At 44.5% G+C, this 118,350-nt stretch overlaps 4 protein-coding genes and 1 non-coding gene across 5 annotated transcripts; 2 read left to right on the top strand and 3 right to left on the bottom strand.

Moving 5' to 3' along the window:
• Positions 1 to 723: 723 nt before the first annotated feature.
• LOC123729261 (G-protein coupled receptor 4) lies at positions 724 to 11,641 on the bottom strand. Its single transcript, XM_045703555.1, has 2 exons — positions 10,535 to 11,641; positions 724 to 2,772 (listed from the first exon to the last, which is right to left on the bottom strand). The coding sequence occupies exon 2, from the start codon at positions 2,741 to 2,743 to the stop codon at positions 1,739 to 1,741; it is 1,005 nt and encodes a 334-aa protein (XP_045559511.1). The 5' UTR covers positions 2,744 to 2,772; positions 10,535 to 11,641; the 3' UTR covers positions 724 to 1,738.
• A 12,471-nt stretch (positions 11,642 to 24,112) lies between these two features.
• On the bottom strand, positions 24,113 to 76,843 carry LOC123729260 (serine/threonine-protein kinase D2). Its single transcript, XM_045703554.1, has 18 exons — positions 75,940 to 76,843; positions 41,194 to 41,332; positions 39,806 to 39,937; positions 39,082 to 39,383; positions 38,772 to 38,955; positions 38,567 to 38,638; positions 36,102 to 36,264; positions 35,906 to 36,017; positions 34,002 to 34,079; positions 33,208 to 33,529; positions 32,809 to 32,861; positions 32,608 to 32,680; positions 32,403 to 32,509; positions 31,598 to 31,759; positions 26,483 to 26,581; positions 26,008 to 26,275; positions 25,791 to 25,876; positions 24,113 to 25,588 (listed from the first exon to the last, which is right to left on the bottom strand). Exons 1-18 carry the CDS (start codon positions 76,264 to 76,266, stop codon positions 25,367 to 25,369), a joined length of 2,901 nt encoding a protein of 966 aa, XP_045559510.1. The 5' UTR covers positions 76,267 to 76,843; the 3' UTR covers positions 24,113 to 25,366.
• A 2,155-nt stretch (positions 76,844 to 78,998) lies between these two features.
• LOC123729258 (striatin-4) lies at positions 78,999 to 111,628 on the bottom strand. Its single transcript, XM_045703552.1, has 18 exons — positions 111,110 to 111,628; positions 101,213 to 101,316; positions 100,152 to 100,222; positions 99,324 to 99,402; positions 97,255 to 97,449; positions 96,764 to 96,947; positions 96,511 to 96,667; positions 95,677 to 95,772; positions 93,743 to 93,861; positions 88,362 to 88,537; positions 88,026 to 88,073; positions 87,768 to 87,889; positions 86,884 to 87,051; positions 86,650 to 86,790; positions 84,807 to 84,905; positions 84,553 to 84,639; positions 84,080 to 84,287; positions 78,999 to 83,957 (listed from the first exon to the last, which is right to left on the bottom strand). The coding sequence occupies exons 1-17, from the start codon at positions 111,398 to 111,400 to the stop codon at positions 84,118 to 84,120; spliced, it is 2,307 nt and encodes a 768-aa protein (XP_045559508.1). The 5' UTR covers positions 111,401 to 111,628; the 3' UTR covers positions 78,999 to 83,957; positions 84,080 to 84,117.
• Positions 106,656 to 106,731, top strand: trnav-uac (transfer RNA valine (anticodon UAC)). The gene has a single exon. It is a non-coding gene; the product is annotated as a tRNA-Val (tRNA).
• A 25-nt stretch (positions 111,629 to 111,653) lies between the features above and the next one.
• LOC123729259 (fukutin-related protein-like) lies at positions 111,654 to 115,784 on the top strand. The gene is given in 3 exon segments (XM_045703553.1): positions 111,654 to 111,745; positions 112,511 to 112,824; positions 112,827 to 115,784. Coding segments are annotated over 2 exon segments (1,599 nt in total). The 5' UTR covers positions 111,654 to 111,745; positions 112,511 to 112,662; the 3' UTR covers positions 114,264 to 115,784.
• The last annotated feature ends 2,566 nt before the right edge of the window (positions 115,785 to 118,350 follow it).

Here is a 118,350-nt window from a genome sequence, read left to right as displayed (position 1 = left end):
TCTCTATATCTCTCCCTTCCACCTATCTGTCTTTATCCCTCACATTTAAACACCACTCAAGTCGTCCCTTCACACACAGAAGGATTATCAGAGAGAGACAGCCACGTGTGGGACTCGCAACCCAAACTCCAAAGAAAACGCCCATCCCTCTCTCTAACTGCAGCAACAAAGATATGACATCGCCGTTTAAATTATTGGCGTGTGGGGCCATCTGTGTTAGCAGCTGTAGATTACGGACTGCGTGTCCGTTTTAATTGCGGCTCCGTTTGCTGTATTTTGTAGTATGTTAGCTGTCAGTGAGGCGGATTGGAGCCGTGCTCTCCGTGAGCCACAGCGTCTCCAGAGTTTTCTGTTTAGCTTTTCTCATCAGCACCAGAGCGCTCTTATCCAGACCGTAAGGACCGTAGGGACCAGCACTAGGATGGGAACCATGAGCCCTACAAATACCCTACCCTACCGCCAACCTGGGAACAGAGGGACTATGTCCCATCCCCACAGCCACATCACACTCCTTCATTAAAGCGGGGGCCTACAGTGATCTCTCATGTTCAAAACACAAGTTAAAAAGATGTACTAACTCAGTTGATGAGGAAGTTCATTATTTTCCAGTACTGTATCTTTGTTCTCTTTTCATATTTGACCTTGAGGGACTGAGAGAGGAACTGATTTAACCCATAATGGAATTGTCTGTGTAAACATAAGAAAAACATATGCAAATTTGGGTAGCTTCCTTTTTTGTTTATTGGATGAACATTGTCAACATGTCTTCAATGTCCAGTACTGTATTTTCTGTGATTTCAACACCAGCATTGTTTATTACATAGATTTTGTTTAGGATAAATATGAAATTGAACAATGTTCTCATTTATGTCGGTCCACATAACAGGCAAATTAGAATATAAAGGTTCATTTGTAAACCAAGCATATATCAATAAAAATCTGTGGCAGACCTGAAGAGATACAAGGGCCCTTCAAGCGGAACGACCCTGTAACATAAAGCCAGAACAGACAGCCTTTGAAAGGCTTTTCCATACCAATGAGGACAGGCATTAATTGAAAGCTCCAATTAAAAGAACATGATGCATATGAATGAATATCCATCCTCATCACCAAGCAGGATATTAGAAAAACTACACAAAGGCTGCAGTCCTTTTCTTTGAACATTTTAAGGACAACCTGATTGACTGATTGTCCATGAAAGTGGGTTGATATGAAAGAACATGTTATTGAAGTCACACAGACAAACATGCTGTCCTTTTTACAATGTGCACGGAAGGGATTTACTGCAATAGATGAAGGGCATAAATACAACAGACACACTCACAGTTACATGTAATCTGATTACAAAAAAACTGTAACTGTAAAAAATTACGTTACCATCAAAAATATTGTAATCAGATTACAGATATTTTGGAAAACTAGATGATTACTTCTTAGATTACTTTTCAATTCAGAAAGGATGTTGTTTTCTCAATGGTATTCAATTCAGTATTGAAAAAGCATCAGTTTGTTCCACCTGAGCGAGTCAGGGATCACTATGATGCCACACCAAATGCGTTTGATGGATCCTTTTTGTCTTCTTCTAATGCCTCTTAAAGGGAAAGTAATCCAAAAGTAACAGTTTGGGTAATTGAAAAGTAACGTTACTGATTACAGTTTTGGACAGGTAACTAGTAACTGTAATTGATTACATTTAGAAAGTAACCTACCCAACCCTGCACACAAACACTGTATGTAATCAGATCATGCTTGTATGTGTCTTCCATGTTACTGCGATGACGGAACTGTCTTTCTCCCTTTGACTCTTTCTGTTCCCACAGCAGCACAGTCTCATGTCCTCCCTCACCCCGTTACTGACCAGCACATACAGCACTGGGTCCACCACACTGTTCAGGCTGGACAGGGCCAGCGTGCACAAGAAGGGGAAGTGCATGATCTCCTCAAACTCACAGTACCTCTGTTCGTCCATATAGTAGTAGGCCAGGGAACGGGTCAGCAGGAGGAGATGGTAGGGGGCGAAGCACACAGAGAAGATCCCCATCACCCCGAAGGAGAGCAGCCGTACCTTCCTCTTAACCTGCTCCCCCAGCCCCTTGCTCTGCTTCACCTGGCCCAGGATCCTCCAGTAACAGAGCCCCAGCACCAGCAGGGGCAGCAGGAAGCCGATGCCCACCCGCAGCAGGTTGAACAGGGCCACGGGCTTTGGCATAGGGTAGGTCTCGTAGCAGCGGTCCAGCTTGTCGTCGTGGGCGTCCTGCAGGTTGTCCTTGAACAGCACCAGGCTGTGTGCGGACATGACAGCCGCACACAGAACCAGACACAGCACCCAGGCGTAGCATATGCTGCGGAAGGCCTTGGTCCTCAGGGGGTAGGTGATGGCCAGGTAGCGGTCCACAGAGATGCAGCACAGCAGGTAGATGCTAAGGTACATGTTGGAGTAGTAGAAGAAGCCAGCCACGCTGCAGGAGAGGCTGCCCAGGCTCCAGTGGTGGTCCCGGTGGTAGTAGTTGATCCAGAGAGGCATGGTGAGGATATAGAGTATGTCAGACAGGGACAGGTTGAGCAGGAATACCCCAAGGACGTTCTGGCTGCGGACCTGCTGGACAATTGGGCCAAGGGTCAAGAGGTTAAAGGCCAAGCCCAGGATAAAGGCCAGTATGTAGATGCCCATCAGGAAGTCACTGATAGGGCTTTGAGAGATTGTCACGCAAGTAAAGTTTGTTTTATCCATCTGTTTCTCCATCTTTGTTCAGGTCCAAACTGGAGTAGTTCCTGAAAAGACAAACAAGGATATTTTGTATGTAATTCGTGTAAAATAAAATACAGTTTGAATCGCTTGTGATGTATGAACCCTGATCAGAAAAGCTTGATTATCACGTCTATGCATTTTTTCCCCCTTTATTTAATCAGGAAAGTCATATTTAGTCTCTTTTACAAGGCCATGACTCATGAATGAGACAGACTAGTCTCTCTTTCCTTGAACTTCCTATAGTCTAATTCATCAGAAAGTTACTCACATAGGGCTCTATTCAATCCACGTCGCGGAAGTTCAAATTTATAGCGTGATTGGAATTTAAAGGGGCTCCCGAGTGGCGCAGTGGTCTAAGACACTACATCTCAGAATAAGAAGCATCACTGCAGTACCTGGTTAAAAAATCCAGGCTACATCACATCCGGCTGTGATTGGGAGTCCCATAGGGATGGTTATCTAAGCATACCTCTTTACATGTTCAATTTTAATGAGGTTGACATTCTGACTGTTGTAAATCTCACATCTCAATATACTGCACTAACATGCCTAGGATTTTACATCCAAATTACCACACAGTACATGGAATGATAATACACGTCATCAATACAGGCATATATCATGGCATCATAATTAATACACAAATAACATATTATCATAAGGTGACAGATTACATTTAAACAAAGTATTTTTCTACATATCTAAGCATACCTCCTGACTGGTGGTTCTTTTTTTTTAAGAAACAAAACATTATTTTCTGCTTCTCTGCTAAAATCTGGGTAAAATATAGAAAGGTTTAGCGGAGACCGCATTCGAGGTAAACGCTGCATATGTCGGGTCATTTGGAAATTACATTACATTTTATATTGCGGAATCTGTAACGCTTCAGCTTTACAAATTCAATAGAGCCCATAAAGTATGCCATAGAGACAAATGAAAATAAACCCACAATACTATATAACATATCCATTGAACACAGTTGAACTCATCCCTCAAAATATGACACCCGCTTACTCACAATCATGTTAAAAAATCCCAGCATCCAGCTCATCATACTTTTCTCCAACCCCATTTCGTTAACAAAATCATTAATGTGTCAAAAAGACACTTTTGACTATCCACTCTAACACAGTCAAAACTGTAACATACTAGTTTAGCTTCATAATGGGTCTCTGAGGTTTACTAAAAGTCTGACAGATATCTAAACTAGATGCCCTCAATCTCACACAAATTATCATGGAACCTAACAGGTACAACCCTAAATCAGTAAACACGGGCACCCTCATAGATATCATCGTGACCAACCTGCCCTCTAAATACACATCTGCAGTCTTCAACCAGGATCTCAGCAATCACTGCCTCATTGCCTGAGTCCGTAATGGGTCCGCGGTCAAACGACCACCCCTCATCACTGTCAAACGCTCCCTAAAACACTTCAGCGAGCAGGTCTTTCTAATCGACCTGACCCGGGTATCCTCGAAGGATATAGACCTCATTCCGTCAGTAGAGGATGCCTTGTTATTCTTTAAAAGTGCTTTCCTCACCATCTTAAATAAGCATGCCCCATTAAAAAAAATGTATAACCAGGAACAGATATAGCGCTTGGTTCACTCCAGACCTGACTGCCCTTGACCAGCACAAAAACATCCTGTGGCGTACTGCATAAGCATCAAATAGCCCCCGCGATATGCAACTTTTAAGGGAAGTTTGGAGCCAATATACACAGGCAGTTAGGAAAGCAAAGGCTAGCTTTTTCAAACAGAAATTTGCATCCTGTAGCACAAGCTCAAAATAGTTATGGGACACTGTAAAGTCCATGGAGAATAAGAGCACCTCCTCCCAGCTGCCCACTGCACTGAGGCTAGGAAACACTGTCACCACTGTTAAATCCGCGATAATTGAGAATTTCAATAAGCATTTTTCTATGGCTGGCCATGCTTTCCAACTGGCTACCCCTACCCCGGTCAACAGCTCTGCACCCCCCACAGCAACTTGCCCAAGCCTCCCCCATTTCTCCTTCACCCAAATCCTGATAGCTGATGTTCTGAAAGAGCTGCAAAATCTGGAACCCTACAAATCAGCTGGGCTAGACAATCTGGACCCTCTCTTTCTAAAATTATCCGCCGCAATTGTTGCAACCCCTATTACTAGCCTGTTCAACCTCTCTTTTGTGTCGTCTGAGATCCCCAAAGATTGGAAAGCTGCTGCGGTCATCCCCCAATTCGAAGGGGGAGACACTCTAGATCCAAACTGTTACAGACCTTTATCTATCCTACCCTGCCTTTCCAAGGTCTTCGAAAGCCAAGTTAACAAACAGATCACCAACCATTTAGAATCCCACTGTACCTTCTCCGCTATGCAATCTGGTTTCCGAGCTGGTCATGGGTGCACCTCAGCCATGCTCAAGGTCCTAAACAATATCATAACCGCCATCAATAAAAGACAATACTGTGCAGCCGTATTCATCGACCTGGCCAAGGGTTTGAACTCTGTCAATCACCGCATTCTTATCGGCAGACTCAACAGCCTTGGTTTCTCAAATGACTGCCTCGCCTGGTTCACCAACTTCTTCTCAGACAGAGTTCAGTGTGTCAAATCGGAGGGCCTGATGTTCGTACCTCTGGCAGTCTCTATGGGGGTGCCACATGGTTCAATTGTCGGGCCGACTCTCTTCTCTGTATACATCAATAATGTCGCTCTTGCTGCTGGTGATTCTCTGATCCACCTCTACGCAGACGACACCATTCTGTATACTTCTGACCCTTCTTTGGACACCGTTAACAAACCTCCAGACGAGCTTCAATGCCATACAACACTCCTTCCGTGGCCTCCAACTGCACATAAATGCAAGTAAAACTAAATGCATGCTCTTCAACCGATCGTTGCCAGCACCTGCCCGCCTGTCTAGCATCACTACTCTGGATGGTTCTGACTTAGAATATGTGGACAACTACAAATACCTAGGTGTCTGGTTAGACTGTAAACTCTCCTTCCAGACTCACATTAATCATCTCCAATCCAAAATTAAATCTAGAATCAGCTTCCTATTTCACAAACAAAGCATCCTTCACTCATGCTGCCAAACACACCCTCGTAAAACTGACTATCCTACCGATCCTTGACTTCGGCAATGTCATTTACAAAATAGCCTCCAACACTACTCAGCAAATTGGATGCAGTCTATCACAGTGCCGTCCGTTTTGTCACCAAAGCCCCATATACTACCCACCACTGCGACTTGTATGCTCTCATTGGCTGGCCCTCGCTTCATATTCATCGCCAAACCCACTGGCTCCAGGTCATCTATAAGTCTTTGCTAGGTAAAGCCCCACCTTATATCAGCTCACAGGTCACCATAGCCGCACCCACCCATAGCACGCACTCAAGCAGGTATATTTCACTGGTCACCCCCAAAGCCAACTCCTACTTTGGCCGCCTTTCCTTCCAGTTCTCTGCTGCCAATGACTGGAACGAATTGCAAAAATCACTGAAGCTGGAGATTCATATCTCCCTCACTAACTTTAAGCATCAGCTGTCATAGAAGCTTACAGATCATTGCACCTGTACATAGCCCATCTGTAAATAGCCCACCCAACTACCCCATCCCCATATTGTTATTATTATTTTTTTTTGCTCCTTTGCACCCCAGTATCTCTACTTGCACATTCATCTTCTGCACATCCATCACTCCAGTGTTTAATTGCTAAATTGTAATTATTTCGCCACTATGGCCTATTTATTGCCTTACCTCCCTAATCTTACTTAATTTGCACACACTGTATATAGACTTTTCTATTGTGTTATTGACTGTACGTTGGTTTATTCCATGTGTAACTCTGTGATGTTTGTGTCGCACTGCTTTGCTTTATCTTGGCCAGGCCGCAGTTGTAAATGAGAACTTGTTCTCAACTGGCCTACCTGGTTAAATAAAGGTGAAATAAAAATATAAAAAAATAAGAAATATCGATTTGAGCCTTATTTCAGCGCAACTCGCTAACTCCAAATTGCCTATGAAACTACAGTATCTCCCCACTTTTACCCCTTTTGTGTGAAAAGTTTCACCAATTTCAGGCTTTGTGACTCATCTTTTCCGATCCCCCTCAGTGTACGATAGCAGTTACTGTCATGGGGTTCAGGACCTTATGACTGGACAAAAATGTGTCATGGAAATATTGGCTCCCACCTCCTAACGGGTTTATATTACCTTATGTTAATGCCGCTGCCCAGTAATTGCATCTAAATTTGCCATGGATATTGCTCTGCATGATTTCAAACTGGCTGACTATCTGCTACAGCACAGGTTGTGATTAGTGGGAGAGCATTTGCACTTCCTTGTGACGTCCGATGTGCCAGAGCCACACTCTGTGATTGGATGAACTAGATATTTGGAGGCAATAAGACTGACAGCAGGACAGTTCGTAGGTTTAATACTTGTTTAAATCCTTTACTTTAATGTAAGGACGGACATACAGTAGTTTTATAGAGTTCATATGGGTTGTTGTGATAATAGCAGGAAGAAATCTGTCCTGCGGCTGTAACTTGGTGATGACATTCGGACTGGTACTACACACTGATAATCAGATCTAAGTGTCTGTCCTAGCTTGCTCCTGAAATAGACAGGCAAGTCTATCACATGAAACAGACATCATCATTAAAATCTAAATCCCAATTAGACTCGGTAGCATGGTAGCAACAATGTGATGGATATCTATGTTCCTTTCAATACCACATACACCAACATGTTTTTAGATTATTAGTAGCACAATCACATAATTACCTTTTCAGCTTTCTAGTGGAGTAATACAAAGTATAATTGTTTTGCTGTTGATGGCACTAAAAGGTGTTGATTGGTATTGAGGAGTAGTTTGGTTCGAGCTCAAATTGGAGAAAGAATTAGTTATGAAAGATAAGACAGGAAATCATTCAATTTTTATTTATGAGGCTGAGTAGATGATGTTGCTATGTTCCATCCACCTCCTACTCAGGCTTTGTTGTTGTCAGTGTGCAGAAACAGAAGACCCTTAATGGTATAAGTGGATGAGAGGGAGGAAGTTTGATTTCTCATCCAGCTTCACAAATTGAGATGCCATTTGGAAGTAGAGCAGAGTGTGTGTGTGTTGTGCGATTGGGTGCCAGGCAATGTACAGATGTATGATCTTAATTTGATCCAGTTTGCTAAAGCAGGAAAATAATCCTGCAGCAACAGAAAATGTGACTTATAATGCGGATTTTAATTAATGGACATGGAAGTGGAAATTCCAAACTTCAGAAGCCATCTTAAACCTCAAATACACTACAAGTTGTGCATTTCCTGCATTTCAAAAAAGTTATACTGTTACAGGGTGATCAAATTAAGATCCTAAACGCTAGGGAAAACATGGTGCTATCTAGAAATAAAAGAGTTGTTCGGCTGGCCTCATAGGAGAACCCTTTTTGGTTCCAGGTAGAACACTTTTAGTTACAGCTAGAACCACCTTTAGGGGTCCATGTAGAATCCTTTCCACAGAGGGTTCTATTTGGATCCCAAAGGGGTTCTAGCTGGAACCAAAAAGGGTTCTCCTATTGGGACAGCCAAATAACCCTTTTTGGAACCTTTTTTTCTAAGTGTACACGTGTAAGTATGGGTGTGTTGGTGTGCATTTGTGGGTGTGGGTGTGGGTAGGCCTATGGGTGTATGTAGCACAGCATGTGTTACGGAAGTTGGCAGTCTCACTAAATTGGCATGAAATGTCATGTGATGTAAAGGTACTCTACAGTATAGAATTAGAATGTTTATCTAGCCTGATAAAGCACTCAATCCTATTCCCTGGTTTAATCCTCGTGGTATTGATCCTAAAAGGTAATTCTATGGATGATCCACAGATGTGTCATTAATCTAAGTTCTCACCATGTGGATGACTGAGACATAACATGCAAATTAAAAGAGCCTACCTGACCAATGGTCCATGAGGTGAGATTAGCCGTTCATTACGTACCCGCTAAGACTGAGCATTGACTATGTGATGTTTTCATTTTTACCACGGTAGTCTAAACGCTCATGAATAGGGCAACCTGAGAACTGTATTTTGGTTTGCTGAAAGACTACTAAGGTACTAGTACAGTTGGTCCTGCCCCCCCCCCCACTGGGGGCACGTTTTGTTTTTTGCCCCACCACTACACAGCTATTTCAAAAAACAAACTCATCATCAAGCTTTGATTAGTTGAATCAACTGTGTAGTGCTAGGGGGGAAATATAAACCCAGAGGGGGGCCCCAGGACCAAGTTTGGAAAACCCTGTACTAGAGCACTGACTAGTCAGACCATTTGGCCCACAGTAATAATCACTGTGGAATCTATAAACATCTTTTAGTTTCAGAGACATTGGTGGGATAATCATTGCGTTGTTGAACATTTTGCCAGCAGTTTGAGGTGCGAGTAACTCTGGTATTCCCCTCGTAGTGACAAGGATCACTAATGTTCCGTTGACTCCTAAAAATACATTCATATCGCAGACACATAGTGCATGATACTGTGACACTGTGACCGCTGTGCGTGTCTTCTTGATACTTGCGCTTTTGTGGTTACCCTTCACTCGAACACAGTTCAATTTCCTCTTTCTTTAGAAAAAAAATGCTTGCATAATGCCTGTCCAAACTTGTACATTCCGGTACATTACTGAAGAACACTGGAGGTCTACTTTCTCAGGCAAGCTTTGGTTATGTCTCAAGTTTGACCTGGAGAATGCACTTTTTTTTTTAAAGCTATCTAACCTGTCTCATTAATAAAGCTTTGTGAATATTAGTGTAGTAGGCAACCCTTCATAAGGAGTCTGCAACTTTACATGTTACCTGCCTTGCGTTCTCTCCCACAGGAATCTCTGTCTACTGTATGTCAGATTTAAACACCATCTTGGATAACTCCCTGATATTGTGGGTGTACTTCCCTCCTTGTATTGTCCGTATTCTCTTAACGTCAAATGAACCTTGCTTAGCACCTAGAAGAGTACATTTGACTGACACTACATGTAATATCTACCCACTGAAGCCATCCTTCCTAGCCCTCTAAAGATGCTTCTAATGTGGATTTCACTTAATTACATCTATCCAGCAGTATGCTAACGTTCTCTTAACCAAACACACAAGCGTGAACTCTCAGACATCCAGTGACAGCTAAAAGTAAGCTCTCCCAGGTTACAGTCAGTCTTGTGTCCCAACGGTCTCAAAGCATAACTCGTTTACAACTTTAGAAAAATGTCCTCTTCTTTCTCAATCAGCAGACTGTTCTCCTCCACATTTCCACAGTTCTCAGAATCCACCCTCTGTTTCGCCCTTTAAGCACCTGTGGGAGCAATTTGCTCCCTTCGAACATTGAACCAGTCACTGGCTACATTCTCAGACCTCTTTAGTCTAATCATTTAGCAAGGCTGACACACTGCTACAGGCTAGTCATCCTTCTTTTTACCACTGTCATCCTGGGGCCAGAGCAACAGGGAAAGGGGGGGAAGGGAGTTATTTTAGGACCAAATTAAAATTAAACTTGTCAGCGCAATCTTTAGGTAGAATATTTAAAAAGCGCGCACCTGCATCTGTGAGGTGATTTGAACTGAGACCTAAAGGACTCTCCGATCAACTTGAGAGGATATTTGCATGTCTTACCTTCTGAAACCTACAGTGATACTCTGTGTACTAACTTTTAGTGAATGTCTTAACTCCATCGGAGAGGAAAATGTTGACAAAAGCTTTACCATTCTTTCAGCTACACTTTTAATCACTTCTGAGTCCTGACCACCGTTTTAGAAGTCCTTACCTGTCAGTTGTGGGCTTGTTGTTGACAATGGTTCCCCAAAGTGGGTCAAGAACTTCTGTCTCCTTCCATAACCCTCATGCACAGGAGATTTCCATTCAGTCAGCCTGAGGGGAGGATTCAGAACATTTGAGGTACCGCCAGACCATTAGAGTCCCACATGATGACAGGAAGAAAGCTGCGACCACTCCAGTTAGAAACACTCTGATGAGAGAAGACAAACGATAGGCTGATGTTTTCAACCCAGTACACGTCCTCTGTGATGGGAAATGCCAACCATTAGCAGTCAGTCCACTCACTGAAGTCAAGATGTCAGACAGACAGCCATGCATGAGCGAGACGGAGAGAGAATAAGTCAGACACGAGAGGAAAAGAGAAGAGGGATGTTTAGGGCTGGAGGGTGGGAGTTTTCTTCAGAATACACGTGCATCTTAAAAGTAATGACTTTAGGGTGGGGGGGGTGGGGGGTGGGGGGGTAGAGACTCAGCTAGACCCCTGTCACACACTAACTCCCTGGCACCTCCAGATAGATTGTTCAAACTGAAACGTTCAACTTGACTGGCAGTCAGGCTGACCACAATGGTAGTTTCCTCCACAAGAGATCACAAAGAAACTAACAAGAGACAAAGAGAGCTAAAAGCAGCAGCAGATACTCCAGACATACAGGCATTGTGAGTCAGTAATACAATGGAAGATGACGATCTTGAGATCTGTCTAACGGGCTTTTCCTGTGACGTAGAGGTCCAATACAACACGTCAACTGGAGTGAAAACATCAGTGAAAATGCCGAAATGATTCAACACGGGTCAGGTCGTCCCTAACGTCATCTCTGTACAAGTAGTGAACCACATCTGGGGATCACATGACTTGGACAGCATCTGCCTATTCATACAGGAGGGAGATATGTTTATCACAGTCAACGTTTGTCTGGGAATGGGATGCGAATATCCTGTATAAACCGACTCTCCCTACACTCTGTGTAAACATTTATCATTCAGTATTTGAATTTTGTCTTGTAATACTCTCTCACCATGCATGTGAGGTTCAATGAGTCACAGCTGTGACAACATGATTTTATAAAAATGAACGTTGCTGTAGGGAGATGTACAGTACAGGAATGCATGAAGGGACAGTGCATTTGGAAAGTATTCAGACCCTTTCTATTTTCCACATTTTGTTACATTACAGCCTTATTCTAAAATGTATTTGATGAATTGTTTTGCTCATCAATCTACCCACAGTTATTTTATTTTTATTTAACAATGTCCCATAATAATAACACGAACAGAGGTTTTTGGACATTTTTGCAAATGTATAAAAAAAAAAATATTAAAAAATAATACCTTATTTACGTAAGTATTCAAACCGTTTTGCTATGAGACTCTAAATTGAGATCAGGTGCATCCTGTTTCCATTCATCATCCTTGAGATGTTTCTACAACTTGATTGGAGTCCACTTGTGGTAAATCTAATTGATTGGATATGATTTGGAAAGACACATACCTGTCTGTATAAGGTCCCACAGTTGACAGTGCATGTCAGAGCAAAAACCAAGCCATGAGGTCGGAGGAATTGTCCGTAGAGCTCCGAGACAGGATTGTGTTGAGGCACAGATCTGGGGAAGGGTACCAAAACATGTCTGCAGCATTGAAGGTCCCCAAGAACACAGTGATCATTCTTAAATGGAAGAAGTTTGGAACCACCAACACTCTTCCTAGAGCTGGCCACCTGGCCAAACTGAGCAATCGGGGGAGAAGGGCCTTGGTTAGGTGGGTGGCCAAGAACCCGATGTTCACTCTGACAGTGCTTCAGAGTTCCTCTGTGGAGATGGGAGAACCATCCAGAACGACAACCATCTCTGCAGAACTCCACCAATCAGGCCTTTATGGTAGAGTGGCCAGACGGAAGACACTCCTCAGTAAAAGACCGCTCGCTTGGAGTTTGCAAAAAGGCACCTAAAGAACTCTCAGACCATGACAAACAAGATTCTCTGGTCTGATGAAACCAAGATTGAACTCTTTGGCCTAAATGCCAAGTGTCACATCTGGAGGAAACCTGGCACCATCCCTACGGTGAAGCATGCTGGTGGCAGCATCATGCTGTGGCGATGTTTTTTAGCGGCAGGGACTGGGAGACTAGTCAGGATCGAGGGAAAGATGAACGGAACAAAGTACAGAGAGATCCTAGATGAAAACCTGCTCCAGAGTGCTCAGGACCTCAGACTGGGGAGAAGGTTCACCTTCCAACAGTACAATGACCCTAAGCACACAGACAAGACAACACAGGAGTGTCTTTGGGACAAGTCTCTGAATGTCCTTGAGTGGCCCAGCCAGAGCCCGGACTTGAACACAATCGAACATCTCTGGAGAGACCTGAAAATAGCTGTGCAGCAACACTCCCCATCCAACCTGACAGGACTTGAGAGGATCTGTAGAGAAGAATGGGAGAAACTCCCCGAATACAGGTGTGTCAAGCTTGTAGTGTCATACCCAAGAAGATTTGAGGCTGCAAACGCTGCCAAAGGTGCTTCAACAAAGTACTGAGTAAAGGGTCTGAATACTGTGATATTTCAATTTTTTTGTAATAAATTCACTAACTTTTCTAAAAACCTGTTTTTGCTTTGTCATTATTGGGTCTTGTGTGTAGATTGAAGAGGGATTTTTTTTCATCCATTTTAGAATAAGTCTGTAACGTAACAAAATGTGGAAAAAGTCAAGGGGTCTGCTTACTTTCCGAATGCACTGTATGTGGGTAAGTGAGCAGATATAAATGTCAGTGGTGATACGTTTCAGAGAATAGAAGTTGGAGTTGGAGAGAAAAGGAAAATCTGTCCTGAAGTGAGGATGTGTTGTGCTCAACAGGGAGATGAAGAGATGAAGTGAGAGAGACAGAGCCCCCTCTACGGGGTGGCAAAGCCAGGCATGGTATGGAGTCACCAGACAGAATTTGTGCCCCCTCTGTTTTGTTTCCCCATAAAGATAATGAATGGTATATGAATTACAATGCCTGGTTTTACCAATGTAGCATTGTTGGGCCTGCCCGTAGCGCAGACCGGGTCAGAGGCTGTGCCGTGTGCTTTCGTGATCTGAGGAGGGGGGAGGGAGGGCGGGATGTAATAATGTAATATTTAGTAGTTAAAATCCCTAAATGCATTGTGATTGGGCACCTAGCCATGCAATGTCATACGATACCGTCTTCATCACCTTCATTTAGGAATCTAATTGGATCCCACACAGGTCTCTCAAAAAGAGAGAAAAAAGTTGTTCACTTTTCCAGACAGCTACAGCTAATAATAGGCTAGCTAGTAGCTACTAGCTTCATTAAGTTCAGGAAGCGGCGAGCTGAATATTTATAGCTGGCTAATCAGCATGGATATCCGAAAATGGCTAGGCACTGCCAAAAGCAAAAAGAAACGGAGAACCACCATGTCGAGAGCGATGCCAAGCTCACTGAGCAGCCCGCTGGGCCTACCACCGAGATTGAGGAGCCTAGCAGCAAATGTAATACCCGCCCATCCCCCACACTGCCAGGGCTTAGCACCAACACCACGAGGGTAACATCACAACAAGCACCTGCACCTCCATTACCCCAGCCACTAGTAACTAGCTCCTGAGGACTTGTTGGATCTAACCAAAACTGAACCAGTGAAAGCGGAGTTTATTGGTTCTTGCAAAACGAAATCGCCACCACAGCCAGCAACAACAAATAGACCCCAATCAGTGGTCTTCAAAGATACGGCTGGCCTTTGTCAGCAATGCAGACTTGACTGTTGCCCCTGAAACATGGATGTGGATTAACAGTTGGGACATCTACAGCAATGTGTAAAATTCCTTCTCCACTCTTAAGGGCTTACTCAGTGAACACAGACGCAGCATGTTACATCAACGAAAAGCCTAGCTGGTCCAGCTGGCATATGAACGGGAGCTGACAAGTACATTTCGGCAGGAAGGAGAATGGAATCTAACATTTCTCATGAGGTTCAACACAGCATGGAGGAGGCTGCAACTCATCTAAATGGTAAGCTACAACCTTTATGGCCCTGGCTACCGTGTCTGAATGATTCATTCGTTGGTTTTCCCTCATGTAACCCTACTTGTTGTTAGGCTCATTTTTTTATTTAATGTATAGTTTAGGCCTTTGCTTTTTACTTCAATTCATCTTTTAGATTTATCTGTGATTCATAATGTCATTCCTTGCTTTTGCGGGTCTAATTGCTATTGATATATACACCGTTTTGCGTTATTTGACGGGTATAAGGACAATGTCCAATGTAGCTTATTGGTTGTGCTCTGAGGTGAGCTGCCAGCACATCTAACATTATCCTTTCATCGAGCTGACTGGCTGTAGCCTTCTGTACACGGTCCTGAAGGATGTTTACTGTGTGTGCTGGTTTTAATGAGCGCATCTTGGTCTACCAGTCTTCGTGGGGCTTCTCTTCGATGTCTTGTGTTTTCTTGTGTGCAAAATGACAAGACAGTTGTTGTGTAAATGGCTGCATTTCAGATAGGCCTCCATTTTTTTGTACATTTTGTATGTAGGACCCATACCGTGTGTAGCCTACTAAAACAAGTAGGCAAACTTTCACTGGGTTCTTATTCATTTGCATTACAGTTATTGTGTGATAGTATTGACCACTTTTACAATAGCCTATGATAACAATATAGCCTACATTCTCACCCCTCCCTGCTCTCTTGCTATGCCGTTTGTGTTTGTGTGTGTGTGTGTTTGTTGCGCTAAGAATGGGAATTTACTCATATTCACGGCAGATTCAAATGAGATACTACCATGTAGAACATTTTACATCAGCTATGACTGTAGGACATTTTACATCAGCTATGACTGTGGAACATTTTACATCAGCTATGACTGTGGAACATTTTACATCAGCTATGACTGTAGGACATTTTACATCAGCTATGACTGTAGGACATTTTACATCAGCTATGACTGTGGAACATTTTACATCAGCTATGACTGTAGGACATTTTACATCAGCTATGACTGTGGAACATTTTACATCAGCTATGACTGTAGAACATTTTACATCAGCTATGACTGTGGAACATTTTACATCAGCTATGACTGTGGAACATTTTACATCAGCTATGACTGTGGAACATTTTACATCAGCTATGACTGTAGGACATTTTACATCAGCTATGACTGTAGGACATTTTACATCAGCTATGACTGTAGGACATTTTACATCAGCTATGACTGTGGAACATTTTACATCAGCTATGACTGTAGAACATTTTACATCAGCTATGACAGTAGAACATTTTACATCAGCTATGACTGTGGAACATTTTACATCAGCTATGACTGTGGAACATTTTACATCAGCTATGACTGTGGAACATTTTACATCAGCTATGACTGTAGAACATTTTACATCAGCTATGACTGTAGAACATTTTACATCAGCTATAACTGTAGAACATTTTACATCAGCTATGACTGTAGAACATTTTACATCAGCTATGACTGTAGAACATTTTACATCAGCTATGACTGTAGAACATTTTACATCAGCTAGGACTGTAGAACATTTTACATCAGCTATGACTGTAGAACAAGCACTTACTTTGATTGAGTTTGCTTTCCTGAAAATATTGTGCACCTGGAGAAGTGGCGGCTTGGTTCCGATCATTGCAAAGTGTCTCGAATTCGACAGAAATATAGCCTATACTTCTAATGATTAAAGTCCAAGCTATGAAGCCTGTAAGAATATTTTAGGAACTAGTGGTGCTCATCCTGTTGAGCTGATCAATCTGTGCATGTTGGTAGCCTAGTGGTTAGAGCGTTGGGCCATCAACCAAAAGGTTGCTAGATTGAATCCCCGAGTAAGGCAGTTAACCCACTGTTCCTAGGCCGTCATTGTAAATATGAATTTGTTATTTAACTGACTTGCCTAGTTAAATAATATATATATATTTTTTAAAGCCACAAATGATGTGTGGGCCTACTGCATCTACAGCTGCATTTCGGATACACATGTCCTATTGGGGCACATATCCTTCTTGCAACCTAGTCTCTCTTTAAGAATGTACTATATGTACAAATTAAGACTGGTTTGCTTTCTTGTGTTATTCTATTAAATGACGGTTGTTGATGTCCACGGCTACATTTCAGATACATTTTTGTATCTTGTGTTATTAACCTTGTGTTATTAGGGCTGTAACGCAATACTAGTTATGCCCCCTCAGGTATGTCATCCTGGAGCCATGCCTGGAGAGCGAGAGAGAGAGAGAGAGAGAGAGAGAGGGAGAAAGAGAGAGGGGAAAAGGTGAGCGAGAGGGAAAATATTTCAATTTACATTTTTCTGCGGACAACATGTCTCCTTGACCCACCTCTGCTCTCCTCCCTGAATTCAGTTAGCTCCTGCTGCCTGTGTCTGCCAAAACTCTGCACTGCATCATACAGTAGTTATGGTGATGCCTGTCTCCTGTAACATTCTGTAACAGTTAGCATCAAGGTCATCTGTACTTAGCAAGTAGGAACATTTCATTTGGGTAGAAATGTCATGAAAAACATTGGTGACGATCTTACTCTACTCTGAGTGCACAACTGTGAGTGTATATGTCCGTCCATGCCTTTTGATGTTTTGAGATATTATAAATACGATGTGAATGTATTACTAAGGCCTAGATTGAATCAGATGACGTGTTAAAGTGTGATAGCTGACACCAACATAGGGCATATTCTGGCTGTGTAGGAGGTGGAATTGTGTTGGAGCACTCAATTCCGTGAGCAGCTGCTCTTGCATCATTTTCATGAAGCCACACCTGCCTCACTCATATTTGAAGTTCAGAAGTGTAGACTACATAGAAATAATGACTCTCAAATTGAAAAATCATTCAACTAAATAATGAGGGTTTCATTCATCTTAATGGAGGTGTAGATTACATCTCACATCTCAGCTTTAACTTGTTTACAAGGCTGCATGGGATTTCTGTTAATGTGACTCTGTGCAGCCAATGGCAATGTCTGCTTTAGGAGCCACTTGTAGATTTGACATCTCTAATATAGTTCTACCTCTTACACCGCCAAAACAACGCTATGCGATTGTCAGCTAAAGCGAATCTAATTGAATAGAGCTCTTAATACATTGTAGCCCAGAGGAGAAACTGATATCTCAGGGATTCTTGAAAGACGGGACGAGAGAGAGAGGTACACTACCATTCAATAGTTTTGGGTCACTTAGAAATGTTCTTGTTTTTGAAAGAAAAGCAAACATTTTTGTCCATTAAAATAACATCAAATTGACCAGAAATATTGTGTAGACATTGTTAATGTTGTAAATGACTATTGTAGCTGGAAACGGCTGATTCTGAATGGAATATCTACATAGGCGTACAGAGGCACATTATCAGCAACCATCACTCCTGTGTTCCAATGGCACGTTGAGTTAGCTAATCCATATTTATAATTTTAAAGGCTAATTGATCATTAGAAACCACTTTTGCAATTATGTTAGCACAGCTGAAAACTGTTGTCCTGATTAAAGAAGCAATAAAACTGTACTTCTTTAGACTAGTTGAGTATCTGGAGCATCAGCATTTGTGGGTTCGATTACAGGCTCAAAATGGCCAGAAACAAAGACCTTTCTTCTGAAACTCGTCAGTCTATCCTTGTTCTGAGAAATGAAGGCTATTCCATGCGAGAAATTGCCAAGAAACTGAAAATCTCGTACAACGCTGTGTACTACTCCCTTCACAGAACAGCGCAAACTGGCTCTAACCAGAATGGAAAGAGTGGGAGGCCCCGGTCTACAACTGAGCAAGAGGATAAGTACATTAGAGTGTCTAGTTTGAGAAACAGACGCCTCACAAGTCCTTAACTGGCAGCTTCATGAAATAGTACCCACAAAACACCAATCTCAACGTCAACGGTGAAGAGGCAACTCTGGGATGCTGACCTTCTAGGCAGAGTTGGAAAGAAAAAGCCATATCTCAGACTGGCCAATAAGAAGAAAAGATTAAGATGGGTTAAAGATCACAGACACTGGACAGAGGAACTCTGCCTAGAAGTCCAGTATCCCGGAGTCACCTCTTCACGGTTGACGTTGAGACTGGTGTTTTGATGGTACTGTTTAATGAAGCTGCCAGAAAAATGTCGCCCATACAAAAGGGGAAACTAACAAAGAGTCACTGACAACAACCAAAATGAAACGTGGGGTTTTAGGAGGGGCGTCCACTGAAAGTTGACTAGCCACAACACTTTTTTGGAGAGTTTGAAGGTAGGATCATTTTCTCTGGGTATAAAGCTGACATGGAAATGATATTGAAAATATTTTGAAAAATCCAAAAGCCCCCTAATAAAATCCCCCTAAATGTTTAAGGTCAAATAATGTAACCAAATACAAAAATGTCAACTATAAAAAAAAGTTTCCCTGCAGGACAAGGAATGTCCCAACTTTCAAGAATCCCTGCTCTACAGTTACCAATAGTGTCAACTTTGCCAATTACATCTGCAGCAAATTCAGGAAGTTGTTGTCACGGATGTCGTAGGGTAGAGACCAAGACGCAGCGGGAAAATGTACACTCATCTTTTTTTATTTGGTGAAGAAGGAAAACACAAACGTATACAATACAAAACGAACTTGACAGTCTTGTCAGGCAAACAGCTAAACAAGAACAATCTCCCACAAAATCCCATGAAAAACAAACTCCTAATTATAGGACCCTCAATCAGAGGGAACAATAACCAGCTGCCTCCAATTGAAGGTCCAACCCCAATTAACAAAACATAGAAATACAAAAAACTAGATAGAACATAGAAAATATACTAACATAGAACAATGACTAACAAACCCCGGACTAATAAATCAAATACCCCTCTACCTAAACACATACACAAAACACACCCTGAACCACATAAAACAAACACCCCCTGCCACGTCCTGACCAAACTACAATAACAAATAACTCCTATACAGGTCAGGACGTGACAGTTGTGCAAAATATGATTTTGGACAAGATGTCTCTACCGTGTAATCTAGGTTGATAACAGGGCATTGTGTGTTTTCTGTCTGAACACATTTAAGACTGAATAGACCAATCACTGACATTCATCACCACTAGTCTAATGGCCATCTAATTTCCCTGAATGGTTAAAAAAGTGAACTTACACATGTTTATAATCTTCTCTAAATCTAACACATCACCTTTTTAGTGCCTGGAAACAGCTACTGGTCACAGATACACATAGGGGCACAGAATTCACCATGGCACCATCATGCTACTTATGATTCTAGCCACATCACCCTGGCTGACAGTCCGCAGAGCAGCTGGTGCCAAGTCGAGTCCTGTGTTAGCTAACCAGGGACTGTTTTTCTGATGACTGCAGCTGTCCAATCACAGCTGTATGGTAAACAAGCCCTCAGCTTGGAGGACAGACAGCTCTGCTATGATTACACATACTTCAGCTTCACATATCTTTACGCAGTTTGTTCATCTCACTCTCACTTTTTTTTTGAATCTGTATTTATTTTTTGCAGATAAATGGTTGATGAATCATGATGCATTTAACCTCCAGCGTGACACTATTTATCTTTTGTAAAGTGTAGTTGGTATTTTAGAGCAAAACAACTTGTCACGTGTATCCATGTTATACTCTATTTTGTGTCCATATTTTGTTTGAGCTGGAAAAATATGGTAATGGAGGGGTCATTTATTCTTACACATTATTTGTGCTTAGTACAGTAACTTAAGCTGAAGTCTTTCCATTATAATTTCCACTTGCTTTGCCAAAATACTTGTCAACAACATACATTTAACATTTGTTATGAAGTCTTAAATCAATATGGCTGTACGTTCCTTGGGTCAAAACAGGGATATATAAACACATTATTATAAACTTTGTAGGATAAGATGCATGGATGCACAGAGGTGAGCGCTGGCCTGGTCTGTTTCTGAGATACAGTATATGTGAGAGGCTAGAATCTCTATGGGATTACTTATAAGAGCCGGACTAGAATATTCCCGGCAAGAGGAAGCCACGGCAAATCAATAGAATGGCCTTTATGCATTAAGTGGAACTTCAGCCCCTTACATTTTCCTTTCACTAACATGAATATTTATTTGGTTTTCATGTCAGTTTGGTTATATCTGTTGTTCCATGGTTGAATGTCACAATGACATCCAGCACTGTACTTTTTTGAATAAAATAGTTTGTGTAGGTGTGTCTGTGCTTGTGTCCGTGTGTGTGTTTCCGTCTGTCTGTGTGTGTGCGTGTGATGACTCCTAACTCATGACCATGTTTGGCGTTGTACCGAGACGAAACTGAGCTAGTCTAAAATGTATACTGTAGGCCTATTGTCTGTTGCCATGGCAGCTAAAGGTCTAGGCAGAGTCCTATCATTGAAATACCCCCTTCCATAACTTGACTGTGAAGGGACCATCTTTCTGGATCACGTCGCATAATTTAACAAGTATGGGTTTCATACCTGGGTTAAAATACTATTTAGTGTATTTAAATTACTTTCAAAGACATTTTGGTTTATTTATATATTGTTTTTATTGAAAAGACAGTTGAATATTGGAATGTATTTGGAAATTCACTTGGAAAGTATTTGAAAATACTGAAATACCCTCACTCAAATACACTCCCATTCATTTAACCCTGGTATTTGAAAATAGGATTTGAAATAAGTATTAAAATACACTTTGAAATTGTAGGCTTTTCATAGGAAATTATTTAACAGATAGATCTTTCAAATACTTCCAATAGAAGTAGTTGATTATTTGAAAATACTCAAATACACAGAAAATACATATTTAAATAACAAATACCGAAGTATTTGAACTCATGTTTGATGGGTTTATTGCTGCCACCAATAAGTTCAGAGTGTGATGTCCTTTTTACCTGCTGTGTGAGATGGCCACTTACCAACCAGTAGGAGTAACAAGTGTCCCTGTGTCAGACCCAGCAGGCTAGTGAAGAACTCTCACCATCCAGTTTGGTCCTGTGTAGCTAAGTCGGTCGAGCATGGGGGCTCGCAACGTCAAGAGTCATGGTTTCAATTCCTGCTGGGTCCACCATATGCAAATGTGAAATAAGCATCTGCTAAATGGCATATATATAGCAGGTACTTTCCTTCACAGCTGGCCACAAGGCTCTCATAATATGCCTGTGTAGAATAATGCAAAAAGCTGGCTTTGTATCCTGACAAGTGGCACAGGTGTCAAACTAATTTCATGGAGGGACGAGTGTCTGCGGTTTTCTCTCCTCCATTGTACATGATTGATCAATTCAGGTCACTGATTAGTTAGGAAATCCCCTTACCTGGTTGTCGAGGTCTAAATTGGACACAAACTGAAAGAAAATGAGGATCAACAGACACTCGGCCCAGCATGGAATGAGTTTTACACCACCCCCTTCTAAACCATGAGAATTGAATGGAAGGGGGTTGGAAGCCATGTCTATCTGAAGCCCCAGTTCTCTCCCACCTGTCCATCTGTAGTATGGCATTTACACTCGTTATCTAGGAGAGCTGATTGACAGGCTGTGAAAAGGCCTTGGAAGCAGGACCCCCCAAAATGGGATGAAGATGTATTAAGTAGGCAGATATTGGCCTGTCAATCAGAAGGGGAGAAAACATCTTACGAGCAAAATCTCATCCATACATGTTGATTATTAAGCATTGTCGACGCGCTCTCTCTCTCTCTTTCTCTGTATTTCTCTCTCTCAATCTGTCATTCAATCCACATACTGTATATGTTGCAGTGTGATGGAAACTCTGAGCAGATAATGTCTGATGAGCGCTGCTGATGCATGTCACGAAAATGTACGCGCTAAGGACACAATTTGATATAGATATGAGTGGTATGCATAACCATCATTATTCACCCCTATAATTCTCCCTAGTCTTCCATATTTCCCCCTAATCTTCCATGTCAATGTTCAAGAGGCAACGCGCTGAATAAATGACACAGAGGAAAAAATGGTATGTCAAGGTTTGTACTGATGTTACATATAAATGCTGGGATCTTCAATAGGTTTACATTCTCCAACAATACATCGATTACACTGCATAAAGATATGGTTATACGTGTACATAATAGTCCTTCATAACTATGCTTTTCTTCTAGACAAATCTACTTCACATGGACATGCAACTTGTTGACATGTTAGGTTCATAGTCAGTAATCAATATCATAGCCCTCCTCCCACACTTTAACATTGACTCCAGAGATAGGCAGTTTGTTGTCTTTCTACTGTATCTAAAAGAGCAATAGCATTTTCCCCACTGTCCATTGGTGTTTAATGGTGTCCATGACAAACTATTCAGAAAACGTCCACATTGCCTTCATTATAACAGTGTATGTCTACAGGTCTAGGACCCCCTCGAACCACCATGGCTTGTGAATTAGCACTTCCGTTGATGAGCAGTCTCTAGTCTTCTCTAATAAGTCATCATCAATAATGGCGTTGCACCAACCAGGACAGTACAGTGCATTTTTCCTATTTTGTTGCATTACAACCTGTAATTGAAATGTATTTTTATTTGAATTTCATGTAATGGACAAACACAAAATAGTCCAAATTGGTGAAGTGAAAAAACAAAAAAACGGAAAAGCTGTGTGTGCATACGTATTCAACCCCTTTACTATGAAGCCCCTAAATAAGATCTGGTGCCACCAATTACCTTCAGAAGTCACATAATTAGATAAATAAAGTCCACCTGTGTGCAATCTAAGTGGCACATGATCTGTCACATGATCTCAGTATATATACGCCTGTTCTGAAAGGCCCCAGAGTCTGCAACACCACTAAGCAAGGGGCACCACCAAGCAAGCGGCACCATGAAGACCAAGGAGCTCTCCAAACAGGTCAGGGACAAAGTTGTGGAGAAGTACAGATCAGGGTTGGGTTATAAAATAATATCAGACATTTTGAACATCCCATAGAGCACCATTAAATCCATTATTAAAAATTGGAAGAATATGGCACCACAACAAACCTGCCAAGAGAGGGCCACCCACAAAAAGTCAGGGACCGGGCAAGAAGGGCATTAATCAGAGGCAACAAAGAAACCAAAGATAACTCTGAAGGAGCTGCAAAGCTGCACAGCGGCGATTGGAGTATCTGTCCATAGAACCACTTTAAGTCATACACTCCACAGAGCTGGGCTTTACGGAAGAGTGGCCAGAAAAAAAAGCCATTGCTTAAAGAAAAAAATAAGCAAACACGTTTGGTGTTTGCCAAAAGGCATATGGGAGAAGGTACTCTGGGCAGATGAGACTAAAATGTAGCTTTTTGACCATCATGGAAAACGCTATGTCTGGCGCAAACCCAACACCTCATCACCCCGAGAACACCATCCCCACAGTGAAGCATGGTGGTGGCAGCATCATGCTGTGGGGATGTTTTTCATCGGCAGGGACTGGGAAACTGGTCAGAATTGAAGGAATGATGGATAGTGCTAAATACAGGGAAATTCTTGAGGGAAACCTGTTTCAGTCTTCCAGAGATTTGAGACTGGGACGGAGGTTCACCTTCCAGCAGGACAATGACCCTAAGCATACTGCTAAAGCAACACTCAAGTGGTTTAAGGGGAAACACTTAAATGTCTTGGAATGGCCTAGTCAAAGCCCAGACCTCAATCCAATTGAGAATCTGTGGTATAACTTAAAGATTGCTGTACACCAGCGGAACCCATCCAACTTGAAGGAGCTGGAGCAGTTTTGCCTTGAAGAATGGGCAAAAATCCCAGCGGCTAGATATGCCAAGCTTATAGAGACATACTCCAAGAGACTTGCAGCTGTAATTGCTGCAAAAGGTCGCTCTACAAAGTATTGACTTTGGGTGGGGTGAATAGTTATCCATGCTCAAGTTCAGTTTCTTTGTCTTATTTCTTGTTTCACAATAAAAAAAATATTTTGCATCTTCAAAGTGGTAGGCATGTTGTGTAAATCAAATGATACAACAAAAAAAAAAAATGTTTTAATTCCAGGTTGTAAGGCAACAAAATAGGAAAAATGCCAAGGGGTGTGAATACTTTCGCAAGCCATTGTATCAGATGACAGTTTTAAAGGGGCAATCTTCGATTGCTACATCCATTTCTGGCTTTGTTTACTTTGCTGTCATTTGAACTGCAGATTTCCTCTGAGACCATGACAACCCACAAGCACTGGTCTGCTGCCTACAGTTATAAGCCCTTAATCTACCACTCACAGGCACTAAATGACTGGTCTGCAGCAAACAGATCTGACAGCACATGCAGGGCGATTCCACTCATCACATTCAATGAAAATAAAAAGGAACGGTTCATAAGGATTTGTTTATGGGTGGGTGTAAGTTATGCATAAGTGGATCGATCGAGTCTTTAATGTTTTTTGTCTGTCTCTCTCCCTCTCCATCCCCATCTCTCTCTCTCGCTCGCACCCAAACTGACCTTTGCCATACTGCAGCTTAGACTGAATGAGCACACTGCAGCAATGATATTCTACACATCCCCTGACCATTGGATACAGTATGTCGTTGTGGGATACAGAAGAGCAGTCTGTTAAACTCAAAGATTTCTAGGGTTGAAGAGCTGAGCTTGACTGATGAGAGAGTGGTCAAGGATGGGGTCTGGAGATTGGACAGGCTAGGGCCGGAGTGGGACACCATTAGTAGACGGACAGGGGCGGGATCATGTCTATAGAAGGCGCCGTTCTACAGCTAAACCTCCCAGCCTCACCCTCCCCACTCTCCAGACCTCCATCCATCCATCCAGCCAGCCCCTCTGTCTCTCCACTCGCTCCCCACACTCCCCTCCTCTTCCCTGGGTCAGTCTTGAGTCCCTTGGGCCCTCGTGGGTCCTGGTTCTGCTGGTTCTCCAGGTTCTCAGAGTATGCTGACCCTCTCGGTGAGCCCCTGCATGTCTGCATCCTCCCCGGCCTCATCGTCGGAGCCGGGCGCAGGCAGAGGGGGCACCAGGTGGGCCGGGTAGGGGAGCGTGTGTTCGCGGGCAAACATCTGCCAGCGGCAGTCGTCGCTCTCATGGGTGATGTAGCGCTCACCCAGCTTGGTCTCCAGCTCCCTCAGATCCAACCACGTCTGGTAGTCCTGGAGAGGAGGAAGGGAGGGAGGGAGGGAGGATAGAGATGAGGGGGAAGAAGATAAAAGCATAGAAGGAGGGAAGTGGAAGAGACAAGAGGTTTGAGGACGGAGAGAAACATGAGAAATAAGTAAGTTAGGGGGTCTCTTGTGTCTCCACTGTAGGTAATGGACTTCTGTATAGCCGCCATGCTTCTGTTGACTAGCGTACCTGTAGATAGGAGTGACTGAGGCTCTTGTCCACGCTGTAGCGTTTCCTCATCTTCACCTGGAGCAGGTTGTTGATCAGGTCAGTGGCTGAAGAGAAACACAGGCACACCGGTGAGAACAGTACGTGTATGCCATAATAATCTGTATATTTGGATATACTTACCCATGCACAAGACACTTGCATTTGCCATGCATGAGTGCAAGTGTGTGTGTCTTACCATCAGGTGAGATCTGTTTCCAGGGGTTGGGTGGGTACATGAAGGCAGCGTTGTGGATCTGGTCGTTGATGTCCTCGTCCTCGTTGAAGGGGAACGTTCCACTGAGGCTGACGTACATGATGACTCCTACAGACCACATGTCCAGGGAGCGGTTATAGCCCTGGTTGAGGAGCACCTCTGGGGCCAGGTAGGCTGGGGTGCCCACCACCGAACGCCTGAACGACTTCTCACCAATGATACGGGCAAAGCCAAAGTCACACAGCTTCACCTGGAGAGAGAGAGAGAGACGAGTGAGAGAGAGTAAATAAGAAGAAGAAGAAATACTGCGTGAATCGCTACTTTGGAGTAGAATAAAGTCAGGGTGAATTTGTATAATATGCATTAAGGTGCATTACATGGAGTAAAGGGCTGCCTACATTTTATTGGATGTGTAGAGTCATGGTGTGTGTGATAGTGTGATTACAGGTGTGTGTACCTGGGGGAAGGGCTCGGCAGAGGCCAGCAGGACATTCTCAGGCTTCAGATCACAATGGACAATGTTCTTAAAGTGCAGGTTCCTCAGAGCCGCCAGAATCTACACACACAAACAAAACCGGATTTGGCTTTGACTTTTTGGGTTGTAAGAAGAAACTAAAACACACAGAGAGTGAGAATACATCTAGAGAATACACCTAGAACGTATGTGTTATATAGTGAGTGATCTGTGGAGTAAGCAACACGAAACGGTAACCAGCAAAACCTCAAGCGAATATGAACATTGCGGCTTAAATGCATGTAAAGCCTGACAATATTCCAGAAATGCATGGCTGTGATATCTAGTCTACAGGGTGGCTAAACTGGTTACAAATTTGGCTTCTTAAATGACTCTTTACGTATTGATCGGTAGTTAGGTTTCCATCCAATTGGCACAGATTTGAATGCGAATATTCTAAAATCGGCATTTTCCCTACCAGAGACGTGTTTCCATCAAATTGACTTGTTGCAGATAAAAGGGTGTCTGTGATGACGCAGTACACATACAAATACATTTTGTGGTTAAATTCCCATGTACTGAATAAAAAATACAAGGTAGAAAATACAAGTTAAATGTGTTTCCATCCCATTTTCAACTCTACTGAAGGTTTTCTCAGTAAAATGTTGCCTTATATAGCGAGTGTGTCCTCTCTGGTATTGGCACATGCACTCTAGCCAACAGCGCTATCTGCTGTTGGCTAGAGAACACGTACACTGAGTATCTCAAACATTAGGAACACCTTCCTAATATTGAGTTGCCAAAGTGGCCAAACTAATTTGATCTTATTCGGGCAATGGGCACAGCCATCTTTGACTTTGACTATTTGTGTTTTATAGTGAATGCATTCTGGGATTAGGGAGTTTTCACTTGTCAAACATAAACAAACATGGCTGTCATCATAAAGAATTTATCTGCTGTTAGATGACACGTATCGCTTTTCTAACCAATATCACATTTCTCCCTTGTGCTCACCAGAGATGTGGTACATTGTAAACAAGTCTAGCTATTAGGTCGCTAACTTGTGTTTAGTTTTTTTGTCAGCGCAACCTGTTATTTAGACTGGTTTATGGATTGAGTTTGGCTGCGGATGTGTTCTGTGTGATGCTTGGATGATGAAGTTCACATTTATCTTTTACAATGAAATATGAAATTGAGGAATAGAGTTGTGAAGACCTTAATTTTCCATCAGTACAAAACATTGTTTAGAAATGTTTGTTGCATCATACATTCTGTTGCTACTGTTCCAATCACATATTTGTGATCGTACGCTGCAGGGACCACTCAACAATGATCACAAATATGAACGTGAAAAACCCAGCAGCATTGCATTTCTCCACACAAACCGGGTGCGCCTGGCACCTACTACCATACCCCGTTCAAAGGCACTTAAATATTTTGTCTTTCCCATTCACCCTCTGAATGGCACACATACACAATCCATGTCTCAGTTGTCTCAAGGCTCAAAAATCCTTCTTTAACCTGTCTCCTCCCCTTCATCTACACTGATTGAAGTGGATTTAACAAGTGACATCAATTGACTTGATCATAGCTTTCACCTGGATTCACCTGGTCAGTCTATCTCATGGAAAGAGCAGGTGTTCTTAATGTTTTGTATACTCAGTGTATTGCCTACATAATGAGATTATTATGGACAAAAGAGCAAGATTTTTAGATTTTTTTCAAACGGCAGCAAAGCATCGATTATCTTGTGACCAGAATAAGAAAAATTCACATAGAAATGTGAGATCTGTCATTCTCATTGCAAGCAAGTCGATCTGTTCTATGTGTGATATTTCTATGCTTCCCGTTCTTAAGTTTCGTTTTTTTTGCATCTTTTACTTTCAGTTTTGTACACGAGCTTCAAACAGCTGAAAATACTATATTTTTGGTTATGGAAAATATATTTCACAGCGGTTTAGATGGAACAATGATTCTCCTTCACGTTTTGTCACATAAACTGAATTTAGGCAAACTATTAGAATTTTTGCAACCAGGAAATGGATTTCTGAATAGGGCATCTTTAACATTCGGTCATAAAGAACACATGTTCAACTTCATAAAAAAAATGTTTTCCCATCTCAAGAGGTAAAAGAAATAACTACAATAAGTCATTTTTGTATTTTATTAATTAAATAATAGATCTCGGACACTTTATTTTCTTATAGTTTAGCAGTTTTTGTTCTGTTTTGTTTTTATCGATTCAAACTAAATCTATACATCGTACAACTCCACAATATGTCAAAGTGTAGGTCTAGGGTTTGTGCTTCCAAGGAGTGGTATTATACGGCTCTACAGCGGATGGTTAACGGTGTTGCGGTGCGTTTGTAGCCAAGGGGGAAGTGGGGATTTACCACATCTGGGGAAAATCACTTGAACGCACTCCAACAGGTAATTACGAGTTTCATGCGTGAGTTCCAAATATTTCTAACGGTCGCCCCAGCGTGAGTTTTTTTATGCACGTGATGTTAGGACGTTCTCTCCATTCCAGAATGTGACACTGCCTGCACGCGCCATTTGTATCAATAAATCACTATCAGAAAATGTTTTGTGTGGCATTATTGATATATTTACTATTTTATTCACGTTTTTCAATTACCGGTGATAAATCATGCATTCCGATTTTTGCATAAATTGTAATGGGCACATAGTATGTGTGTAAAATAATGTTTTGGAAGGTTGTACTGATTATGATAAGCTAAGCTAATTCCAGCTATGTGTATGGAGCCATGTTTGTTGACATACAATGCATTCTGGGTTTCACTTGATCGTCTGTCGGACCAAAGATGCTATAACAAAATGAGGTGAGTAAGGGTTCACTCATTTTCTGAGAACTTCAGGAAGTGAATGTGGGATGGGAACGATGGTAGACGACACACCCCTTCAACATGCATACTATAAACAGACCAAACTATACTTGTCTTCTCTTATTATCTTTGGTTTCTGTGAGGTAAAAAAGCATGGCTGCACGCTGAAACTAATTGTCGGATTACTTTCGATTTCTAGAAAGTGTTTTACTCAATTATTTTGATCAACAGTGAGCTCACCCGTGATGTGATTAATTATACATAGTAATTGCTATTAGCTAATTCATAGTGTAATTTATGTCAGCCGAGAGTTAGAAAATATGACCGCTTGTGTTGCGTCAATCTTTCCTCAGCGCTAGGACAAATGTAGCCTACATTTTCCCGGTTAGGATGTTTGTGTTATGCTATAGATACTTAAGTGAATATCTGAACATTGCATCCAAAAATAAACTGCTCACATTCTGGACATAACTTTGTAAGGACTGTATTTGTGTAAATAGTTTCTGAAAAAAAGTGTGGCCAGCTCTCGTTCTAAATGAGTGTTCAAATCACACGGGGTGTGATCATACGCTCCAGGGATGTGTGATGGTACGTGTGAAAGGGTTCAATCAGCTATGAATCCCATTGTGACAAGGGGAATGGAAGCGTGTTATGTGCAACAGGGAGGGGCAATTACTGTAAATGCAAGAGTAAAAAAAAATGTAATTGTTCAAACATTTCTAGCCCGTCTATGAATGGGTAACAAGGTTTACGTTTTATGCTCGACCCGCTCAGTTTTTCACCACAAAACAGCAGAAAATGGACCGAGTAGAACCAGATCAGCTGCTATCATTTACATTTTACATTTTAGTCATTTAGCAGATGCTCTTATCCAGAGCGACTTACAGTAGTGAATGCATACATTTCATGCATTTCTTTGTACTGGCCCCCTGTGGGAATCGAACCCACAACCCTGGCATTGCACACACCATGCTCTACCAACTGAGCCACATTTGAAGCTATCATACTATGACTTTAACTATTAGATGTTCAATGTTTCTTTTGAAATAAATATTTAAAAAAGGAATAGTTTCATCATATTAAAACCAGAGTATGGTTCCCGTAACAGGGTAAACCTTAAAAGGAGGGACATATGTAAACAAATCATTAATCACATTAAATAAAGAATAATATTCAGAAATAACTTAACACAATAACTAAGGCTTTACAAAAAACAAGTTTCCATCCACAGTTGTTATGCGAGTAAAGTCATACCGTATTAAAAAAAACATCACGACAGCTGCAATGGAAACAGGAAGTTTTGGTACAATTTTATAAATGGCGACAGATCATTTGTTTGTTCAACATGGTGGGAACTTTTTGTGTCTGTAAAATGAATTATGCGAGAAATGGCGGTGGAAACCCCTTTATGCTTAAATACTGACATAATAACCATCATATCGAAGTCACACCATGATATGGTGTGTGATCCTCCCACTACGACTGGGGTAACCATGCAGTTTACAGATGAAATAAGTTACGATGAACTTCACAGGGAGGTGAAAGTGCTCGGTGATGAGTTTAACGCTCCTTTCCAATAAATATCGAGGGTCTTATTCTGGTGACATGATGATCGATGCTTGACTACTGTTTGACAAATAAAAATGGCCTCGCTCTTACCCATAACAATCTCATCATGTAGACTAGCCTACCTGCACAGGCTCCCCGCAATGTATCTGGGAGCTGTTGGCTATTGAACGCATGTACCAAGACCAGAGTAGGCACATTTGTTTTGTCACAACAGTTTTTTGTGACAAAACTTTCCGTAGAGTTAAAAATGCAATGGAAACACATTGAACTTTAGATAAAAAAATATATAAAAATAAACATTTTGTTTGCACTACGTCATCACACACTGATTTTTATCCGCAACAAGTCAGTTTGGTGGAACCACCGGTGGGAAAATGTTTTCTTTATGCAGATTTTTTAAATATTCGCATGAAAATCTGTCGCCAATTGGATGGAAACCTAGCTAATGACGGTGAAAACCTGGAGTCTTTCGGGGGGTTAAAATCTTCAATCTTCAGGGGACTTCATTTCATATAACAGGCATTTACAAATTCAATATTAGTGCATAATTGTTACTTAACTTATCAAAAGGCACTCATTTCGTGGAACATTACAATTGGACAACTGTAAATATTTCACATGTATCCTAAAAAGATTATTAAAAATGCATTTTAATTAAATGTATTTTTTTCCCATATGGGAGCACACACACACACACACTGACCTGTGTGATGAGGAACTTGGTGAGCCTCTCTGGGAGCCTGCCTTTCTCACTGGACAGGATCATCTCCAACATGTCTCCATGGAGCTTCTCCATCACCACAAACACCTTCTCTGGAGTATCAAACATACACTCCAGGTTCACTATGCCCAGGTGACGTAGACTCTGGGAGATGGCGAGGGGGAGAAGGAAGAGGGAGAGAGGGGTGGGGTGAGCGAGAGAGAGGGGAAAGCGTGGGGAAAATGAGAAAAAGAGCGAGAGACAGTGAGAGAGACAGATAAGAAGAAAGAGAACGGGCAGAAGAAGAGGGGGAAGTGACACACAGGGAGGGAGAGAAAGAAACAGAGAGGTAGAGCGGAGGGGATGGAAGAGTGAGAGAGATTTAGAATGAGTATCAGTTAGTTAGAGTATAGTGTGAAGGCAGTGTTTACTTGTCACTTGACCTTTATCTAACTACACCCCATAGAGATGATAACCATCCTGCAAAACCTGCCAATGTAATTGAATGCAGTTGGCATGACAACCCCATGATGTAAAAATGGACCCTCCTGGCCGGTACAGACGTTGGATCTTAATTTGATCACTCTTTCGTTGCTGATAACGTGTAGTGTATTCGAGGTTTGAATGCCAAATGGCACCCCATTCCCTACATATTGCACTACTTTTTACCAGGGTAAGAATACGGTGCCATTTGGGATGCAACCCTTGGGTGGCAGCAGTAAGTCACCAGCCACAATTAGCTGATGAACTAGACTTGTAGTGGGAGACCTGTTGAAAATGTGTATCTGCATCTCCCCCTGGTGGTCACCTGCAGTATGGCCACCTCGTTCCTCAACTGGCTCTCCTGCTTGGTGGGGAAGCGCAGCTTGTCAATCACCTTCACCGCCACGTCGCGCCCCGTCTTCCTGTGCTTCCCTGGTGGCGGGGGGGGGGAAGAGAGGAAATTACAGGAGTCTGATTAACTGAGACTCAACGACTCAAAACAGAGAGTGTAGACGATTAGGGATACTCACCCCCATACACCACTCCAAACTGGCCAGAACCGAGGATTTCATCTGCAAATATCTGGTACACCATACCAATGTCCTGGAGGAGAAATTGATAAAAAAAAAATCATCATCATCATCATCATCAGTACAAAGTCCTGGGTAATGATTGTGAATGGGTATAATGTACGATCGTGTATTACGACCGTGTGTCAAGAGACGACTCACCACATTCTCCTGGATCACACTGTTGGACACTGAGATGCTGACTGAAGCCTGTCCTGCGGATCAAAGTAAAAAATGCTAACCATCCAGACTAACATATACAGGACTTCCACCTGAGCTTATGTGGGGTCACTACAGAGAGAGCGCGGGTGTGTGTGTGCACAAAGAGCTCTGGAAACAAGCTTCTGAGTTCCTCGAGCTATGGACTGCATACCACTCAGAAGCCTTTCACTGTAAATCTCCCACAACCCCCCCCCCCAGCCTAAATCCAGACTAAGAGCAGGACGGAGATCAGATCCAGACCCCATGATTCTGTTCTTCAGATGGCTAACGTTAGAACTAAGACACTTGGGAAGTTTCGCTAAATGAACATTATTATTGTAAGGTTATATTATATCTTACTGTGAGGAGTGTGTCCCTCTACCGGCGGTGCATCCTGGAAGATGACTGGCATGAGGGCCTGGCGAATGGCGCCCTCCCACGCCTTGGCAACCTCCCGCCCCACGCCGCTATTGGGCACCACGTTGCTGGGGGAGGGGGGTGTGGGGGGGGAGGCCTGGAGGGTGGTGGGGGGCAGGGTGGGGACATGGATGTTGGGGTCCTCTCCTACAAAGTAGCGCATGGTGCTCATGACAAGCTCGAAGCAGTGGGGGCTGGTGCCCGGAGGAACCAGGGTGTAGTCACCTGCGGGGCGCACCTCCAGAATCTCAGACAGAGGGATCTCCTACAGGACAGGGGGAAGGACGTGAGGCCAGGGGATGTACGCAATCAATCATGTGAAGACAATCGCAATCAAGATTTTTTTTTAAATGTTATGTTGTTGTTTTTTTACTTTGAAAATGTGGAATAGGTTGTGTAGATCAATAGGATTTTTTTTCCAATCCCTTTTTAGATTACATTTTAAGGCAGAAAAATGTGAATACTCCGCAAGGGGTTTGTAGACTTTCACTAGGCACTGTATATAAGGTGATTGAAATACCCAGGTCAATGTATGTGAGACCGTCTACATCTGTATCGCTTTCTCCTCTGGGTTTTAGGCTGGGTATCCATATAAGCACTTTGTGACCACTACCGATGTAAAAAAGGGCTCTATAAAATAAAGTTGACTGATTGATTGACTGAGACCCGACTCATATAGTACCTGTGAACTTTATTGGTTTGCTAATCTAGTTGAGTGGAACTGGAGAATACAGTACCTTATAGTACTTGTTGGTGGTGTTGTTCTGGAACAAGATGATGCACTTGCAGTCCAGACGCCAGTAGTGCCGCTTTCTCTGTGGGGGTGCCGGAGGAGTAGGAGGGTCAGGGGGGTAAAGGGTTCAGGGGTCAACCAAGGTTCACTGAGGGGGTCAAAGGTTAAGCTGTGGTCCAGGAAGAGTGGACAAGGAAAAGGATGAGGAGGGCCAGCTGAGGGGTGGAGGTGAGGGAGAAACGAAAGGGAACGGTAGGAAGAGAGAAGGGGAAAAGAGACAGTAACAGTGTTAGAAAAGCAGGACAGGTTAGCTTTGAGAAGGCAGAAAGTGTCTCAGGTCGGAGTTCAGGTAAACAGCAACACTTTCTAAGAGGAAGGAGAGAGAGAAGAAGAAAAAAAAAGAGACTGCAGATGGGAATTCAACACACGTCTTTCGAGTGCTTTAGTGCGGCAGAGAGCAGGTATACACTATATATCACACTGAGCCGGAGATACACAAACACACTTTCACACAGATGAAAAAGGGAGAGTATTAACGGCGAGGGGAGGTCAAAGTTATAGAGGTAAGAGAAACTCCGACAGAAAACATTGTGAAGGAGAGACGGAGGATTGGAGAGGTAGAGGAGAATGATAAACAGTGTGTCAATGTCATGGAGAACAAAGGTGGAGGAGAAAGCTTCTCTGAAAGTTTTAGAAAGTAATTCATAAAGAAAGAGTGGAAACACTATTGTAAGGGTACCTAATAAACCCTTTATAAGGCCTTTATATGTGTTCACCATGTATTAATCATTACTACAACATGTATTATTACATGAATAAACCATTTACTAATCATTGGTTAAGTCTTTTTGCAGTCCCCAATCTAAAGTGAGCACTATTTGTGCTTTTAAGTCTTTTTTTGAGTGACCAGCGTAATTTGTCACAACAAGATGGGCATGCGATTGGCTAGCTGACTAAACTCAACTCAACGATTGGAATTATGTGGCGACTAGTGTGGGCGGACTGGAGCTCTGACGTCACATAAAATGTTGTTGTTTTAAAAAAAAAATGTAAATGACTGATTTTAGCACCCTTGGAATAGCCCCCAATTACACAGAATTATGTTGTGTGTAATTGTGGGCTATTCCTTGGGAGCTGAAATCAGTCATTTTTGGATAAAAACGTCATTTTATGTGAAGTCGGAGCTCCAGTCCACCCACACTAGTCGCCGCACAATTCCAGCGTAAATCGTTGAGTTTAAATCGGCTATCCATTGGTAGACATTCCAGCAGTACCTGGTAAAAGAAGAAGCACACAAAACAGGATGTGTAAGGAAATATATATAAATGTTAATTAGGTACCCTTAAAATAGAGTAGAATAAAACATTTAAAAATAAAGTTTTAGAAAAGGAATAGAAAAAAAGTAGCATTTGGTGTGGTAGAAAGTTTTAAAAAAGAGAGAGAGAGAGAGAGAGAGAGAGAGAGAGAGAGAGATAATATAATTTGGTGTGGTAGAGAAAATGTATCTGAAAGTTTAAAAAAAGAGAGAGAGAGAGAGAGAGAGAGAGAGAGAGAGAGAGAGAGAGAGAGAGAATATAATCTGGTGTGGTAGAGAAAATGTATCTGAAGGTTTAAAAAAAGAGAGAGAGAGAGAGAGAGAGAGAGAGAGAGAGAATATAATCTGGTGTGGTAGAGAAAATGTATCTGAAGGTTTAAAAAAAGAGAGAGAGAGAGAGAGAGAGAGAGAGAGAGAGAGAGAGAGAGAGAGAGAATATAATCTGGTGTGGTAGAGAAAATGTATCTGAAAGTTTAAAAAAAAGGAGAGAGAGAGAGAGAGAGAGAGAGAGAGAGAGAGAGAGAGAGAATAGTGTGTGGTAGAGAAAATGTCTCACATTGTCAGTCAGTAAGTCAGTCAGTCAGTAGTATTACCAGTGTGTCCTTGTTGCTGTAGTGCACCACCCAGCCCTCTTTGATGGACGTGCTGGAGCGACGGGTGGTCTGCCTCATAGACTGAACCACCCTCATCAACGGGATGTTAGCGCTGAGGAACAGAGGGACAGTGTTAGGTGGTAGGTAGGTGGGTGTGTGCGTGTGTGTGTTATTGTGCGTGTGCGTACGTGTTTACCTCTGGTCCCCGCTGACCCCATCCTGGCTGCTCTCAGGGGAGAAAGAACCAGGGATGCTGCAGGCCTCGTCTGAATCGTCCATCAGAGAAGACTTGTCTGAGTCGGCATACTCACTACTGTAGTCCATAGGCACCTCGTGGTCCACACTGGGACTCAACATGTCTGGAGGATAGAGAAGGACAGAGCTAGCCACACATGACTACAAATAGATCTAGAGAATAGACAGAAAAAACAGGGTAACACCACCTTCCATTACAAAGCCCCACTATACCAGTATGTAAGTAGGCAGTACTCACCACTTTGTTGACTGATAAAATAAATAAAATGCGCCAAGTAAGTACTATATAATATTAGTGCTCCATATAAGTGCTAATATTGTATATAATATTGGGGGGCTATGGATGTGGGAACGCAGACCCACAAGCCACTGCCGCCCCTCATGATGAGTTTAATTTTTTTGTGGCCCCCACCCCTCATCAAAGATGCCCATCCCTGCTGTAGACAACGTCCTCTCAAGTGCGACTGGACAAATCATGACACAACATGACACAACATGACACAACATGACACAACCTGATAAAACATGACACAACCCGATAAAACATGACACAACATGACACAACCCGATAAAACATGACACAACATCACACAACCTGATAAAACATGACACAACATGACACAACATGACACAACCTGAAAAAACATGACACAACATGACACAACCTGATAAAACATGACACAACCCGATAAAACATGACACAACATGACACAACCCGATAAAACATGACACAACATGATACAGCCTGATAAAACATGACACAACATGACACAACCTGATAAAACATGACACAACATGATACAGCCTGATAAAACATGACACAACATGACACAACCCGATAAAACCTGACACAACATGACACAACTCAATAAAACATGACACAACATGACACAACTCAATAAAACATGACACAACATGACACAACATGACACAACCCGATAAAACATGACACAACATGACACAACATGATACAACCCGATAAAACATGACACAACATGACACAACATGATACAACCCGATAAAACATGACACAACATGATACAACTCGATAAAACATGACACAACCCAATAAAACATGACACAACATGATACAACCCGATAAAACATGACACAACATGACACAAACTGATAAAACATGACACAACATGACACAACACGATAAAACATGACACAACCCGATAAAACCTGACACAACATGATACAACCCGATAAAACCTGACACAACATGATATACCCTGATAAAACATGACACAAACCAATAAAACATGACACAACATGATACAACCCGATAAAACATGACACAACATGATACAACCTGATAAAACAGGACACAACATGATACACCCTGATAAAACATGACACAACATGATACAACTCGATAAAACATGACACAAACCAATAAAACATGACACAACATGATACAACCCGATAAAACATGACACAACATGATACACCCTGATAAAACAGGACACATGATACAACCTGATAAAACATGACACAACCCGATAAAACATGACACAACCCGATAAAACATGACACAACCCGATAAAACATGACACAACATGATACAACCCAATAAAACATGACACAACATGACACAACCTGATAAAACATGACACAACCCGATAAAACATGACACAACATGATACAACCCAATAAAACATGACACAACATGACACAACCTGATAAAACATGACACAACCCGATAAAACATGACACAACATGATACAACCCAATAAAACATGACACAACATGACACAACCCGATAAAACATGATACAACCCGATAAAACATGACACAACATGATACAACCCGATAAAACATGACACAACATGATACAACCCGATAAAACATGACACAACATGATACAACCTGATAAAACATGACACAACCCGATAAAACATGACACAACATGACACAACACGATAAAACATGACACAACATGATACAGCCTGATAAAACATGATACAACTCGATAAAACATGACACAACATGACACAACATGATACAACCCGATAAAACATGACACAACATGACACAACATGATACAACATGACACAGCCTGATAAAACATGACACAACATGACACAACACGATAAAACATGACACAACATGATACAGCCTGATAAAACATGATACAACTCGATAAAACATGACACAACATGACACAACATGATACAACCCGATAAAACATGACACAACATGACACAACATGATACAACATGACACAGCCTGATAAAACATGACACAACATGACACAACATGATACAACATGACACAACATGACACAACATGATACAACATGACACAGCCTGATAAAACATGACACAACATGACACAACATGATACAACATGATACAACATGACACAACATGACACAACAAAGACGTGTTTTGTCAGCTTTACCTCCTATGGTCTCCCCCAGGCAGTCATTGGGAACCTTGTACGCACAGCGCTTGTGGCAGTTGAACTTGCAGTCTAAGACACAACGCGAACAATCAACGGCATTGTTAGACAGTTTATCTTCTTCCAATATGCACTCCAAATACATTATTCCCCTCTTGATAAACCCCTGGGGGTTCCCCAGGTTGAACTTTCACCCCATACTAACCTTTGCATTGCAGCCCTTGTCTGAAGAGGCCCCGGAGCAGTCTCTTGCAGTACTGGCACACGGTGGGGCGCGTGTAGGAGTGCACGGCAAACGTGTGTGGCACCTTCACTTTGCTCATCAGGATCTTGTCCAGGTGCACCGGCCGGCCCGTGTAGAACCGCCGCGCCTCGCTGGGGGTCCGCGGCTGGAAGGGGACGTGAGGAGACCAAGAAACTAGAATTATACGGATCTATCGATGGTATTTCTACCTATGTAAATCAGAGCGTTGGCTTTCCATAAATATATTCCTGAATATATTGAATTGGCTCACCATGTAAGTGTTAGCGCGGACCATGGGTCTAGTGATGGAGGTGCTGGTGGACAGGCCCAGGGATGCTGACGCGGTACAGGTAGAGTTCGGGAGCGTCTGGGTGGTGTGAGAGCGGATCAGGCTGGCATCTTCCATGCAGGTGCTGACTGAGCTGGTCCCCACGCTGCTCAGGGACTCGCTGGTGGACAGACGCAGCGACTGGCTACTGGTCAGAGACGTGGTGGACAGGCGCCGCTTGCGAGCGCCGCTGCAGTTGTTGGGGATGCTGAAGGCACATCGCTTGTGGTAGTTCAGTCCACAGCCTGCAGGGGGGGAGGGGGCAGAGAGAGAGAAGGAGAGAGAGGCAGAGAGAGAGAGAGAGAGAGAGAGAGAGAAAGAAAAGAGACAGATATATATATATATATATATATATATATCGAGAGAGAGAGAGAGAGAGAGAGAGGGGTGAGACGGATATATATATATAGAGAGAGGCAGTGTGATAGAGAGAAAGGATGGGGGAGGAGGTGGGGAGATGAGCTCACACACAAAGGGGAAATGACTTTGCTGATAGATACTACATTGAGAACAAAATACTGAGATGTGGTTTTCCCACCTAGCTATCTTGAGATGAATGCCCTAACTGTAAGTCGCGTAATGTAAATATAAACCCATGTCCTTCTTCAGACAAAGTTCTTATCAGGCAGGCAGAACAGCCCCCCCCTCCCGCTCCTCTCTCTCATACCATCACATTTGAGGCCCTGTCTGACCAATCCAAACAGCATCTCTCCGCAGTGGTCACAGAAGGCCGGGGATCGGTACGAGTGGACGTTCAGGGCATGAGGCCGGATCTGGAAATCCTCAAAGGTGGCTGCAGCTGCAGACAGACAACACCCAGAGAAACACAACATTCAGTCTGGGCATCAACCTGGGTATCAACCTGTCAAACACATTAGGAATGATACACTCTCCGTGAATATGCTTTATACTTCAGCATTTTGGAGTTGAGATCAAATGTTTCATATGAGGCAACATTACAGAATGTCAACTTTTATTTGAGGGTATTTTCATACATATTTTGTATCTAGTCCCCATTTGCAGGAGCCATCAGTATTTGGACAAATGCACTTATAGTGTAGTCAAACACTTCAAAAGTAGTCAAAAGTTTAGTATTTGGTCCTATATTCCCTGCACACAATGATTACATGAAGCGTGTGACTCTGCAAATGGATGCATTTCCAGTTTGTTTTGGTTGTGTTTACGATTATGTTTGGCCCAAATCCAAAATGCTGGCGTATAGAGCCAAATTGTCCAAACACATATGGTGTTGAGTGCATGGTGTTATGCATGTTTCCTGTGGCCCTACTTAGCGTTCCTTAACATAAGGATACAAGGGATAGGAACAGAGATGGTTCAGAGAAATAAGAGGACGAGAGGATCAGAGAAAAAAAAGAGGCGGGGAGCAGGAAGACGAGGATGGGTGGATGAAAGGATGAGTAAGGGAGAAGGGGGATGGGTGGATGAAAGGATGAGTAAGGGAGAAGGGGGATGGGGGGATGAAAGGATGAGTAAGGGAGAAGGGGGATGGGTGGATGAAAGGATGAGTAAGGGAGAAGGGGGATGGGTGGATGAAAGGATGAGTAAGGGAGACGAGGATGGGTGGATGAAAGGATGAGTAAGGGAGAAGGGGGATGGGTGGATAAAAGGATGAGTAAGGGAGAAGGGGGATGGGTGGATAAAAGGATGAGTAAGGGAGAAGGGGGATGGGTGGATGAAAGGATGAGTAAGGGAGAAGGGGGATGGGTGGATAAAAGGATGAGTAAGGGAGAAGGGGGATGGGTGGATGAAAGGATGAGTAAGGGAGAAGGGGGATGGGTGGATGAAAGGATGAGTAAGGGAGACGAGGATGGGTGGATGAAAGGATGAGTAAGGGAGAAGGGGGATGGGCGGATGAAAGGATGAGTAAGGGAGAAGGGGGATGGGCGGATGAAAGGATGAGTAAGGGAGAAGGGGGATGGGCGGATGAAAGGATGAGTAAGGGAGAAGGGGGATGGGTGGATGAAAGGATGAGTAAGGGAGAAGAGGACGGGCAGATGAAAAGAGAGCAGAAATGGATGAGAGACTGCTACCCACCAGAGAGAACCACCTCCACCAGGTCTCCCTCCTGGATGTCCTGGGTAGCCTTGACCAGCTGCAGGATGTTGTTGGTGCCTGTGTCATGTTTAAATAGCAGGATCTTGTCATAGATGCCATAGAAGCCACACTCTGGGAACTACAACAGACAGACAGACAGAATAGATTAATACCTCATTCATATCTTTTTTAAATAATTTCACCATCTCTAAAACCAAGGTAATCTTGGAGACACTGCTGTATCATCCTAACACATATGAGAGTGAGAAGAAACATATCATGTGTAGTCTATGGAATTGCTATATGGTGTCACCCAAGTTGTTAAATAAATGCTGACAAAACAGATTTTTTTTGCATAGTGACAGGCTGCAGGTGTTCCCCCAGTGGAAAACTCTACTCACTTAGTGAAGTGTTAAGGATGGCACAAAGAGAAGGGGGGGCACGCACATACACACCTGGCAACTGGGTGGTGAGTTAGGGGGAAGGGGGGTAATTAACCGTTTCCTGTTGTGTGTGTGGCTCTCACACACACTCACTATTCTGAGATAACCATGCTGGTCACATGGCAAACACATACACACATACAGTGTGCTCCAAAATAATTGACACCCTTGATAAAGATGAGCAATAATGACTATATTAAATAAATAATTCAAATAATGTGCTATATCGTATGACTAATGTTTTCAAATGACTTTGTGCCCAATAGAATTTAATGGTAAATAATGCATTGTGTCATTTTGGAGTCATTTTTAGTGTAAATAAGAATAGAATATGTTTCTATACACTTTACATTCATGTGGATACTACAATAATTACGGACAATCCTGAATGAATCGTGAACAACGATGAGTGAGAACGTTTCAGAGGGTCAAAGATCATATCTCCAAGACACGCCAACCTCCCTGGTCAGTGGTAACGGTGAGAGGTTAGCATGTCTTAGGGCTATGTCAATCATTTCAGACCTCGCTGTATATAATCCCCAAAAATATTTCAGGTATCAAGCGGTTAAAACGTATTGGCAGAGAGTTTCGAAAAAGATACATTCTAAATGGTGCAAAATGAAAGTATCTCAGTGAGCAGCGGTCAAACCAAAACCACAGCTGACTGTGCTATATACAGAGAGTTCCAGAACCGAGTGGATCTGCAGGGGTACGAGGTCATGGTGGTAGCTATTTGCTGTACATATAGCTAGGGGTAAAGTGACGAGGCAACGGGACAGATAATAGACAACTCCACATCATACGGGGATGGGCAGGGACGCTCTGTATGTAACAGACAGAACACATAGAAAAAGCCACAGGGGTAACACTATACCCCTGTCTCACACACACACACACGTACACACACACACGCGCACGACTTCCAAAAGTGCCCTGGCAGTTATGAATGCGTCAGTCAATACCACCTAAGCGAGGCTAGTGGTTTGTATGGACAGCCCTGTGCTCCTGAATAGTTAATACAGTCTGGTTTGGGTCGGCAGCGCTATACATGTTACAGGGCACGGGTCAACATAGCTGGGACATGACCACTTCATCCAGCACCACAAGAATCCCCAGGGTCATGTATAAAACAGTTGGCACGCACAGTATATTGGCCTATGAAATAGGATTGCTTGAAGGTGGCATAAAATGCAGCATGCTGGTAATGTTACTAAGGGAGTTGGTGTATCTGGGTCATCTAGAACAGCGAGGTGGTGACCTCTCCCATATGGGGCATGGCACAGGTACGTTCAACTTCTTTACTAGGCGTGTCAAAGGGATGATGGGGTTGTGGGATAGCGTTACTCGTTTACTAGGAGAGAAGGCCTGCATGCTGGGACGTACATACTGTAACATTAGAGCACTGGAGCTGGTCAAGAGAAAGCGGGGCCGATCTCTCGCTCGCCCCCTACCACCTCACCCAGAGGGCCCGCCGTTGTCGACTTCCAGACTGGCGAGAAGAATATCAAATAAACCCTATCAACTTCTGGAAGCACTCGTGACTCGAATGATGCAATTCCATATTCCACACGATGAAATGAGCATGAAATTCAAAAGAACAATTCTCCATGTCGTTTTACAATATACCGTATTGACCTCAGTAACAATTAAACGTTTCATTTGGGAGGTCTTTCATGTGTTACGTGTCACGCCTCGACAACCAGACACAAACAAATGCACGTGGCATATAATCACGCACGCCTCTCCATTAGTTGCATGAAATTGCGTAAACTCCAGACACATCACGGTGTGTGTTGGGGTTAGCACATCGCAGCCTAACCCCTACTGTACACCCTCGATCAATTTCACTCCCTCAGTTTTGGGACATTTGTGCATATGGCAGAGGCGCCCTTAAAAAACGCGTATAAACATGCAAATGGAGGGCTGGAGAGAGAGGGGAAGGGACTGGTTTGGTATTCAGCATCTGTCTCTCTCCTTCTCTGTTCCACCCCCATCTCTCTCTCCCTCTCCTGTTGTTTTTTTCCCCCTGGTTGTTCCCATGATTCCACCCTACAGCCCATCTGGCCAGACCCTACACACTAACAGGAAGAGGGAAGCGGAAGGGGGAGAAGATAGGGAACTTGTTTTTTCTTCCCGTTATCAAAGACCAGAATTAGCAACTTTGTTGGGGGGGAGGACCAAAATGTTGACAGCGGTTGCAAAATAGTTGGAAAGAGATTCTTGACGTGCCGATTCCATGCCACATGGTTTACGAACTGATACGCAAAACAACGTTTGATTCAGAACTGAGGGGGGGGGGGGGGTTCAATTTAAATGATTATACACATTTCTTGCCACAAACAGATGCAACGATCTGAGCTCTGCAGATTTTGCTACGAAGAGACAGAATCATTAGATCACTTATTCTGGTATTGCCCCTACAGTATGTAGCTTGTTTCTGGTCACAGGTTCAGGAATGGCTGAAAAATCACATTTAGCTCAAATTAACCCAATAAATAGCACTGTTGGGAGATTTGGAAAGCCATAGTCAACCAACCAACAGTAATATAAGTATATACAGTACCAGTCAAAAGTTTGGACACACTTACTCATTCAAGGGGTTTTTCTTTATTTTCTACATTGTAGAATAATAGTGAAGACATCAAAACTATGAAATGACACATATTGAATCATGGAGTAATGAAAAAAAGTGTTAAAAAAAAATCTAAATATATTTTATGTTTGAGATTCTTCAAAGTAGCCACCCTTTGTCTTGATGACAGATTACTTTATTCATGCAATGTAACTACTGTGAGATAAAAATAATAATAATAATAATAATAATAATAATGCCATGTATGTAAAATGTCTACATATAACAACAAAAGAAAAAGCTGTAAAAACAACACTACACACTCTCGCCTGTACACACTGTACACACTCCCACAGTCCCTCTGTTTCCGTCTCTGCTGCTCACCAAACACACCCTCTTTCTTTCTCCCAGTGGGGAATCAATAACATCACATCTGAGGGAGGCCAAGAGCTTTGCTTGTCTCCCTGCCAAACAATACAACACTGTTAGCCCACCACACCCAGCTGGGTCATGTTACTACTGCTGCTGAACAGGAGTCAACAACACAGACCCACTCCAGACCAGGCCTGTCCCAATACCCAGAACCGCCCCCATCCTTACTGCTCCCACACTAACCTTCCAACTCTGTTAGTCAACATCACGCCCAGACCTGCTATAGGGCCAGACCAGAACTCTGTCACCACAGACCTACTCAAGGTTATAATGTCCATCTCCCCCAAACCAAACCACAGTGGTGGGCCCTAATCACAACACACTGTCACACTATCCCAGTACACCACACCCTGCCATGCTGCTGCTGCAGACACACCACTCCGCAACCACTGCCTTCCCACCCGAAGACAGACCCCAGTCGATCCACACTAAGCGCCCTGCTAGGCGTCCTAGGGCAATTACTGTGCTTCTACTGAGGCAAACATAGATGTTCAGCAGCTTCCAATGCTCTCAGCACTGCCTCCTCCTCACACTCTAGCGCTGCTAGCCTCCTGGCCTCGTTACGGATGATAATAATATTATTAGCCTGGCTGCCAGCGTCTTTAGCCAATTTGGTTAGGCCAAAGTAAACCAAGGCAACAATGTAGTATTGTTTAATGCATTAACAGTTTGACACCTCGGCTAGATGACATAACCAAACCTCCCTTTTCATTGGCCTTGCTCTTCTACTTTTAAGTGGAGCGACTTGTGCTGTGGGTAACAAGACATTCTCTCTTTCCCAGTATCTGGGTTAGCATAGCGTATGGGCAGCATAGTATACTGAGCTTCTAAGCAGTCTATATCTAAATGCATGTAGGCTATGTGAGTATTTATTTGCACAGGCGTGTTTGTGCAGTATGTATTCAGACAATGGGAGCGGGTGCAATCATATCTGCTGGCAGATTGAGTTAGTCCGTTTGCCTGGAGACAGGGCTGCGTCTCTAGCCAGCGTCTTTGTGTTGCCAAGGATCAGGTTTCCCGCCTGCTCCTCCTCGGGCCAATGCCTTCATTATGACTGACTGATCAATTATGGAGGCCCTCCTCTCCCCCCATTCCCTCTCTCTATCCTGCCATATTCCTCCTTTGTTTTTCCTCCCCCTTCCTACTCTCTCTCTCGACTCCCCTCTTTCCTGGCTCCTCCACTCTCTCAATTCTGCCTCCTCTCTCTCTCCTCCCTGCTCTTTCCATCCCCGTCATCCACTGCTTTAGAATGAGCTACCCAGAGTGCTCAGAGTAAGAGTTGCCCAGCCCAAGGTAAAACACCAGACATACCTCCAACCCGTCAGGACAGCAGGGCTTTAAAAATCTTTCTAACCACTCATTCTAACCCCAGTCAATCTCGATGAAGTACCTCAGGTTGTCGCTAATAAGCAATGATGCCATTGCCACGTTTGTCATCTCCAGCCGTCTGACCTCTTCCTGCCCCGTCGTTCAGAAGTCCAACAAACATGGGGGAAAATGTGTCCACCAGTGAGATGGGTTCATTCCCTCTATTAGCAGATGAAGTCATGTTGCTGTTGGCTGTGACTGAGGGGAGGGAGTTCTGGCTGGACTGGCTAGTGGTTGGAGGGGCTCTGCTGCTCCTGGGTTTGATGTTAGATGATCAAATTCTCCAGGATTTCTGGGGGTGGGCTATTCATTGTAGCCTGGGTACTAGTCTGTTTCTGCTCTTTTGCCAACGCCATATGGATTTGTCATGCTTGACAACGACAATGGAGTACGCAAAAAGCACAAACAGATCGCGAACAAGAGAAGGGCTTACCACGAAAACTTCCAAAAGTACTAATTTGAGGTAGAAAGGAGTTGGAGCACTCGACAACAAAAAGCTGAGATTGATTGAAGTGAGATCAAATAAATACATTTTGACAGGATCCTTTCTCTCTCATTCTATTCTCACTGACTGGACTATGTTTTGAGTCACACAAAGAGTAGAAGGGAGAGAGATGAGCCTATAGCAGTCCCTATAGCAGCCAGCCCTCATCAGAAAATGTCCAACAGACTGCACACTGTCCCTTTCTACAAGTGTCCACCATGTTGTCAATAACAACTACACTCAGCAAAAAAAAGAAACATCCCTTTTTCAGGACCCTGTCTTTCAAAGATAATTCATAAAAATCCAAATAACTTCACAGATCTTCATTGTAAAGGGTTTAAAGACTGTTTCCCGTGCTTGTTCAATGAACCATAAACAATTAATGAACATGCACCTGTGGAACGGTCGTTAAGACACTAACAGCTTAGGCAATTAAGGTCACAGTTATGAAAATGCAGGACACTAAAGAAGCCTTTCTACTGACTCTGAAAAACACAAACAGAAAGATGCCCAGGGTCCCTGCTCATCTGTGTGAATGTGCCTTAGGCATGCTGCAAGGAGGCATGAGGACTGCAGATGTGGCCAGGGCAATAAATTGCAATGTCCGTACAGTGAGATGCCTAAGACAGCGCTACAGGGAGAAAGGACGGACAGCTGATTGTCCTCGCAGTGGCAGACCACATGTAACAACACCTGCACAGGATCGGTACACCCAAACATCACACCTGCGGGACAGGTACAGGATGGCAACAACAACTGCCCGAGTTACACCAGGAACACACAATCCCTCCATCAGTGCTCAGACTGTCCACAATAGGCTGAGAGAGGCTGGACTGGGGGCTTGTAGGCCTGTTGTAAGGCAGGTCCTCACCAGACATCACCGGCAACAACGTCGCCTATGGGCACAAACCCACCGTCGCTGGACCAGACAGGACTGGCAAAGTCTTCACTGACAAGTCGTGGTTTTGTCTCACCAGGGGTGATGGTCGGATTCGCGTTTCTTGTCGAAGGAATGAGCGTTACACCTAGGCCTGTACACTGGAGCGGGATCGATTTGGAGGTGGAGGGTCCGTCATGGTCTGGGGCAGTGTGTCACGGCATCATCGGACTGAGCTTGTTGTCATTGCAGGCAATCTCAACGCTGTGCATTACAGGGAAGACATCCATCTCCCTCATGTGGTACCCTTCCTGCACGCTCAGCCTGACATGACCCTCCAGTATGACAATGCCACTAGCCATACTGCTCGTTCTGTGCATGATTTCCTGCAAGACAGGAATGTCAGTGTTCTGCCATGGCCAACGAAGAGCCCGGATCTCACGTCTGGGACCTGTTGGATCGGAGGGTGAAGGCCATTCCCCCCAGAAATGTCCAGGAACTTGCAGGTGCCTTGGTGGAAGAGTGGGGTAACATCTCACAGCAAGAACTGGCAAATCTGGTGCAGGCCATGAGGAGGAGATGCACTGCAGTACTTAATGCAGCTGGTGGCCACACCAGATACTGACTGTTACTTTTGATTTTGACCCCACCCCCTTTGTTCAGGGACACATTATTCCATTTCTGAGAGGCCACATGTCTGTGGAACTTGTTCAGTTTATGTCTCAGTTGTTGAATCTTGTTATGTTCATACAAATATTTACACATGTTAAGTTTGCTGAAAATAAATGCAGTTGACAGTGAGAGGATGTTTCTTTTTTTGCTGAGTTTAGAATCTTTATCTTGAGCAGAGGGTAGATTGTCCAAACACCAATAATGAAAATAAACACACATCAAAAATATAAAAACATCAGCACTCAAAACAAATCATAACGAAGTCAAGAGTAGACACACACACACACACACACACACACACACACACACACACACACACACACACACACACACACACACACACACACACACACACACACACACACACACACTGTACAAACAAATGAATAGGCTGGGTGTCATGGAGAAGTCTCTTTGATTTTAAAATGGGAGCTCAGAGAACAATATATTCTATTCAGACACAATGACGTCATGCTTCATAAGCAGCCCGCTCCACATCGCTGCTCTCTGTCTGTTTGTTTGTTTGTTTGTTTATTTCCTTCCTTGTTTCTTTTAACAGTGCTATCACCTGACCTCCTGGTCATCTGTTGTGATCCAGGCTGTATTCAGTAGACTCTGGCAGAGAGCTCTTTGTCCTGATTCTGACCTGACATATTTTCTCTCCATCTCTTTCTCTTCTCTCTTGAGGCTAAGGGTTTGATTAGATTCAATCCGTGTTATCGCTCGATTGAAATGAAAAGGTAATTTCCGATTGAGCCGACTGTGCAGTTTTTACAGTGAATGCAAACTCTGCTAATGCGGGAACATATACATTTAAATGTCAATTGAGCTTCAACGAGCTACGGATTTAATCAAACCCTAAATCGTTTCACTTTCGCACCTGTCCTGGATTGACCAGACATATCACGGCCATGTGATCATATGGTAGAACAGGATAGGATGGAATTGTGTTGGAAAACAACAGAGAAACGAGGTATGTATTTACTATAGTGTTTCTGTTTTATTATCTTTGACATAGAAGTGGAGGCTTTCTCCTTGAGGAAACCTACTGGAGAAATGCTAAAAGGGCATATTTTCCAGAGCTTCTTCTCTTTTCTATAACCTGTAGGGAACACAGTATATTGTCTATACTTGGCATGTACTGTAGGTTTCTCACATATGGGTGGCAATAATTGGGATATGGGGGAGGGGAATGCGCAGGGTATACCCAAATTAAATACTATAGTATTTCCTACAGTTTAAAAAAGTGTAGCGTTTTTGCAAACATTACTGTAGTATTTGCTTTATCTTGGCCAGGTCGCAGTTGTAAATGAGAACTTGTTCTCAACTTGCCTACCTGGTTAAATAAAGGTGATATAAATAAATACAAATAAATAAATAAAAAAATTCTATAGTAAACTGTAGTATTTTTTCATGTGGGTTCACTCAGTAAAACACAAAGCCGTAACAGGAAACAACAACATCATGCAAGGCAAAACCCCAACTCCCCGACATTATTAAAGTTGTATCCCTGAGAGGGAACAGACATGTGAGTGTTTTTATGGTGGCCTCTCCTAGGAAAAACTCTAATTTAGAGCACTCATAGCATTCTCCAGTGCTTACACCATGGCCTCACAGCAACAGAAAGGACTGTGTTTATGACCTCACAGACAGATAGAGAGGGACTTTGTCTATGACATCACAGACAGAGAGAAAGCAAGAGAGAGAGGGACTGTCTTTGGCATGGTTCCCCAACTGGCGGCCCACGCGCCGAATTTGGCTCGCAGGTGGTTTTATTTGGCCCCCAAAATTTTCTGATCAAATTATTATTATTCTTTTTTTACTGAATTTTCTTTTTTGGACATAAAAGACCTAAAAACACCAGGAAATCAGCTCCAAGTGGTTTTAATTTTGGAAATCTGTTCCAAAGTATTCCCACGCATAATAGAGAGGCATACAGAGGAACTCTGGAACTCTGTCAGAGTCCCCCGATTGCTCAGTTTGGCCGGGCGGCCAGATCTAGGAAGAGTCTTGGTGGTTCCAAACTTCTTCCATTTAAGAATGGAGGCCACTGTGTTCTTGGGGACCTTCAATGCTGCAGACATTTTTTGGTAGCCTTCCCCAGATCTGTGCCTCGACACAATCGTGTCTCGGAGCTCTACGGACAATTCCTTCGACCTCATGGCTTGGTTTTTACTCTGACATGTACTGTCAACTGTGGGACCTTATATAGACAGGTGTGTGCCTTTCCAAATCATGTCCAATCAATTGAATCTACCAAAGGTGGACTCCAATCAAGTTGTAGAAACATCTCAAGAATGATCAATGGAAACAGTATGCACCTGAGCTTAATTTCGAGTCTCATAGCAAAGAGTCTGAATAGTTATGTAAATAAGGTATTTCCGTTTTTTATTTGTAATACATTTTCAAAAAAACTGTTTTTGCTTTGTCGTTATGGAGTATATTGTGAATATCAATGAGGATTTTTTATTTATTTAATCAATTTTTGAACAAGGCTGTAACGTAACAAAATGTGGAAAAGGGGAAGGGGTCTGAATACTTTCCGAATGCACTGTATGCCAATTAGGAATGATTGGGATGATTAGGTGGCCATGATGGAAGTTGGCAAGGATGGAAATTTAGCTATGACACATGGGTGAACACCCCTACTCTTACAATAAGTGCCATGGGATTTTGAATGAGCACAGAGTCAGGAATCCTGTTTTAATGTCCCATTCGAAAGACGGCACCCTACGCAGGGCAATGTCCGCCAAATGTAATCAAAAAATATATACATTTATCTTTCGTCTCTCTGTGTTTCAGAATTTTCCTTCAATTTGCAAGAGGATGAATGTATCTCGCAGGAGAAAGCATCTGAGCAAGCGAAACAGCGCCCCCTCTATCTCTCCACATGTTGGCCATCTAGCTGATGCTGTCTGGTTCAAACAAATATGGCATTGTCAACATGTTTTCTACTTGCTCGAAACGCACATGCATACACACACACACTCACACACACACACGCACAGAAATCAGAACCATGGACAGCCACATCATACTTAGTTTATGTTGATTGGACTAAATTGTTTTTGGCATCTTTTACTTGTCACTGTATTAGACTAAGCAGAGGTGATTTGATGATGTTGAAGTTGAAATGGTGTTGGAATAGTGGAGGCAGCTCCTGTTTTCTTTGTGACTTGTGGTAACTCTCTGTGGTTCTAAATCAATAGTTGTTTAGTGGTACGAAAATGTTGGAAACATTAACTTGCTTGACCATGCTGTAGGTCATGTAACTGTCTGTTACTGTACATGCAAAATGCTTTGTGGACTTCACTGGACAGAGGTTGCTATCCGGTTTTGTGATAAAACAAAGGTGTGGTTAAATGTATTCTTCCACTGTCTTCTTATTGTCTCGGCATTAGGCCTGTATATTACAGTCGCAAGGCATATGAACTAACAGGTTATAGAGCAAACAACTCGATTATCGCAACAACACATAGGTTGTAATATGGCTTTTTGGGGGGGGACACTTGGTTTCCTCCGCGATATTACCCATGCACTGCTACTGCAAATATTATATCTGTTTGGGCTTCTTGCGGTCAATTTTCAGTCTAAAAATATTACATTTTATTTTATTTTCCAACTAGGAATTGCATCTCGGGGACTCAGGCTTCTTTCTAGAGCTCCGACTTTCCGACCTGAAAATCACTGACGTCATGAATTGACCTCGTATTTTTCCGAGTTCCGAGTTGTCTTGAAAGCACCATAAAACCACATTTTGATCCAGGATGGATGTGACGTCAGAGATGAGGTGCACACTGTTGACCACGCCCCTTGACTCTGAGAAGCTCCACCGTGACATGTATCAGGCACACCCATCACATTAGCGGTGGTGAGATAAGAGACATTATGTCAGACTAATTTGCAATTGACTGTCATATAGCCCCACATTAAAAGTATGTGATGGTGAGTTGAAAAGACAATCAGAAATACTGTTTTGCAATTGACTGCCATATCTCCCCCCCCCCAAAAAAAAAAGAAAGAAAGAAAGAGAGAGAGAGAAAGAGAGAGAGAGAAAGAGAGAGAGAGAAAGAGAGAGAGCAAGAGAGAGAGAGAAAGAGAGAAAGAGAGAGAGAGAGAGAGAGGGGGGGGGAACTGTGTCTATGACCTCACAGAGAGAGGAGGACAGGGTTTTGTGACCTCACAAAGAGAGGAGGACAGGGTTTTGTGACCTCACAGAGAGAGGAGGACAGGGTTTTGTGACCTCACAGAGAGAGGAGGACAGGGTTTTGTGACCTCACAGAGAGAGGAGAAGTGTTTGAGCAGTGGAGAAGTGGCGACAGCAGCAAATCACACAGGGGGAAGTGTTTCATCACCAGAGATAAGCCAGGCAGAAATTCAGATGGGCCACCAGAACAATGTCGGATTGTTCCCTGTGTAAGATCCATCCACTATGTACCGTGTACCACTCCAGTCATTCTGACAGCCATTAGATCGCCAAAATGATGACATTTTCACACATAATCTATGATAGCAGGGACACAGAAAGACCGCTTTTATCCTCCCTCTACCTAAATACTATGCAACTATCCAAAAAGTCGCTTTTATCAATAACATAACTCATGCCTTGTGAACAGGCGCCTCAGTACAATATTTCAATAACCATACATGACTTTACAACAGAGTCAGAAACAGAAGAGTTCTCACGATAGGTTTGTCCTCCTGTTCTTCTAAAGGTAAGCGGAACATACATCCTCCTCAAACAACAGCCATTGTTTAGACAGCCATGTCTCGTTTTTCAGCTGAACACACGGTACAGTATAGAGCACCAATGCCAAACCCCATCACTGGGAGTGTGAGTATCTCCAGACAGGGCGTGGAAAGTCCTCCATAGTGGGAAAGTCCTGTGGGGAGTTGGGACCATCCCTGTTCAGGGACATGTTTAGAACGGGGCCTAACAGAGGACATGAAAGAGAAGCATGCTGCCACTGAAACAGGGACAGGTGTTTAATGAGGCGTTGCCGCGGCGACTCGGGTGTAAAAGACGTCAGCGTGCAGCCTCATTAGCACCTGACAACAGCTTGGCTCGTCGCTGGAATTTCTCCTTTCTCATTTTGGGTTAGCGGGGCATGAGCTATTCTTAACCCCGTGAGGTCACTGTGACGGAGGGATGAAACAGACGACAGGAATGTCTTCTATTCCTGTCCTCCCTTTGCCCCCGAATCAGCACCAGCAGGGTAAGAGTGACAGCACAGTGACGTCAGAGTTTATAGAGAGAGAATGATAGATACAGTTGAAGTCGGAAGTTTACATACACCTTAGCCAAATACATTTAAACTCCGTTTTTCACAATTTCTGACATTTAATCCTAGTAAAAATTCCCTGTTTTAGGTCAGTTAGGATCACCACTTTATTTTAAGAATGTAAAATGTCAGAATAATAGTAGAGAGAATATCTATTTCAGCTTTTATTTCCTTCATCACATTCACAGAAGTTTACATACACTCAATTAGTATTTGGTAGCATTGCCTTTAAATTGTTTAACTTGGGTCTAACGTTTCGGGTAGCCTTCCACAAGCTTCCCACAATAAGTTGGGTGAATTTTGGCCCATTCCTCCTGACAGACCTGGTGTAACTGAATCAGGTTTGTAGGCCTCCTTGCTCCCACACGCTTTTTCAGTTCTGCCCACAAATGTTCTATAGGATTGAGGTCAGGGCTTTGTGATGGCCACTCCAATACCTTGACTTTGTTGTTCTTAATCCATTTTGCCACAACTTTGGAAGTATGCTTGGGGTCATTGTCCATTTGGAAGACCCATTTGCAACCAAGCTTTAATTTCCTGACTGATGTCTTGAGATGTTGCTTCAATATATCCACATAATTTTCCATCCTCATGATGCCATCTATTTTGTGAAGTGCACCAGTCCCTCCTGCAGCAAAGCACCCCCACAGCATGATGCTGCCACCCCCGTGCTTCACGGTTGGGATGGTGTTCTTCGGCTTGCAAGCATCCCCCTTTTTCCTCCAAACATAATGATGGTCATTATGGCCAAACAGTTCTATATTTGTTTCATCAGACCAGAAGACATTTCTCCAAAAAGTACGATCTTTGTCCCCATCTGCAGTTGCAAACCGTCGTCTGGCTTTTTTATGGCTGTCTTTCTTCCTTGCTGAGCGGCCTTTCAGGTTATGTCGATATATAGGATTCGTTTTACTGTGGATATAGATACTTTTGTACCTGTTTCCTCCACCATCTTCACAAGGTCTTTTGCTGTTGTTCTGGGATTGATTTGCAGTTTTCGCACCAAAGTACGTTCATCTCTAGGGGACAGAACGTGTCTCCTTCCTGAGCGGTATGACGGCTGCGTGGTCCCATGGTGTTTATACTTGTGTACTATTGTTTGTACAGATGAACGTGGTACCTTCAGGTGTTTGGAAATTGCTCCCAAGGATGAACCAGACTTGTGGAGGTCTACAAATGTTTTTCTGAGGTCTTGACTGATTTCTTTTGATTTTCCCATGATGTCAAGCAAAGAGGCACTGAGTTTGAAGGTAGGCCTTGAAATACATCCACGGGTACACCTCCAATTGACTCAAATCATGTCAATTAGCCTATCAGAAGCTTCTAAAGCCATGACATAATTTTCTGGAATTTTCCAAGCTGTTTAAAGGCACAGTCAACTTAGTGTATGTAAACTTCTGACCCACTGGAATTGTGATACAATGAATGATAAGTGAAATAATCTGTCTGTAAACAATTGTTTGAAAACTTACTTGTGTCATGCACAAAGTAGATGTCCTAACCGACTTGCCAAAACTATAGTTTGTTGAAAAGAAATTTGTGGAATGGTTGAAAAACAAGTTTTAATGACTCCAACCTAAGTGTATGTAAACCGATTTCAACAGTAAATGAAAAACAGAGAGGAGGGTGGTGGTAGGAATATTGCCTATTGTTAATGCCATAAATCCGATGCAGAAGTGTTAGAGTGACAGGTTGTTGCAAACTGGGAGAGGACTGCAGAATCGCTGACATCCAAACCTACTAACTACACCTAGACACAAGGCCCAATACTTTCTGGAAGACAGGAAGTCAGATCGTTCGCTAGAAGAGAGTGTACTGTAGTCTTCCTGTTTGTGTCACAGGCCTGAGTGCAGTATTCCCCTGCGTCCTCACTTTCAGCCTTACGCCACACACACACACACACACACACACACACACACACACACACACACACACACACACACACACACACACACACACACACACACACACACACACACACACACACACACACACACACACACACACACAGACAGACAGACAGACAGACAGAGGAAGAAACAGGCTCAGGCCTGACTGTTGGCCCAAGTTTCAGAGAGAAACCCTGGAATTGAGCAACAGAGACTACATGTGTAGGATACCAAATGATTCACTACTAGCTTATCATAAAGTTATAGTAATATTAAACCTAAGTATGTGATTTTAACATTTGCCCTCTACATGGCTATAGAAATAGTGCTGTGTAATGCAGTGGAGGCTCCTCCTCCGAGGAAGGAAAGGACCATCCTACTCAGTGAATTTCATAAAAATAAAAATTGTAAAACATTAGTTAAAATTTTAAGATTAAACTATACTAAATATATTCACGTCACCAAATTGATTAAAACACACTATTTTGCAATGAAGGACTACAGTAGCATCAACAGCACTCTTATAGGGTAGCACCATGGTGTAGCCGGAAGACAGCTAGCTTCTGTCCTCCTCTGGGTACATTGACTTCAGTACAAAACCCAGGAGGCTTGTGGTTCTCACCCCCTTCCATAGACTTACACAGTAATTATAACAACTTCTGGAGGACTTCGTCCAACCTATCAGAGCTCATGCAGCATGAACTGACATGTTGTCCACCCAATCAAAGGATCAGAGAATGAATCTAGTACTGAAAGCATAAGCTACAGCTAGCTAGCACTGCAGTGCGTAATGTGTGGTACGTACTTGACTCAAAGCGAGAGAAAGGCAATAGTTTAACAGTTTTGAGCAAATTAATTTGCTCAAAGATTAAGGAGAAGCAGCAGAGAGAGTATATTTCATTTTATTTGTTTACCTTTCACTTAATTAGCTAATGCAGCTAATTTAGTCAAATCAACAACCTGACTCAAACAGAGAGGAATGCTATTTATGTGTTCTTGTTCAGTGAACGCGCCTTTTTTCGCTGACTCGTGGTTAGCGGTGGAAGGAAGTATGAGGCAGTCCTCTGTCTGTACTTCATCATGGAGAGTAGGGCATGGAAAGGCACACAGGTTTACATTCCTGACATGGCTGCTGCATACCAGAACACGCTCTGTAAACCAGCAAGACAGGAGAGGGAGAGGAGTGGAAACACTGATGACACACACACAAGCGTGACAACACAGATACACACAAACACACACACACATTAGAGCGCAAATACAGATATGCCCACATCTAGTACCAATAGTGCCAATCTTGACCAGCAGGGCCAGGATATGGCCCCAATCAGCCTGCTATCTGGATCCAGGGCTATATGACATATTCTAAACAAACCGGAAGAGCCCAAGCTGGGATCATTTTTTTCTCCAGTATACAACAAGGGAATAAAGTCCAGATCCAGATACCTCCTCTAGACCACAGAAAGTGGCAAGCCTAAGAAAACAGGCCTACTTATTCAACAATGGACCAACATATCCAACCTGGACTCAGGGGTAATCGTAACATAGTTACCGTAAATCCGAGACACTACAGTTAGTATGATATGTATTCATTTCTGGACATCCATCATCCATTTTGTATGACACTGTATGTTATGAATTACAATTCGTACGATATTTTACAAATTTCAATCTGTTGTTGCTAACGTTAGCTAGGTGGCTAGGTGGCTAATGCTAATGTTAGCTAGGTGGCTAATATTAGCTAGGCTAGGGGTTAGGATTTGAGGTTAAGGTTAGGAGTTAGGTTAAAGGGTTGAGGGTTACCGTCAGATAGTGCGACCGCACTGTCCTCTGACCACCATTCTATCAATTGAGTGTAACTATACAGCAAATGTTCCTTTCTCTCCCCAGCATTGGCATGATGTGTAATATGTAGCTCTTTAGATTAACTTTAAATAACTGCATAACTTTAACATTATAACCAAACCACTACTTGTCCTTTTAAGTTGCTTCCTCCATTCACAGACCATACTCTTTCGCGGTATGCACCTGCTTAACCTGTTAAGTAAGTATAGTCTTGAGTATGTAAATGTTGCTATATGCAAATTGACAGTATTATCCTCTAACAATTTGCTGGTAAACAAACTATTGAATTCACCTTTTTTTCCCTGTATCATCTGCCATTACCATCCTTCATTCTTACTTTTTTTATTATTCAGCTGTTGTATTTTACCTGCTGTTGTGTGTTTCTCTGATACAAAACACTCTAGAAAACGGTACAAATTCATGAATCTGATATTAGGCTCATCAGATATACCTTCAGATAAATCCATTTGTACTATTGTTCACATTTTGGTCTTACACGGAACCCAAACCGGCTGCGCGCGTGCTCCATTGTTATTTTGTCCCCCTACACCAAACGCGATCACGACACGCAGGTTAAAATATCAAAACAAACTCTGAACCAATGACATTAATTTGGGGCAGGTAAAAAAGCATTAAACATGAATGGCAATTTAGCTAGTTAGCTTGCACTTGCTAGCTAATTTGTCCTATTTAGCTAGCTTGCTGTTGCTAGCTAATTTGTCCTGGGATATAAATACTGAGATGTTATTTTACCTGAAATGCACAAGGTCCTCTACTCCGACAATTAAGCCACACATAAAACGGCCAACCGAATCGTTTCTAGTCATCTCGCCTCTTTTTCATCTTTGAACTTAAATGGTGATTGGCATCTACACTTTCATAGTATTACCACGACAACCAGTAAAACATTTCGTCTTTCAATCACCCATGTGGTTATAACCAATGAGGAGATGGCACGTGGGTACCTGCTTCTATAAACCAATGAGGAGATGGGAAAGGCAGGACTTGCAGCGCAATCTGCGTCAGAAATAGAAAGGACTTCTATTTTAGCCCTTGGCATCGCAGACGCTCGTTTGCGCGGGCGAGCAGTGTGGGTGCAATAATTGAATAACATGGATTTCTAAATGTATTTTGCGACGCTCGCACACGCGACGTGTCCAGTCTTGTCAGCATGTTATTGTGCAATTGTTAAGATTAATCATGGGTCAGGTCTTCTTAGAAGACCATTTCTGTCCAATAACGGACTGGTGCCCCGATTTATAACAGGATAAATTAACCATTTATAGTAATACCTTGACCAATATCCTCTACACACACACACACACACAAGCGTGCACACACACACACACACACACACACATTTTAAATACTTTATTTGAATCCACAAATCCCTTTACAGTTGAGAAGGATTCAATCATTTCAAAGGACATGGATATCTGGGTACTTCTGGATACAGATAGTACCTTCTCCACACAGCAAGGCTGACACAGAGCATTAACGCGCTAGCTGCTTATTCAGGCCTGCAATCTGAAGGCCACATACTGTCAGCCTATGTACATGGCTGAGACTCCTGAATATCAGCACCACAGGCTTGCGCTGATAACCAAAGCTACTAAGGTGTAACACAAGGGGCTGGCATTTCAAATCAAATCAAATCAAATGTATTGGTCACATACACATGGTTAGCAGGTGTTAATGCAAGTGTAGCGAAATGCTTGTGCTTCTAGTTCCGACCATGCAGTAATATCTAACAAGTAATCTACCAATTCCACAACAACTACCTTGTACACACAAGTGTAAAGGAATGCATACAAATATGTACATAAAAATATATAAATGAGTGATGGCCGAACGGCATAGGCAAGATGTAATAGATGGTATGGAGTACAGTATATACATATGAGATGAGTATTGTAGGGTATGAAAACATATAAAGCAGCATTGTTTAAGGTGGCTAGTGATACATTACATCAGGATGGCAAGATGCAGTAGATGGTATAGAGTACAGTATATACATATGAGATGAGTAATGTAGGTTATGTAAACATTATCTAATATAAATAATATAAAGTGGCAAGTGATAAATTGATTACATCAATTTTCCCATTATTAAAGTGGCTTGAGTTGAGTCAGTATGTTGGCAGCAGCCACTCAATGTTAGTGATGGTTGTTTACAGTCTGATGGCCTTGAGATAGAAGCTGGTTCCAGCTTTGATGCACCTGTACTGACCTCGCCTTCTGGATGTTAGCGGGGTGAACAGGCAGTGGCTCGGGTGGTTGCTGTCCTTGATGATCTTTTTGGCCTTCATGTGACATCGGGTGGTGTAGGTGTCCTGGAGGGCAGGTAGTTTGCACCCGGTGATGCGTTGTGCAGTCCTCACTCTCTGGAGAGCCTTCCGGTTATGGGCGGAGCAGCTGCCGTACCAGGCGGTGATACTGCCTGACAGGATGCTCTCGATTGTGCATCTGTAAAAGTTTGTGAGTGTTTTTGGTGACAAGCCGAATTTCTTCAGCCTCCTAAGGTTGAAGCGGCGCTGCTGTGCCTTCTTCACCACACTGTCTGTGTGGGTGGACCATTTCAGTTTGTCTGTGATGTGTACGCCGAGGAACTTAAAACTCTCCACCCTCTCCACTACTGTCCCGTCAATGTAGATAGGGGGCTGCTCCCTCTGATGTTTCCTGAAGTCCATGATCATCTCCTTTGTATTGTTGACTTTGAGTGTGAGGTTATTTTCCTGACACCACACTCCGAGGGCCCTCACCTCCTCCCTGTAGGCCGTCTCGTCATTGTTGGTAATCAAGCCTACCACTGTAGTGTCATCTGCAAACTTGATGATTGAGTTGGATGCGTGCATGGCCACGCAGTCGTGGGTGAACAGGGAGTACAGGAGAGGGCTGAGAACGCACCCTTGTGGGGCCCCAGTGTTGAGGATCAGCGGGGTGGAGATGTTGTTACCTACCCTCACCACCTGGGGGCGGCCCGTCAGGAAGTCCAGGACCCAGTTGCACAGGGCACTTCATGATGACGGAAGTGAGTGCTACAGGGCGGTAGTCATTTAGTTCAGTTACCTTAGCTTTCTTGGGAACAGGAACAATGGTGGGCCTCTTGAAGCATGTGGGAACAGCAGACTGGGATAAGGATTGATTGAATATGTCCGTAAACACACCAGCCAGCTGGTCTGCGCATGCTCTGAGGACGCGGCCGGGGATGCCGTCTGGGCCGGCAGCCTTGCGAGGGTTAACTCGTTTAAATGTTTTACTCACGTTGGCTGCAGTGAAGGAGAGTCCGCAGGTTTTGGTAGCGGGCCGTGTCAGTGGCACTGTATTGTCCTCAAAGCGAGCAAAAATCTTGTTTAGTCTGTCTGGGAGCAAGGCATCGTGATCCTCGACGGGGCTGATTTTTCTTTTGTAGTCCGTGATTGACTGTAGACCCTGCCACATACCTCTCGTGTCTGAGCCGCTGAATTGCGACTCCACTTTGTCTCTGTACTGACGCTTAGCTTGTTTGATTGCCTTGCCGACAATTTCAGTAAATTGTCGGCAAAGGTCTGCTCCATGTAAGAGCTGAAAAAGCAACCCACTTCCAAAATGAGCTCCTCCCTCTGGCCTCCCCCCACAACAACATCTGCCCCCCCCCCCCCACACACACACAACCTGTACAATCTACACCTCGTACACAGAAACGAGCAGCCCAGTCCTGTGAGGTGTCTCTTATGAAACGGGAGGATTATGCGTAGGAGAGAGGGATAGCTTATACGCTATAAACAAGGGCTGTGTTCATTTCCATGTGTGAGTATACATACATTTAAGTTTGTTTGGTGTGATCGGTGTGTTAGAGGGGGCTGGTCTCGGGTGGGGGCTCGGCGACAAAGCGTCTCATTCTGCTCTGGGGGAGCGGGGAGGTAATATGAGAGCCGTGTCCAGACTGGGGCGGGGGGACCTGGGGATAAAGGAGCTGCGCTCGGCTGCACTGGACTGGGCTTTTGTGGGCCTGCCTCTCCCTCTGCCTGGCCAGGTAAGCCGATAGGAACCTGGCCCTGATCCCCTGGGCCTCGCTCTACACACTCAGAACTGAGCACAGCTTTCTTTATTCACAAGAAAAGGAGGGAGAGGAAAAGAGGGTGATGGAGAGCAAGACCTGAAAGAAAAAGAGAGAAAGCAAAGAAGTCAGGGATATGAGAGAGGAGCAGGTGTACGAAGCATACAGATGTAGGATCTTCATTTGACCAGTTTCTCACAGCAGGAAAATAAACCTGCAGCAACAGGCAATTGTGAATTATTGTGTGGATTATAATTCATGGACATTTTTGTAGGGGTTGATACATTTTTAGTTAGGTCAAATCCAGTCTGACATTTTTAAGTGGAAAGTACAAACTTTAGAAGCCTTTTTAAACCTTCAATACACTACAAGTTTACATTTCCTGCTGTGCAACAACAGGGTGATCAAATGAATATCCTACATCTGTAGAGCAGGAAAAGAGATGGACGAGGAGGAGATTAAGATAGGCAAAATGTAAAAAAGATAGAAAGACCCCCTCTTCTTTTCCCTACAAAAGCCTCCTTCTCCTCCTCCCTCCATCCCCCCTCCACTCATCAGGCCGGGTGTTATAGATGGGACTCTCCAGAGAGATCTCAAAAGAACACTGCACAACATGTGTTTGTTGAACATTCCCAATGCGTGCTGGGAGTGCATGGTCGGATACACACACACACACATCCCTCCCCAACCACACTGGGAACCACAATGGACACATTACTGGGCTGTGAGTCATTCCCTTTTCCTTTATGTAGGCTCCCTCTCCTCCCTCCCTCTGCTTTTGTTCCTCCCCTCCTCCCATAACCCGTTCTGGTTTTTATCCCTCATTCCCATTCTCAGGTCAGGATGGATGGGTTTTCACTGCTAAAGAGAGAAAGAGAAAGAGAGAGAAAGAGAGAGAAAGAGAGAGAGGGTGGAGAGAGAACGGGAGAGAGAGTGTGAGTGAGTGACTGACTGAGTGAGTGAGAGAGAGGGAGGGTGGAGAGAGAACAAGAGAGTGAGTGAGTGAGTGAGTGAGTGAGTGAGTGAGTGAGTGAGTGAGTGAGTGAGTGAGTGAGTGAGTGAGTGAGTGAGTGAGTGAGTGAGTGAGTGAGTGAGTGAGTGAGTGAGTGAGGAGAGAGAACGAGAGAGTGTGAGTGAGTGAGTGAGTGAGTGAGTGAGTGAGTGAGTGAGTGAGTGAGTGAGTGAGTGAGTGAGTGAGTGAGTGAGTGAGTGAGTGAGTGAGTGAGTGACAGAGTGAGTGGTGAGTGAGTGAGTGAGTGAGTGAGTGAGTGAGTGAGTGAGTGAGTGAGTGAGTGAGTGAGTGACAGAGTGAGTGAGAGACGGGGTGGAGAGAGAGAGAGGGTGGAGAGAGAGGGTGGAGAGAGAACAAGATGGAGAGAGAGATGCAGGCTAGTGCTGCAGCTCCAGTCACATGACTAATGTGAGCGCTCCGCTCTCAACAAACTCCACTCTACAAAGAGTTTGTCTAGACATTTTTACAAGGGACATCAGCGTTCCCTTCTAGTGATGCTCCCAGCATAATACTAGAAACAAATCATTTCATTCTGACTTCATCTCTTTCTCTCTCCCTAACCTCCCGCTTCTCTCTCCCATTTTCTCTCCAGTCTTGTCTTTCCACTGCCAGAGTCCTCTCCTCAGCCCTAATGTAATTTGTTTACCTACTTGAGGTAGCACGGCAGCCTAGCTCCTCTGCTGCCCTCCCACCCCCCATCCCTTCCCCCAGCCAGTCTGGCAGTCCTCTCACCCCCTCAGGCTCAGTCCCAAAACAGCCCCAGGGGGACAAGGGCGACCCCACCCAGCCAGCCCTCACACTGACCCATTGTCGTCAGGCTTACCTAACACGGCCCATTACTAAAACACCATCACTAAACTCTTACACAAAACCCTTCTTGTCATATGGCGGCCATTTTGGTATTGCTTCATGTTGGATTATAATGTGGATATGAAACTACATACCGACTTCTGTAGAATTCATCTTTAAGGTTTCTGTACTTCCTGTGTATTTTTTGGTGTTTTTTTAGGGGGTAGATCAGCTTTAATACTGCAGATAGATTGTAGCTTCCATCAATATAATTGTCTGCATCATTTCCAATCCCCCATATATTTTTTGTAAATATATAGATTTATATTGTATATACACACTTATCTTTTTAAAATATAATTTCCTTTATTATTTTCCCCTAACCTAATTGGAGTAAACTAATGGACAACAACACTTAGGCTTCTACTTCCAGCTTATACATAACTATATACATTTTACAGACACACTATATTTTACAATAGTTATCTTCTGTTTGATTTTAGTCCTGGCCTTCCTCTATTTCTGAAGTCCATCCAGTTTTATTTCTCTTTGACATATATTTTTAACTGTGCTGTTTCACAAAATTTCTGAACCTATATACATTTCACATGTGTTATCTTGTTATTAGTCCCACCCTTCAGCACCATTCAACCCCTCCCATCTATCTCTTAACACCATCCATATTGAATTTCTATTTGCCATATATTTTTCAACTGTGTTGTGATGCTTCACAAAAGTTCTGAACCTTTCCGTTCTCATAGTTTCTACAGATTGTAAATTAAAGATAACATTTTTTTGCTAAAAGTATTATGACATTATCGATTCTTATTATTCTATTGTGCGAATCTTACTCAAACCACACACAACGGCTCTAATAAAAATCAAAGTAGCATGTTAGAAAACCCATCGAAGAGTGAAACCACTAGTTGGGATAAATCACATTTGTCAGCCCAAATACTGTCAAATACTGTAAGTAATTAGCCATAGTTGAACAGCTTTTCACTGTGAGTCCAGAGCACGAGACTAAGAGCATTGAAGACCCACATGACACACCTATATCTTTCTCTCATATAATCTATCTATCATAATCCTCCCTATTTCCTTTTCATCGCCCGTTTCTTCTAACTTATCATCTACCCATCCTCGCTGACGTCTATGTCCCTCCTTCCTCTTTTATGAAAGTGTTTGTGTATTTACTAAATGCTTCTCTAACCTCAGGTTCCCCGAGGGCGGTAGAGTGTGTGTGTGTGTGTGTGTGTGTGTGTGTGTGTGTGTGTGTGTGTGTGTGTGTGTGTGTGTGTGTGTGTGTGTGTGTGTGTGTGTGTGTGTGTGTGTGTGTGTGCGTGCCTACGTAGGCCTCCGACACACGTCGCGGACCAGCACAGACACACACGTAACCCTCTGAGTATCTGCTGCCGTGGTTACCAGGCTGCCATCTGTGACCTTATAGAAAAAGGCCACCCCAGATCCTCCAGAGCATACACGGCTTTTCCTGGAAAGCACCAAAGAACATCATCCAGGCAGCATCTCCAAAAGAAACGACATCTAAGTTAAAGCTGCAATATGGGACGATCTGACCAAATTCACCTAAAAAGAAATGTGAGTCATAGATCTGTCATTCTCATTGAAAGCAAGTCTAAGAAGTGGTAGATCTGTTCTAGATGTGCTATTTTTATGCTTTCAGTTCTTTTGTTTTTGCGTCTTTTAGTTTCGATTTTGTACACCGGCTTCAAACAGCTGAAAATACAATTTTTTTGGTTATGGAAAATATACACTATACATACAAAAGTATGAGGACACCTGTTCAAATGAGTGGATTGGGCTATTTCAGCCACACTTGTTGCTGACAGGTGTATAAAATCGAGCACACAGGCATGCAATTTCCATAGACAAACATTGGCAGCAGAACTACCTTACTGAAGGGCTCAGTGACTTTCAACGTCGCACTGTCATAGGATGCCACCTTTCCAACAAGTCAGTTCTTCAGAATTCTGCCCTGCTAGAGCTGCCACAGTCAACTGTAAGTGCTGTTATTGTGAAGTGGAAACATCTAGGAGCAACAATGGATCAGCCGCAAAGTGGTAGGCCACACAAGCTCACAGAACGGGATCGCAGAGTGCTGAAGCGCTTAGCGCGTAAAAATAGTATTTACTCAGTTGCAACAGTCACTACCAAGTTCCAAACTGCCTCTGGAAGAAACCTCAGCACAATAACTGTTTGTCGGTAGCTTTATGAAACGGTTTTCCATGGCCAAGCAGCCGCACACAAGCCTAAGATTACCATGCGCAATGCCAAGCGTCAGCTGGAGTGGTGTAAAGCTCGCCGCCATTGGACTCTAGAGCAGTGGAAACGCGTTCTCTGGAGTGATGAATTACGCTTCACCATCTGGCAGTCCAACGGACGAATCTGGGTTTGGTGGATGCCAGGAGAACGCTACTTGCCCCAATGCATAGTGCCAACTGTAAAGTTTGGTGGAGGAGGAATAACAGTCTGTTATTCATGATTCGGGCTAGGCCCCTTAGTTCCAGTGAAGGGAAATCTTAACACTACAGCATACAATGACGTTCTAGACGATTCTGTGCTCCAACTTTGTGGAAGGCCCTTTCCTGTTTCAGCATGACAATGCCCCCGTGCACAAAGCGAGGTCCATACAGAAATGGTTTGTCGAGATCGGAGTTGAAGAACTTGACTGGCCTGCACAGAGCCCTGACCTCAACCCCATCGAACACCTTTGGGATGAAATGGAACACTGACTGCGAGCCAGGCCTAATCGCCCAACATCAGTGCCAGACCTCACTAATGCTCTTGTGGCTAAATGGAAGCAAGTCCACCAACACCATAACAATGCCCATGATTTTGGAATGAGATGTTCGACGAGCGGGTGTCCACATACCTTTGGCCATGTGGCGTATTTCACACCGGTTTAAATGGTACAATGATTCTCTAACCGACACTTGCTTGTTTTGTCACCAAACGGAAATGAGAACTTTAGCAACCAGGAAATGGCAGAGCGATTTCTGAATAGGAAATCCTTCCTCAGGTTTCAATGTATACCAACTGGGTTAGGGATTCGTGGCATTTACATGAGTCAGTGTTGTTGTCTGAAGAGATAGAAGTGCACATGTCTGTCTGCCCTTGATCCACAGAGCTCTCTCCCTGCTCTCAAAGAGCCCTGTGTGTTCCGTCTGCTGCCCTGGAAATGTGAGGAATTTTCCTGCCTGCTTGCTTGCCTGCCTGCCAGACCAGCTGGAAGGTTTTTGCATAGTAACATGCCACCGACTGCTTCTGCTGCTGCTGCCTCAAATTGGATTATGGTACAAAACGGGTTTTCAGCAGAGTTAACATTGGATTAGTATCATAAGGTCTCAGGGTGATCTGGAATGCAGGGCTCTACAGTAACAGTAAGTATGAACCTACTGTACAGCCTTTCACGCTTTCTGTAGAAAAACACAGACAAGGTTGTTACTACCTAGACTAACTGAGTGACGGGCCTTAACATTTTCGAAATGATCAAGTCCACTTTCATTGCGTTTAAAAGAACGATTGCTCAACTCTAGAAAACCGTGGCTTCAAACTAGGTACAAAACCACAGCATGCCCCTTGATTCTAGCAGCATATGGCCTGAACCTTGCTTCCCCATCCCTCTCTTTCTCTCTCTCTCTCCCTCTCCCTATTTCTCAATCTCTGTAAATGTCCTTTTCCTCTCTCGCTCTCTTTCTCTCTCTCCCTCTTTCTAAATCTCAATCTCTGTCAATACCCCTTTATATCTCTCTCTTTCTCTCTCTCTCATCCTCCCCTCCCTCCTCTAATTGATATGTGGACATGTCATTAGCAGTGTTTTAAATAGTCAAATGGAGGAGTACGCTGCCTGCTGATGCCCGCCAGGAAACACTGTACGTTCATGCAAAGCTGCTCCGAGCTGCTCTGCTATGATGCAAATGAACAGAGTGGGGAAGAGGAAGAGGGAAGGGTACGGGGTTTGGGTAAGGGAGCGCTGTGTGGATCAATGGCGGAAGCTGTCGTTTCAATATGGGACACCATTTCCTCTAGAAGCCTGCTGGTTGTGTGACTTCATAAAGCTGTGGTGTGCTAAAGGTGTGGTGGCTCAGACCATTGTGCTACCACGCTAATGCTTTCCTGACTCACTGCTGTGCACCTGCCTGGGTTTAGCGAATTGGTCTGATATAAGTCTAGGTCCAAGAGGCTTCTAAACAGCTTCTACCCCCAAGCCATAAGACTACTGAGCATCTAATGAAATGGCTACTCAGACTACCCCCCCCCTCCCCTTCACTCTTTTACACTGCTGCTACTCTCTGTTATTATCTATGCATAAGTCACTAAAATAACTCTACCTACATGTATATATTACCTTGACTAACCTCTACCACAGCACATTGACTCTGTACCGGTACCCCCCTGTATATAGCCTCGTTATTGTTATTTTACTGCTGCTCTTTAATTATTTGTTACTTTTATTTCTTTATTTTTTTCTTTTATTAGATATTTTTATTAAAACTGCATTGTTGGTTGAGGGCTTGTAAATAAGCATTTCACTGTAATGTCTACACCTGTTGTATTCGGCGCATGTGACGAATAAAGTTTGATTTGATAACCAGTGTAGGTATTAGTAACCAATATAGGGCTCCCAAAACGCATACGCACGCACACACACACTCAACTAAAACGGGTTAGAACAAGATCAAAATGTATCAAATGAACATGTGATATACTCAGATCGATCGTTCAGAGGGCCGGATTGGTTGAGACAGACAGACCTGGATTAGGCCGAGTCGTCATGTAGCTACAATAACACAATCGCGTTGAATGTTAGAGGATTGTGTTCCGCCACACAATACAACATTGTCCATCAGGCTGGACCCTTATCGTCACGATCAGGACTGGCGGCGCATTGTGTGTGCGTGTGCAAGTATTCTTTACTGCTTTCTTGTGTGTGTGTGTGTGTGTGTGTGTGTGTGTGTGTGTGTGTGTGTGTGTGTGTAAAGTATTTAGGTAAAAAATACTTTAACGTTTTCATGTGAGTTCCAAATATCTCTAACGGTCGCCCCCAGCGTGAGTTTTTTTATGTGCGTGATGTCAGAATGCTCTCACTGTTCCAAAATGTGATTGTTACGCAACAGGACAGTTAACACACGCGCTGCATCGCACTGCTAGAGGCGTTGCTACAGACCCGGGTTCGATCCCGGGCTGTATTACAACCGGCCGTGATCAGTAGTCACATAGGGCGGCGCACAATTGGCCCAGCGTCCTCTGGGTTAGGGGAGGGTTTGGCAGGGGGGCTTTACTTGGCTTATCGCGCTCTAGAGCCGACTGGTGGCGGGCCAGGCGCCTGCAGGCTGACCTCGGTCGTCAGGAGATCATGTTTCGGGAGGACGCATAACTCAACCTTCGCCTACGGAGACCGTTCGGGAGTTGCAGCGATGAGACAAGATCAAAATTGGGGAGAAAAAGGGGGTAAAAAAATTAATAAATGCAAATAAAAAGAAATGGCCCATTTCATTGTTGTGGACAATTTATGCTTGAGGCTTTACTGAGTGGACAAACTTCTCTCTTCAACAAGAGCCCATGCACTTCCCCAGTGTTTCCCCAGATCAAGTATGCAGGCATTTGCGCATCTCCGGGCACATTTTCTGGCACATTTTCCGGCTGGCGCCCGCATTGCCTTCAATATTGTTTTCCTTACAAATAATAACTTTGGACATGTCCGTCAGACCGAAGATGTTATAACAAAATGAGGTGAAGGGATGGTTCACTCATCTTTCGAGTACACTTCCGGAAGTGAATGATGGTAGACGACACACCCCCTTCGACATGCACACTGCGAACAGACCAAACTCATCTTGTCTCCTCTTCTTATCTTGGTTGACGCGAAAAAACAAACATGGCGGAGTGCACAAACTACCCATCGTCGGATTACTTTTGATTTTTTAGAACGTGTTTTACTCAATTATTTAGATCGTAATTGCGATTAGCTAATTCAGATTATGGATTCTGTCAGCCAAGAGTTAGCTAAATATAACCGTTTGTGTTATGTCAATCTTTCCTCAGTTAGCGCTATGACTAAATGTAGCCTACATTTTCCGGTTTGGATGAGAATTGTGTTATGCTGTCGCTACTTCTGTGAGTGTCTGAAATATGCATCTAAAAATAAACTGGTCACGTTGAGGACATAACGTTGTAAAGACTGTGTAAAATGTTTCTGTGAAAAAACAGTGTAGCCAGCTTCAACGCCGACTGTTGCGTCAATCGTAATTTGAGTTTATGCTGCAGGGACAACTGTAGAATGATCTGATCACACCTGTGTGTTGATACATGTCAAAGGGTTAAATAACTACTTAAGTCGTTTTTGGGGGCAAATCTGTACTTTACTTTTTATATTTTTGACTACTTTTACTTTCACTTCACTACATTCCTAAAGAAAATTATGTATTTTTTACTTCATACATTTTTCCTCACACCCAAAAGTACTCGTTACATTTGGAATGCTTACCAGGACAGGAAAATAGTCCAATTCCCACACTTATCAAGAGAACATCCCTGGTCATCTCTACTGCCTCTGATCTGGCGGACTCAATAAACACAAATGGTTCGTTTGTAAATTATGTCTGAGGGTGTAACGTGTGCGCTGGGAGACGGGGAGCAAGTACAAGGAGTGAATCATTTAATAAATAAACGAAAACATAATACAAAACAAGAAAAACGAACAACGCACAGACATGAAACGGAGTCAGAGTCAATAACCCCGAGGAAAGAACCAAGGGGAGTGACAGATAATCAAGGAGGTGATGGAGTCCAGGTGAGCGTCATGAGGCGCGAGATGATGGAGACAGGTGTGCGGGATAATCAGCAGCCTGATGACCTAGAGGCCGGAGAGAGAGTTTACATGACAGAGAGTGGAGTGTGACCCTGGCTATCCGTAATAATAAAAAACATGAAAATTGTGCAGTCTGGTTTGCTTAATATAAGGAATTTGAAACTATTTATACTTTTACTTTTGATACTTTTGGTACATTTAAAACCAAATACTTTTACTCAAGTTTTACTGGGGACTTTCACTTTAACTTGAGTCATTTTATATTAAAGGTATCTTTACTTTCACTCAAGTATGACAATTGGGTACCACCACTGGGTGTCTATGTGTGCTTACATGCGTGCATACATGTGGGCGTGTGTGTGTGTGTGTAAAAGAGAGACAGAGGTAAACAGGAGATTGTGTGTGTGTATGATCACATTCCCAGGCTCAGCTCCTCCAGGGAGGCTGATAAAGAAACTGCCCATTCCAAAACGGAGGTGGAAACAATAGCCAAGGACTTTCAGTTGCAGCTGAGTGTGTGTGTGTGTGTGTGTGTGTGTGTGTGTGTGTGTGTGTGTGTGTGTGTGTGTGTGTGTGTGTGTGTGTGTGTGTGTGTGTGTGTGTGTGTGTGTGTGTGTGTGTGTTTGAGGGGATATGGCCCACCTGTCCAAATCGCTACACCTCTTCCTGTGTACAGTTCCACATTTCAATTGCTCTCTGCCTTTTCTCTCGCTTTTCCCCTTAAGTGTATTTCTTTTCTTTTTTTACTCTTTCTTCTTCTCTCTTGGTCTCTCCATTCCTCTCCATCACTTGGTGAGACTCGTTCACTACAGATGCCACTCCAGAGTGCCGATAAGGGAGTAGTGAGGGTGGCCACGTGTTGTATGTTAGACTGAGAATCACAGACACCTGCACTAAATATACACCTCGCTTTGCGCACGGGGTATCGCCATGCTGAATTTTGAAACCTAAATAGCAAGCAAACAAGGTCCTGACACAGCATGTGAGAGTATTTTCTCAATGAAGGGTGGGTTTGCTAGTGTTTTCTTAGTGAATAACCATACCAACCTCAGTGCCAAGGATCTGTGCAACGTTCAGGCATCAGTTATTACAATCCTGTTACAACAATCATCTGACGTGACGAAACTATGGTGACACTACAACACTTCCAATGACACAGTCAAGCCTTGACAGGTCGGCCCTCCCCAGTCTCACGCACGAACGCACGCACGCACGCACACACCATTCATTACAAGTCCAATTAGTAAACCGGTTATTGGTCTGAGAGGTAAGGATCAGCTTGAATAGACACACCTCTTGGCAGAGGGAGACTTGATTGGCCGATGAAAGAGACACAACAAGCGATATGAAGCTCACGGCCACATGGTACTGAAATGGCTCTATGACGAGACACAAATTCCCACTTTTCAACTGGTGCTTGTTTGGGACATTAAAACGTCTCTAGCATGCAGTACAACATCTCCGACACACATATCTACTGTAGATTGTCCCGTAGGTTTGCCTAACCTTTCAGCCATGGTCTTATGGGGACTTAACATTTGATCCTGTGGCTTTACAGGAAGTCCATATTAGCATCTGACCAATGGGAAGCGGGGGGTGGTCTCTATGAGTCAGAGTTATCGTATGATCCTCAGCAACACACAGGGAGTGGGGGCTCTATAGACCTCAGTTGTCCGGAAACAATGAGAGAGATCTACCCAACGGTTAGCACCAAATTCCCCCTACCCTACCTCGTCTCCCACAAACCCCAGAGGGGGGAGGCGCCCTGGGGGAATACATGGAGGACGACGGGAGGGGATGGAGGTGGAAGGATGAGGAGGAAGAGGGGGAGGAGGACGTGGATCGCCCCCGGATGGAGTGGACTCCAAGAGGAAGCAGGCCTCATTTCCTCCTCTTTATCCGTCAGACAATGGGCTACCGTTAGCAGGGAGAGTGATGGGGAGACAAGGAGTGGGGAGGAAGGGAGAGGAGGAGGGAAGAACAGATGTGAGAAGAAGAGAGGGAAGGACAGGGGAAGAGAGGAGCAGATAGGGGAGAGAGGTGAGGATGGGGGAGAGGAAGGGAGGACGGGAGGAGACGAGAGAATAACAGCATAGAGAAGAGGAGAATGAAGGAAGGAGGGAAGATGAGAGTAGGAGGAGGGAATGGAATGATGCCTGTCCACAAATCACGGAATAAACCACCAAGTGTTCCTCTGTTTCAGGGTTGAACAGACATACACAGCACTAGTGTTAAGGTCTTATTTGATCTTATGCCACTAGGAGCAGGGGCTGGGGGCAGGGAAAGAGCGTATCCTCCTACATATTGCAGGCTCTGAAGTTAATGGAAAAACGTGTCAGTGGAACACAGCGAGGCTGGCTGGCTGTTAAATAAACAGAGAGAGAGAGAGCAGCCTGGCCTGGCCGTGGCTGGTGACTCAACATTTCTGATTGAGATGGACGGACGGGAGAGGAGAGCCGAAGGGAATGATGGAACCGTGGCAAAACACTCCTACTCCTGACACACACACACACACACACACACACACACACACACACACACACACACACACACACACACACACACACACACACACACACACACACACACACACACACACACACACACACACACATGCATGCCATACACGCACGAGCACACACTGCCAAACCTGAAATCCCTCTAAATACAAAGCCCCTGCCATGCCATCCATGTGTAAGGGCAGAGGGGACTGACTGACTGGTTTTCTGGTGCTGGTGTTCATTAAAGTGGCACTCCAGTCTCCTTTGAACCAACTCTATCACCAGGCACATCTCAATAGGCCAGGATCCAGGTATGACATGACATGGCACGAGTGGGCCGTTCCTATTTTGTTCCCAACCGGTCCTCTGTTGTTGGTCTGCCTGGTGCCTGGTAGTGGTATCTGCTCCTAATAGACCAACAACATCGGTGGTTTCACCGTTAGCGCAGAAAGTCCTTACGGTCCCAAGTTATCAACATAACCCGACGACTGTTATCGTGTCAAAGAAGTGGTTGTGCAAGGAGTTTCCCACACGAGCAATCTATCTCCCAGCACTCCAGACATAATTAACTGGAATCAGGTCTTGAGTAAAGTCTTTAACCAGGTCAACACTCACAAGGCCGCGTGGACGGACGGTATTCCAGGGAGCATGCGCAGATCAGCTGGCAGGCATATTCACGGTCATTTTCAACCTCTCCTTGTCCCAGTCTGTAATCCCAACATGTTTTAAGATGACTACCATCATTCCTGTCCCCAAGAACTCTAAGGCTTCATGCCACAATGCCTACCGCCCTGTAACACTTCAATCTGAAGTCATGATGTGCTCTGAAAGGCTGGTTACGGCACACATCAACTCCATCATCCTAGACACACTAGACATTTTTACATTGACATTTTAGTAATTTAGCAAACGCTCTTATCCACCGTGACTTACAGTAGTGAGTGCATACATTTTCATATTTGTTCGTACTGGTCCTCCATAGGAATCGAACGTAAAACCCTGGCGTTTCGAGTGCCATGCAAGTGACCCACTCCAATTTGCATACCGCCCCAACAGATCCGTAGACGACGCAATCTCAACTGCACTCCACACTGCCTTCACCCACCTGGATCAGAGTAATACCTATGTGAGAATGCTGTTTATTGACCACAGCTCAGCATTCAACACCGTTGTCCCCTCCAAGCTCGTCACCAAGCTTAAGATCCTGGGACTGAACACCTCCCTCTGAAACTGGATCCTGGACTTCCTGACGGGCCGACCATCACCTACTCCACACTGACCCTCAATACAGGGGCCCCACAGGGGTGTGCGCTTAGTCCCCTCCTGTGCTCCCTGTTCACCCACGACTGTGTGGCCACGAACGACTCCGACACCATCATCAAGTTTGCTGACGACACGACGGTGGTAGGCCTGATCACCGGCAACAATGATACAGCGTATAAGGAGGAGGTCAGAGACCTGGCAGTGTGGTGCCAGGACAACAACCTCTCCCTCAATGTCAGTAAGACCAAGGAGCTGATCGTGGACTACGGAAAGGGGGGGGGGGGCTAGCATGCCCCCATCCACATCGACAGGGCTGCAGTGGAGCGGGTTGAGAGCTTCAAGTTCCTCGGGTCCAAATCACTAAAGATTTAAAATGGTCCACACGCACGCACAGTCGTGAAGAAGGCACAACAGCGCCTCTTCCCCCTCAGGAGGTTGAAAAGGTTTAGCATGTGGGCCCTCCAATCCTTAAAAACTTCTACAGCTGTACCATAGAGAGCATCTTGACTGGCTGCATCCCTGCTTGGTATGGCAATAGCACCACTCTCAATCGTATGGCGCTACAGAGGGTGGCGTGGACAGCCCAGTACATCACTTTGGCCGAGCTCCCTGCCTTCCAGGACCTCTATATCAGGCGGTGTGAAACAAAGTCCCGGAAAATCGTTAAAGACTCCAGCCACCCAACCCATCGACTGTTCTCTCTGCTTCCGCGCGGCAAGCGGCACCGGTGCATCAAATCTGACACCAACAGATGCCTGAACAGCTTCTATCCACAAGCAATACGACTGCTACACACAGGACTCTACACACTCACGCACACTGACACTCCAACACACACATAACATGCACACACATTTATACTGACTCTACACACAAGCACACACACTCACATACAATCTTCCTTCACGCTGCTGCTACTCTGTTTATCATACATCCTGATGTCTAGTCACCTTACCCCTATACATATCTACCTCCATCACTCCGGTATCCCTGCACTTTGTAAATATGATATTGGAACTGGCCAATATCATAGCGCGCAAGAAAGGCATTTCACTGTACTCGTGCAAGTGACATTAAAATGTGAAACTTGAAGAGTACAGTAGAGTATTCTGAAGGGAGAAAAGGAGAGTCCTAGCATAACATCTACAGTTGACAGGGACTTCTGAAACTGTCACAAGGATGTGAAGGGCAGGCGTGGGGATGATTTTGTTCCGCACAACAATAACAGATTAGGGAAAGCAGCATTTCCTGGAAAAGTTACCAGTTGCAAATTTTTCAAGCTGCTGTTGGCCAACCTCCAGCGACTGGCTTTGGAAATCTGGTAATCTAACCATCTCACAGTGTAATTGGCTGAGAAAAACCAACGCCTCTCATGCCAGACATTGACTTGAGGATTATGGTCTCCTGCTGGCTGCTGCAAAATGGCCGCCTTCTTCCCTGTACTGTATATGCATGGCCCAGGTAAAACCTGGCTGTATGGTAAAACACTATGGCGGATTACTCAGTAATTGTTTTACTTTCTATTTGATGCACATAGATTGGTGCCACTCTGAGCACCACCAAACCAAATCAAATGAAACATTATCAGCGGTTTTAAATGTGTTTCATAAATTGGATTGTGAATGTAGATTATGGAAGGTATCCTTCAGACATGGAAGACTCAAGCAGGGGTGCTTGTAGTAATTAGAGTGGCCTTGTAGGCGTCCTGGTTTTGTAACATGATTAGCTCATTGTCTGTTACAGTGATGTAACTGTGTTTACCTGTATGTCATAAACTGTTCATTACATGAACATGAACTTACTTCCGAGACAAAATCATATACATCTATACGTCACTTCATGGCACTTGGATGTACTCAGTGTGTGTGTGTGTGTGTGTGTGTGTGTGTGTGTGTGTGTGTGTGTGTGTGTGTGTGTGTGTGTGTGTGTGTGTGTGTGTGTGTGAGAGAGAGAGCGAGAGCGAGAGCGAGAGAGAGGGACATTCACTACCAAAATTCAACTCCATTAGCTATGAGATGTCAGAGACAGCTGGATAAACATAGCTTCACCATTACTATTATAGCACTTAGGGCTCATCAGCGATTATTAAACAGGTAAACACAAAACACACACACACACATTCACACACACACCAACTAAGGGCAAATATATTATTCTCTAGGTAAATCTCACACACACCGACATGGTCTCAGAGCAATTCGTATTATTCTGTACTTAAATATGTGACACATCACGACTCAAACAAGTGACATTTGGATTGCTATACGGTCACAGATTACGCCCACCCATCCTCCCTGATCAACCTCCCTACTTTTGTTTCTGTCTAAAGTAACTACACCATACATCTTGGAGATGCTCAGAAATACGTCAAGCATGTTTCGTATGGCTCTGAGGCCAGGCTGCACACACGCACGCACGCACACACACACACTGCTTGTGCTCTCACCTTGATGTCGACGATGGAGCAGGCGATTTGTTTGACGTAGGCAAGGTCAGCGGTCTGGGGCAGCAGAACTGACTCTCTGGTCAGCCCAATCTGGATGATGAAGGAGACCCCAGCTGGGGTGGGGGGCACGTAGGAATTGGCAACCCCCCCAGGGCCCGGCCCAGTCCCCAGGTCCACAGTGGGGAGGCCACCGTGAGTAGGGGTGGGAGGCACGGCCATGGGGGTCCCCTGCTGCATCACCACAGAGCCTGGGGGAGAGGGGCCCCCTGTGTGGAAGAAGACCTGGGACAGGGGTCCCGACGACATACAGGGGCTGGCGTTGGCCATCCCTCGCTACATGCACGCTCTACCTCCCTCAAAGAGCAGGAGCGTGAGGGTGTAGACACGGTGATCCACAAACAAATAAACACTGCTACAGGGAGTCTCTGTCCTGTGACCACCCCTTCTCCCAGAGGAGTCGAGGGGAGATCCCTATCCAGCAAGCACTGCTTCTTTCTTTCTATATCTCCCTCTTGATTTTTGTAATCTGCACTCACACTTCTTCTTTCATTATCCCGGCAAGGCAAGCGTGAGAGATAGACTGAGAAAAACTTCTCCCCTCCTACCCTTCCTCTTCCACCGCTCCTCCTTCTCTGGTGAAGAAGTTGTTCTGCTGATGAGAAAGTCTAAATTTTCACAGGAAACACTGAGGAAGGAGAAAGAAGAAGAAAAAAAAGTTTGTTGTCCTAGACTCCAGCCTGTACAAAATGGCTTCCTTGAGCAGGAAACTGAGAGAATGAAGGAGAGACACAGCCTGGTGGGGCTTTTCTTTAACAAGTCTTGTCCTGTTTCAGTTTCAGCCGAGTTAACTCTTTCTCTGTAGAAAAGCAAGACCGAGAGAGCAATGTGAGAGTACCTCCCTCTCCCCCTCCCTCCCGCTCCCTCCTTCCTGAACTTGCCACAGCCAAGGAGGAAGTGATATGACTGACACAACTCTCGGCCAATGGGTGGAGGAGAGCTCTGGATAAGCCCATGTCAGTCCCTCCCTCTCCCTGGTCTTCTCCCATGCTAGCACGCTCTTTTCTCTCCCTCTATGTTTTATGTTGCAGTAATTTGTCTTGTTTACTTCTCTAACAGCTGTGCTCTTCTTCCTCTAGCCTGAGGGGAACTGCACACAAATATGTATCTCTCTCTCCCTCTAAAACACTATCACTCTTTTCTCTGTGGCTTTGCTTTTTGTTCTCTCTCCTCACACTCTTGGCAGTGCCAATGACATGCAGGTCTCTATCTGATTCGAATGTAGGACCACACCTAGAGTGCAACTACCATTCTGCTCAGTGAAGTAGAAAAGAGCTGTAAAAATTACTTTTGGTAGTTCACTCAGTTTATAACTTGTTGTAGGTACTCTTTGTTTAATATCTGTTCAACGTATAATTGCTTATTATGAAAAAAATATTATTTAGATATAGGTAATTAGCCATAGATGATAGAAGAAGATAGAAGAAGTGGCCACAATAAACCTACTGTAAGAAGCACATTCTTTTCGATGGTTGTTCTGAGTTGTACCTCCTTTAAGGACCACTAGAGGGAAATGTATCACTCAGAGTCTCTGACATAATCATAACACTGGACAGATCCAAGGTCTGTTTTGATCTTCATCACATAACTAATAAAACCGGCCTTGCTAGTCTTCAGGAAGGGGTGCTGTGAGCTCGATATTTCTGGGTTGTCTTCTCCAGAGCATGGGTAGCAGGTGGCTGTCAAGATTGTCATTTTAATGTGGCTTGTTCGTTAACAATCCCTTGGGTCACTTGCTTGTTGTGGGTCCTGTTGTCTCTTTTCCTAGAGACCTGTAAAACCTGTCTAGTTGCAGAATTGGTGATGACTGGGTTAGAAGACGGGTACTTCAGGCATTCCTGGTCTGGACAGAAGTCAGGTGAGGGAGAGAAGAGCTTATTGGGTCGTTCCACGAAATTAGTCCCTTTTAGGCAGTGGAACTTGGTGTGAAAAAAACCTGTTTGATTTCAGCAAATGTTTACTCTGTCATAAAGAGGACAGGATAAACTGAATAAAAAACATGTTTTCCCCATCTCAAGAGGTTTTAAATAAGTAAATAAAAATACATGCAAAGTAACAGGTTTGACGATGCCATCTTACATCAGCAATAAATCTCCTTGTGACAGGGAGAACGTTAAAACATTTCTAGCGTGTGGAGCTATGGGCAACAGAGTTGGCGTATTATGCTCAACACGCTCAGTTTTCCACCACAAAATGGCCAAAAAGAGTAGAACCAGGTCATGATTTCATGGTATGATTTAACTATTATATGTTCAATGTTTTCTTTTGAAAAAAAAAAGATTTAAAAAGGAATAGTTTCCCCATATTAAAATGAGAGTTCAGTTCACCTAACGTAACTTAAAATAAGGGAAAGGTTTTTTTTAAGCGTAAAATTAATCACTAATAAATAATAATCTTTAGAAATGACTTTGCCAAAGCAACAAAAATAACTAGGGCTTTACAATAATGGGGAAAACTTGGAGAAATGTTGGGGTTAAGTGGCTTTAAATCTTCCTAGAAGTCTCAGAGGGTGCACAGAAGGACATGTCAAAATGCTGAATTTTGGCATTTTAACTTGTCCTTAGTCATACATTTGTTTTATTTTCCATGTGGTCTACAGTACATTAAAAGAGCACTACATTTAATATAACAAGCTTTTAAAGGGGGCGCCTGCAGGCTGACTGCGGTCGTCAGTTGAACAGTGTTTCCTCTGACACATTGGTGCAGCTGGCGAGCGGGTTTTAGGGAGCGCGGTTTGGCGGGTCATGTTTCGAAGGACGCATGACTCGACCTTCACATCTCCCAAGCCCGTTGGGGAGTTGCAGCGATGAGACAAGATCGTAATTGAAAAAGAGGTTAAAATATATATATATATATATATATATATTTTTTTTTTAGATAAATAAAAAATAATAATAACATAAATAAAAAAAACATGTATCATTAAGTTGATAATTAATATGTAGTAATACAGTAATAAATTACAGTTGTCATGATACAATGAATGACAACACTGCTCTCAATTCACTGTACAAAATCGTTATTTTATTAGAATTTTTTGTATTTTTCTTCTTTAATGACATAACACGAGACCCGCAAAGTAAAGAGAAGGAAAATCTGTAATTTGATACAAGCTAGAATGCAGTTCCAAAAATATATATAATAAAACAAACTCAATAAAAAGCAGGTCTCTTATCCCTTGTAGTTAGAGGAAATTGTTTGAATACAGCTTAATATGATGTACAAAATATCACACAGTGATAAGTTGCTATTAAAAAAATAAAAACACAAAGAAACAAGAGTCCTTTACCTTGGCCTCGGGCTGATCACTTTTTGATGTTTTTTTGTTTTTGTTAGTTTTTTTCTGATTTGTTAACCGTTTAGTTTTTTACAAGGTATACATTGTCATTATCAATCACAAGCAAATTCTAAGCCTAGCAAAGAAGAAAGATTTCACTGATGATACTACAGTATTCTTAGATAATAATTATAATCAAAGGGGAAAAAAGCAACAAATAAAAAATGAGAATGGACATGTAAATCAGATAATGGTTGCTCTAGTCTTCTATCATTTACAGTCATATCCATTTTCCTCTCGCTTTTTTGGATTTTTCACATTGATTTGTCTGTTCTCAGATGACCGACATATTTGAGCGTATCAGGACCAGTCTATAGCTCAATGCTGCAGACGTACATGTGGACTCTGACTGACACACAGACACGGAGTGCAGAGTTCGTCCAACACACTCATGCAGTCTTAATATTTACCTGAAGGGAGGAGAAACACCAGTGAGACGCTTCAGGGCTCGGTTTCCCGATAGCGATGGAATTTAGGCGTACAAGTATTTTAAACAGTGCATCGTTCCTACAACGGCGAAGATGTAACATGCGTTTCCCAAAACGCCACGCAGAAAGAACGTTCGCCAAGTGCGTCGTTAGAGCATGTGTCGATACCTATAGGATAAAAAGAAAGGCTGCTTTCTCTATTCATATCTTACCTTAACATGATTATTTCACAATACTGACAACGGATCAGCTCCTAGAGAGATGGTCACCAAATGGCTGCAAATATTGAGGTGGTTTATTCTAATGCTTAACCAATAATAATGCACAAATCACAGATTTGGCATATCATTGCGCACATTACACATGAAATATATTGAGGCAAAAATTGCAGACAGTAGACTAGCCAGCTAAATAGAACTCAATTGATTGAACATGAAATTGATTTCAATATGATTTAAATAAACAGGCCTATGTATGTAGCCTTTATAAACCTTTTTCAATCGCAGAGAACTCAAAAGCCACTGGCAACTTTGTTCTGAAGTTATCTGCGTTCACAGAGAGACAGATAAACATCTCGAATTCTGTTTAGCTGAGATCTTCTGTTCTGTGTATAAAGTGACCAGGATGAGTATAACATTTTTTTTTAAAGCATCTAACGACACACTTCGCTGTTCTGAGGCAGTCGGGAAAATAACAAGCGTTTTCAAATGCAACTTTAGTAATGGTTTTGGGAAACAGCTTGGAGATTTAACGATGCTCCTATGAAGATTCTAACGATGAACATATGCAACTGTACTTCCTGATTTGTCCTCGTTTTAGATTCGGTCCATTAGTAAATGCTAGCGGCCAGGACTGAATTCAAACCGCGAGTTGGTTTCGGGGTGAGGTTTGATGTGAGTGTCTCTTGTGCGTGTTCACAGGAGGGAAGAGTTAGCCAAAGCGTTTAGCAAGCTTCAGCTGGTATGCGACCGTGGCAAAATTAGTTTAACTTTGGATAGCTTATCTCAGGGGATAGTTTGGGACGTCAATAAATTACACAATGTAAATGGGACAATATTTTCATGTTGCAAATCTTTTAGGTGTCTCATTAATTGCTTTCAATATTGCTATATGATTTATAGTTGGTTTTCTGCATTGTATAGTTGGTTTGAGCATTTAAAATATTGTCCCATGTACATTGTGTAATTTACTGATGGTCCCTAACGTGTCCCATAGGGATATCAAAAGTTAAACCAAATTGATCATGAACATTACATTGGGTCATGTGCAGCTGCACTCAGAATTGATGATTATTTGGGTGCAGCCAACTGTGGGACGGATTCAAATAAACCCAACCTATGGAAAACTGTTAATATACCTTTCATTCCGTGAAATACAATTTTTTCCCTATCTCACAAATCTCAGTTTTGGACGAGACTGACTTTATAACCAAAATTATCCTATTTACACTTTGTAGTCAATTTTGACAGTAGAATAAATGCTTCTGACTCACACCGATGCTACATAGGCTATTTTCAAAACGATAAGTTGCTTTTTTTTTAGGGGCAGTCGCTCTTTAAGACGCTTTTGGGAAACTGGGCCATGGTTTCCACAGCCACATTAAGACACATACGGGCTCCAGGTAACCTCTTGGTCTAGTCTTGGGGTCTAGTGCAGCTGATGTAGTGCAGCCTATAGCCAACTGTTAGTTCGTGTGTCACTAGACTGCACTTCATATGGAAGCTATAACATTGTTGGGAGTGGATGCACTGTTACACAAAAAAATGGCCACCGGACTTCCAAGAGGTGGGTGATACCGTCAGCTGGATGATTGACAACTGCGTACTATAGTTATCCTCTCAACAACAAAGCATTACAGCACAGTGTGCTACAGTAAGTAGCACTTAGGCATCCTCTCTGCCTCATCAAATTCAATACATCTGAAACCATCATGTAAAAGCAAACACATGAAGCTGACATGAACTAAACCAAGCCCACAGAAACCTGTCTGACCAGAGAGAGTGGTTTTCCATAAGGTCTTACAGTGGAGAGAAATGTTGACCTCTCAGTCATTTTTACCAGCAATCTTTGATTCTCTGACCCCTGTAGTGACCCTGTTGCATGTAGGCGCTCTTGGTTAAAGTTGACAGATCTAGGATTCGATTACCCTAACCCCAATGCTGACTTTAACCATTAAGGGGATGAAAAAATACCCGATCTGGTATCAGTGGTTTGGGAAGAGTTGTACCCCCTCCCTCTGGCGTATGTACTAGGGCTTGATTAGTAGGTTTGGGGGCAGCTCGGGGCCAGTTACTGATTGACATGGTGCTACTGGACCATTCAATCTTTACTGCCATGCCCTGCTCTGCCCTGGCCTGGTGGAACCATGTTTCCACAGCCAGAGATCTGCCCTCAGGGCTCCCCCCGCCTATGTTCCACCCCGGAAAGTTCAAAAATAAACTTGAAGGATCCAGGAGGCCGGCTCCCCAACGACATCACCCCTGATCTCTGACCTACATGTCAGTCTTCAGTGGACGCCCAAGGCTCCGCTCTTTGTCCAACCTTGTTACCCCTTCCAGGAAAAACAGCTCCACAATAATCCAAGCACAAAGTGATCGCTTGGTGAACAGTCACCAGCCCTGTCTAAATTCAGTCTTTGTCGGAGGCCAATGTAAAGGGGCTTGGGGGTTCAGGTAGTGTTTGTTCTTGCTTCCTCTCCAAAGGGGAAAGGGAGAGGAAGGGGGGCTCTTTAGGTGGCTTTTGTTCCCATATCCTGGGGGGAAATTTCTCCTGCTGGATCCGTTGTCACGGGAGAGAGGCACCAGTTGCCCACTATGAGCACTCTGGGCAATTCAGTGCAACCCCCCCCCCCCAGAAACCTAATCAACAACAGTCATTTCATTCGATAATAACATTGTTTCCAAGGACCATTGTGACTTGATGCCGACTTAAGGAACATAGAGAGAATACAGGACGCCACTTTCTGGTAATATCCACCGTTTCAGTCAGAGGGCTCTACTGTGGCATCAACATTAAATTACTCCTGTCTTCTCCACATACTCTTTCACAAACCAGCTGTCCTGATGAAATGGCAAAACTGCACACACACACACACACACACTATATATAAAAAGAAACCAGTAGAAAAGTGTCTGCTTAGCATAGCGTGTTATAGCGTGTTAGTTTCCTATGAGATACAAATTGCCCATACAGTATCTCAACACAAAATGTTGGCACGGCTGGAGAGTGATGATACAAGCTATATCATGCTACTGTTGATGATAAATATCCCAGTGAGAGACGAACAGGACCCACCCACACACCCACACACACACACACACACACACACACACACACACACACACACACACACACACACACACACACACACACACACACACACACACACACACACCTTGAATGAAAACAGGTCCCTGATTCAGACTCGGACTGATGAGGTCTTAGCACCAAGATTAAACAAGTGCAACAAACACAAACACACGTTTCTGCTGAAATGGATGACCGTACAATACCGGACACACAAACACTCAGACTTAGTATCCTGGCGATGAGGCTGATATTAAAGCCGTTTCTCCAACACCGGTTAGGAGGCGTCCCCAAAAGATACAAAAACCCTCAGAAGTCTTTGGAATGAAATGCATTGTTCCCCCCACACTGTGGTGCGGCAGACAATTGCTACTGCCATCACTGGGTGGGTACTGGACTCTACTGTAGTTAGGTACTTACGTGGGTTAGCAACTGGTGAGCTAAGCTTCTTATCTCTTAAAAAAAAAAGGTTTCAAACTGAAAGTGAACCTGTGTGCGTCACTAGTCATAGCAGGTGCTGCATCAGCATGCGTAGTGATCCAAGTCAACACACATTGTCTTATAATAACCAAAAGTGGACTGTAAAAGTAGAAATTAATGAGAGTATCGTAGTGTAGTAAACTGACCTAATAAACCGAGCAGTTCCGATTTAGTCGTTAGAAAAGCAGTATGGTTAGTATTGCAACAAGTTACCGAGGCATCATGGGATCGTCTAGAGAACTGTGGGTAATAGTGTCCTGTGGCGATGACCCAGCCAGTGGGGTGCAGGACAACAGTTTTGTGTGTGTATGTCATTGGATGTGTACGTGTGTAACTGTGAATGTGGAATTGTGTATGAGGTTTGTCCATTGTAGTCATCACTCTCCTCTGGCCAAGTTGTGTTAGTCGGGCTGTAATGAAAAGAAGGGACAAGTTCATATAAGTAGAAACTGTAAAGAAACTCAACTAACAGATTGTAAGATAAAGCACTTTCTCTCTCTCTCTCTCTCTCTCTCTCTCTCTCTCTCTGTACCAGTGAGGATGATGGTGAGTCCCTGTCTGTGCCTCCTCTCAGACGAAGATCTTGGCGAGTGCGTCGGCGCCAGCCGAGGCGATGAAGGGCTGCGAGGGGTGGAAGGCCACGTCGTGAATGGCCTCGTCGTGCTTCTTCCTGTGGGCCGTGATCTCCTGCACACACGTCCTGTTGTCCAGCATCCACAGACGCACCGAACAGTCATGGCCTGCAGGGGGAAGCGGAGAGCACAGTTACAGTACAGCGGAATCACACGGTGAGGTTAGAAGCAGTGTTTCCTAATCCTGGTCCTGGGGACTCAAAGGGGTGCACGTTTTTATTTTTGCCCTAGCACTACACTACACACATGATTCCACGACTAATCAACTCATCATCAAACATTTGATTAGCGGAATCGGGTGTGTAGTGCTAGGGAAAAAAATCTAAACATTGCAGCCCTTTAAGAAACTGGAAACTGGATTACTGGTACTCACTGCCAGAGATGAGGTAAGTGCCTTTGGGGTCCGTGGTCAGACAGGTGACAGCATCCAGGTGTGCCACCATGGAGTGGATCACTTTACCTGGTAACACACGCAAGTGGGCATTACATTGAATTGAATTAAATCAAATGGTAAAAGCAAGTTTTGGAGCTATGGGCTAGTTCGACCCAGATAAAACAGATCAAGCACGAGGCCTAATTCTGGCGTAGTTACATAAAGGTAGGATTTAGCAGTGGACAGGGGCTGACCTGTCTTGTTGTCGAGATAACGGATAGTGCGGTTTTCGTGTGCGGTGATGGAGATGGGCTCCGAGGGGTGGCTGACCACACAGTTAATCAGCTCACTGCCTGCAGGGGGCGACACACACACACAGATCAGCTCACAGACACATACAGATCAGTAGAGGGAGATCCTACTGGCTCCTCTCAAGGAAGGAAGACACAGAAGGATGCATTTTTTCTATATATATATATATATGAAGGTATTTTCATATTTTTTGAACAGAGACAGGATGAGAGTGGGGAAAGATGGGGCAGTATGCCTGATTTGAACTTATGCCGACTAGGGGTATAAGGGTACACATATTCGTACCGAACCGTTCAGGTACCTCAAGATGAATACATAAAAAAAAGACATATTTACTAAATAAAAACACTCGTCTTATAGGCTATGCCGATGCTGCATTGTAGGCCTATGCATCTTGAGTAAAACAATTTAGGTCATTCCGTTAAAACTAGAGGCTATTTTTTGCGCATTGTAATCAAAATTCTAATCTTAATTGCCACATTTTAAAACTGTCATTTTGTGAGGATACTCCCATCGTTGTTTAAATCTCCAGTTTGGGAAAATGTTGGTTTCCCAGTAGATTCCAACGGCGATGGACAGAGAGTTGTGGATAAAACGTTAACAGTATGTCGCCACGTGCAATGAGAACTGCCTATGCAGCTGCCAACACCTCAAATATGTTGACACATTTACGCCGACATCACCCTAGTATACCAGCGCAAGACGGAAACGCAAAGAAACAACACAACATCGTCTACCCAGCAGCCCTTGGCAGCTGATTCTGACCGGGCCAAAGAAAATACAAGAGCGATAGGTAGGCTATGTAAATATTCTTTATAGTCTTTGGTTCATAGCAGTGGATATGTGTCCATTCTCCGTGATTGAGAATAGGGTGTTTCAGCACCTCGTGAAAGTGCTCGAGCCACGCTACGAACTTCCCTCTTGCATCCATTTCAGCAAACAACTAGTACCCCGCTCTATATAAGCAAGCCAAAGCCAAAGTTTTCAATGAATTGGCCAATGCATCCTGTGTTGCGCCTGCTTAAGTGACAGTCCATCACATTACCCCGGAGTGGGAGATGTGCTACAGACACGCCCCTTTATGAGAGTCACAAGTGCGTATCTGGCACTGAAGGAGGCAATGTCATGGTGCATTCGTGACCATGTGGGATGTGGGAATTTACCACATACGACTGGGAAAAATCCACTTGAATGGCCATCGAACTGGTAATTAATTACTAGTGGGAAACTCGTCTATCATTCTGAGCACCCACTTCTCCACCTCTGACATCATCTACTAAGGAAATGGCCTCTATAACAGCATTTTCGGCAGTTAATTGCAACAACAAAATAAGATATAAAAAGCTGATAGCTGTACTTTTAGTTTATGGTTTACGCAGCTTGTTGGTCATTAGCCAATCGCCGTTTCTCAACGAGTTCAAATCACATGAATGCATCCAACTGGTATCTACAACCTCTGTGGGAGGTGGGAACTGGTAAATTCCCACCTCCCACATGGTTACAAACGCAGCATCAGTGTAAACTTGAGAGGCCCAACATAAAAATCCTCTCACAGCAGACAATGCCAAGAAAAATTGTGAATGCTAAACATTGTGAATTGCATTTCATTTTCCCGCTGTACCGAAATGTAATTGAACCGTGACCCTAAAACCGCAATAGGTAGCGGTGAACCATTACACCCCTAGCCAACACCGTACACGTGTGCCAGAGGCTGTGGCATTACCGCTAGCCCAACCAGGCCACAGGAAACATTCTGACGGTATTAGAACAGGCCCTAGGACTCACCGTCCTTAGTCCCGGTATCCAGGACCATGATGCTCTGCTCTGTATTGAGGTCATAGAGCAGCGTCTCGCCGCCGTCGAATGACACCACTGCCTGGTCGGGGTCAGAGTTCACAAAGGCCACCGAGGTGGGCGTTCCGTGTTCTGAGGGAGGGGGGATGAGAGAGTTGAGATATAACACACACACACACACACACACACACACACACACACACACACACACACACACATGCTCACCTTTCTCCTTGTTGAAGACGGAGAGACAGGGGGCAGCGTTCTGTGGGTCCCAGATGCGAACGGTCCCATCTGCAGAGCAGGAGGCCAGGCGATGATGGGTGGCAGAGTACGTCAGACTCCACACTGAGTCCTCATGACCCAACAACACACTGCTCTCTATGCCCGGGTCTACACAACAAAGAAAACACACACACAAATGGATTCTACAACGGGATGAAACGGTGTTGCTCCTTGCTGAAACAAGCAAGGTGTTGTAGCAAACGAGTCTTCAGTTGCCTAGGCCAGGGCTTTTCAAATTGGGGTCCGCGGCCCCTCTAGGGGGTCCGTGATTTTCTTTTAGGAGGGATTTTGTTATGTGTAAAATAATATTTTTTTTAATGAATATCGCTAGCTACAACAGAATACCATTGTGGATACCATTTTTATGTCTCTTAGACAGTTTCACGAGCCAATGGTAACTAGCGTTAGCTCAATGACGATGTCTACAGGAACAGTTAGCATGCTAGCTGTTCCCGTTCATACAACTCTGGGGAAGTATGTAGATTCATGAATTCATTGCCAAAATCTCGAACTATCCCTTTAATACGGGGGTCCTTGGGTCACCGGTTTGACTGGGCGGGGTTCCCTGGGCAAGAAAAGTTTGAAAACCCCTGGCCTAGGCAACGACCGGTGACCGCGGTCATTTGGCTGACCAATAACCTCCCTCCAAAAATTCCATGGCCGTCACAGGCCTAATTTCAGTCAATCTGTTTACATGGAGATGATCATGTGCAATCCACTGACTCAGAGCTGAATACGTTAGCTGGGGATAAACCTGGCTAGTTCTGACTGGTTGACCGGAGGTGAAAGGTGATAGAGGGGTCAGACAGGGGTCAGGGACTGACCGTAGTTGTCGTAGGGATCCACGTTGATGTCAGGGATCTTCCAGCAGCGCACGGTTCCGTCCAGACCCCCGCTGTAGCACGAATCTCCGTCCTCTCCCATTGCCAGAGACAGAACTGCACCACTGTACGCACACACAATTACACAAAGAGTAGCTATTATACCCAGAAACACACCAAAACACGTGATAGTTGCAACAAATGTGTTTGCGTGCGTGCATGCGTCCCGCGTGGGTGCGCACGCGAGTGGTCTGAGATCACCTGTGGGCTCTGAAGGTGTAGATGGGTTCAACGTCCAGCGTTGCATTTCTGTGGAGGCAAAGACCAAAATCTATTTACAAATTACAGCACGGTGTTATAGCAAACTACCAGACCACATTCAGATTCTTTCCCACTCCTAGGCCTGTATTCATAAAGCATCTCAGTGTAGCAGTGAGTTCTTGATCTGGGATCTGTTGCCCTTTAAATAACAATTAATAAGATTACACAGACAGGAGGGACCTGATCCTAGGTTAGCATGACAACTTTATGATACACTTTCTGAACACAGGCCCTGATATTGGCGTGTTATGGTCCCGCTATTCCTTAGGCTCTTACTTCTTGGAGTGTATGGCCTTGTTGAGGTTCCACAGCTTCAGGGTTCCGTCCTCGGAGGCTGTGAGTAGAACGGCCTGGCTGGGGTGGAACGTCAACGCTCTGATGGCATCAAAATGGCTACGCAGCGTGAAGCGAGGGTTCCACGTCTTCTTGAACTCCTCCCGGTTATCCTGCAGCTACACGCACACAGGTGTCAGAGTGTTCGTGAGTGTATTGATTTAGCAGCAGCGGGACGAAAAACTGATATCAGGTACATAAAAGATAATGGAGCTATATATTTATGAATCTGTGAATCCAAGATGGCGTAGCAGTCAGACGTCTTTGTCCTGTCGTGTCCCTTGTATATATCTTTTTACATCTTTTTCTTCGTGTATCTTTTAAAAATATTTTCCTAAACCTCAATCCTCTCCTGCAACCCGCCTCACCCAATGTGGCGTGGATCTGTTTTTTTCTAAAGTATTTCTATTTACTTCAGATCTGGAATCCCTCAACTGAAGCTAGCCAGCTAACTACCTACCAGCTATCAGTCAGCAAACCATTGCAGCAGTCATCAGCTAACCTTTAGCTCGGAAAGCTCTCGCCAGTTCGAACAACGTGACTCCAGCCAGAGCATAACGGACCTATTATAATTTTTTATTTTTTCCCCCCATATCCCCGGATTCCTACCGCAAACTCTGAACATTTTCATCTGGATCTTCGCAACTAGCTAACCGCAATCCCGGGTGACTACTCCTGGCTAGCGTTTCCATCCCGGAGCAAGCACCAATTAGCCTGAAGCTAGCCCGGCCAGGGCTCCTGTGTTACCACCGAAGCCCACTCCTGGGCTACAATATTCGGACCCCTTCTACTGCCGGTACGGGGCACGGAACCCCGCCGATCCTCTACGACTGGAATACCAACATAATCTGCCTGAGGATTCCAACAGGCCCCTCAGGCGCGACATCTGCTGAAGGCCCATTCTGCTAACCGCGGCCTACTAGCTACCTAGAGCTACTTGGAACCCTACTAATTCCACGACTGGTCTATCGACATCACCGCACGAAGAGGCAAAAACAGACTTACCCCCATCGCGACGTTCCCCAAAGGCTAACTTGCTAGCCCCGGTCTGTTAACTGCTAGCTTGCTTGCCCCGTTCTGCTAACTGCTAGCCCCGGTCTGCCAACTGCTTGCTTGCTAACCCGGTCTGCTAACTGCTAGATTGCCAGTCCCGGTCTGCTAACTGCTAGCTTGTTTAGCCCCGGCCTACTAACTGTTAGCAGGCCGATGCTAACAAGCTAACTGTCTGAATCGCCGTGTCCCCAGTCAGCCCAACCACTCACTGGACCCATATGTTCACTTGGCTACACATGCCTCTCTCTAATATCAATATGCCTCGTCCATTACTGTCCTGGTTAGTGAGTACTGTCTTATTTCACTGTAGAGCCTCTAGCCCTGCTCAATATGCCTTAACCAACCATGTTGTTCCACCTCCTACATATGCGATGACATCACCTGGTTTAAACGTCTCTAGAGACTATATCTCTCTCATCATTACTCAAGGCCTAGGTTTACCTCCAATGTACTCACATCCTACCTTACCTTTGTCTGTACATTATGCCTGGAATCTATGCTATCGTGCCCAGAAACCTGCTCCTTTTACTCTCTGTTCCGAACGTGCTAGACGGCCAGTTCGTATAGCCTTTAGCCATACCCTTATCCTACTTCTCTGTTCCTCTAGTGATGTGTGGGTTAATCCAGGTCCTGCAGTGCCTAGCTCCATTCCCACTCCCCAGGTGTTCTCATTTGTTGACTTCTGTAACCGTAAAAGCCTTGGTTTCATGCATGTTAACATTAGAAGCCTAGTCCCTAAGTTTGTTTTACTCACTGCTTTAGCACACCCGGATGTCTTAGCCGTGTCTGAATCCTGGCTTAGGAAAACCACCAAAAACCCTGAAATCTCCATCGCTAACTATAACATTTTCCACCAAGATAGAACTGCCAAAGGGGGCGGTGTTGCAATCTACTGCAAAGATAGCCTGCAGAGTCCTGTATTACTATCCAAGTCTGTACCCAAACAATTCGAGCTTCTACTTCTAAAAATTCACCTTTCCAGAAACAAGTCTCTCACTGTTGCCGCTTGCTATAGACCTCCCTCTGCCCCCAGCTGTGCCCTCGATACCATATGTGAATTGATTGCCCCCATCTATCTTCTGAGCTCGTGCTACTAGGTGACCTAAACTGGGACATGCTTAACACCCCGGCCATCCTACAATCTAAGCTTGATGCCCTCAATCTCACACAAATGATCAATGAACCTACCAGGTACAACCCCAAATCCGTAAACACGGGCACCCTCATAGATGTCATCCTAACTAACTCGCCCTCCAAATACACCTCTGCTGTTTTCAATCAAGATCTCAGTGATCACTGCCTCATTGCCTGCATCCGTAATGGGTCTGCGACCAAACGACCACCCCTCATCACTGTCAAACGCTCACTAAAACACTTCTGCGAGCAGGCCTTTCTTATCATTTACATTTTTACATTTACGTAATTTAGCAGACGCTCTTATTCAGAGCGACTTACAAATTGGTACATTCACCTTATGATATCCACGACCTGGCCGGGGTATCCTGGAATGACATTGACCTCATCCCGTCAGTAGATGATGCCTGGCTATTCTTTAAAAGTGCATTCCTCACCATCTTAAATAAGCATGCCCCACTCAAAAAATGTAGAACTAGGAATAGATTTAGTCCTTGGTTCACTCCAGACCTGTCTGCCCTTGACCAACACAAAAACATCCTGTGGCGTTCTGCATTAGCATCGAATAGCCCCCGTGATATGCAACTTTTCAGGGAAGTTAGGAACAAATATACACAGGCAGTTAGAAAAGCTAAGGCTAGCTTTTTCAAACAGAAATTTGCATCCTGTAGTACTAACTCAAAAAAGTTCTGGGACACTGTAAAGTCCATGGAGAATAAGAGCACCTCCTCCCAGTTGCCAACTGCTCTGAGGCTAGGAAACACTGTTACCACTGATAAATCCACTATAATTGAGAATTTCAATAAGCATTTCTCTACGGCTGGCCATGTTTTCCACCTGGCTCCCCCTACCCCAGTCAACTGCCCGGCACCCTCCACAGCAACCCGCCAAAGCCCCCACCATTTCTCCTTCACCCAAATCCAGATAGCTGATGTTCCGAAAGAGCTGCAAAATCTGGACCCATACAAATCAGCCGGGCTAGACAATCTGGACCCTCTCTTTCTAAAATTATCTGCAGAAATTGTTGCAACCCCTATTACTAGCCTGTTCAAACTCTCTTTCGTATCGTCTGAGATTCCCAAAGATTGGAAAGCTGTTGGGAATCAAAGGGAGTTTGAGTAGAGTGACACTCTACAGACCTATATCTATCCTACCCTGTCTTTCTAAGGGTATCGAAAGCCAAGTTAACAAACAGATTACCGACCATTTCGAATCCCACTGTACCTTCCCCGCTATGCAATCTGGTTTCAGAGCTGGTCATGGGTGCACCTCAGCCACGCTCAAGGTCCTAAATGACATCATAACCGCCATCGATAAGAGAAATTACTGTGCAGCCGTATTCATCGACCTGGCCAAGGCTTTCGACTCTGTCAATCACCACATTCTTATTGGCAGACTCGACAGCTTTGGTTTCTCAAATGATTGCCTCGCCTGGTTTACCAACTACTTCTCTGATAGAGTTCAGTGTGTCAAATCAGAGGGCCTGTTGTCCGGACCTCTGGCAGTCTCTATGGGTGTGCCACAGGGTTCAATTCTCGGGCCGACTCTCTTCTCTGTATACATAAATGATGTTGCTCTTGCTGCTGGTGATTCTCTGATCCACCTCTATGCAGACGACCCCATTCTGTATACTTCTGGCCCCTCTTTGGATACTGTGTTAACTAACCTCCAGATGAGCTTCAATGCCATACAACTCTCCTTCCGTGGGCCTCCAACTGCTCTTAAACGCAAGTAAAACTAAATGCATGCAATTCAATCGATCACTGCCCGCACCTGCTCGCCCGTCCAGCATCACTACTCTGGACGGCTCTGATTTAGAATATGTGGACAACAACAAATACCTGGGTGTCTGGTTAGACTGTAAACTCTCCTTCCAGACTCACATTAAGCATCTCCAATCCAAAATTGAATCTAGAATCGGCTTCCTATATCGCAACAAAGCATCCTTCACTCATGCTGCCAAACATACCCTCATAAAACTGACTATCCTACCGATCTTCGACTTTGGTGATGTCATTTATAAAATAGCCTCCAACACTCTACTCAACAAACTGGATGCAGTCTATCACAGTGCCATCCGTTTTGTCACCAAAGCCCCATACACTACCCACCATTGCGACCTATACGCTCTCGTTGGTTGGCCCTCGCTTCATACTCGTCGCCAAACTCACTGGCTACAGGTTATATACAAGTCTCTGCTAGGTAAAGCCCCACCTTATCTCAGCTCACTGGTCACCATAGCAACACCCACTCGTAGCACACACTCCAGCAGGTATATCTCACTGGTCACCCCCAAAGCCAATTCCTCCTTTGATCGTCTTTCCTTCCAGTTCTCTGCTGCCAATGACTGGAACGAACTGTAAAAATCTCTGAAGCTGGAGCCTCATATCTCCCTCACTAGCTTTAAGCACCAGCTGTCAGAGCAGCTCACAGATCACTGCACCTGTACATAGCCCATCTGTAAACAGCCCATCTATCTACCTAACTCATCCCCATACTGTATTTATTTATTTATCTTGCTCCTTTGCACCCCAGTATCTCTACTTGCACATTCATCTTCTACACATCTACCATTCCAGTGTTTAATTGCTATATTGTAATTATTTCGCCACCATGGCCTATTTATTGCCTTAACTTACCTCATTTGCACTCACTGTATATAGACTTTTTGTTTTCTTTTGTTCTACTGTATTATTGACTGTATGTTTTCTTTATTCCATGTGTAACTTTGTGTTGTTGTATGTGTCGAATTGCTATGCTTTATCTTGGCCAGGTCGCAGTTGCAAATGAGAACTTGTTCTCAACTAGCCTACCTGGTTAAATAAAGGTGAAATAAAAAATAAATAAATACATTTATAAAACTAACAACCACCAAAATGAAAACTAGACAGTCAGGGAGAATTAAAAATTCCCCAAAATGTCATTGCATGGCTCCCCCATTGATTTTGTTATAATGTTTGAGTCCCTCAGATAGCTTAAGCCATGTTTAAGCCAATTTCTTCTCTCAGCCCCCCCACCCTCTGTTTTGTGTGTGTGTGTGTGTGTGTGTGTGTGTGTGTGTGTGTGTGTGTGTGTGTGTGTGTGTGTGTGTGTGTGTGTGTGTGTGTGTGTGTGTGTGTGTGTTTTCAAGTATTCACATCCACGGTGAGGTCGTTGTCGTTGGCGACGGTGAGGTCTGCCAGCTCTCCCAGGTTCATGTCTCCGCCCCCGACGGCGTCCAGGATGAAGACGTCAGAGGAAAAACCCAGAGCGCCACCTTAAGGAGCGGAGGAAGAACAGCTCTCAATACTAAACTCACTACCACATTAACCACCTTAACTTCTCTAGGGTAGGGGGCAGTATTTTGACGTCCGGATGAAAGGCGTGCCCGTAGTAAACTGCCTGCTACTCAGGCTCAGAAGGTAGGATATGCATATTATTAGTAGATTTGGATAGAAAACACTCTGAAGTTTCTAAAACTGTTTGAATGATGTCTGTGAGTATAACAGAACTCATATGGCAGGCAAAAACCTGAGAAAAATCCAATGATCTGAGGTTTGTAGTTTTTCAAGTGATTGCTTATACAGTATACAGTGACTTAGGGTTCATTTTGCACTTCCTAAGGCTTCCACTAGATGTCAATAGTCTTTAGAACGTTGTTTCATGCTTCTACTGTGACTGGGGAGAGAATAAGAGCTGACTCAACAAGTGGACTGCCTGAGGCCAATGAGTTGTTTACTGCGGGGTTACGCAGGTGCGCCGTTCCTTCTTTTTCCTCTGTAATGAATACGCTATTGTCCGGTTGGAATATTATCGAAGATGTATGATAAAAAGACCCTAAGGATTGATTGTAAACATCGTTTGACATGTTTCTACGAACGTAAATATAACTTTTTTTGACTTTTCGTCGTGACATTTTGCACGCGCTTCCTGCATTTGGAGTAGTGGACTAAACGCGCGAACAAAAAGGAGGTATTTGGACATAAATTATGGACTATCGAGGAACTGGGATTCCTGGGAGTGCATTCTGATGAAGATCATAAAAGGTAAGTGAATATTTATAATGCTATTTCTGATTTTAGTTGACTCCAAAATGGCGGGTATCTGTATTGCTTGTTGTTGTTGTCTGAGCGCTGTACTCAGATAATTGCAAAATTTGCTTTCGCCGTAAAGCTTTTTTGAAATCTGACACAGCGGTTGCATTAAGGAGAAGTGTATCTATAATTCTTTGAATAACTATTGAATATTTTATCAACGTTTATGGTGAGTATTTCTGTAAATTCATGTGCTCATTCACCGGAAGTTTTGGGAGGCAAAACATTTCTGAACATTACACGCCAATGTAATTATTTTTTTTTTAAATAGAAATATGAACTTTATCGTGCAAAACATACATGTATTGTGTAACATGAAGTCCTATGAGTACCATCTGATGAAGATCATCAAAGGTTAGTGATTCATTTTAGCTGTATTTCTGGTTTTTGTGATGCCTCTCCTTGCTTGGAAAATGGCTGTGTGGTTTTTCTTGTCTCGGTGCTGTCCTAACATAATCTAATGTTATGCTTTCACCGTAAAGCCTTTTTGAAATCAGACAATGTGCTTGGATTAACGAGAAGTGTATCTTTAAAATGGGATATAATAGTTGTATGTTTGAAAAATTTGAATTATGAGATTTTTGTTGTTTTGAATTTGCCGCCCTGCTATTTCACTGGCTGTTGAATAGCGTGTCCCGCGGGTGGGACGCTAGCGTCCCACATACCCCAGAGAGGTTAAGGAGCGGAGGAAGAACAGCTCTCAATACTAAACTCACGACCACATTAACCACCTGAAGGAGCGGAGGAAGAACAGCTACATTAACCCACCATCTGATCAAAAACACATCCCTTCCTTTTATCAATACTAAAACAATGACCTCTTCAGTGCAGTATCCCTTTAGATGAGAGAGAGAGAAGCAATTTAGCTACTTTGGTATTTGGCGGGTTTTTTTGGAGGATCTTCCTGGGGTCCGTGCAAAACATGAAACGATACAGAACAGTGTAGACCATTTGGTACAGCAAGACAGGGAGAGTTTTGGGGGCGGGTGTTGTCTTACCTTCCCCGGAGCGAGACTGTCCCGACACAGAGGGGGGCGGGGAGGGTTTGGGGGGGAAGTCCGACATCATGCCCTGTAACTTGTTCCTGCGCTTCTCTGAACCAGGCCAGAGGAGAGAGACACAACACACACAGTCATGCAGAGAGAGAGAGAGAGAGAGAGAGAGAGAGAGACACACACACAACACACACAGTCATGCAGAGAGAGAGAGAGAGAGAGAGAGAGAGAGACACACAACACACACAGTCATGCAGAGAGCGAGCGAGCGAGAGAGAGACACACACACAACACACACAGTCATGCAGAGAGCGAGCGAGAGAGAGAGAGAGTGCAGAGAGAAAGATAGAGAGAGAAGAGAAGGCCCGAGAGAACACATGACCGCGCATACAGAAGGAGAGACGATGAGTGATCAGAGAAATAGAAAGAGACGAAGAGACACGGACCGAGAGACAGGCCGAGAGACAGGCCGAGAGACAGGCCGAGAGACAGGCCGAGAGACAGGCCGAGAGACAGGCCGAGAGGTGGATGTAGTGATAAAGTAGACAGACACCAAACAGCATGCTTTATGCTAACAGAACACATTGCTCCAGATAGAGAGAGAGAGACACCCACCAAACACAACACGTGGTAGTGAGACACACAGACAATGGTTCACCATAGGCAATGGTTTATTGGCAGTAGAGGTGAGAGTACAGAACATGTGACTCCCTAGAAAGAGAGAGATAGGGATGAAGGGAGAGAGGGACTGACAAATAGAAAGAGACAGACAAAAAAGCTAGACAGACGAAGAGACAGACAGGTGTGGTTGAGGTGGTTGCTATGACGATGGCGTACCTAACTCCCGGCCGTCCCCTGAGATACGGGCCTCTCCCGCCCCCTCCCCCTCCTCCCCTGATCCCAGGAAGTCAAACTCGCTCAGGGCATCCTCAGAGTCGTCTTCATCCTCCTCATCATCAGGGTCCAGGTCTGTGGTCATGGGCTCAGTCCCCATCTACATACACAGAGAGAGAGAGAGGGAGAAGGGCTTTAATACGCACACGCACACACACACACACACACACACTTTGCCGTGTTGACGTGATCGGACCTTAACGCGCGGCTTCTTGTTCTTGTTGCGCTGCCCGTCTATACGGTCCGTGCCCATGCCCTGGAAGTCATCTTCCTCATCACTGTCATCCTCATCATCATCCTGGCAGCCGTGTAGGAAGGGGATCTTATCCAGCACGGAACCGCCCAGACGCTCCTTAGAACCATCCTTCCCCGCCGCGTTCCTACCGACACACACACACACACACACACACACACACACACACACACACACACACACACACACACACACACACACACACACACACACATCAGTGGCAACACACACACATCAGAGGCAACCTACAACGGTAACAACATTACTGACAGTTATAGAAATTTGACAAAAATATGCAATACACCACCACAGACATAGTACTGATCAACTTCACAGCGACTACCGTGGAGACAAGCTTCCATTCATCACTGTCCACAGCACCCTACACCGAGGACAGGGATGTGTGTGTGTGTGTGTGTGTATGGGGGTCTCACCTCTTGATCTGCTCCTCTATCTGTCTGATGAGGAGTGACTCCCCCCCTGCCAGGGGCTCGGGGTCCGGGGCGGGCTGCTGCTCGCTGCTGGCCGGGGCGCCGTTAGCCTCGGGGCTGGTACGACCCAGCAGGGAGCGCACACGCTTCGAACGCATGTCCAGGATGGTGTCCGAGTAGCCCACCTCCTCCAGGTACCTACACACACACACGATTAGCCTCTTCATTCAGACTCAATAGTTTGTTTAAAGTGTTGAGGACAGTGCTGCTCTGTCGCTATGGGGAGAAAGCCTTACTCTCGCTATGGGGAGAAAGCCTTACTCTCGCTATGGGGAGAAAGCCTTACTTTCGCTATGGGGAGAAAGCCTTACTCTCGCTATGGGGAGGAAGCCTTACTCTCGCTATGGGGAGGAAGCCTTACTCTCGCTATGGGGAGGAAGCCTTACTCTCGCTATGGGGAGGAAGCCTTACTCTCGCTATGGGGAGGAGAGCCTTACTCTCGCTATGGGGAGGAAGCGTTACTCTCGCTATGGGGAAGAAGCGTTACTCTCGCTATGGGGAGAAAGCCTTACTCTCGCTATGGGGAGGAAGCCTTACTCTCGCTATGGGGAAGAAGCCTTACTCTCGCTATGGGGAGGAAGCCTTACTCTCGCTATGGGGAGGAAGCCTTACTCTCGCTATGGGGAGGAAGCCTTACTCTCGCTATGGGGAGGAAGCCTTACTCTCGCTATGGGGAGGAAGCCTTACTCTCGCTATGGGGAGGAAGCCTTACTCTCGCTATGGGGAGGAAGCCTTACTCTCGCTATGGGGAGAAAGCCTTACTCTCGCTATGGGGAGAAAGCCTTACTCTCGCTATGGGGAGGAAGCCTTACTCTCGCTATGGGGAGAAAGCCTTACTCTCGCTGTGGGGAGAAAGCCTTACTCTGGCTATGGGGAGGAAGCCTTACTCTCGCTGTGGGGAGAAAGCCTTACTCTCGCTATGGGGAGAAAGCCTTACTCTCGCTGTGGGGAGGAAGCCTTACTCTCGCTGTGGGGAGAAAGCCTTACTCTCGCTATGGGGAGGAAGCCTTACTCTCGTTGTGGGGAGGAAGCCTTACTCTCGCTGTGGGGAGAAAGCCTTACTCTCGCTGTGGGGAGGAAGCCTTACTCTCGCTGTGGGGAGAAAGCCTTACTCTCGCTATGGGGAGGAAGCCTTACTCTCGCTGTGGGGAGAAAGCCTTACTCTCGCTATGGGGCGGAAGCCTTACTCTCGCTGTGGGGAGGAAGCCTTACTCTCGCTATGTGGAGGAAGCCTTACTCTCGCTATGGGGAGGAAGCCTTACTCTCGCTGTGGGGAGGAAGCCTTACTCTCGCTGTGGGGAGGAAGCCTTACTCTCGCTGTGGGGAGAAAGCCTTACTCTCGCTATGGGGAGGAAGCCTTACTCTCGTTGTGGGGAGGAAGCCTTACTCTCGCTGTGGGGAGAAAGCCTTACTCTCGCTGTGGGGAGGAAGCCTTACTCTCGCTGTGGGGAGAAAGCCTTACTCTCGCTATGGGGAGAAAGCCTTACTCTCGCTGTGGGGAGGAAGCCTTACTCTCGCTGTGGGGAGAAAGCCTTACTCTCGCTATGGGGAGGAAGCCTTACTCTCGTTGTGGGGAGGAAGCCTTACTCTCGCTGTGGGGAGAAAGCCTTACTCTCGCTGTGGGGAGGAAGCCTTACTCTCGCTGTGGGGAGAAAGCCTTACTCTCGCTATGGGGAGGAAGCCTTACTCTCGCTGTGGGGAGAAAGCCTTACTCTCGCTATGGGGCGGAAGCCTTACTCTCGCTGTGGGGAGGAAGCCTTACTCTCGCTATGTGGAGGAAGCCTTACTCTCGCTATGGGGAGGAAGCCTTACTCTCGCTGTGGGGAGGAAGCCTTACTCTCGCTGTGGGGAGGAAGCCTTACTCTCGTTGTGGGGAGGAAGCCTTACTCTCGCTATGGGGAGAAAGCCTTACTCTCGCTGTGGGGAGGAAGCCTTACGCTCGCTGTGGGGAGGAAGCCTTACTCTCGCTGTGGGGAGGAAGCCTTACTCTCGCTATGGGGAGAAAGCCTTACTTGCGCAGTAGCTGACGGCCCTCCTTCCAGGACATCTGATTGGCTGGCTCAGATTCAGATTCTGCTGGCCCATTGGGCACTGTGGGATAGAGGAAGAGTCAATCAGAGGAGGAAGCTCTGATGTAACAGAAGCAAGCGCCAGAGCAACCCTCAAAGCTCAGTGCACCCCCCCCCCCTCCCCCACCCACACACAGACACACAGTTAAATGGGACAGATGTGGAAACAAAAGCACAGGCAAGTTACTAGTGCTGCTTTATCTAGGCTACATAGTGAACCAATCACTGATGCAATCATTAGGCCACAGACACTCTCCACAGTGAAAAACCCAAGTCTGGTATCAGATATAGTGAGCTGACACAGAGGGATGTCGTGACAGTTTTACATGTAAAAATGGAATGTCTTCTGATAGTCCACAGAAGGGCTGTCAAACATACGGCAGGTGTTCCGGATCCGAGACGGTCCAATCCGGCCCGCGGGTGGTTTGACTAAAAAATAGATTATAAATGTTGTTGTTTGTGTTTTTTTTTAAATAAAAAAAAATCCAGGGGGACGGGGGAACGAACTCAATATACTTTAAAATGACTAAAACCGAGTGTAGATATGATCATGGACATACAGTATCTTGACTGTGTCCACCTCGCTAAAAATTACCATAATGAAAGCTAGAAAGTCAGGGAGCATCGAAAACGATGGGTAAAGCGAACATTTCCGGACGCCCTCCGGACCTCGTTGAAGACAGAACGCGGCCCCTGGGGCAAAATGAGTTTGACACCCCTGGCCTAGAGCATACATAGAGTCTACATAAGGTCTACATAGACCCTGCATACCTTGTTCTGCCTCTGGCTTCTTCTCCCCTGGGCTCTGGTCACTGCCAGTCTTCAGCTTCTGGTGTTTGGACCTGCAGAGAGAGGAAGAACCACAAGATGGCAGTGTTACCCAAGCCCTACACTCTGTGTGTGTGTGTGTGTGTGTGTGTGTGTGTGTGTGTGTGTGTGTGTGTGTGTGTGTGTGTGTGTGTGTGTGTGTGTGTGTGTGTGTGTGCTGCCATCCTGTTAGAAGGTAACAGATCATTTTATTACAATGGTTAAGATGGATTCTCATTGTGTTCCATGGTGTTATTTGCCCCCTAGTGGAGCTTTCTGGTACTTAGAAAGACTGTACGCAAACAGGAAGTAGAGAATTCATTCTGCACGCATAGAAACAGCTTAAAACAACGCTGCGGTGCAGGTCTTTCAGTGTAGCTATTTCTTGTCATGCTTCAGCCTCGGAAAATATTTGTTTGTAAGTTGGATTTAAGCATTTAGCTAGTGATGATTATCTCGATATTGATTGAGTTGCTTACATATCAATGTTGGTTGGTTGCATTTACTCACACAAATTGCCTTGCCTTTCATGTATGCCGTCAGCTGTATTACTTTGCTTGTGCGTCATGCAAACGACTTGTAAAACGTACAATACTGTAGTTTTGTTACTGTTTCTAGTGTAATATGCTTTGTTATTCTACAGAGATGGTTGTACATTATTAGAGTAATGAAAGGAGTTAGCCAATTACCATATGAGTAACAATTAGCTACATGGTTTGGCGTCATGCCAGATGCATGGTACCTTGGCACGTGCTTTGTATTTTCATCCAACTTCAACTTGAAAGGTATAATGTACAGCTGCAGTATGTCGATTTGAATTGAATACTAAAGTATATTCTTCTCTGTATTTTGCAGTTTCACAACGTAAGCGTTTTCAATATATTCATTCGAGAAGAGTCACGCCTTGGGAGTTTTATTGAAGACTTAGTTGTTAGCTATCTGTCTAGTGTTGCATGGGAATGCAATTCAAGGGCAGAATAGTGTGTGTGTGTGTGTGTGTGTGTGTGTGTGCGCGCGTGTCTGACCTCTCCTGTTTCAGGGCGTACTCCAACATCTTGATCCGCCTGACCAGGTCCTGCTTCATGTTCTCCTGCCCCTTCCTCTCACCCTGGAGGAATGTCACCTGAGCCTGTGCACACACACACACACACACACACACAACATTACCTGTTACCAATCAACACAACTGGATTGAGTATACCATTTCCCAGTTATTTTGAGCAAAGTTGGTTTGGACCCACTAAACAAATACCATGTGTAGTGCAGAAAAACTCGTTGTTTGGTTTCGCAAACCGACGTTCCCTACAAGTCCCAGGCTAAGTAGTGGGTTGTGGAGGGAGCTGCATTCTGGATTTAGAACTTCTCCTAACCAGTAAACCCGAGCCAGACATCTGGAGGGGAAACAATCGTGAGGAGAGGAGTCCGCGCGTGTGTGTGTTGCGTTTGTTCGTGCGTGGTCCCATTGCTCTTCTGAGGCCGAAAAACACACACACACACACACTCGCTAACACACAGAGCCCCAGAAAAATAGAGCAGCCTAAAAAAAAACGCCGTTTCATCAGGTCTGCACGACGCTGGCAAGATCATACAGCTGGGACACACAAACCGCTCTCATGAAAACAAAATAATGATACTGTGCAACTGCAAAAAACTACCACTGCTGATGGCGCATCACTTTGATTACTGAGACACGCTATATCTGTTACCCTGGCTATTTTGAGAACACAGCATCTCCTGTGTGTTTCAGCTTGAAGAGTCTGTCTGGTTTTAGCAGCAGCTTCAGCCATACCTACAGACTCCAGGTACTAAAATAGACCTGAAGGGCACCATGCTCAGGGCTGTGTCTGTCTGGGGTAGCAGGGGAGCAGCCAAGCCAGGTAGTGAAGGAAGCTATCAGGTAGATGCACTGTGGTTGGGTGCAGCCAGGAGAGCAGAGAGGGGGCGTTGTGGAATGGATCTCCCTCGTCGTTAAGTGGGTGGGGTTCTCACATGGTTCCGTTCCTTCCCTGACAGGGGCGAGCTGCAACCTGTCATTCTAAAGCATTTTTCTTTGCACACACACACTTCTTTGGAATGTCCCTCCCATCTCAGATAAGCATCAGTGATCTCTCCCAACACTTCCTTAACGTTCCTGGCTTCTGTCTCCACTGGCCCACTGCAGTCTGACATGGTTTTATTTGCTCTGTGTGTGTGTGTGTGTGTGTGTGTGTGTGTGTGTGTGTGTGTGTGTGTGTGTGTGTGTGTGTGTGTGTGTGTGTGTGTTGTGTTACAGTGTACACACAGGAGCATGTCATCAGGATCCATGAACATCACGTCCATTCCCTGTCTTAACAGCAGGACTTTGTCCAATACAGGGCCCCGTTCGAAACTTTCAGACATGCACCTTTCTTTCCTTCCTTCCTTCCTTCCTTGAAGAGCTGGAGTAAAGGAGTCTACTGTAGGTGATTTAGTTCACCCTGAGAGGGCTTCCCTACAGATCAGTGATCTGTGATCAACCATACATCATGAAATGTTCCAAGCATATACACTATATATACACACAAAGGTATGTGGACACCCCTTCAAATGAGTGGCTTTGGCTTTTTTCAGCCACACCCGTGGCTGATAGGTGTATAAAAATCGAGTGCACAGCCATGCAATCTCCGTAGACAAACACTGGCAGTAGAATGGCCTTACTGAAGAGCTCAGTGACTTTCAACGTGACACCGTCATAGGATGCTAACTTTCCAACAAGTCAGTTCTTTAAATTTCTGCCCTGCTAGAGCTGCCCCGGTCAACTTTAAGTGCTGTTTTTGTGAAGTGGAAATGTCTAGGAGCAACAACAGCTCAGCCACAAAGTGGTAGGCCACACAAGCTCAAAGAACGGGACCGCCGAGTGCTGAAGCACGCAGCACATAAAAATCATCTGTCCTCGGTTGCAACACTCACTACCGAGTTTCAAACTGTTCGTCGGGAGCTTCATGAAATGTGTTTCCATGGCCGAGCAACCGCACACAAGCCTGAGATCACCATGCGCAACCCCAAACGTCGGCTGGAGTGGTGTAAATCTCGCAGCCATTGGACTCTGGAGCAGTGGAAACGCGTTCTCTGGAGTGATGAATTTGTCAGCGAGATCCATCTGACAGCAAGGTCCACACAGAAATGGTTTGTTGAGATCGGTGTGGACGAACTTGACTGGCCTTCACAGAGCCCTGACCTCAACCCCATCGAACACCTTTGGGGATGAACTGGAAAGCCGACTGCCAGCCAGGACTAACCATCGCCCAGCATCAGTACCCGACCTCACTAATGCTCGTGGCTGAATGGAAGCAAGTCCCCGCAGCAATGTTCCAACATCTAGTGGAAAGCCTTCCCAGAAGAGTGGAGGCTCTTATAACAGCAGAGGAGAGACCAACTCCATATTAATGCCCATGACTTTGGAATGAGATGTACACTGACGTCGTAGCCAGTGCGAGAACCAACACATCCTGAAGTTTGCGGATGACTCAGCAATAGTCGGTCTGCTTCATGCCGATGAAACTAACCATGGTCCTGTTGTTAAGGATTTTGTACATTGGTGCCACAGTGCTTTCTTACAACCGAATGTGACGACAACCAAAGATATGTGTATTAACCCCTACCCCTCATAACACTATCCTTCAGGGCCAGGTGGTAGACACTGTAGCCAATTCTAAGTATCTTGGGACCGTGATTGATGATAAATTGAGCTTTGAGTGGAACACTGACAGGTTGTGGAAGATGGGTAAAAAAGTTCCAGGTCGACGGGGACCCTGAAGACTCTTTTTCTTTGATCTGTTGGCATGGTAACCTTGGTATCGAAGCATAAAATGCACTAGCTAGAAGAACGAAAGTGGGCAGTGAGATCCTGGAAGCCCAGCAGAGTAGTCTGTCCGACCTGTACAACAGACAAGTGGTGCGAAAGGCAGAATCCATCCTGTCTGACAGTGCCCACCCCCAAAACAGGAGTCCCATGTCCTACCCTCTGGCCCCTGGCGTAGATTCCCCAACTGTTAAGACTAAAACAGGTACGAGCACTCCTTTACCCTTTACCCCGATGGCCATTGGCCTTTTGAATATAGGGAATACTGTATTTTGATGACGTCGACGTGATGTTTCTGAGAATGTGCACAGCGCACTTCACTTACCTTCTGTGTAGGCCTTACTTTATACTACTGCTGCTGCTCATGTTGATCATTAGCAATGTTATATTTATATTGATGGCTGCCAATCCATGGCTGATTCAGTAGCATTGTATGTATGTTTCACGTTATTCTTTGCTGCAAAACCAATTGCCCTCTGGGACAAATGAAGTTGAAACTTCGACCAAAAGAAACAGCTGTGAAGTGTAATTAAAAAGGGCATCAACGATGTTAGAAACATGCCTGTTGAACACTGGCACATAAAACAACACAAGTCTTGACACAAAGACAGGCTAAAGAACTACCTTTCTAAGTAAAAGCACTACCGCGCTTCCTGTATGCTTCCTGTATGGCCATCTCTGTGTGGCCTGCTGAGGAGTTCAGTCAGTCCCACCCACCCTGCCTCTGGACAGGGTCAAGGGCAGCTCACCCTCTCCTATACCCTCTCTGCCATCCTCCATCCCTCTGAGACGCATCAGCCGACAAGTAAGAGCAGAGGACTTTTCTGGGACAGGGAGCTGGAGTGTGTGTGTGTGTGTGTGTGTGTGTGTGTGTGTGTGTGTGTGTGTGTGTGTGTGTGTGTGTGTGTGTGTGTGTGTGTGTGTGTGTGTGTGTGTGTCTTTACGTGTGTATGAGTGTGAGAAAGAGAGGTCAATTGGAGTGTGAGAGAAAGAGAGAGAGAGAGTCAGTGGGGGGACGTACAGTAAGGGCCCAGAAGTGCATGGGGGCGAGCGAAGCACAGTAGTGTACATACGTGTGCCACGCATTAGAACACTGGGCTTTTCATTAGACCTGAGAGAAGGGCACTACGGGCCCCCACTTAACATGCCCCAGCAGGAAGTGATGCCATCTTGGTCACCACTAGTCGGAGTGCCACTGATCTTGAGTGTCAATGGCTACAAAGCGCCCTGTCCTTCTATTAATGGCAAGTAGTAACTGTGCCACAATTGTGATCGCAAAGTTTAAATCTACAGTAATCTGACATTTATTATCCAACTAGGAGTGCTGTAGGTCCTTGATCAGCACCAACTGTATTACCATAATGAAGTAGGACAAGAGAAGAAACACTCTTTTCTCTACAGACTCAGCAGGAGTATATTCAGATATTCAGTAGAGAAATTACTGCTTGATTTGGAACCCTTCTACAGTTCTACGGGACAGATATAGCCTAACAGAGGTGAGAGGCTTACGGGTTTTATAGTAGTATCCCTCATCCTCTCTTTCTTGAAGGAATCACTGATCTTACCTGACTAGATAGGATTAAGCCAGGGCTGCCACCACATAGCTTAGTCCTATCCCCTGTCATGTGAGATCAGTGATGTGCCCTCTGCAGTGCCACCTGTCTGTCCCCTGGCCTAGCCTGCTGGCTGTAGTCACATGGCCCTGTGGCTCTGCTCTGGGGACGTCACACCTGGTCCACCCTACGCTGGGTGCGTATATAAACGGACGCATCCGGGTTTTCAGGGGAAATGGAAAAAATAGCCTGTGACGCGACTTCCGCTTTTGAACGTTAACAAGGCAACACTCCACTTGATTGGTTGAACAGCGCAGAAGAGAACTTCCCCCTAAAAATGTTTTATCTCTCGTCAGGACCAGAAATGCCTGCTACGTCAGGTGACACCTGCCCCAGCCAACTGCTCGGCCCGGCCCCGCCACAGCCTGCCTGGCTGGCTGTCACAGGAGACAGAGTGCCACAAGTGTTCCCGTTTAACGACCTGATTCAGCCCTAAAAAAACATACCACTGTCACACCATACACACACTGTCAATGTCACAGACAGACAGACAGACAGACAGACAGACAGACAGACAGACAGACAGACAGACAGACAGACAGACAGACAGACAGACAGACAGACAGACAGACAGACAGAGACACACACACACACACACACACACACACACACAGTCACAATGTTTGGTTTGAGACAGAGCAGCAGCCCAGAGGAAACTGTAGGCTATATTCTGTATAGTGTTGTATGTTCTGTGTGTATGGAGACATACATATAGTTCAAGTCAGAAGTTTACATACACTTAGGTTGGAGTCATTAAAACTTGTTTTTCAACCACTCCACAAATTTCTTGTTAACAAACTATAGTTTTGGCAAGTCGGTTAGGACATCTACTTTGTGCATGACACAAGTCATTTTTCCAACAATAGTTTACAGACAGATTATTTCACTTATAATTCACTGTATCACAATTCTAGTGGGTCAGAAGTTTACATACACTAAGTTGACTGTGCCTTTAAAGAGCTTGGAAAATTCCAGAAAATGATGTCATGGCTTTAGAAGCTTCTGTTAGGCTAATTGGCATCTTTTGAGTCAATTGCCTTCCCTGTAGCTCAGTTGGTAGAGCATGGTGTTTACAACGCCAGGGTTGTGGGTTCGATTCCCACGGGGGGCCAGCACAAGAAAAAAAAAAAAAAATATGTATGAAATGTATGCATTCACTACTGTAAGTCGCTCTGGATAAGAGCGTCTGCAAAATGACTAAAATGTAAATGTAATTGGAGGTGTGCCTGTGGATGTATTTCAAGGCCTACCTTCAAACTCAGTGCCTCTTTGCTTGACATCATGGGAAAATCAAAAGAAATCAGCCAAGACCTCAGAAAAAAAATTATAGACCTCCACAAGTCTGGTTCATCCTTGGGAGCAATTTCCAAACGCCTGAAGGTACCACGTTCATCTGTATAAACAGTAGTACACAAGTATAAACACCATGGGACCACACAGCCGTCATACCGCTCAGGAAGGAGATGCGTTCTGCCTCCTAGAGATGAATGTACTTTGGTGCGAAAAGGGCAAATCAATCCCAGAACTACAGCAAAGGACCTTGTGAAGATGCTGGAGAAAACAAGTACAAAAGTATCTATATCCACAGTAAAACGAGTCTTATATCAACATAACCTGAAAGGCCGCTCAGCAAGGAAGAAGCCACTGGTCCAAAACCACCATAAAAAAGCCAGACTACGGTTTGCAACTGCACATGGGGACAAAGATCGTACTTTTTGGAGAAATGTCCTCTGGTCTGATGAAACAAAAATAGAACTGTTTGGCCATAATGACCATCGTTATGTTTGAAGGAAAAAGGGGTGGCTTGCAAGCCGAAGAGCACCCTCCCAACCGTGAAGCAGCATCATGTTGTGGGGGGTGCTTTGCTGCAGGAGGGACTGGTGCACTTCACAAAATAGATGGCATCACAAGGTAGGAAAATGATGTGGATATATTGAAGCAACATCTCAAGACATCAGTCAGGAAGTTAAAGCTTGGTTGCAAATGGGTCTTCCAAATGGACAGTGACCCCAAACAAAGTAAAAGTATTGGAGTGGACATCACAAAGCCCTGACCTCAATCCTATAGAAAATTTGTGGGCAGATCTGAAAAAGCGTGTGCGAGCAAGGAGGCCTACAAACCTGACTCAGTTACACCAACTCTGTCAGGAGGAATGGGCCAAAATTCACCCAACTTATTGTGGGAAGCTTGTGGAAGGCTACCCAAAACGTTTGACCCAAGTCAAACAATTGTAAGGCAATGCTACCAAATACTAATTGAGTGTATGTAAACTTCTGACCCACTGGGAATGTGATGAAAGAAATAAAAGCTGAAATAGATCATTCTCTCTACTATTATTCTGACATTTCACATTCTTAAAATAAAGTGGTGATCCTAACTGACCTAAGACAGGGACTTTTTACTTGGATTAAATGTCATGAATTGTGAAAACCTGAGTTTAAATGCAGGGGTGGAAATCCTGGGGGGGACGGGGGGGACACGACCCCCCCATCCTGGGAAAAATATGATTTGTCCCCCCCAATATATCACTGAAACATAACTATGTAATTTAAATAATATTAATAATACGCAATGAAAGCAATTGTGCTGATTATAGACACTTAATAGCTCGTTTTTAAGTTTCAAAAGATTGCGACCCCCCCACCCTTTGCCTCACAATGGTTTGATCCACTGCCAGTTCCTTAGCTTGCGAGGTAACGTAGAGGTCGTATCTACTGTCTGATGTGAGGTTAATCCAGTCAATCGCGTGCACACACTAGCTGAATATGCAGAGCTAGCGCGCAAATATTAACTATTAAGCTAGCTAGTACCTATTCCATTTATGTGGCGTCATCAAAGATGGAATCTTTGCTATCGTCAATTTATTCCAAGATCAGCATGCATGTAAGTTAGTGCTTCAAAGTCCCTGTGATAAGGTTAGCGATAAACTGAACAGAACTACACTCTCTTCTACCATTGTTTTAAATATATTTAATGGTCTCGTTGCAAAAGCTAAATTGTCGCAAGGGAACTTTTATTTCTATATTTTATTTCACCTTTATTTAACCCGGGTAGCAAAGATTATAGCAAACACCACTGAATTGGTGCTCGCTAGCTTTGCAAATTCAGCTATTGTTAGAAGCCAGCCAATATGAAACAAACGATTAAAATTATAAAATGTTGCAGCATGTGTTGTGAACTCATACAGCTGTCAACTCTTGTCACTGCAATCCGTTTCACATTTGCTAGCTACCTTTTAGATCGAAGCCCATATAGAATGATAGAAGATAAGATGATAGAAGCCCATCTCCTACTGTAAATAACCTACATACTGTGTGTGTAGCCAACCAGGTAGAAAAATGGCAGAAAAAAGACGGACATCAGAGTATTTTTCAGTACACCAAAACGCAAAGTAAGAACCCTAGTAGCCTAATATCTCAAAGACTAGTTGATAAAACGTTCATATGAAAGAAATGAAATTCTAATGGAAATGTTTCACAATGATGTCATTAGGCAGAGCAGGCAACAGATGGCACACAGACAGCAGAGTTGGGGACAGATATGCAGGGACAGACTGGCAGAGACAGGGAGTCTCAGGTAAGTTTGTTGAGTCTTTGTTTGGCAACATTATGAAAGGTTCTCAATTTTTTTTACTTGTAAAATTGGAACATAATTGGAAAATGCCATGGATACCCCCACTCTCAACTTAAACTGGTGACTGAACTAAGATTTGTTAAAGGCAATGGTATTGCTGTTGTGATTAGTTGTGTAGTTTTGGGTACCGGTAGTTAGGAGTACGGCAAACACCTTATTTCTTTGGTTCCTCAATATACATTTACCATATTAAACGTGGGCTATGTGTTACAGCACTACTTTTGGTGTCCCCCTCAGGAATTGCTCTTGAGAAAATGTAATGTAATTGTCCCCTCCAAATCAGATTTTCGCCCCTGTTTAAATGTATTTGGCTAAGGTGTATGTAAACTTCCGACTTCAACTGTACATACATGTGTTTGTGGGAGATGAGCGAGCACATGCGAGTTATAATGGACAAGTGTGTGTCCTGCACACATGGTCTCAGAGCATGCCTACTGGCACATCCTCGGCTCAAGAGGGTTGGCAGAGAAAACACACCAGGCATTGCCTTCTGTGTGTGTGTGTGTGTGTGGTTGTGCCACTGGGCTTTCCCTAGTTTAGCAGCCACTGGGGTCCTCTTATGTAAACTGCTGGGCTACTGTTTGAACAGGGCACTCAACCGCTCTTTTCTCCCGTCCCGAGTTCTCCCCGCTAATTTGGCCTGTGAAAACCAGACCACACACACACGCATACACTCACACACATGTTCACGCATAGAAATCATTCCCAGTAACAGACTAGTGGTGGTGGTGACATCCGCACACTGCTATAAAACCAACACGGCCTGTTTGTTATGGTTCATCCATAATATATAAAGTTCCTATTTATATCTAGGCTATAGCCTATAGGGTAGAGTGAGCGGGAGAGTGAAATACACTGACAGCAGTGGAATGGCATTGTTTTTCTACACGGGCCTTTAGGCTACTGTAAATAATCAAGCAAACTCCTATTTCAACGGTGTTCCTTCAGCATACGTATAAGCAAACGTGCTGACAGGAGGTCACATATGGGGAAAGCAAAGGAAAAAAACACGCTTTGCACTCCCCAGGCAGGCGTGAGTGAAAATGTTCACGCGTGTAAACGGCGGAAAAGGGGCCACATTACGTCATCTGTTTTTTTGTTTTGTTTTGTGCGTGGCTCCGGGGTTTATAAACGCATTGGCGTGACCGAATCCCTTTTGTAATTGACAGCGAGTCACGTGACCAGCCGTAATCTCCCACAGAGGAAAATAGAAACGTTAAAAAAAGGGGGTTCAGAAACAAGCGGAGGCCGACCGTCTGGCGTTCATTCTAACAGCGTTAATTACCGTTGGAGCAGCTCGACGTAGCCGATTGACACCTCCACCTGTGTGATGCGCTATGTATAGACAATGTCGATTATATGTCTGGCTGCGTTGGGATCAGGGGGTGAATGACATTGACTGCGCCTCAATGTAACACTGCAATTAACACACACGGACAATTTAAAGTCCTGTGAGTGATGCAAGACATTAAAGTAAATTCACAATCCAGTGTTTTGGATTAGTCAAGAATGGTCCCCAGATATTGGGTTTTCTTTGATCCCAGAATAGCGCTTGCGTCTAAACCACATCAAAGATTTTGAACTGACGCAAATACAGCAACATTGTTTGAAGTTACTCTGGCTAACATCCTGGAGCACGGGATGAAAAGATGTGTGATCATGTGTATGTTGTTTTGCACGCTTTGTACAGTATTCTGTCGGATTAGTGAAACTATTGAGGAGCGGTCGTGATTTCTGTGGGATCTGAATAATGCCAATGCTAGGCTAGCTTTTTTTTCTTCTTCCAAATCGTAGCAAGCTACTATAGTAACAAAATAGTCTACGTAGCTATAGCTAAATAATAACCTTGTAATTACCCTGAGTTCGTCTCTCTCGGCTTCCCAACGATATTTCTCGGCCTGGAAGCGTCCCCATTCGAACTGGATAAAGTGCAAGATCCCGGGAAGCGATAGGCCCGCGTCGCCGTCTTGCGGTTCCCGAGGCTGCGACGATCCAGCCATCGCCCCGGCTGCTGATGCCGCGGCGGCCGCTTCTGTTGTCGCCTGCCCGAGTACAGATTTCGGCCCGTTCGGATTGCGCCCCACGCCGCTGCCTCCAGAGTTCTGGTTCGTTCCCCCTGCTACTCCGCCGGATCTTTCCGCCTCCATTTTAGCGCTCGCGTTTTCGCCAGGACAAGGAGGTGGAAACGAGCAGCGATAATAATAATAACCCAACCCTCACAGACCCAGCACTAGCACTCTGCCCTTCTTTCTTCCTCTGTCACGTAAAAGAGCGACTGCAATAACTCATGGAGAAAGGGTGCCAAAAAATGAGCTAAGAGCGAATCTACTACAGCGTCGGTCGGGGGATCGTTTTATCCATGAGTGGTAACCAGGGACGTCGTTCCTGCCATATTGTGATCTCACGCAAGCCTTCCTGTGCTCATTTCCGAAACAGCAAAGCAAGGGTACAATGTTACAGACCGCGGTATTGAAATGAATCTAAAAGTCACCGTATGTTAACACTATTTGAGTTAATTTGTCAGTATAATATGAGTATTTCACACTGTCAGTAAGAGCCATCCATGTTGCGCTTAGCTCAGCCACCTCTGCAGACAGATAGCGAATTCGATGTACGTGCGTTATGGTTCGTATGCTCTGTCTTATTCTAACGATTTGGGGAATGTTAGGCTGTGTAACGGGGAGAACGTGATTCACATTTGAAGACCGATGAGTTCTGCATATGAAGCTTTTAGAGGGGTCACGGTGTGGCCTTTAGGAGAGGATGTAAATGAAATGATTTAGTGGTTATTCATCATGATAAAAGCATTTATTGAGAATGGTCATGGTTGCATTGGTTCTATGGTTGCGTAGAAGCCATGTAGCATTGGTGTAGTCTGCTGACTGCATTAAATGACAGAATAAAATGTATTTTGCTTTATGCAGACAGTTCTAGGCACTATTATTGCTGTAGCAATGCTTGATAGCCTACGGTACCTATTCTAGAAGGGAGCATAGGCCTATACTTAAATGGTGCATCAATTTGAAGCATCTCTGTAGCTCATTTGGCTGTAATTGATAGTCAAGAATACAATCTAGGTCAAAGTATTGGCTGAAGAGAACTAGGGCAATCCAGTCCATGTACGGGAGACACACTGCACCTTGTTCCTTGACGTTTGAATATCATGTAACAAACTAGACTACAGCCATCTGAAGTGCTTTTTTTGGGACGCATTTTAAATTCACATTTTAAATTCCTGTGTTTTCTGTGTATTTCAGCCATTCCAGCAGCTGGCCATTATTATTCCGACGCACATAGCCTGTAGTTCTTTACTGATGGGGTCCTGATGTTTATGGACAGGCTTTCTGAATAGAGAGCTCCATCCTATACCTTTTCCTTTCCCTGAGCCAGACGAGTGTAGAAACTCGCCATGCGGGTGAGTTTCTGCCAGGGCCTTCTGACTGGAGCCATCGTTCTGAACCTGCTCATCCTCTACTATGTGTCCCGAGCCCAGCAGCAGATGATGGAGAAACGCCGGGACCCAGGGAGGGGCTCCAGGAAGGCTGCTTTACCTGCGTCCGGGCTGGGGGGGCGGCCTGGTGGGGGTTGGCGGGGGGATGGTTGGCCCTGGAGGTGTCGGGGGGAGAGGGGAACAGCCGCGGCCCCCGTGTGACTGTCCTCCTACGGGAGTTTGAGGACTTTGAGAACTACGTCGGTGATGTGGCACGCTCCTTCCTGCACCAGAGACCTGAGCTGCCCTTCCTGGCTGTGTCTGACACCCCGCCCTATCCCCCTCTGTCTCTCCCCGAGGGGGCCCGTCTCCTGGTGCTCTCCCCCAGCCCCGAGCAGCCTCCACAGGCCCACCGGCCAGAGTTCCACGTCCAGACAGAGTTTGTGCTGCTGGTGCCTGACGGGGTGGAGCTGGAGCAGGGCCGGGCTGTGGAGAGGCTGATCCGGGAGCTGGAGGGGGAGGGTGGGGGGCCCGTGAGGCTGGTGGCGGCCCCCGTGTTGGCACGCTCGGCCGTCCAGTGCCTGCACCTGCGGGTCAGTCTGAGAGAGTGGACGGCCACCTACACCCCAGCGGCGTCTGGGAGCAGTGGTAGCGTGTGTACAGCCCTTCAGGGGGATGCAGTGGTCCTCATCCGCTCTGAGGACCTCTTCAACCTGTCTGTCCCACTGGGGAGGCCCCTGCTGCCCTCGCTCTTCATCCAGACCTCCCTGCATGGCTGGAAGGTCAAGCTCCTGGAGAGCCCCTGCTTCTCCGCCAGCCACCGGCCTCTCTTCAGCTCAGCCCACAACCAGTGGAAGGCAGACAGCCATCTGAAGGAGGCCACTAGCCGGCTGATGAGGAACTTTGGGCTGAAGCGTCTCCTACTGGCTGATGGGAAGGAGCAGTGGCACGGCTGTGGGAAGGAGACGGCACGTTGCTTCGGTACAGTCCGAGACGACACCCCTGAGTACCTGTACCTGGATCGCTGGACCCCTCCATGCTGCCTGCGCGCCCTACGTGAGACCACCAAGTATGTGATCAACATTCTGGAGAGTTCCGGGGTGCGTTACTGGCTGGAAGGAGGCTCCCTGCTGGGGGCGGCCCGCCACCAGGACATCATCCCCTGGGACTATGACGTGGACCTGGGCATCTACCTGGAGGACGTGCCCAACTGTGACTACCTGAAGAACCTGGACTCTGGTTCGCTGGTGGACGCTAACGGCTATGTGTGGGAGCGGGCAGTGGAGGGGGACTTCTATAGGGTGCAATACAGCGAGGCTAACCACCTCCACGTGGACCTGTGGCCCTTCTACCCGCGGAACGGCGTCATGACCAAAGACACGTGGATGGAGCACAAGCAGGATGTGGAGTTCCCCGAGCACTTCCTGCAGCCGCTGGTGCCAATGCCGTTCGCCGGCGTCACCGCCTACAGCCCGAACAACCACCGCGCCTTCCTAGAGCTCAAGTTTGGGGAGGGGGTCATCGAGAACCCCCAGTACCCCAACCCTGCCAAGAAGAGGCTGGACAGGAGCCGGCTGTGAGGGAGGGGTGTGGCTGGGACCTTTGGAGTTTTCATGTGGCCCACCAAAAGGACAAAACGATTCTAGCCACAACCCAAAACATATTAGTAGCAATCCGTGATTGGGTCACAAGCGGGTATCCTCTGGGAATAACTGTCCTTAAGGATGCCAAAATGCACTGATCAATAAAAACTCCCTGAAGGGAAGGGGTTAAGAGAGAACAGACACCGCAGCTCTAACCCGGCCAGTCACACTGATGCAATGACACGTGTTTTATTTTATTTACTGCCTGCCTTTATTATCTGTCTTTAACACAATATCCTCATCATGGGTGAAGCAACGGACTGCATGTTACGTCATGAGGCGTGACTGACTGACCTCTGTCGGAATGTGTCTGTCACTACTACTGAGACTGTGGAACAGGGCCTGTATTCATAAAGTGTCTCAGAGTAGGAGCGCTGATCTAGGATCAGGTCCCCGTCATTCATGTAATCTTATTCTTTAGGATCTAAAAGGCAAAACCGATCCTAGATCAGCACTGTATGGAACACAAGGGGACTGCTGCTGACCTACATGACAGGTTGCAGAGGTCCATTATTATGTATAGGCTGTAAATGAAGTATAGAGACGAGAGTATTTATACATTCAAAACGGTATTCTGTGGCACATCATTTTCCGGTACATAAATGACCAGGTATTTAGTAAGAAATTCTATGGTAAAATGGTAATTACGCAGTAATTACATAGCGTTAATTTTCAAGATCTTTTTGGGGGAGGTGGCACCATTGGGTACAAGGTGGTTATCAATTGTTTTGAAGTCTTTGATGTAGTACCATAAAGTATTAGTTGTTATCCAATGACATATCCACTACAATATCAGCTGCTGTTAAGCAATATCTGACACAATCCGTGTCGATAGCTGTGTTCATTATTGATATTAGGAATATACATGTGTCGGTCAATTCTGTCCTAAAGCTAAAGATGTACTCCATGAAATATATGTGTGGATTTGTTGCACTGGTTCACTTTCTTGTTTGCAATTTGTTTACTTCACGTTCAGGGTACGATATGTATGACTTTTGACCTTTTTAAACTGTCAACTGATGCCACTGGGTAGGCCTTGGCATGTTCCATCAGCATGCCGAATTTGGCTGTCCGAGTCCCAGTGGTAAAATGAGGAGCTTTCTCTTAAACTCTGACTTGGATATTCATGTGAGGCCATGATTAAAGCCCCATCAGTCCATGCAGGTGCATTCAAATCCCAGGTATGAATTTAAAAAAAAACGGAACTATCCAATATACTAAATGAAATGTGTGTGTCATCTGTTGAGTGTTGCTGTCACATTTGTGTCCTGCCTTGACTGGAATGTATAAAGTCATCTGAATTGTGAGTGAAAGACTGATATCTGATAGGTGCCACTTGTTTGCGCTTGACCTATCGTTTTACAAGTGAGGGAAAAATGCACCAAATAACTCTTGCTGTCAATGTGTGTCACTCCATTTCATGTACTGAACAGATAAAAAAAAAGAGTTATAACACTACTGCTATTTGTGTTTCGTCATTTGAGGTTTGTGGATTTGATGAGACAACGTTGTATACGTTCCAGCGTTTCAGGAATAATTGAAGAAATTCATTTACCGGGAGGGCAGAAAACTGTCTTTGGGTTTGACAAAAATAGACGGATTTAATATGCAACTCCCCTGTTTCACCAGCAGGTGGCAGAAGAGCCTTAACATTTGCACCGCTTCCTTGGCCACGTCCAACCACCTCTGAATGAGAGACGGCATGTAGTGGACATTGAATGGGTAACTTATGAATATTGCCGTGGTAAAGTCACTAGCTGCAAAATCCCCCAGACAAAATACATCCAACTAAATTACATTTCTGAATCCTACGTTGATTAGCTAAATCCAAGTACCAGAACACATTTCAGTGAACTGAAAATACTTCCCTCTGTTCTTTCCCCTCTGAATGTAAAGTTGAACCACTGGCTGAATTCAATTGAGAGAGGTGTAAAGGTACCACATTGCTAACAGAACAACAATGAGTAGGTCTAATAGGAGATCCAGGAATGTCAATATAGAATGATTTACCCTAAATGTCCACAGTTGTAAAACCTAATGCCAGCTATTCTTCCACTAACGGGGCCATATAGCACTGAACCTCATTATAGCACATCAAACCCCTCAACACCTGTCAGTGTGGGATCAATAAGTTGGGCACTTTCCCAACTTGTGTGTGTGTGTGTGTGTGTGTGTGTGTGTGTGTGTGTGTGTGTGTGTGTGTGTGTGTGTGTGTGTGTGTGTACACAACCCAGGTGGGCGATGTAATATTGCAATGTTGGTGACTGCATTGTGTGTGTTGGGAAAGGTCTATATTTATTTTATTTATTTTTTATTTATTTCACCTTTATTTAACCAGATAGGCAAGTTGAGAACCAGTTCTCATTTACAATTGCGACCTGGCCAAGATAAAGCAAAGCAGTTCGACAACATACAACAACACAGAGTTACACATGGAGTAAAACAAACATACAGTCAATAATACAGTAGAAAAATAAGTCTATATAGAATGTAAGCAAATGAGGTGAGATAAGGGAGGTAAAGGCAAAAAAGGCCATGGTGGCAAAGTAAATACAATATAGCAAGTAAAACACTGGAATGGTAGATTTGTAGTAGAAGAAAGTGCAAAGTAGAAATAAAAATAATAGGGTGCAAAGGAGCAAAATAAATAAAATTAATAAATACAGTAGGGGAAGAGGTAGTTGTTTGGGCTAAATTATATATGGGCTATGTACAGGTGCCGTGATCTGTGAGCTGCTCTGACAGCTGGTGCTTAAAGCTAGTGAGGGAGATAAGTGATTCCAGTTTCAGAGATTTTTGTAGTTCGTTCCAGTCATTGGCAGCAGAGAACTGTAAGGAGAGACGGCCAGCGGAGGAATTGGCTTTGGGGGTGACCAGAGAGATATACCTGCTGGAGCGCGTGCTACAGGTGGGTGCTGCTATGGTGACGAGTGAGCGGAGATAAGGGGGGACTTTACCTAGCAGGGTCTTGTAGATGACCTGGAGCCAGTGGGTTTGGCGACGATTATGAAGCGAAGGCCAGCCAACGAGAGCGTACAGGTCGCAGTGGTGGGTAGTATATGGGGCTTTGGTGACAAAACGGATGGCACTGTGATAGACTGCATCCAGTTTGTTGAGTAGGGTATTGGAGGCTATTTTGTAAATGACATCGCCGAAGTCGAGGATCGGTAGGATGGTCAGTTTTACGAGGGTATGTTTAGCAGCATGAGTGAAGGATGCTTTGTTGCGAAATAGGAAGCCAATTCTAGATTTAATTTTGGATTGGAGATGTTTTATGTGAGTCTGGAAGGAGAGTTTACAGTCTAACCAGACACCTAGGTATTTGTAGTTGTCCACATATTCTAAGTCAGAACCGTCCAGAGTAGTGATGCTGGACAGGCGGGCAGGTGCAGGCAGCGATCGGTTGAAGAGCATGCATTTAGTTTTACTTGTATTTTGGAGCAGTTGGAGGCCACGGAAGGAGAGTTGTATGGCATTGAAGCTCGTCTGGAGGGTTGTTAACACAGTGTCCAAAGAAGGGCCAGAAGTATACAGAATGGTGTTGTCTGCGTAGAGGTGTATCAGAGAATCACCAGCAGCAAGAGCCACATCATTGATGTATACAGAGAAAAGAGTCGGCCAGAGAATTGAACCCTGTGGCACCCCCATAGAGATTGCCAGAGGTCCGGACAACAGGCCCTCGGATTTGACACACTGAACTCTATCAGAAAAGTAGTTGGTAAACCAGGCGATGCAATCGTTTGAGAAACCAAGGCTATTGAGTCTGCCGATGAGGATGTGGTGATTGACAGAGTCGCAAGCTTTGGCCAGGTCAATGAATACGGCAGCACAGTATTGTTTCTTATCGATGGCGGTTACGATATCGTTTAGGACCTTGAGCGTGGCTGAGGTGCACCCATGACCAGCTCTGAAACCAGATTGCATAGCGGAGAAGGTGCGGTGGGATTCGAAATGGTCGGTAATCTGTTTGTTGACTTGGCTTTCGAAGACCTTAGAAAGGCAGGGTAGGATGGATATAGGTCTG

Source organism: Salmo salar, chromosome ssa20 (assembly GCF_905237065.1).
Source record: "Salmo salar chromosome ssa20, Ssal_v3.1, whole genome shotgun sequence".
Classification (NCBI taxonomy): domain Eukaryota; kingdom Metazoa; phylum Chordata; class Actinopteri; order Salmoniformes; family Salmonidae; genus Salmo; species Salmo salar.
Note: the sequence above shows the minus strand (reverse complement) of the source record. Positions and strands in the feature narration are given on the sequence as shown.

Excerpts from the sequence above, each read along its gene's own strand:
- LOC123729258 (XM_045703552.1), bottom strand. The coding sequence starts at position 111,400 with ATGGAGGCGGAAAGATCCGGCGGAGTAGCAGGGGGAACGAACCAGAAC. Across the intron at positions 95,773-96,510 it reads AGGGGACGGCCGGGAGTTAG|AGAAGCGCAGGAACAAGTTA; the intron begins GTACGCCATCGT and ends GGCCTGGTTCAG. Across the intron at positions 84,640-84,806 it reads TTATCTCGACAACAAGACAG|GTAAAGTGATCCACTCCATG; the intron begins GTCAGCCCCTGT and ends GTGTGTTACCAG.
- LOC123729261 (XM_045703555.1), bottom strand. The coding sequence starts at position 2,743 with ATGGAGAAACAGATGGATAAAACAAACTTTACTTGCGTGACAATCTCT.
- LOC123729260 (XM_045703554.1), bottom strand. The coding sequence starts at position 76,266 with ATGGCCAACGCCAGCCCCTGTATGTCGTCGGGACCCCTGTCCCAGGTC. Across the intron at positions 39,938-41,193 it reads GGTGGAGGTGGTTCTCTCTG|CTGCAGCCACCTTTGAGGAT; the intron begins GTGGGTAGCAGT and ends GTCTGTCTGCAG. Across the intron at positions 34,080-35,905 it reads ACAGCAACAAGGACACACTG|AGAAAGCGGCACTACTGGCG; the intron begins GTAATACTACTG and ends GCACCCCCACAG.